At 39.7% G+C, this 144179-nt stretch overlaps 4 protein-coding genes across 8 annotated transcripts; 1 reads left to right on the top strand and 3 right to left on the bottom strand.

The window, feature by feature from the left end:
- Nucleotides 1–56153: 56153 nt before the first annotated feature.
- Nucleotides 56154–126335, top strand: tpk1 (thiamin pyrophosphokinase 1). Of its 5 annotated transcripts, XM_069151563.1 has the most exons (10): nucleotides 56154–56233; nucleotides 57771–57859; nucleotides 63346–63420; nucleotides 72215–72284; nucleotides 83242–83314; nucleotides 87032–87127; nucleotides 94238–94384; nucleotides 100884–100992; nucleotides 104115–104178; nucleotides 125172–125233. In XM_069151563.1, exons 2-9 carry the CDS (start codon nucleotides 57817–57819, stop codon nucleotides 104159–104161), a joined length of 660 nt encoding a protein of 219 aa, XP_069007664.1. In that variant the 5' UTR covers nucleotides 56154–56233; nucleotides 57771–57816; the 3' UTR covers nucleotides 104162–104178; nucleotides 125172–125233. The 5 variants fall into 5 exon arrangements, with proteins under 5 accessions (XP_069007664.1, XP_069007659.1, XP_069007661.1 ...); XM_069151558.1 differs by lacking the exon at nucleotides 104115–104178 and having other exon boundaries at nucleotides 125172–126335; XM_069151560.1 differs by lacking the exons at nucleotides 56154–56233; nucleotides 104115–104178 and adding an exon at nucleotides 56266–56290 and having other exon boundaries at nucleotides 125172–126335.
- sec61g (SEC61 translocon subunit gamma) lies at nucleotides 125948–128207 on the bottom strand. The gene is made up of 4 exons (XM_069151564.1): nucleotides 128099–128207; nucleotides 127578–127681; nucleotides 127353–127455; nucleotides 125948–126119 (listed from the first exon to the last, which is right to left on the bottom strand). Exons 2-4 carry the CDS (start codon nucleotides 127669–127671, stop codon nucleotides 126110–126112), a joined length of 207 nt encoding a protein of 68 aa, XP_069007665.1. The 5' UTR covers nucleotides 127672–127681; nucleotides 128099–128207; the 3' UTR covers nucleotides 125948–126109.
- A 4675-nt stretch (nucleotides 128208–132882) lies between these two features.
- LOC138199459 (retinol dehydrogenase 12) lies at nucleotides 132883–138049 on the bottom strand. The gene is made up of 6 exons (XM_069151556.1): nucleotides 137944–138049; nucleotides 135700–135855; nucleotides 135403–135507; nucleotides 133919–134128; nucleotides 133186–133378; nucleotides 132883–132985 (listed from the first exon to the last, which is right to left on the bottom strand). The coding sequence occupies exons 1-6, from the start codon at nucleotides 138011–138013 to the stop codon at nucleotides 132883–132885; spliced, it is 837 nt and encodes a 278-aa protein (XP_069007657.1). The 5' UTR covers nucleotides 138014–138049.
- Nucleotides 138050–139842: 1793 nt separating this feature from the next.
- Nucleotides 139843–143108, bottom strand: LOC138199458 (retinol dehydrogenase 12). The gene is made up of 7 exons (XM_069151555.1): nucleotides 143095–143108; nucleotides 142547–142662; nucleotides 142019–142174; nucleotides 141807–141911; nucleotides 141336–141545; nucleotides 140618–140810; nucleotides 139843–140122 (listed from the first exon to the last, which is right to left on the bottom strand). The coding sequence occupies exons 1-7, from the start codon at nucleotides 143106–143108 to the stop codon at nucleotides 140020–140022; spliced, it is 897 nt and encodes a 298-aa protein (XP_069007656.1). The 3' UTR covers nucleotides 139843–140019.
- Nucleotides 143109–144179: the final 1071 nt, after the last annotated feature.

The raw sequence follows: 144179 nt of genomic DNA, 5'->3' as shown, positions 1-144179 counted from the left end.
ACCTGAACACACTTCACCTGTCCACCTGTAACTGAATCCTGAATGCACTCCAGGCCTGGCAATCAAACCAGACACGCCCTAGCTACAGCTTTTTGAGACCTAGTTTCTAATCAGTTATGTAATTATTTTCAGATTGACTGCAAGAAAATGTATCAGAAGAAACAAATTTAGTGAAAGACACCACAATGACTTGTGAAAAAAAAAAGAGTTGAATAGGAATCTACAGAGCCAGAAGCTTTTTAGTCATCCTTCAGTGTATTGCACTTAATGGCATGTCTGCATACTGTTTCCTTTTATATGGTCTATAGTTTAAGCCAACAGTCAACTAATCGTTGCACTTTTGTGATATTAATCTATTTATTGAAATATATATATTTTTAGGGCATCAGACAATTCTTTAAGTTGCAGGGCTGATAAAGAATGTAATAAATAACACTCTACATTAAAGAGAAACACAAAATTATACTAATGAGCTCATAAAATATACCTTTTTCAAGTGCATGGTTGTTTAATTACATTATACTGTATCTTAGCTCAAAAGTGTCTGAGTCTGGACCACTTACAGGTTATGGTCTTTACTCGAACCAGCCTTTACCTTCATCATCAACTCTGCAGTGATGAAAAGAGGCAGAAACTGTGCTGTCGCCTTCTCTGGGGCGGCAAACGGCATGCAAAACATTTGGATAGCCAGTATAGTGAAACTTGGGTTTATCGTGACTTTATTGCTGATTGCAGTAACTTAGTCACCGCTGTCTGCATACACTTCATAGTGAATTCAGCTACACGCTGCTTACATCACTTCTCACAAGAGAGTCACTCGCTTCCCCCTACAAAGACACACTGGACATACGTCGCCAGTTACTCACAAGGGCACCCTCCTAAAGTCGGAGAATCTATGGGTAATAAATGTTTTTGCCAAGTAATTTATAACTTCTCTGACAAAGCACAGTTCAAGGGATTTTTTTTTTTCTTCCTGCGTCGAAACAACTAATGAAAACTTGGTGGACTGAGACCTTTTAGTCGACTAACGCTAGCTCGACTATTTGGGAGCAGCCCTAGATATTATGAATATGAAATGTAATGCCTCTGTATAACAGCCTAATAACCCTTATTGTCCACTTCAATGAGCATATATAATAAAGATGAATCACAACAGTTTCTTCTCCAACAATTGGTTTCAATCTGTAGCCCTAAATTAACAAGAGATCATATCAGTGTCCATGCATTGCCTGTTATCTGATGTCGGGTCCTTCTTATCCTTAATAGAAAATCCTGCTGAGAAGAATGTCGAGGTCTATCACTGCTAGCTAAGAGTTTAGCAAAGTAATATAGTAATAAAAGAAAATGTGGATCCACAAGTGAAGTGGAGCAAAAAAAAAAATAGACAAAAGGAAACTGAAAGTAGCTGATGTTGCATTTCTCTGGCTAAATCAAAATCCTTTTTCAACAGCCGCTTAGGTCAGACAAGTTTTCTCTCTGGAAAGACAAGACACAGACAATCTGCACTTACAAGGAAGGTTGGTCTTTTAATAATGTCACAGCATAATTGCTTTCTGAAACATTTCATGGCCTTAATTAACTAAATGGGCCTAAAGGAATCAGTGAGAGGCAGGAAAAGAGAGGATGAAGCGGAAAAGAAAGAGGGAGAGCAAAGAGTAATACAACCAATAGAGATCAGATAGCTTATCTCCTCAGTTCACAAGTCTGCTATTCATTCCTTGCCCTCCTCTCCACCCTTCACCCACACTCTCAATAGGTTTCCTTCTCTCAACTCAAACTAATCTGTTTCACATTCACAGGATGTCTCCAACACATGCTGGGTAAAAAACTGTGGCTGACTATGGGGCGAGTAGCAAAAGAAATGCTCCTCACATACTGTATTCACAGTAGCCTCAGTAACAAAAATTAACATGTGGAGACACTGGCTGATTTAATGCCTCAGATGGATTGCCAACATTTCTACCTCAATGGCTGATTTGAGTTAGTTTCAAGTTAATTTGGACTCCAACTTTCCATTCCATTAATATTCAACTATTCTGCAATATTTGTGCCGACAGAAGGGACCGTTGTCATCAGGATGGATATTTTAGGAGAAACCAGATCAAAAATGATTGCTGACAATATTTTGGGGCTTTCCCCGCAGAAATAATTACCCATGTAAATTCCTTTGGCTGTTATAACGATTTTTTTTTTAAGCAGATGTTTATTTGAGTGGTGGTAGTACTGCTTCTGGATCTGTGTGTGTTTCTGTGTGATGTGGAAAGAGCAAATACCTTAAAGAAATACAGGATCAGACGAAAGATGTATTCTGACAGAATGAATGGCATTTTGGCCCAGTTATGTTAATGTTTTCACTCATTACGGGAACAATTGTGTTGACGAGTGGGCTGCATCCTTTCATGTGACTATGCTGTACTCTGTACACTCTACAGTACACATAATGAAGATGTGATACAGTCGATGTCGTTGTACATTTTTAGAATAGCGCTAATACTTCTGATGGGTTTTTGTTTACACATCAGCATCTCTGGAAGCTACAGGGCAAAATCGTGCCTGGATTAAACAATGTGATTGCTTCGAAGTTACGTACAACTTTAATGAAGTTGGAATGAACAATTCTTATGTATGTTGTGTATTTTTGTTTGTTGTTGACCTATGAAACAGATTTTTAAAGAAAGTGTCAGCAAACATTTCTCAAATGAAAATTTTACAAGTTACAGCAGATGCTGCTGTAGTTCAAAAAAGTTATTAAGATCAGCAAATGCCTTGTGGCACTACACGATTTTGCATATATGTGTCTGTTGCGTGAGTTTCACACAAAACAGGTCAATATAATCAAAATGGTGTGCTACAATAAAAAAATAAAAAAATAAATAAAAAGATGCTTTTTGAGAAGTGATTTAAAAGATGTCATCAGGCAGGTAGCTCTATAGCTGAGGAGCCCTGACTGCCAAAGCCTGGTCACCTTTTGTCTTGAGCCGGGACTTAGGAACAGCCAGCAGAAGATCTGAGGCTGTACTTAGGCTCATAAAGGAGCAGCAACTCAGCAATGTAGCAGTGAGCTGGACCATGGAGAGCTTTAAATGGGATCAGTAGAATCTTAAAATCAATACTAAAACGTACTGGTAACCAGTGAGGAGAGGCTAAACAGGGCTGATGTGATCTTGTCTTGTAGTATCTGTTAAAAGCCGAGCAGCTGCATTTTGCACCAGCAAAAGGCAAGCTGTGTTTTTGTTGGGCTTAAACCTGAATACATGAGGGATAAGTCATGATTTTCAAACAGTAATTCAATCATAAAAAAATATGTTTATGTCACTATCATGTCTTATAAGATATATTTTTCCTTGTTTTAACTTGCACCAGTTAGTAATGCATTAGTACCGCCAGAAGGTGGTGTTAATGCACCTAAAAGCTGTTTGCCAACCACAACTACGCGCATGACTATCGGGCGCTGGTAAAACGTGTGGAACTGTGAAATTACATGCTATTGTTCAAACAGGACAACGTGCAAAAACTACTGCAGCCGCAGTGCCTGGTAAGCAAAGGCATCTTCGAACAATAGTAGAAAAGTTTCCAACGAATATCAAAGAGTATTTCTGCTTAAACTAGACATCCCAAGGATACAATGAAAAATACAGTAAATTAACCGAGGTGAGATAAAAGCATGAATGACCTTCTCATATATGTGTGACATTAGCATCAGTATGAATGCAATATGCATCAGAACCATGAATCAGCATAATATTTAAAGGTAATAATCCCCAACTCAAACAGTTGAAGATAAGTACAGTAAATGGGTCCAGAATTACATCTTTAGTGTTAAGGGATACATACACACCTCTGATCCCACCAGTTATAGGACATCTGAAATACAGACTAATTAAAATACATAACATTACACCCTAACATTTTACCACTATAGGGTTTCTAGAGCAATTTGTCAGGAAATATCGGTTTCTTAGATCGCCATAATTATGTATGTAATATTTCTTTAAAGAAGATATGCAATGACTTCAGAACAATGACCTGAGATCAGTAGTGTGATCACAGTCTTCATTTTGTCATAAAAAACATGGGTGATGGGAGATGTGCAAGACACTCCTCGTCTTTATGCTTTGGTTGGAAGGTGGTATACTGAGTGGGGAGGTTTTTAACCACGGCAGCTGCTTTTAACCTCCCATTTGGTAGGTGTTGGGTGGATGGTTGGACAGGCCTGTGCACAGAGTTGCGTGTATTCAGCAAGCAAAAGTAGCAAAAAGACACAGCACAGATGAAATCAGTCTGAAAACTCACCCTTGAGGCATGAACAAGGCCATAAAATAGGTAGGCTGGAAGAGTGCAAGTCAGCTTTCTCCTCTTCTTTACAAATGTGACCAGTCACACTTAAGCCCACAGAGACTGACCATAGGGTCTTGGGGAAAAGGAAAAGGGCAGTTATATACACTCACTGGCCATTTTATTAGGTACACCTGTCCAACTGCTGGTTAACGCTAGATTTACAGAGAACGGTCCGAAAAAGAGAAGATATCCAGTGAGCAGCAGTTCTCTTGGCGAAAATGCCTTGTTGATGCCAGAGGTCAGAGGAGAACGGCCAGACTGGTTCGAGATGATTAAGGCAACAGTCACTCAAATAACCACTTGTTACAACAAAGGTATGCAGAAGACCATCTCTGAACGCACGTGGAACTTTGAAGCAGACGGGCTCCAGCAGCAGAAGACCACTGGGTGCATCCTGTCAGCTAAGAACAGGAAACTCAAGCTACAATTTGCACGGGCTCACCACAATTGGACAATAAAAGATTGGAAAAACGTTGTCTGGTCTGATGAGTCTTGATTTCTGCTGCGACATTCAGATGGTCGGGTCAGAATTTGTCATAAACAACATGAAAGCATGGACCCATCCTGCCTCGTATCAACGGTTCAGGTTGGTGGTGTAATGGTATGGGGGATATTTTCTTGGCACACTTTGGGCCCCTTAGTACCAATTGAGCATTGTTTAAACGCCACAGCCTACCTGAGTATTGTTGCTGACCGTGTCCATCCCTTTATGACCATAGTGTACCCATCTTCTGATGGCTACTTCCAGTAGGATAATGCGCCATGTCACAAAGCTTAAATCATCTTACATTGGTTTCTTGAACACGAGGACGAGTTCACTGGACTCCAATGGCCTCCACAGTCACCAGATCTCCATCCAATAGAGCACCTTTGTCATGCGGTGGAACAGGAGATTTGCATCATGGATGTGCAGCCGACAAATCTGCAGCAACTGCGTGATCATATCAATATGGACCAAAACCTCTAAATGAATGTTTCCAGCACCTTGTTGAATCTATGCCACGAAGAATTAAGGCAGTTCTGAAGGCAAAAGGGGGTCCAACCTGGTACTAGCAAGGTGTACCTAATAAAGTGGCCGGGGAGTGTATATTCCTTGACTCTTCCATCTTTCAATGATGATTTAAGTAATTAAATAGTATTGTGAGTCGTGACATGTCTATGTCACACCTTGTGTCATTTATCTTTTCAGCTCGGCTAAATGTACTAGATTTTGATCTCTTACAGTTTGCATTAAACTGAAAGACATTGTTATTTTTCTGATGTGAGAGCAGTCATCCAATTATGTTTATGAAGCGACATGTTTTGGACATTACCTGGGTGCGCTTTATGACTGAGTGGAGATGAAGGGCCTGGAAAATTGAAAACACTAATTGCATTTTTAGTGTGTGATTAAAAAGAAGGACAACTGCTTGAGCCAGAGACCTGTAAAGAACATTAAAGTGTGCAGAGGAGCTGGAAAAAAATAAAAAAGCAGCTCATTAACTTTTCCTCCTCTGCTTTTGGTTGTCTCTCCTTATAATTCCGTCTTACTTTTAACTTCTGTGCTTTTTCACACCCCTTTTAATACTTTTCTTCTATATGACTTTGCATATTTATTCAACTCACTTCACTTTCTCTTGCCATGAGATGCTAATAAAGCATGTTTCATCTCAGTTGCTTACTGTTAAATGCTAATGACTGATCACATTAGCCATATCCTTTATCATCTCGAGCGCCACGGCGACCCCAAACCCAACCAATCCCATCGCCTTGTAATTAATGAGCGTGCCGTAAACGATCTCATGCACATGCTCTACTGACTGATGGAATGTTTTGGGAATGTGTTGCCGGGTCACGGTGGTTATTGGGCGTCTCATTAATGATGGAACGTTCTCCCTCTAACGAGGGGGCGGGGCGGTGGTCCGTGTCCGAGCAGGTGTGCCAGAGGCACTAAGAAACATCTAATCAAAATGGAATTAAGGTGAGCTGATCGCCATCAGATATGAATGAGGATATCCCTCATTCACTCTTCTCTCTCAAATGTTAAAGCAAAGTGGAAGGAAATGCATGGCATCAGATCAACGATGATTGAAATATGGCAAATTGAATTATGTAACTCTACCTGCCTACATTGTCAGTTCCGGGGATACTGTTCACTTCAACTTTGGTCCAGACTTTTGGACACTTTTGGAAATTTTTCTAGAAAATATTGTACAAACATGCATCATCTCCAAAGAATGAGAATGATTTTGGTTTCCCTCTGGTGCCACCGTGAGGTTGACATGTTTTTATTTTATTTTTTTTCAAATATTTATTGCAAAAAAAAAAATCCCCTGAACTTTGGTACAGTATCCATGGAATCCAAAGGATAAAGGTCTTGGTGATTCCCCTACTATTGACACCATGAGGTTGACATTTGTGGTTTTGAGTGAATTGACCAATTGGATGGATTAACATTAAATTAAATTAACATTAAATTTAGCCCACACATTCATTTCCCTGTTATCTATTAGTCACCAGAGTTAGCATTCAGCTCAAGGCCCTGCTGCATCCAAAGTATAGCTTTACATAACCGCTAGATTGACTGTAAGTTCTACGTCTTGTGTTTTTCTCCCTCAACATGAGGTATGTGTTGAGTGAAAAATGTAGAGAGTCCATGGCATGATTCCAAACTAGGATGCCCACGAGAAGTAGAATTCTGGTCTCTCTCTTGCATCATATGCTTCATTTATTTCCTTCCTTGCCTTCCCTCCTCTGCCATTTCCACTCTCTTTATCACTCTCTGCTGGAAAGTCCAAAACATTCTCTTCTGCTCTTTCTAGCCCTCAGTGTTTGTGATTTTCCTGTTTAGGCATTTTCTCTGTTTGTGGTGGGTATTCGTCCATAAACTGGATTTACAGTAGCAAATCGAAGGCTTTCTTTAGCTTGTCCTTACTCAATACTTATGTGTGTCTCAGAGAGCAAGTCCCCTGTGTGTATTCATTCAGTAGTGATGCTACCAAATCCAAGATGATTGGCTGGCTCCTGTTAACGTCCAAATGTGGACAGCTCCCCTTTTCTCTTGTGCTGCTGCAGTCCTCACGTCTAAAATCTCTTATCCTGCTCCCACTTCTTCCTGCAACCCTAAACGCCAAACACACACACTTGCACACATCTTTTCACCTTTCAGCCTCCTGCCAATTCTCTTAAGTACAGCCATAGAAGTTTCCACTGAAAACATTGCAGATGTATGAATAATTGAAAAAACTTTGGTCTTTTTGTTGCAGTTTTGATGTCAACAAATGCAGGTTTAAACACAAAAGGGATTTGATATTTATTGATGCATTTTACCTTGACTGAGAATCGTTATAAAATGAAGAAAATAGGCTCAAGAGGTAAAAAAAAAAAAAAAAAAAAGTCCAAACTCATTCTCGCTGCTCTTCAAGGAAATTGAAAGTTCACAAAAAAATAAAAGATATAGCATGTAGAGCAGAATTCTCTGAATCAGTTCGACATTCCTACCTTATAAAAATCCATTTTCAAAAATATTCTAAAACTTCCCTTGAACTTTAACTTGAACTATTTGAGAGGCTGTCGCTTTCACAATTACATGTGATATTGGGTACATTACTCAATAGCATAAAAAATGTAATGAGCGCCCGAGTCTTCTCAATATTACAGCGATATTTTCCTCAGAGAGTTAGCCAACCAATCTTACATTTTTAAATATGCATAGATTTGGTATATAGGAACGACTACCTTTCACATTCTTGTATGCACACCCCTATACTAAAAAATATGAACTCGTCTAACACCTTCATTATTTCACCCATGAACTGAAATTCACCTTTCACCATACCTTTCAATATCATTATCACTCTCACCGCCACCTTGCCCACACACCATTTTATTATTAAAACTATGACAATGTAATATTTCCACCAATGATGGTAATGTCTTGTCCATGATAATTCCAATAGCGAGACCTGGCGACTCATTTCACTGCAGAGTGTGGGGCTAATTGGAAAGTGACCAGGGCTGAAGAAAGGTAGAGACCTTTTCAATTACGTTGGAGGTGAGAGGACACCCTATTCCACCATATATATGATTGGCAATAACACCATAATTATCAAGAAGCAGGGAAAACAGAATAATTCGCAGTCATATTCTACAATTTATATTACTATAAATTCCAGGGGGTAAGAGATAAAGCTGGGGGGACTGAATCACCTTCAAACAGAGGAATCTACCCTATGTGTGCCTGTATGTTTGGGGATTACAGTATAATGTTAAACTTGCAATATTTTGCTTTGCCTCAAATGAAAATATGATTTCTTGCAGAAAATTATGTATTATGTATGAGTGTATTTGAAAACTTGATATGTAAAGGCATATTTAAAAAGCCAATCCCCAAAGGTCATCATTCAAAAGAGAATTTTTCACGTACTGAGCATTTTGAACATCTGTTTTCCAAATAAAATGCTGTCTAATAAGGGCTTGAGGGACCAGCAGTGTATGTATTCTTCAACAAAATACCATTTTGTTTTAATTTTATGACATTAATTACTGTGCAACATGCTGCTTCTTCAGGTGTCTCATTTTAGAGCAGCTTTCCTCAGTTGGACTCAGCGTAGGTGGGAACTAATTGTTGCATAATTGTATACGATGCTTTGGTGATACCAAATCGTGTCTCCACTCCAGATGTGCCCGCAGATGTCACTTGCTTGCAATTTAATGGCAGGTGGTAATGTTTTTCAAGGCAACTACACTGAGCTGATGAACCAATGCTCCATCATTATCCCCCATGAGAATAAATACCATTATCTGTGTGCAAAGATTGGCAATGGTGATTCGTGCAGGGAGCCATTACAGGACAAACTGAACCAGAATGCAATCATTTACTTTTTTTTAACCTGTATTTATCCACACCTTAAACAGCTTTACTGCTCACATGTTATTGCTGAGCATCCCATTGTTTTACATTCATACAGTCACATAAGTTCAAACCTTAAAAAATTAGTTTTTTATTGAAAATGACTGAACAGCACTGCCAAAGCAATGGGATCACTAAGTGTCTTGCTCAGGGGATTTTAGGTTATCAATGCTAAAAATCAATCTAAGAAACACATCAAAATGTCATGTAACTGAATCTCTATGCTATGCGAGTTTAATGGCGAATACATAGCACAGTCCAAATGCCTGATGAATTCGGTGCAGCTTTGGGAAGAAAGGCCAACAAACAAAAGGTGTTATCTTGGGTCAGATAGCTCTGTTTCTGTCTGAGCCTGCTTGTCCAAAAATGGTTCCATTAGCAAATACAATTTCAGCTGCTACAGACGACTGAAACCCAATCAGAGCGAGGCATCCATTGGTGGCACACTGAGACTGAGAGGCGCGCACACACACACACACACACACACACACACACACACACACACACACACACACACACACACACACACACACACGCACCACTGCCCAGTGGCATGTGTGCGGTCTTTTACACAACACACACAGACATGGACCCACACACACAGTCACACAAACAGACAGGTAATCAGAAGTAGTGTTTTTCTCTTACACAACTTGATCCAGTGCCAGATTTTAAAAGCAGCCTATTGAACACAAGGCAAAAAGGCCAAGTATCCATTATATGAAGATCTTGCAGGGAAATATCAGGGCAGAGAACTACTCTCTAACAGCTTACCTGCGTACTCGTACTGTATGAGCTGGCTTTGTGATTGTAAAGCAGAAATGCAGGAAAATGGAAATAAGGAAAACAGGAAAGGGGAGAGAGCAGGAAAGTAGAGAAGTGTGAAAATGAAAGGGTAAAAACACATATAAGAAAGGAAATAGAAAAAGAGAGAAAGAGAGACAAATAAAGAGGGAGAGATTATGTATTGCTGGCTGATCTTGTTTCTCTACCGTGTGTTGGGTGAAATGTGTTGTGTTAGCTAAAATTCATCCCTGGCTAAGCAAGTATTTGTCTCAGTTGCTGGCAGAGGATTTATGGTGCTGCTGTGTGGCAGAGGTTTAAAGAAACATTTGCCATCATTATTGTCTATGCTATTTCAATCTTAACTCTTGGCCCTATTTAAAAGAAAACCCTATAATTGATTTTGGTGAAAAAAACATTATTTCCTGCTTACAGATAAACAATCACAATTTTCAAACAGCTGCAGCTAGTTGTGCAGTTAGATCACTTGAACCACTCAACCTGCCCACAGTGGTCTGTTAACAAGCTACCCATAGCAACAGTGCTACATTTTCAGGGAGTATAACTGCACCGAGTCATGCTGACCACAAACTTGGTGTTAAACATGCATTAACTATTTTTTTTTTTTTGCACCAATATGCACAGTTAACCGTGCACACATCCAGCACAACGTTAGAACTCAATGGGAGTCATTGCCACACAATGACTTGAAGTTCAACAGAGACAAGGACTTTTCAACACTAATGGGTCAGTTCTGCTAAGACTGCGTTGGTCAAAACCGGTGACCATTTGCACAAATAAGTAGTCATTTGATCCATTGCTAATGTAAAAAAAATACTGATGGCAGCTTCAAAGAGTCCCTCTGTTACACACATTCTCTCCCGGCATCAGCAAAGAATTTAACAAAACAGTCCACGGGGAAACCCGTCGCAGCACAGTTATCAATGCAGGATGCCACTGGCCATGTCTTATGATCTAATGAGCTATTGATGCAGATATAGCAACGAGCAGCGCTGCATCCCAGCGCTGCTGGCTCCATGGTAAACTTAAAGAAACAACCAGTGCCAGCAGAGACAAATGAAAACATGGCTGACTGGTGGAGATAAACTGGGTGAGTAATAAGCACAGGTCTGTCTTCAAGATACTTCCAGAGCATGTACCAGCATGCTGAAGGCATCCAATACAACACAGTGGCAGAATCACATCAAAGCAACATTCTTTTCAACGTTTTTCCCCGGTTTCTCACAATTTTCTGGGCCATCTCCAAACACCCTCCCGTTTTATATTTCCAACCAGGAAACATCAAACTTAATTCTGAATAACTGTCACAAACGTATCCATACGTTTTGTATGTTTGTCTCGCGTCACTAAATTGCCAGAAACACAATCTACACACACAATCCACCCGCTACATACAATATTTTTGTACTGGAATTACCGGAAACCTATAAGGGCAAAGTCCAAAGACAAGGTACCGGTCACAAAATATTTTAATGATGCCCAAACCGAGACAACAGAAACAGAAAAACATGAGAATGAGAACAGTTTTATGGAGAGTTAAAATATGCATATTTGAGTTCCGATAAAGAGGAGTAGGAGAGAAGCAAACAGATCTGACAAGAGATCTGAAAGAGGCAGAATGCAAATATCACGCAATGATGTCACAAATATGCTAATTAGTGCATGCTGCTCTGCACCAGCATTTAGCAACTTTTCGAGCAGGCTTTAATAGACACTTCACTTTCAAAGTAGTTGTCAACAATGTACTGCTTTTGGCTAGATAGCTTAGCTGTTGTCAAAATGCCAAGTGAGGACATTGTTCCACCTCCAAATATCGAAATGAAAGTAGCTGCAAACAGCCAGCCGAAACAACACAGCATGAAGGAAAGAGACAGAACTCTGTTTTCTCCTTGATTTGCTCTTGAAACTGCTTCCTCTACCTGCGCCGTATCTCCAAATAAACTTTTCCTAAGACTTTAGACATACAGTATACTGGAGTGATTCTGGGGATTTGTATAGCTTATCTGCAGTATATAAACTGCTACAAAATGAATTCAGTCACTCTGTCCTTACAGTGGCGAAACAGAGAAATCCAGTGCAATTTTCACTGGTGATTTTGTGTGTGTGTGTGTGTGTGTGTGTGTGTGTGTGTGTGTGTGTGTGTGTTTTCTAGTTATTATTAATTGTGTTTGACAGCCTGTATTTTACTAATTCTCTTTTCAAGTGGAAACATCTGGTTTTCATTTAAACCTCACAGCCACAGGGAACCCTTCTCAAGACACATGCACATCTGCTCGCACACACAAACACAGAGTATATAAACATATGTATATGAAAGCCATCATATGTATGCCACCAATAATAGGGGCCAGTTACAAATCGTGTAAAAGAGACAACAGGGTTTTGCGCTGACAGAGAATGTAAATGAACTTGGTTTTAAAATGTCTTGCAAATTTCGAAATTACAATACGCACTGTGTCAAATGAAAGAAATGTAACAGATATAAGAAGAGAGGTCATTTTTGTTTTGTTTTTAAATTGGCAAAACCTTGTTTGTACAGTTTTACGTTCTACACAACCAAGGTCTTAATTAGCTCGATGGCTCAGGGCTAGTAAGAGTCTAAGCAGGGCAAAATGACTGGCCAATAATGAAAATACAGTGGGTACGGAAAGTATTCAGACCCCTTTAAATTTTTCACTCTTTGTTTCATTGCAGCCATTTGCTAAAATCAAAAAAGTTCGTTTTATTTCTCATTAATGTACACTCAGCACCCCATCTTGACAGAAAAAAAACAGAAATGTAGAAATTTGTGCAAATTTATTAAAAAAGAAAAACTGAAATATCACATGGTCATAAGTATTCAGACCCTTTGCTGTGACACTCATATTTAGCTCACATGCTGTCCATTTCTTCTGATCCTCCTTGAGATGGTTCTACTCCTTCATTGGAGTCCAGCTGTGTTTAATTAAACTGATTGGACTTGATTAGGAAAGGCACACACCTGTCTATATAAGACCTTATAGCTCACAGTGCATGTCAGAGCAAATGAGAATCATGAGGTTGAAGGAACTGTCCAAGGAGCTCAGAGACAGAATTGTGGCAAGGCACAGATCTGGCCAAGGTTACAAAATAATTTCTGCAGCACTCAAGGTTCCTAAGAGCACAGTGGCCTCCATAATCCTTAAATGGAAGAAGTTTGGGACGACCAGAACTCTTCCTAGACCTGGCCATCCAGCCAAACTGAGCAATCGTGGGAGAAGAGCCTTGGTGAGAGAGGTAAAGAAGAACCCAAAGATTACTGTGGCTGAGCTCCAGAGATGCAGTAGGGAGATGGGAGAAAGTTCCACAAAGTCAACTATCACTGCAGCCCTCCACCAGTCGGGGCTTTATGGCAGAGTGGCCCGACGGAAGCCTCTCCTCAGTGCAAGACATATGAAAGCCCGCATAGAGTTTGCCAAAAAACACATGAAGGACTCCCAGACTATGAGAAATAAGATTCTCTGGTCTGATGAGACCAAGATTGAACTTGTTGGCGTTAATTCTAAGCGGTATGTGTGGAGAAAACCAGGCACTGCTCATCACCTGCCCAATATAATCCCAACTGTGAAACATGGTGGTGGCAGCATCATGCTATGTTTTTTTTTTTTCAGCTGCAGGGACAGGACGACTGGTTGCAATTGAAGGAAAGATGAATGCGGCCAAGTACAGCGATATCCTGGAAGAAAACCTCTTCCAGAGTGATCTGGACCTCAGACTGGGTCGAAGGTTCACCTTCCAACAAGACAATGACCCTAAGCACACAGCTAAAATAACAAAGGAGTGGCTTCAGAACAACTCTGTGACCATTCTTGACTGGCCCAGCCAGAGCCCTGACCTAAACCCAATTGAGCATCTCTGGAGAGACCTGAAAATGGCTGTCCACCAACGTTCACCATCCAACCTGACGGAACTGGAGAGGATCTGCAAGGAAGAATGGCAGAGGATCCCCAAATCCAGGTGTGAAAAGCTTGTTGCATCATTCCCAAGAAGACTCATGGCTGTACTAGCTCAAAAGGGTGCTTCTACTCAATACTGAGCAAAGGGTCTGAATACTTATGACCATGTGATATTTCAGTTTTTCTTTTTTAATAAATTTGCACAAATTTCTACATTTCTGTTTTTTTCTGTCAAGATGGGGTGCTGAGTGTACATTAATGAGAAATAAAATAAACTTTTTTGATTTTAGCAAATGGCTGCAATGAAACAAAGAGTGAAAAATTTAAAGGGGTCTGAATACTTTCCGTACCCACTGTATGTATTTTATTCATTTAAATTTAGATGACGGCTTCCTTTCCAACATACTTGACTGATGAAATGCATCACGATTGGTGGAAGGAACACAGCGACTGTAGTCTGTTCGGTTCAGTTTGCCAGCAACCTCAGCGTAAACACACCAACAAGGCTGCTGTTCATCAGCCTGGAGGGTCCTGACATGGAACAACTCCATGTCTGTGGTAGAGATGGGTATTTCAAGCAAAAATGCCATTCAAAATTGAGAGTGTCATTCTAGGTGACCCGTGTTAGCTGGCACCACGTTGCCAGCGTTGTCGTGCACGCGTGCTGTAACTTTTCCGTTAAGTCCCCGGTGTTCAGTAACGCTGGAAAACGACATTTGCCTGACATTGATTGTTGATCAGTGGAAGAACCGTCTTCTCCGTACTTGGCTCTCAAACGAGTGTGCATAGTTGTGGCGGACCTGTGATATGGTAGCTTCGCCTGGCAGAAATTGAACTTTTTTTTTTATAATCCAATAACCTATTAGAATATTTGAAATTCGTGACACATCCCGAGTCTATAGTGGACATGTGGCTCGCAGAGGCGGACAAAAGGAGCTTGGAGTGAACACAAATGTACACAGTAAAATGCTATTATGTTCTTTTACTAACCACATCTAAAGGGAACTTACTTGTCATGTGTACTATTAATAATAAAATCAACACAGTTATGGGAAAATACTGCCAGGCCAGTGAAACTATACTCAAGGCCAGTAAGACTCTGACCTACTGGCCAAGTGGGCCAGGAGTGGAAAAACATTATATTTGCCACTGACAATACTTAAGCTTCCCTTTTAAACTCATCTCAGGTAATTTAAATGATCAAATATTTTTTAATCTCGACCATAAACCTATTAAATTAAGTCCTAAATCACCGAGAAGAAAGCCAGGACACGCAAAGGGGCTAAAACCTGAAATTGCTCCGCTTATACGACTTACAGACCAACATTCAGTCCCTCCAGGATATCGCTCTTTGATTTTGAGTTTTTTTGTGATTGTTGCAATCAAAAATGCCTGACTTACGGGGAATTTCCCCCAAAAAAAGTTCAGAAAGAAAAATTTGAGGGTTTTTTTAAGCACTACCTGATAAAGCAATAAATATGTAATCACTTCCTGTGATAATAATCATGCTGCACATCACAGAAAATTTGAGTTCTAATCATCATTCAATCTATTGAATTTAGGGAACCTAAAAGTTACATAAATAAATCATAAATATAGAATACAACGATTACATCAGCCATCAAAATAAGAGCTTTAGATGCTGTTTAATTAATAATAATTCAAAACAGGCCTTCTGCATTCACAAAATCAAAGTGCAGTCTCTTCCAAATTGACATAACAAAATCACACCATGAAGGCCCACTATAAAATCTGTCCTGCTGCAACGGATGCTGCTGTTCTGGTCTGTTCCTAGATAATTATAAACTAATCATTGGCTCGACAGGCTCAGTGCATGGCCAAATAAAAATTAGGAATCGCTCCACGGCTACAGCATGTTATCTGCGTTAATGGAGGTGTGAATGCAGGAGAATACAAAAAGCTCCACATAACTGATCTTCAGTAGCACACATGCACACCTCCTCACTAGAACACAGCACAACATAATTCTTCACATAAAAGGAAGAGAGGGCGGCATCCTCTTCCTCCCCCGAGAGTAGCCATGCACATGAGAGAAATGCTACCAGAGACAGCCAGGTAATATTTCTGTTTATTGATTCACATGCGTATCGAAAAGAAAGCCATCAGCCCTGATACCAGGATTATACGTTTCTTTATTTTATTGGACCCACGGTGTCAATCGGACACCGAGAATGAGCGTAAACATATTCAAGCTGGGTGTTGTTTGTACATGTTACACAGCATGGGGCATATTTTTTGCCAATGTAAAAATCCCATACTCTATCTCACATTAGCAAGCAATTTCAAATCAAACAATCGATTTTGAAAATGTATTTCTCTTCCGCGAGGTACTCACTGGCTTCAGTGCAATTACTTAGGTAATACATCATTTAATTTACCTGTATCTAATACATTATCTTTGTCAGTTATGTTGTTGCCCGGTGTTTAAAAAGTCATTTTTGCCAACTCTCAAACAGTCCTTGTTGAGAAGCTGAGTCTACTTACACCTTTTTCACAGTGGACATTTTGTTATTTCAAGAAAAGAACAGGTGTAAATTAGTGATATACTGTCAGTGAAGGTTCTCTGTCATCCAGGTCATGGTCAATCTAACTGCTATCCAAAGGCGGCTGGACTTCTTTCAGTTTCTTGAAGCGATTTCGTCTCTCATTCAAAAGGCTTCTTCAGTTTTGAAAGACTGGAGGACTGAAGAAGCCTTTCAGATGAGAGGTGAAACATCTTCAAGAAACTCAAAGAAGTCCAGCTGCCTTTGGATATCACTCAGACTAACATACTGTACATAGTGAGCTGGTTCCAGGGTTTACCGACTGGAACATCGAGTGGAACAAAGTTTGTTTCATCTGTCATTTTCCTGCAATGGGAAGTCAAAATATCTGCTTTGGAAAAAGATTTATTTCAAATGCTCGAATGTCATTGAAGAAAAAAAAAGTTTTTTTTATCATGACAGCAAATTTCAAGTACATTGAATTGAATGCAATAGCATGGCTCGCAATCAAACAAGAAACTGTTGTACAATTTGGGAAATGCTCAGCAACTGAATAATGTGTAGTCAATAGCTTAAACACCATTGCTTTGCTGGCCATAAACTAATTAAATGTGAATGAGGGTATTTTCTCATACGCTGTGGCTGGTGCTAGCATGAGATAGCATGCATTCTGTGGATGAAAAGGTTCAATACCACAGTTGGATCGCAGGTTCAGTCAGTGTTATAACCGCACAAGGAATCCAGCATGTCTACAATTCGTCACATCTCCAGTCTGTCACTTATCTCATGTTCCAGACAAAAGAATTACAAAACCAACAGCGGTGCCAGCCCGGTATTTGTTTATGCTTAACAGCGCATCCTACTTTATCGTGATTTAATGAGTTTAAAGTGCAAAGCAGAGCGGAGTAAAACTGAAGTGGGAATATCAATTTCTGTTGCAAAACTGGGAATAATTTGTATGAATATGAGTCTGTGAAACACAGGAAAAAGACTTATTTTATTTGAATCAGAGAAATGCAAAAGTTGTTTTGTCTTCATTACTTGATTTTTGAGCATTTAAATGAAACTAACTGTTTCCACCATTTCTGTGCAGTTCCAAATATATATATATATATATATATATATATATATATATATAATTTGCTCTATCCAAGTGTGCGAATGGGACCATATTAACTGTGTGTCAGAGTTTGGGACTGAACACTTTTAGCTGTTAAGTCAAGCGGCTGAGTCAGCACTTCAATATTCTTGGGACTGTATTCAGGACTTCCCTCCCTCTTCCCTCCACACACTCTCTACCCTGCATCTCTTTTATCATCCTCACACACCTCCGTTCTCTTGCGCACCCGATCCTCCACTCTGAATTCTTCCCTCTAATATTCAAATTCATTCTCTTGTTCCATTTCTACAGCTCTCCTTGTTTTCTTTATCGTGTCCTCTCTTCCACTGATACAGACAGCAAAGGAACGCCGCCTCAGTGGATTTAACTTTTCAGTGCTCTCAGAGAAAAAAAAAAAGGGGAACGTTTTTGATTTAATGATAATTCAAGCTTGCTGTACGTGAGCCCCCACTGAGCTTTCATCATCATGTTTGATAAAAACACGTAGAAAGTAGACACCACAGCAGAGTAGACCGAATGGCTCTTGAGCTCACAAAGCTGCACACTTTGTAGCATTTTGTTTATGAAAATGAGACCGCCCTCTCTACAACACGGCTGGATAGTTTGTCTGTGTAAGAAGCTTAATACAATCCATATTTACATTACTGCGACCTCTAGTGGCTGAAAAATGATTATGATGGGAGTAAGTCAGGTGACAACGTCTCAGTAAGGAGGAGTTCGGGCGTGGCTCAGTGTTTCCACACTCTACTTGGGAAGAGCAGGTGTATTAACGTTCGCCCAAGTATATTTGGCGACCCCATTATGGCGTTTTCTTTTTTAAAATTGTTCTATTCATTTCATTGAGAGAACGATGCCGTCAGCAATCGATTAACGAGTGAACAATATCCTCTTCTGTAGCGGTTCATTCTGCTATTGTGAGAAGTTGGACGTTTGAGGTTGACGTCTGTTTATGAAAAAAATTATTCTTGTCGACTTTTATTGCATAATTATCGCACTTTAAGTTACGTAATTTGAGTAACGTTATCCTCACTTCACCTGCCTCTTGCCTGCTCCGCTCTATATGTGTAGCGGTGGCTAAAACTCACTCTTAAATGAGACACGGAGCAAAGGAAAAGAAACCAGCGCGACGGTCGATGACAGCAAAACCCAGCAGAGACTCGCACATTGAGCTAAAATGAAACAGTACATGTAAATACTGTAAATATTATGAATAAAATATTTTTGACCTGACCACAACAGCAGGGCCAGCTGCAGAATCCTGCAGAATCCTGGAGCCTTACATTGATGCCATCCTGAGGTTGACATTTTATATTTTGAGTGAATTCCTTCACAACTATTGGACAGGTTGCCATGAGATTAATCAAGCATTCATTTCTTCTGCAAAAATGACTTTTCTTTTTTCTTTCATTAATGACCAAATATCCACCAAATTAAGATTCCCAAATTGTTAGCATGCTAACAAACTAAACTAAGAAAAAGATTGTAAACATTTTATCTGTCAAACATGATCAAGTTATCATGCTGGCATATGCTGCTCAGATCGTTTCAGACAGAAAATGCCATGTAACTCTTATTGTTCAACAATAAGTTAATAAGCAAGTCACCTAAACTGACAAATACTGTCAACTGATTTAACCAGATATTGAACACACTCCCCAAAAAAACACTAATAGCAACCATTTTTGGACAATAAAGAAATAAATAAGAAACTCTCCTTGGCCTTCAAAATGAAGAAAACAGTTTTTAGTAGAGTGTGAAGAAGAATGTCTAATAGATGTTGAGAAAAAATGAAAAGTAGGGCAACTTTTTTTTAAACAATTTAATTTGATATAAAAAAAAAAATGTAAGTTATGCAAACTGAATCAAGGAGTATTTATAAAGTATTTAAAAAAAATAAACTGGGTGAAATTGACTGCCTTCAATGTGTTAAACCTGTCATCTTTATGAAAACACAAATTAACTAAGCAATTACTTTAAATTTGACACTTACGTGAATAGATGATTACGAGCACAGATGCAAATATGCGTTTCAAACCGTCTACATTTAGCAGTTCAAGGCGACGTCAGATAAGACAGATCTTTCCGTTTTATTGGAATGAACATGCACAGACACACTGCACACTCACACACACACACACAAACACTAATGATCCTTGACTTGTGCAAGGCTGGAAGTCGTGTACACAGTGATATTTTTTTCCATTATAGATCAGCTGAAATCAGGTTAGAGGAAATTACTGTTGCTCATCAAAACTACTCATACGCCTGCTGATTTGCAATAAAGCAGAATAAGAGCCGGGCTGAGCGTTTGAGCAGAGAAAAAGATGGTAATAATTTGATTTATTTGCAATAACTCTGTAAATGTCAATGCAAATGTTGTTTCGAAAAGAGTGTTTCATTTCATGTCAAGTTAACCTTCCAAGTTAAAAAAATAAAAGATTCTTTATGTTAATCATAAATGTTTGACTAACCACTATAGGGTCTTACAATGAAGCACATTGGGAAAAAAAAATCTAGTTGCATTAGCTTTATTACAAATCGTACAGATCCTTGTAGTTGACAGCCCCCTGTGAATTGGGAAAACTTTAAGCTATTTGAAGTTAAATTTGAAGTTTAAAACAGGATCTTATGCTGCCTCTGTTTGGGAGTTTCTCTGGTCTTTGAAGTTGGTTATCTTCTCAGCAGCGTTTGCAGCAACTGTGCTTAAAATTAATCCATATATTAACAATGTCAGAGCTCTGTCGCTGTGTCTCTTTCTCTGGGAAGCAACATTAGAGGAGAGGAAAAGTTTGAAACCATGCATAAATGATTAGAGAGTTTTGTTACTGAAGGATTATCGCGTCTATCCCTTCTGCACGAGTACCTTTGATCCTGTCACACGCGCACACACACACACAGTCACAAACGCACACACGCACCATTTCTGACCAGCGGTAGCACTCGTGTTGACACCCAAGCGGAGTCCTGCAGATCAATGCGTGTGCACACCCCGAGGGAGGTCGCTGCTGGTGTGTCGATGTATGCGATACGATCAAAGGTACTTGTGCGACAGGGATAGAAATGATAATCCCTTTGTAACAAAACTCTGTAATCATTTATGCATGGATTGATACTTTGCCTCAGCTGACACGGAGTACACCGGGGACACAGAGAAAGGCAGAAAGAGAGACACAGAGAGACACAGAGACAGAGAGAGGAAGGTAGCGGAGACAGAAGAAACAGCAACAGATTAAGATGGGAAGATCTGGGAGGTTAGTAAATATTCATATTTACAAATATATAGAATTCAAATGTATCACAGCATCCCAGGTGCTACTCCATCAGAATTTGCATGAGCACAACTGGGCTGAATAAAAAAATTTAAAAAAAAATTATCTTTTCCTTCAAACATTTTTAGATGTGATAAAAAAAAAAAAATACCTGCCAAATTGCAAACTTGCAGTTATAATTAATTAAGTATAATGAAATTCAACATTTGTGAGTTAAAATGCAATAGCCTTTCATTATATAATATATATAAAGTAATAATCACATTATGTTTCCTGAAAACAAGTTTTGAAAATATTCCCCACATAAAGTAAGGGTGTTATCTGTAACTAATGCTTCGCTTGTCCCATTTAGAGGCAGATGAATCACTTACAGTGCCTATTGCACATTTTATTTCTTCATGACATTTTGACTTGCACTGTCTATACGTCATAATTTAAAATGGATAAATTCGGCATTTAGCAGGGGTAGGCGCAGCGTCCAAAGGCTTTTTATCAGCCAAATGAACAGAAAAAAAAACTATCCTGAGCGCACAGGTTGTGTGTGAGTATACCGTCAAGAGAGAGAGACACTGCATGTTTGGTGGAGAGGCTGGCGACCGGACACCGGAGCTGAGGATGAAGACGACAATATACCCGTGTAAACACAGCGATGCAGTGCGTCTACTGTTTGTCTGTAAATGAATGTTACAACTCCTCAAGAGCCGAGCCAATTTTCTGTGTCCAGCTTTCCACCTGCTCATTAAATTGAAAGGGATTATCCCTGAAGTTAGCAACGATGCGTTAGCCTAACTTGACCAGACTCACTTAAGGTGACCTGTAGGTGGACCCGCTATTTTCATTCTCCTAAACAAACAAACAAGCAAACAAACAAACAAACAAACAAACAAACAGCAGGCACCCTCTCACACTAGCCTCCTCTACCTGCCCCGGGGGGAAGAGGAGGATCGATGTTCGTACTTCATCCTTTTTAAACTTCAGTCTGTATTTTCAAATCAGGAATATCATTTACTTTATTGACATTTATTTCCAGTGAGACGTTATTCAGTTGAAAGTGAGCTGCTGTTGTAAACATGACTGCTGCTGCAGTTGAAAGATTTTTTTTTTTTTAAATCATATTTCAAATATATATACAGTATATCGATTCTAATCCTGTTCTGAATTCAGTTCAAATGCATTCATTGTAACCTTGTTTCGCCAATGTTTGGTGATTCGTATTTTTATGGCACATAAATAAATATTGTAAAGATAATAGTCCAAAATGATGTGAAAATGCAAATTATTAAACCACCCCCCTGCACTCAATGCACACACACACACACACACACACACACACACACACACACACTACCCCCCACTGTGACCACTGATCACCGAAGCCCTCCAGAAACCGCAGGAAACCCCCACCTCGGTTCCTCTTTCACCATAAATCTCCACGCAACAGCAGCAGATTGAATTTGTGTCTTGCTTGGCATGAAGAATATCTCTTTGATAACTGCCTCCACGGCGAACAAGTGCAAGAACAAGTGTGTGTAGATTGTTGGGCGCTCAACAAAGAGCAGGAAAGGATAATTACGGGTCAAATTATGCCTTTACATAATGCTCCAAATTAGCTCAACCACGGGTTTGGGTTTTTATTGGCATCGTAATAATAGCTGCCCCCCCCCCCCCTTCCCACCTCCTCTCCCTTTTGCTAGTTTGAATAAGCTCCATTGATGTCACTGCTGAAACCACTGTTCTGCTATTATTATGGGATTGTATTCATCAGCAGCCCTTTCAATATGAATTGGCGACTGGACAATGAAAATCTCAGACGTTTATGAACGACTACAAGATTGAAATGAAAGGACTGCTTTGTTCTCTCAAGAAACTTTTTAATATGGTTTTAGATCAAATGCTATTGTAAGGCACCTTACGTAGCATGTACTTATTTGGTGCCGTCATGATTGTATCAAAAGAAAAGGCTCCAGCATCGTGTAAAAATGTGCTTTCTATTGTAAAAAATATGACATTTGTTGTTGTAACACCACAAAAGGACACAGGTAGTTGTAGGAAATGCCAACCAAACATGTCCATATTTAACATCCGCTTGGTGAAAAATAATCTCATCCAATGCACTTGCATATGTCTCTACACGTATGAGCCTGGTTTGTGCATATGTGTGGGTGCTCTGTAAGTGCTTAAGGCAGCAGCATGTTCAGTGTTTTTGTTGAACTGAAAAACATTATTCTCCAGTCAATATCTAATTTTCCTGTTTTGCCAGGTAGAACAAATACGAGAAAACGCTCGTTCAGCCTTCCTCACAATCCACCGGTTCTTGTATTTCCTCTTCCTCCGTTTCATCGTCTCTTCTAGCATGATTGCAAACAGACAGACAGACCACATCTTGCTGAACATATTGCATAAATGCAGCTCAGAGCTAACAATAAATTCCTTTGGTTTTTAATTGATAAATTGTCCTGCAGTGATTAAACTTCCTCGACACTCATCAAACTCTGCTCAGGATCGGGGTATGGTCTTTTCAAACCAGCTCTTAAGCAGGTCTCATAGGCCTGCGGTTAAACAACATGCAAATAAACAGACAGGTAATTAACAAAAACACAATTTGTAAATCGAGGTGCAATTGTGCTTCTCTCTCAGGCTCTTGGCATTTACTTTACCAAAACAAAACTTGGAGAGTACAAAACAAGCAACAATTACCGTAGCCAAATATTTCCAACCCGCTGCCATGATGCTCACGCCTGTACACAGTTGTGTACATTTAGGTTGACATCGGTGTGTGTGCGTGTGCGAGATGTGCGGGGACAGAGCGTCCGCTGATGAATTATAGAGAGCGAAAGAAAATATGTATGGCAGTGGAATGGATCGGTGAGGTGAGACATTAGTATTTTTGCCCTACTTTCCCTCTAGCTTGTTAAAAGCAATTGTCTGGACAATCTGTCACCCGGGCCTGTACCGGCACCCCTAGTGAGGCTTGAGATGCCCACCCACACACACACACACACACACACACACACACACACACACACACACACACACACACACACACACACACACACACACACACACACATCATCATCATCAAACATTTTACCAAACTAACGATAAACAAAGTGGTAGTTAAAAGTTATATAAGGATATAAGGAGGACACGTTCGAGCAGCGACCAAAACAATGAGGACAAACAATCCCGCGTGTGCATGTATGTTGGTAAGAGTTTGTGAATTTGCGCGCGCGTTGGTTGTTCACAAACTGCATGCAGCGGGTTTGCAGTGTCTCTTGCTGTCATAATCCAAACACCGTGACGTAAAATCAAACAAGAATTGATGTTCCTCTCCTGCCAGACAGAAAGGGAATTTCCATCAGACTGCGAGCTCTCTCTTTCTTCCTCTTTCCTTGAGCTTTTAAAGAAAAGTCCCCCAGACAACAGATCCACAGCAGAAATAAAGCCTCTTACAGAGTCCCCTTTAGCCGTCAACTGCACTGACAGGATCAGATTTAACACCACACTTGATTTTCTCAGCCCTCCAAGAAAGGTACGAAATGACTGTCTGGCATTTCTCCACCACCACCCCCCCCCCTCCCCCCCATTGTCTCACTGGAGATCAAAAGTGAACTAGACAGATACTGTGTAATTAAAAGACACCTAAAGAGCTCAGTGCTGGTAGCTACTGCTGTTCTGGAGACCTGTGAGGAGCCAGCGGTGAGCCGGGCTTTATCTGGCCCAATGTTATTTCTCAACGACCGATGCGGTGGTAAGTAGAGGGCGGGCTTTCTTAATGGAGGAGGTCATTTCAGGTCAGTGGTTTTTATTGTTTTAGAATTTTCACTATTTACTCTATAGTTCACACACTGATTCGCATTAAGACCACTGACAGAGGCAGCACAATACAACAGCCCAGAAGGAGGTGTTATTTGAATGATCATTTTGGAGACTGTAATTAGTGATGCTCTTGAACTGTACCGGGTTATACCGAGAGGTGTTCTTAATTTTTTTGTCAATTCATTTGAATTACAGGGACAAAATATTAGGAACACCGCTGAGCATCACCCATTGCCGTTCAACAGCACGCCAAAATAACCATTAAAATAAATCAACACCGCTTTAAGTCAGATTGAATTATACATGAACATTATAATTCTTAAGAAAGGAGGCTGTATTGCTAGACTGTTGTATTACCCTTGCTTCACCTGCCAGTGGTTTTAATATTACGGCAGATCGGTGCATAAACATAAATGTAAAAATGAGGGGGGGTGGAGAGACACCACCCTCAATACCAACACAAAAAAGATCTGTGTGATTGATATATCTGTCGTGCATGTTTTCTTACAAACATGATTATGGCCCTTGGATAAACATAGGTTACACAATATTTGTCTCCGGAAGGAATACAAATCTTGAAAAAAAAACATACACGAAGCAATAGGCTACAAACATAAACATGTACAGTACAACATCAGCTGAGCACCGACTCGAAGGAAAGCCAGATTTGCGCAATAAAAGTTGGTGATAAAACAGCAACCACTGGCACTATTTACTGGCAAAGCAGCCAATGATCTGATTGTAAGCACACACACAAAGTATTCACAAACATTACACAATAGTTTGTAAATCTGGCTGTTTTGAAAGGCAGATTTACAAACTATCTTAATGACAAGAGGATCGACAACTGACAGCTGGCATTCACAGGCAAAACGAAGGCATCAAACTAAAAACTTACAAATAGTCTAAAGTGCACTTAGGCTTACTAAGCACTGGCATCCTGCATATTTTACTTTCTTGCTTTTGTACTCTGTGCAATGTACTTGTTGTATTTGTATGCAAATATGCAAATAAGAACTTAATTTCTGCCTCTTTTAGGGGGGGGGGGGGATAGAGGATTTTAAGGGGAGATAAAAGGTCAACAGTATGTTGACCTTTTATCGAAGTGCTAAACAACATCTGAAAGTTGTGAACTTAAAGAATAATTTTAAATGTATCTCAGTAGCACTGCATGTAAAGTTATTTAGCCCCAGGTTGTAGATTCAATATCTTAATTATCCAGCATAATAACTGAGCAGCCTCTGCCAGACAGGAATGTGGGCCGCGGGTGAAAACGCACCCACCAGTCACTGAAGGTTAAAAGTCCTTATATGCCTTGTGTAAGTCACCTGTGTATGAAATGTGCAATTATAAATAAACGTTGTTTGCAGATCTCGATGCGCTCCTCGTTGCACTTGGGTGCAGTTACCTAGTATCGCCTCTCCTCTAGTTTGTTCAACGTTAGAGCGCCTTGCTTTCTTAAAGTCCACGGGGGAAGAGGCGTCCTCATATCTGTTCCAGCTGTTTTTGCTCCTTCGCTGGTTTCATAAAGAAACACGAAATTTGTTTCCACTTCGGCGTGGTTTGTAGCTGTTGCTCCAGTGGGTGTTTGCTGATGTCATGTGTCGTACCTTCGACAGGTCTGACGTGCAACGTCATTTCCGGACCGACTGAAAGTTCCAGTAAGATCCGATATTAATCATTTACTAATTTCATTAGAATATGAATATGCTCAATGTAGAGGGGAAAAAAATATGTAATTCTCTATTATTTAATTTTTCCTTTTTTTTTTTTTTTTTAGTTTATGGCCTAGCTGTGGATGCAGGTATTCTATCATCCGCCAGGGGGTGCTGCAGCATCTTGCCCACCACTACTTCCTACGCTTGCTATTGACTAAATGATTAATTTGAATATATATAGGACAGTGGAAATAATGATATAATTTAGGCCTCATTTGCTCCATCTAATGAGTGTATATGGAGTCATTTGTGCATTTGACAGGTTTTTTTACTGCTTGTTTCTTTATCATGATAACATGATAAAATGCGGGTGGGATAATATGCATAAGAGAATATCATATTTTGTAATAGCTATTCATGCCAGGTGCTGTTCTCATAACTCAGACTGTTACTGTTTACTGTTATAAAACAAGACAAAAATGGCAGTTCAGTCTGCTTTTGATGCTTAAGAGACAGAAATGCCCACTATCATCATACCATGCTAGCCTGCTGAGCTGAGTCTAAGATGCTAGATATGGATAACAACCCTTCAACCTCATGCACCAACTGCAAGCAAGGTCAAGCTAATGAGTGCCCTTATATGCTGGAGGTGATAGGAGGAGGGGGAGGGGGGGGAGGGTGGCATTTGCTTGATTATTGAGCTTCTCTGATGAAAATAGCCTCTGGAAAGCAGAGCTGAGTGAATCAGGGAATGGTGGGATAAAAAATGAAGATGGAAAAAGCAGTGAATGACTGTCAGTGATATTAAAGGCCTCCTTTGGTCCACTGATGAAAGACTAATCATGATAAATGCTGCTTAAGTCCCTTTCATTTTGTACCAGTAGACAGACACAGACAGACAGACAGACAGACACACACACACACACACACACACACACACACGCACGCACGCACGCGCACACATTATGCTCACACACACATTATGCTCACACATACATACAAATACACTTCACTAAGCAATACTTCAACTATTGTATAATAAAACCAAGTCAAGCCGAGCATATGGAGAAAGTGTACCAGAGAGACATGGAAAGTGGAAACAAGTTTTGAAAGATGGTACCGCTTGGTGTTTTATTCCCCCATAAATAATTTATAATCCTACAAATTACTAATGTGAATGTAATGAAATACATGCATCAAAACAGAGGTTACAGCAAACAGAGACACAGATATCTGTTATATTTTGCAAGATGTTGTTTATGCCGCCGTTTTTCTCCAATAGCTAGCAGAATATGATGGGGGAGCAGATTTGAATATGAAAGCCAATGCTAATGATTTTTGGCATGTTTTGACATTTGCAGAGATATATTTATACATTTATGTATATATTTTGGTTTATTTAAAAATACAGCATGTAGAATGTTGAAGTCCAAAGTGCTGTCGGTGCTCACACAGGCAGGCACACTTCATGCAAATCCTATGTGTTGTGAGCATATGTGTTATCTTTTGAGAATTCACACGTCTCACATCATAAACAAAAAAAACTTATGGGCAGATCAGGTGGGAGTCATACATTCAAATTACTGAGAAAACATACTGTAAAGTCATTGCCTGTTTCTCTTTAACGCACAAACATGCACACAGAGGCTACTGTATATGTGTTCACACACACTGGCATACACACTGAAACACACACTCCCTCATGCACCAGTGCCTTTTTTATTTCGCGCATTCAGCTCAGTGAGTGAGTTGGATTCACTCCCAATCTCTCCTTGTCTCTGCTGTAGTTAATGACTTCTGCTTAATGTCTCCATAAGCTCTATTGAGAGGAATGAATGCCAGGTAAGACTACAGGCCACATCACATTTCTGCCTTTCTCTGCACAGTCTGCCTGCGGTAATTATCGCAACACGGGGAAGGAATTCAGTGCCAGTGTGTTTGGGGGGCATTAGCTGGGAGGCCTGTATGTATGAGTGCGATTATTCAAACTCATTTGTGCGCTTTGTGTGGATATGTGTGTGTGTGTGTGTGTGTGTGTGTGTGTGTGTGTGTGTGTGTGTGTGTGTGTGTGTGTGTGTGTGTGTGTCTGTGTGTTTACCATATTTGTGTATATTATTGAGCTACCCTAGATAATAGTGCCAATATAAAGGCAGGAAAAAACAATTGCCAGGGGGTAAGAATTCAAATCCGACATGTTTCTGAAAGGGGTCATTTTCATTCTGCATCCTGACTGTGACTGGAAAGTACATTAATAAGTGCTGTCAAATGATTGATTTTTGAATTTCGACACATTATGCTGCTGCAAAGCTACCAGGGTTTACTGATTTTCCTGTTGAACATAATAAGTACATTAACAAAAAGGCTCGGTGGAAAAGCCTCATTTGTGTCATGCATTTTTATTGTTTTTTCTTCTCAATTATTTATGTCTTGTGGCCTTTGGGGATTATGATAAATGGCCCAATTCTAAACACATAAGCAAGTCAAACAATTTTAAACTATGTGGTGTCAATTTGACTGATGGTACAACGGACAAGGTATTACCAGCTCAGAGCTGTTGTCCTGTTTTTTGCAGTTGTGAAACTGTTAGAGTTCTCACACACCAAGCTGACAGTTGACCATAGGGTGCTGCTGGACTATTGTCACTGCCAAGTGACACAGAAAAAAATTAGTCTGTCTGGCACTGCTGGCACAAATTGGATCTTATTTTGTCCTCACCGGCTGATTGAGCATGTTGAATAAGCAGCCAAAAGGCAGTCGATGAGAGAGCTGTCTGACTGGTTGTTCAGTCAAGTAAATCACAGATTTCACACATTAAGCCCTGATTCTCCCTGTTTTCCGCCTCTACTGCTTATTATCTTTTTAAAGAAACAGCACAACAACACCAATGCAGAACAATGTTAAACTTTTCAGTGCCGTTTTAATCGTGCATACTCTTGGTTCATGTTCCATTGTCTTTTGATTTCTTGCCGAGAGTTGGATGGAAAGACTGATGCCTCCACTCTCATTAAATGTCGAGCGACTGCCAGCAGATGGCTCAGAGGGTAATAAGGGGAAACAGCTAGCTCTGTCCAGAGGTAAGAAAATCTCCCTACTATTAACATAATTTATCTTGTTTGTTTGCAGTCATCAGTTTTTTTCCTGGAGTGTGTATTTGTTAGCAACATGATAGCTGCTCCTGAGAGGTTGCTTCATATTTAGCCCACAGACAGAAAAGTCTCTAAGTGCAGCAGTAAGCTGGATATCACCTTTTGAATGTGCTAAACAACAACTTGCAACACAATGCAAGGCTTTGTTTGTTATGCCTCAGTGCAGTGACAGTTAAGGGTGCAGGCTTTATGATTTTTGGACTGACCGTTCATCCATATATAAATGGCAAATGAACAGGACTTGTATAGCACCTTTTTACATTAGAGGTTTACAAAGCAGACACACTCTCAAAACTCTTAAGACAGAGCTGCCATGCAGGGTGCTCGCCAGCCATCGGGAGCAACTCAGGGTTCAGTGTCCTGCCCAAAGACACTTTGCCATGTGGACAAGAGGATTGAACCACCAACCCTTCAGTTAGAGGACAACGTGCTACCATCTGCACCACAGCCACCTTACGTGTGTACAACCCATTCTCCTCCAAGGAATTTCTTTAAAAACGTCAAGGATGAACTCATCAAGTTATGGTGGTCAAAGGTCACAGTGACCTCACCACACACATCTGTGGCCAAAACTGAAGATTTTGTTCACTAATTATCACAAAGTATGACATAAGTGACGAATAGAATAAAATGATAACTTCTCAGTGGTCCAATATTTTTCTGCAAAAACCCATTTTCGGTCCTTTTCAATAACAGAATGGGGATTGTGATGATGTTTCATTTGGTTGGATACTGAATTGGTGTCTCTAATCTTAGGTGCACACTTGGAAACTGTAGTGACTGAATGTAATTTTGTTGCATCTTTATTGGATGAGCACACAAGCATACAAGGAGTTTGACTCATTTTTTTTTTATTGTTTCCCTCAATGACTATGCACATTAGTACGGTAAATACACAGCAGAACAAGAACAACAAAGGTTAACAAAGTCAAGTCAAATCAATTTTATTTATGTATTCACAAAAATACATTTAATATATTTTATTAAAGTCTTCATGACACATAATATATGAGTCTGCACAGACATGGATGTAACCTTCGTCTTGACTGACTGGCGGAGGCACACCACCGTGAGGCATTAATTCTAGTTTAAGAAAAGGGATGTAAGGGCCCCAAGACAACCAGAGCCGGGGAGGGAGAAAAGAAGCTGCAATGTGTGCAGAAGCTGCTGTGTATTTCTCTGTGTACACATGTTTGACTGTGTGTGACAGAGAGAAAGCAAGATTTGTATCAAATCACATTTAACCTCTCCATTCATTCATCCATCCACCCGCCCACTGATCTGGAGAAACACAGAGACAGAGAAAGAGAGAGAGAGAGAGAGAGAGAGAGAGAGAGAGAGAGAGAGAGAGAGAGAGAGAGAGAGAGCGCACAACAGTGAGACTGTGGGTTATTCGCATATGATTTACCACTCATATTAAAACAGGAATATATTATATCTCAAATTCAATTTGGGAAGAGGGCGGTGTCAGCATTTTGCCTGTCATTTCCAGCAATGGGAAGAGACTGGGATGGATGTGAATGCCTTTTCTCATTTGAGTCTGTCTGATTCTCCATTGGCATGAGCAGCCACACAGCGCCGTGGATGCAAATACATACTTTTGACTTGATGCTGACAGGGAGCTTCTTAACCTAATCCTGGTTAACATTTGGGAAATAAGATGCCATACAGCCTTTACGGAAACAATTGAATGACATGCAGGAGAGAAATATTGCTCACTTGACAATCTAACACTTTGAATTTTGGATTTTCAAACATCACTGTTATCATGACTCTTCAGTCACACTTAAGTCCGACTGTTTTCATAGAGATCTGACAGACACACTATAATGTAGACCAGTATACATAATATATTCTGCACATATTACATCATCGTGACAACAGATACTCTACAAATAAAGGCCAATATATGAGCAGAGGGATCATTAAATAATCACAAAATAGGAAAAAATACGTAGGCTGACACATCATGTGACTCCTTTGTGTGTGTGAATCAACCTGTCGGTTACAAACTTACAAAGGCCATCCACAGAAAGTAAGAGAGGCGGAGAAGCATAGTGTGTGTGTGTGTGTGTGTGTGTGTGTGTGTGTGTGTGTGTGTGTGTGTGTGTGTGTGTGTGTGTGTGTGTGTGCGCGCGTGTGCGCGCGTGTGTGTAGTGTGGCAGGGGAGTGTGGCCACATGAGATAATACTGCACTCAAAATTACATTTCAAGCTTATTGCAACCCTGTTAACTGACAGCAACTCGGCAAAACAAATATAGCGAGGGCAGCGCTGACAGAGGTTAGAAATGGTGAAATTAACCTGGCAAGGGAAAGAGGTCAAAAGGCAGTGAAGTGACAATAAAGTGTATAAAAAAAAATTGTCTAGCAATGCTTTCACATTAATTTTAGTTCAGTTTTTGTAAGCGGAAAAAGATAAAAATGGAAAAATGAGGACAACGAGGGCTGGACATAGTCTGGGATGAGTTGTAGCCTGAAGTTTTCATTATACAAAAGATGATAAGGAGTGATCCAGCTGTCTTGCAGCTGACAGGAGTATCATTTCACCAGTGAGGACCCAGAAGGGAGAATAGTCCAGACAGAGCGCAGTGATAGCCCAGTCGCCACAGGGAAGAGAATGCTGAGCACCTATTAACTACAGAGTGCAAAGCTGGAATATAGGGTTGAACCATCGCCCGGAGGTATGGGATACAGTTCCTGTCGGATCCTTTATATTGTTGTCAGCACTAAGGTGACTTCGAGGAATTTAGGGAGGTTGACTGTGAGGTAATGTGTGAATTGCACGGCACAAAAAGAAGTGCACAGAGAGCTCAGCCAACGGGGGGGTCAAGTTGGGAAATGACTGCGGCTCGGACAAGGACTTGAGCCGAATCCCTGGTGAGAAAAGACTGGATTTGACAGATGTTGTAAATCTTCTGAATTGCGTCGTGGCAAAGTGAGGTTTAAGAGGTCACTAGTGGTCTCACTGGGATCCTCAGCAGTAAAGAACCGGGGTCAGGAGAGTGGTATTATTGAGGTTGTCGAGGTCCTGCAGAGGCCTGTGTTTGAAACAGGAAAAAAAAGAGAGCACAATTATTCAGAGGTGGTTCAGCTGTGGTGTAGAAGAAGACATCATGCAAAAAAAAATTTTTTTTAGAAGAATCAGGAGACATATAAACTGGTAAAATACAAGTGATCCACATACAGTACAGTATATCAGAAAGTACCTGAAAGAGAGAAGCTGAATGAGGCAGATCAAAAGGGCAGGAGAAAAAGTGTGTCCTCGAGAAACTCGCCGTAAAGACAGTTAACTGCTCAAAGGAACGGAATTACAATCTGTAGACTGGCTGACTGGATGACTGAGCAACATGTGTCATTATGATATAAAAGGGTGAAAGCAGGCAAAGGCTTTAAAAAGCCTCCTTTTATACATAGATCACTGGGAATTTATTGAATAAATCTCATCAAGTGCAGTATATGAAGGTGATAGAGTCTTTGTCCTGAAAGACCGATATTAAGTACATGGCGCAACAATAACAGTAACTGTTTTTCAATTAGGAGCATCTGTTTGCTGTACAAAGCTGATGATACATCTGTCTCTGCCAGATTTCTGTCTTTACAGAAAAGTTTTCAAAAGGCTGAACTTTTTCAAACTGAATATGTTTTCATTTTTATCACCTCAAGAAATGTCTTGTGTGAAATACATTCCAAACCAAACTGAGAGGACCCCAACACTCTTCTTGTTTGGTGATGGGTCAGTATGGGCCGAGCGGCAACAAACTGTGACATCAATCATTGTTTTGTGATCCGCCATTCTGAAGCCTCGAAATCTGCATTTTGGCATTTACCATCTTGCTTTTTTGAAGCGAGACGTTACCATATTTGGATGAGCTGGGTAGGACTGACCAGTGGATCCGACACGATCTGAATGGGCACTCAATGACACTACGCGGAAACCTGACTGCACCACAGGCCTGTCAATCAAACATACACACCCCCAAACATCAATATCTTTTCGAGGCAGCTAATTGTATAAAGTTACAGAGAAAGGTAATATCGTAGGTTAGGTGTTTGTTGATATGCGGTTAAGACCAGTTAGAATAGCTGTATGTGACCAGCTCAATTGGCTTGACATCTAACAAACTGAGGCAACTTTTAAGTAGCAAATAAACCAGGATTATTGATCTTGTCTGGACAATTCAAAACAGAACTTAAGTGCAGCTAAGGACAACACAAACAGTTTCTAAAAACCTTCCAAATAGTGTCAATACATGGTTCTGCTGTGCCTGCTAAATGAGCTAGAAAGTATATACTACAGGCTTAAGCAACTGACATTTTTTTAGTCGATCAAATTCTGAGTCCATACAATTTAACTTTACAATTATTAGCTATGGAAAAATACCATGTAACAGCAGGGAATAAATATGAAAAATTTGACCATACTGACCGAACTCTGAGAGTTGAACTAAGAGCAGATTGGATGCTACAGCGACTCACTATTGCCTCGTACAAAGTGGTATTACAAGACAGCTCTTAAGTTCTACATCTTGCACCTTTAAGGAAAAGACTCCAGTGAGATTGTGATGTCAACTCCTGTCAATAATGCCTGCTTTCAACCAATAAGGATCAGAAGTCCTTCAAGTGAAAATTAACACCTCCAATTTCATAAGTACTGGGCTAACTCCATCTACTAAGATGGAGAAATGTTCAAAAAGCTCTCTAAGAGCAAATAAATTTACCAAAAAATTGTTAGTCCACCGCTGTGTTGAAGATCATGAACTTTAAATGTTATTTTTAGACGGCCGTAAAGAGGTTTTTTTTTCTTTTTTTAAATGCCATTCATTTTTCGAAAACATTTGTGATATAAAACCTTCTTTTTCCATGAGTAAAAAAAAATCTGCTGACAAGAAGAGTGATCACTCCAATCTAAAGTTTACTGACAAACTTCCTCAGCGCTCCACTTTCAACACCCCAACTACTGATTTTAGATTTGAGGCGTGCCAATTGCCATTCACTGAGGCGAGTCATAACTCTGCCTAAGAGCACTCATTGAGGGCCGAGGCAAGGAAATGGGCTCATATATATGCAAAACTTAAAGGTGTGAATTGCATGTGAATTACCGAACACATCAGATTTTGCCCTTGTAAACACAACAAACACAGGTGATCGCTAATAGAGAAAGTCTGTGGTCAGTGCTGAGAGGAGGAAGAGGCGATTGGTTGCAGAGCGAGAGCTAATCTCAGCTACGGTCATGTTATCTGGCCCCGGTTAGAAATATTAAGAATTCATTATTGCTGACACGGCTGCAAAAAAATACCCTTTTGATGATAAATGCATGCGGGAATAATCTATGTGCATAGTTTGTGAAAGAACACATGGCATTAGGCATCAAGATATGCATCTCACGCTAATTCTGTTATGGTGGCAGGTTCATAATGGATGTCAGCAGCTGCTGCAGTTTCTGTGTAAGATCATATGGAGACTATTAACGTAAATACAAGTTTAACTTCCTGTTATGACAGTTTGGTGGAAAATCCCATTTGAATTAGCTTAATTTTACGTCACGATAAATCTGTGTGAAATTTATTAGTCTGTTTGATCTTGACAATAATTTTGATACACCTCTGACATGTCACCCCCACTTTCACTAATCCCTTTCTCAGTGAAAAGTGTCAAAGATAGCTGAGCTGTATGTAAACTTTCATTTCTTATCGCTTTCCAATTCCCACTCTTTCTGAACACTTTTTAATTATTTGCTATTTCCTACTGGAGGGCTGCATGCTGTCTCAGCAGCAGACAGACAAAAGCGGCAAGGGACAAGGAGAGAGATGCAGGGGCTTAGTGTCTATGGGAGGGTGACCCTATATTGCTCCAAATGCAAAAGAAATCCAGAGGATGAGGAGCCTTGGCTTAGTGCGTAATGCATAAAATGAATTTCGTACCCACGTCTATTCGTGTGCCACTTATTCACTCTAATTCCTCCCGTTTCACATCCCACCCCTCCTCCCATATAATGACCCTGTTCACTTCGCTTCTGGTTGTATGGCTCATAAAAATGATGTCATAGCAAGATCATGTGTGCATCTAGATAAGGTGGTGATAAATTACAAATTGTGTGAGACCGATTGCATGGAAGAAGTCAAGGAGTGCAATAGAACAAATGCATTTGTATGTGTGTGTAACTGTGTGCGTAAGGACTTTGTATTTGACAGAAAGAGATGGTGTCCCAGGTTTAAAGGCAGGTGCGGTTGCAGAACGTTGAGTGCAGTTAGGTTTTCTCTCGGTAATTGCTCTTCGCCGTAAATGCTAATTTGGTGTCATGACTGCTTGACTGAGTCCCAGATGGGATTTTAAAAGTACCCAGGCTCTGTCTAATTTCATTCTGTTTAACCCGCCCATCCACACGCTCTCTTTGTGCATGCACTTTAGTGTGTGTGTGTGTGTGTGTGTGTGTGTGTGTGTGTGTGTGTGTGTGTGTGTGTGTGTGTGTGTGTGTGTGTGTGTGAGCTTCAGCTTAAACCATCCATTCTGTTTGTGATTTAACAGCTTGTAAAATGCCTGTGGTCCAACCTCAGTTTTTTGCTGTTTAAATTGATCTATTGTTGTGCTTTAAAGACAACATTCCCCAGAGGGCTTTATCTGCAAGGCAAAATGGAAAAATCATGAAATCTGAATGTTTCATCTGAAACATGAACAATATAGGAAACCATGTATTTGCAAGAGGTAGAGGGCAATACAAAATTCAATGCATCATTGCTATAAGTGTAATACATTTGTTGAATATCTATTTTTTTGGGTGCTTAAAAAAAGATGAAGATGAGGCACTGTGTGATTGATGCCATGTTGCTGAACTGTCACTGAAGGCCCCCAAGCAAAGCAATTTAAATGAGTTATAAGCTTGAATTGAAAAGAGAAATTGTTTTTTTTTTTTTTTTTTGCCATTGCTAGGGATTGAAAGAGTTTATAGTAGAAACTGTTAGTACCGGTTTAACCTGCAAATGATGGGCTATCATTTTTTTAGATATGTTTTTGGAGGATTGTGCTTGTGTGTGTGATCACAGGTTCAAAGGTTTGTGTGTGTCGGGGGGGTGTTTTGATAAAGCTGTTTTCACAGTCTTGTCTTGTTTTTGCTGTCAGTCTAATAATTACTCTCCTGATGTGTATGTTTATGTGTGTGTGCACGCATTAGAGACAGTGGGAATTCATCTGTGATCCTGCTTAAATGTGTGGGCTTACCGTGTGTTTGCATATGGATTTGCATGCATGCGCTCCTGACTTGAGCACATTTTTACTGACTAGGTTGTCACCTCGGGGTGCATACCAAGCGCAGCCATATTGTTTTGCAAATATGCCTTTGTAGTATCTGAGAAGTGAAGGCTTAAAGCTTGGAATGCTCCATATAGATTAGGCTGTAACAAACTGAGTCTATAACACGCCTCTGGCTCATAAACACTCTCTTCCCGTATCTGTTGACTTCAGAAGAGGGTTATTAAGGGCTACATGCTAGCTTGTCTCTGTCCACATGCCATCATTCTTTGCAGGATTTAAACAGTACCTCTAGATGGTGGAGCTGCAGGGCAAAACATATTTAAGGAAGTAGAATGGGCCCTTCTGGACAAATGTTGTTTAAAAGATGTTTGAAAGATTACTGAAATTTAACAATCCCTTCATAAAATATAAATAGTTTTGAAGTTTTGGTTTAAACTCAAGAATTTGAGGCTTGTGTGACAATTTAAAAAAAAAAAAAAATGCAAGATGTGCCTTCCCAACAAAACAGAACTGATAAAGGAAAGGAAAAAAACTTTTTTTTTTAAACTCTTTGAAAATTAAATCATCAAAAGCATTTTTTTAAAACACGTATGACCACAAATTAAAACAATATTTTGAATTTGAAGTTATGTTTACTACATTGCATAGTTAAATGTATTATTGTACTGTGTTAATATAGAAATTATTACAAAAAATGAATGCTCTCCTTCTTGACCTGAAACAAACATCAGCTAAATCCAGATGATAGTTCTGATCCCCACTTCATTTTACATGTTAAATCCACTTCAATTTAAATACGGATTTTAAAGGCTCTACACACCCATTGGGCTTTTGAAGAAGGTGTGATAGTAGGTGCCAAATGTGTGTGAAGAACTGCAACACTGCTGGCTTTTCAAGCAGCAATGTTCAGTGTGTATCGAGATTGAGACACAGTTGTGTATATTCATATATTCGTGTGTGCAACACAGGTGCTCCAGTTCTTAAGCAAATAGCACTACACTCCAACCCACTGTGTAAGTGTGTTCAATGCTCATGGAAGGGTTAAAAGCAGATGTCAAATTGTCATGTGTTCCTGTAAAAACATGAAGGTAACATACAGGCACTTGTTTTGTTTGTTTCTTCTTCAAAGGGCAGGAAGAAAGAATAGGGCTCAAATGGCTCATTAACAAAAGAGGTCAGTGTCTAATACACAATCTACAGTTACTTCTATCTATCTATCTATCTATCTATCTATCTATCTATCTATCTATCTATCTATCTATCTATCTATCTATCTATCTATCTATCTATCTATCTATCTATCTATCTATCTATCTATCTATCTATCTATCTATCTATCTATCTATCTATCTATATATATATCTATCTATCTATATATATATCTATCTATATATCTATCTATCTATATATCTATCTATCCCTTCCAACCTATCTTATTATTTTGAACAAGTTCCATGTGATTGTAACCTTTCAGATTTTTCTTGCAAGAAGTAATATTACTTCTGCTGAGACAAAAATCCCTCTGACTTCTTCCTTCGCAGTGAAGGCTATGAGTTCATATATATGGCACTCTCCAGGATGGGATATCTCATTAAGATTGGCATTAGAGATTTCCTGTGAAATGATTTGTTTCCAGGGTGAAGGAACTGTGCACTCTGAGGGAGACTTCTCACATCAGCCGATACCATTATTCCGGGGATCACATACACACGGTCTGCTGAATATCACCACATCAAGTCTTGTCATTTCAGTTTTCCTCCTGACTTGCTTACTCTCCATCTTTACTTTCTTCCACATCTCTCTTTTACATCTGATGAATGCAAATCTGGCACCTGTTATCTCCTGAGCGCTCTCAAAATGCCTTGCATGTGTTTTGTGCCAATTTTTTAGATACGTGAGTGAAATCTTTCACTGTGAAAAAAACTTGTGAGGCTGTGGTGAGACAGGTATCAATAACTGTTGTCAATATGATCTATTTTTATGTATTTTTTTCCTCTCAGCATATACCCAATTGCAGCATGATATAAGTATAGTATTTCCTGACAGTGGCAATGCTTCATGCATTATTTGAATTCTGCAAATAAGCCTTGCTTAGTATTTTCTTTCTCTATACTTGCATATTGAATATGTTTTCTCTATATGTTGAGTCAGAAGAGGGGAACCTTGGTGTGCTTTTATCTTTCATCTTTCCAGTATTCTAAGGATCTTCCATTCCCCTTTGGGCAACAGTGATGATGCATATCAAGTTTAGTGCCTTGCAGAGATGCAAAAAAAACCAAAGTAAATTATAGGGCGGCTAGAAATGATCAATTTGTGTCTATGTTTGTGGGGAGTCTATATCTCAGCAGTAGGCAATGAGCAAACTGTACCATTGCAGTGAAACTATAAAATGATGCATCCTCACATGCAGAGACAGTTCTTTTGATATAAACCCACAAATTCGTACTCTCTCGTTTTAAACGTAGAGTAACCACCACCTTCCTCTCTCTGCAATGGTTTATGTGCACACTAAAACAAAAAGATTAACATTCACTTACTTTCAGTTACTTGTGTTAGCCTGTGTTGCTGCATTGCTCCTTAGCTGGAAAGAATCAATAAAAGTGGTGGCAGGCAGGCAGGTAGGAAGTCTAGATGATAAGGCCAAAATGTACCACACCAGAAGTCTTCAACAATATTTATTGACCACATGAGAGCAAGACAACAATGACACAGTTCCTCTCCTTTTTCCCAAAAATTAATTTAAATGTGGCTTTAAAAAGATTCTTTAAAAGATAACCCCGTGCCAATGCTGGCATGCTGACTGAAACCCGCCCTCAGGAAGGAACGCTTGTGTAACGTTTTAGACTCTTGGCATATGGGTCTGGATAAGAACTGATTTTTAAACTCCCACATTTGATCAATATTTTCCCTGTACTTATGAACTCTCTGTTTTCTCACAGCACTTGTCTCTGACTGCCAGCTAGTCAGCTAGAAATCCAAACAATCAATAATTCAACCAACACATTGTTGCCAAAAACTCTGCATCCCGTAAGCAAATTTTGTTATTTTTTTTCCCCCACCTGGCTCTTGACCCGCATCATAGGCAGGTCAGTTGTTTTTGTAAAAGAGTTGAAAAATGTCCACTGACCTGTGTTATGATCCATCTCAAGGTCAGAAAACTAGACAATAGAAAAAAAACAAAACTGCAGGACAGCCGAATGCAATGAATGTTGTACTCTCCACTGTCAGACTCTTCCACGGGTGACCATCAGAAAAAGGCCACGACATCCATTTCATCCAAAAGCCACAGGAGCTGTGATAGAAGTCATGTATCCTCACCGTACTCCATTAATACTTTCCACAGATGTAGGCATAGACATCTAACCCTCTCTACCATTTCATCCAAGACACTTGTAATTTACTGAGATTTATGATAGTGCAGAAAAGGGAAAAAGAAAAACTGCCACATATCGTGGTGGACAACTTTAAGTTTCCCTGAACATTTGCAACAGTAATTGTATTTCTTGAAACAATTTGTACAAACAGAACCATACGTCCATGTGTCATTGGTTGCAAACAAGATGATCAAAATGCTTGGCCATGTTTTCTGAAAAAGGTTTTGATGACAGTGATTAAAAATGCTGCACTTTTTCTGTAAGCATACCTTAGTTAAGACTGCGTGTAGGAGATGGAATACAAAAGATTGGACAGAATTACAATTTATGACTTAACTGTTTGTACGATAATGTGTTGACAGACCATCTCATTGTGATACAGAAAGGAAAAAGATAAAATTCTGCATTTCACGACGGGAAAAAATACAGAATTTCAGTTTAAAGTTTGAAAAATAGAGTATCTCAGGTGAATCACGATACGGTTGTTCTTCTAACTTTCGGCGGCACCCTGCGACCAATCCTTTTGTTGGCACAGCGGTTGTATCATTGCTTTGGGTGGTTGAGCTCAGTTTTTTTGCCTGCTCCCTGCCAACTGCTTTGCTTTAATACTGCATCACCATTTTCTCATGCTGCCTCTGTTCAGTAAACATTTTTCATTACCTGCGTCGTGCATTTTGTTTAATTAATCCTACAGGTATAACGAGAGAAAAAGCAATCCATTCTTGTTAAAATACTCTAAAATGCTGATTTTTATTTAGTTTGATTTTCCTCCTGGTACAGAGCATTGTAATCCTTTAGCTTCTGATGCATTGGCTCGGCAAGTCAGCCAGTCAGCAATGCAGGCAAGTCTGTCAATCAAGACGATGCGCCAGCCAACAAAGCTACCCACCTGCAGACCAGTCAGTGAGCAGCTACCTTATGAAATAGAAAACCAAACCGCCAGTCACTCAGTCAAACACTGTCTCGCATCATTGTTTTCCTAATTAATATCATACGCCAGACAGCCAACAGCATCTGGTGCACTACAGAAGAGAAAACACTCAGATGTTTTTTTCTTTTAATGTGTGAGGGTGAATGATGTTGTTCAAAATACCTTCAGGGCAAAATCATGAAACAAGCACTAAACTGTTATCGAACATATGGAAACAAGTATCTGTAATGCAATAACTAGAATCACATCAAAATGCCAAGTTTTTTTTGTATCTCCCACACACTTTTTTTTAGTAAGTAGGAAACAAGTAGAATGAAAGAGAATACCTTTGACATAGGTTGACATATCCTGCTAATAACTCCAAAAAGAATGCCAGTGGCCTCAAACACTAAATCCTGGGTCTTCTTACATTTTTACAAGTAACAACAAAGAGGATTTAACGTTGTCAGGTAAGTCATGGTGGTTGCCACTGTAGAAATTCTCAGATTGAATTGGATGTCACGGTTTTGATCTTTCTGCCTTTACTTATTCAGTTTGTTCCCTGTATTACTTCCTCCAACCACCAGAGGTCCTTAGTCTTTCTCTCATACCTCTGACTGACCACACCCACCTCACCTGCTCCCAGTTCCTCCGTCTGCTCCACCTGCAGCCAACCTACAAACAGCCCAGTCAGTGTAGTAGTTATTCCTTGTATGCTGCTACTAGTGGCCGGATCATAAACCCTTTTCTTTCTGAGCTTAATTGTCCAAGATTTCTGTTTCCTTGTCATATTCATGCCATCTTTGGACCCTGCCTGGACTTTGGATGTTTGTCTCTCCTCTTTTCTCAGCATTGTTTTCACCTGCCTGGCCTTTCTTAATTCAACAATTTTGTGAGTTTTTTTCCAACCTGCCTCTATTGTGTGAGATAGGAATTTAACATTATAGGCTACCAGATAGAGCACAGAGCAAAATGCCAATGAAAAATCAATGGCTGAATACAGGGTTCAGTAAAGTTAACAAAAAAAAATCCATAGGCATCACCTAACTTTATGTTCAGTAAATAAAACCAGATGTCCAGCTCTGTGACCTGAAAAACAGGTAAGATTTATGTCCCTATTTGACTTGAATCAAGCTCAATTTACAGGCCTATCGGGATTAAATTCTTTGCTCAAGGACGCAAAGAAAATGCTTACTGACAAGGGAAAAGCAGGTCCTGTTAAAAGATCATCTTATTATGTGTGGTGTTGCAGTTTTTTTTTATTGATTTTCACAGAAACATACCCAGATATTCCCATTGCACTACAGTGGCCAAATCCATCCATGCGGTATTATGTTTCCAGCTCTAACAAGACAGTGCTGCTAAATGTATGTAGACATGTTGTACATTTATTGGCTAGAGATACTCAGGATATAATTCTAGCCATAGGTGAAGGGAAAATTTAAAAATAAAAAGTTTCTTATAAAGCACTGAGAGTGAAACACACAGTTAAAGGAATAGTGCAAACTGTATTCACCGTATTCACAATTTGTTAAATATTCAAACTTGATACCGATAGATTTCTAAAAGACTACTGCTGCATTCAAATGAAACTCGTGAGATCGAGGTTACAACATAGGAAGTCGTGCTCACCTGTTTACCGTATATAAAAGTGGGATAAAGCTTCCCGGTGCGAAAAATCAGGCAAATGCGGAAGTACCATAAAGTGCAATACCTCCAAGGGCCACTAGGGGTTGGCTCCAAAAAGCCGCCGGCTTCATAGACTCCTTATCAACTTTTCTCGTGAAATACAAAAAACAAAAAAATGTCATAAGTTCTGATGGTTATGTTAGCTAAAGTTCTATTTTCATATTCGTTTCCTCGCAGTCCATCAGAAATTATTCCCGCCATTAATTAGAAAATAGGCCTAAAAAAAAATATATGTTTTTGGGGCATGTCTGTTTGATTGACAGGCCTGTGGTGCAGTCAGGTTTCCCCCATCTGATCGAGTCAGATCCACCGCTCGTACCTCCCCAGTTCATCCAATATGATCACTTCTGGCTCCAAACCACTGCTGCTATGCAACTGCAACATGAATGGTGTCTTGAAACCACTGAGGCTAACAATTTAGCAAACTAGCTGGCGGGTAACGTAATGCGGGATTTGCATTGACATGATGATATAATGAGGGAGAGCATTAGGCTGTTGAAAAATAAAAAAAATTCTCCGACATGTCATTAAATTACAATTAAATATTCTACACAACTAAAATTACAGTATTAATATTAGCTTAACATCCAACAAAAATGTAACTTCTATAGCTTACATAGTTATTGTAAACGTCAGCAAACGCATCACAACTAGTGAACGTTGTGAATACCACAAGAAGGGGTGTTCTCCTCTCGTAAATACAGTAAACACGACCCCGTTTGACTGCAGCATACGGTTAAAAGTTAAATCCCTCTGTTGAAGTATCAACTTCAACTTTTTGGAGTTTACTGGCCAACAAAGTATCTGAAGACACACTCCAAAGGCTGATTTATTCTACTTTGTTATAAATAAAAACGAGTGAGTGTCCTCCTTATGGACAAAGTGAAAATGTGTTGTTCATATTAAAAGATCAGATAATAATACATGACCCCTGAAGACTTATTCAACGGAATGTGCTGTCTGTAGGAGAGAGAAAGAGCTTATGCAAGAGAAGGTGTATTATGAGAACATCGGAAGCAGCAGTGATTAACTGCGGATGTGCGTGGTTTTGCATTTGTGAGATGCAAAGCATACGAGAGAAAAAAGAGAAAGTGAGAGAGCAGAAACTGTGTGGTATGTTGTGCTGAGGGATAAAAGAGCTGCCCCATGAGACTGCAGAGCACTATACCACACACGCATGCCGGCACTCTCCAGGAAGATTGCTTGTCGGTTAACTCCAGCTCCAACAGCATCTCTTGTGGGGTAATCTATTCCACTCTGTGGCTGACAAAAGAAATCCTTTTTCCTACCTCACTCATTCCTTTCCTTTCTTTCCTCTGTTTCCTCCTATTTGATGTCTTTTTTTCTCCCTGTCTGATTGATCTTCCCTTCTCTTCACTACATCTGACTTTTTGCTGCCTAAGATACGCTGTATTTCAAAAACGTATAAAAATAAAAGATATAATATCAAACATGTCTAATACATGTGTAAAAACAGAGGACTTTGAAATAAACCGTGAACCTTGAGAAGATCAGCTAGTAAAAAATTATAAAACTGTCTGAAACAGGTTAATCTCCCTGGCTCCTAGCATCGATACAAAACTGTAATCACCTATTATCTTCTTCGATCTAATAATCGGCCATCCTCTTCCATTTTCTCCAAATTCTTCACTCAGGTTTTGTCTTCTACAAAAAACTGCATGAAAGAAATGGATGAAACTAAATGTAAATCTTACTTTTAAGCTTCAGTCTAAAGTTTAGGACAATCAAAAAGGAGCAACCATAATCAAGTATCTTGGTTGTGTCTGGGGTGAATCGAGGATCTTGTTTCTTCTCTTTCTGCTTTGTATTTTTTTTCCTGTCTCCCAGGTTGTTTTTCTTTTCCTGTTTAATGGCCCTGATGTTTCTCCAATTTAGCTGACTTACTTCATTACACTTAAATCTTGCTAGCTTTTCAGTTTCTTTCCCCTTGTTTTTGTTTCCCAGACACAAAAACGACATTTAAAAAAATGTATCACAATAACATAAAAAAAAAAAGTTTGAATTGGAAATACTTTAAATAGCAACTCAGATTAATAATTAGAAATATGTTGCCAAAAATAACAAAAAGCAGGAGCAGTTGTCCAATACGACAGAAAGAAACTCACATTGTGATGTTTCCTTTTTTTCTTCACACCTATTGTTTCCTTCCTGTTTGACCTCTTTAACACTTTTTTTGACAAATGTAACATGGACCTCCAACCAGAACCAGAAACAAATTACACCAAACCACAACCTAATCTGAATTACCTCCCCTACTGACGGAGACAAGGGACTGAATCAACATCACTAATACACTTATTAAACCTAATTAATCCTCTGCTGTTTGTAATGATGTCATCTCTCACTTAATCAAGAGCTCTGATTAATGTAGTGGATGAAGAAATAACCTTTTTAAACAAATAAGATTTAAGTATGTGTTGGTGTGTGTTTTGGCATTTGGAATGACGAAGTATATCTTTAGATAATCAAAAGGTTCATTATTGAAGGGAATTTTTCAATATGCATGTATGTGACAGTATAGCATCATGATGATATCAATTTGTGAGCGTATATGTGGGTCGTATAATTGAGACAGTCTCACAGTTATCTATGTGACTTGCTTGCTGAACTCCAAACTGACAAAAATGTGCTGATGTCTGATAAAACACATGCATATTTCCCTCATTACAAACAAAATATGCAGACATTGTTTCATTGGAAAAAAAAAAAAAAGAAACCCAGATGTTTATTGTCTGCATTTCAAGTTTCTTGCTCTGAGACTTTGGCAGGGAAAGTGTCTCTCTTTTTTCACGGTTTCTCTCTCTAACACTATTTCTTAGTTTGCGGTGAAGCCACATCCAATATCCTGTGTTATCGGTGTAATATTTTTCCAAAGGAGGCGGAGTGTAGATAAATTTGAATGGGATGCTGATTTAAGGCTGCAAAAAGAAGCTGGGATTCAAACCCACATAATCACAGGCACCTCCTAAACCAAGCTAAAAAGTCTCCAAATTATAGTTTGCTGAGTTTGAAGCTGAAGCTGTGCGAGCACATAACACAAGATTTAAGCCCTGGCCTGAGGACATATTTTATGAAGAGAAGTTATTACATTGCTGTTCTGTCACCAGTTCTCCCTCACTGCTGAGGCGAGAGGATTTCTCAGGTCCCTGCTCTTTACCCTGATACTTTTTCTGCATAAATTCGGGCAGCACTAACCAGAAAATTAGAGACCTGAGCTCGGAACCAGAAGATTACCAGTTCGAATCCCTGGACAAGGTGTGAAAATTTGGACAGGGGAAGAGGAGCATTTCTTTATTCCTTCCTGGAAAAAGTGTCATTTAAAGCGTGTCCTTGGGCAAGGCACTTGAACCTCATCTGTTCCACTCAGGCTCCAATAGTAAAAGTCTGTTCTGTATCTATACTTAGCAGCTTCTTGGTATGACGGGATGGAATAAGTGTGAGTGAACAGCAAGGCAACGCTGCATACTATCCCATATTCTGAAATATACTGTAAGTCAGACCTGGAACCATTCAGAAATCTTTCAATTACTTTTACTTAAGGATTCCTGGTGTGCAATAGTGACTGAGGATTTAGGGAAATCTAAATGGTACTGTTATGCCACAGAAAATCAGCTTACCTTATGAACCCAGCTATTTGAATAAAAATAATGTAACCCAGATCCAAGCCAGAATAGACACAAATATGAGAGTGAAGAAGGCATAGTCTCAGTAGACCGGTCTTCACGTAGACATGGCTCAAATCATTATTTCTCATCAGGTTGGAAATTCATGAAAAACACATAAATAAATAGAAATCAAAAGTCTGTTTTAGTTTTTTCCTAATCTTTGTCTCTGACAGGTGATTCTATTTTCCAGTAAATTCACCATGCCGCTGCGATGCTGTATGGTCTGAATAGTAGGCAAAATATGCTGTTTTTTTTTTCTTTCAAACACTTCCCACAGAGTGCTCACACACACACTCAAACATACAGAAATAACCCCAGAAAAACCCTCCCCTGAGATTACAGAGAATGTGGATCTTTTATGTTCTCTTTACCTATGAAGAAGGTGAGAAAAACATAGGAATCAAAAGTAGCACTCCCTGGAGGACAGAAGCAAGCTGTCAGGAGAGTTGTTGTCACAGTTTTGTTACATTTGTGTATTTGAATTGTTGATAGTGCAGGAGGCAACGTGACACACTCTAGGCTAATTATCCATCACTAAATGTTTGAATACGTTTTTTGTATTAATCTCAAGCACTCTGGCGCCATTTTGAGTCTACTTACGTACTCATGCGAGCACTGCAATTACTAGCTTTGTATAGAATAGAATGACCTATAAAAGAGCCATTCTGACACAATACCAATGTCTTTGGACATGTCAACGCTGTGAGCCTGCACTCACTTTAAATCTACTATGTCTACTAACATCTTGCTGAGTCTATGCAGTCAGTAACAACCTCGTTCTTAGGGTACACCTTTTATGTTTATGTCTGTCAACCCTCAAATATACCCTCCTACCAGGAGGAAAATTGTTCAAATTTCTTGTTTTTTCTTGATTCCTAGTTGAGGTGCACTTAATCTGATCTGTTTAAATCACTCTAGATTTTCTAAAAAGGATTTTATTGACACTTTCAGACGCAACCTCTGACACAAACCTGTGCATTGCTCAGAAAACAATCAGCCATCCAGAAGAGAAGGTCGTTGATATCACTGCGCCTTAAAGACACAGACACAAAACAACCTGTTCTTGTTAGAACTCTAGAGACAAACTGAAGTGACATATAAACCACAAAAATCTCTTACAGATATAAAAACTGCAAATAGATACCAGAAAGTCAAAGATATGGGTCTTTTAACAGAAAAAGTAGGAGGGATGGTGTCTTTTTTGGGGGCAGCATAAAGACAAAGACTGTACAGACTTACAGGAAGTCTTTAACATACAAAAAAATGCAAGTTTTGAATTTGGCTTCAGTCATTTTAAATCAGTACAATTCAAGAGAGAAGGTTAAAAAACAAAAAATAAGGTAGAGAACAGTAGAGCAGAGGGAGCTCTGCGAATAGTCCTTGAGAAGAATGGTAACAGAGTGTTAGTTGACAGTTCATTCATTAAACTGATTGATTCATTGTCAGAGTTTCTGTTGGTCTGTGTGTTTAGACAACACAGAACCCAGGAGACTAGGCAGGCAGGAGGGAGAAAGATCAATGGTGCTTTATAGGAAGAATGAAGTAGGAAAGGAGAAAGAAAGAGCACTCCGGAAAGTGAGATAAATAAGAGTGTGTGTGGCGGAGTGATACGAGGGGGAGGCAGAAACCGAAACGACGGCTTCTGAAGGAATAATTTGACAATAAAAGGAGTAAACTTTATATCAACTCAAAAACTCACATACATACATACATCTTACTATATAAGATATACGCACATATAAATTTTTTATATTTTGACGTGATATATTTTGATCACAACTTTCGGTCATCCATAACACAGTTTCTTTTGTTTAGATTAAAACGAAAGCCTCAGTATTCACCTGAAATATCATTACACTGTTTCATCATAAACGTCCAGTGAGCATGTTGTTGTTGCGGTATTGAGTCAAAAATAGCTATTTCTCTCCTGCTCACACACACACACACACACACACACACACACACACACACACACACACACACACACACACACACACGCATACGCACACACCACACCACACCACACCACACCACAATTGTGTTTTTGTCCCTTTAGAGGACGATACTTTTTCTTACTTTATTTTCCTGGAGACTTACTGTATGTCTAACTACTACTTGCTTACCCCTTAGCCTAAACTGAACCTGAAGTTTACCTTAAACTCAATTTATACTAAAGTCTAATGATGTACATTATGGGCATATACTCGTACTTCTGCCCTCAAAAGGAAGGCAGGTTCCCTACAATATGACTGTGCAAGCAGATTTACACTCAAAGATTTCAGAGACAACAGAACGAAAAGACACGACAAATCCACAATGTCAGCTGAAGCGCAAAAGCATCAACAGTTGGACCTTTATTTATATTGCATTTCACTTCCCCCCCAAATATATTGCCCGATAGCAATATCATTTTTAAGATAAATAAATACATTTTCTTCACCCTGAGGCATACTGAGGCCATCTTTTTCAGCAGTGACCCAGACCTCACCACTCATCCTTATCTTGTGCATCACCCAGAAAATTCAATGCAGCACTTTTGTCTTTTTACATAGCGATCACAGTGTATGTGCCTGGTGACGCCCACCCAAAGTTTTCCCCTAGCCTAACACACTGAACGCTCAGCTAGTTCAAACACATGAAGCCTGCAGGCAATCTAACAACGCTGTAAAACTGTGCAACACTTTTCGGTTATTTTCTCAAATTACAGCCATCTGCAGTTTTTTTTTTTACCTCTAAAGGAGAGCTGGTACCCTCCTGCTACTCGCAGTCTCAGCACGCTGTTCAAGTTTTGACAAGTAGTCACTTCATTTTCAGTTCTGGAATAGAAAAGTCTATATCAACTATTTTAATCTTGAACTGTTCTGTCACAATGTTTCAGCTATTATATTTGAATAGGTATTCAGAGGCTTTCCAGGTTGTTATATCAACATCTAATCAACATCAAAGTGTCTGCCTGACCCTAACACATGCTGTGTAGAAGCCCTTTCTCTGTATGTGTCTAAAATAAGCAATGCACACAGCTCTGAAAGTTTTCCTCCATTCCCCTTTGCCAAACCCCAGTTTCTGCTGGTATTTGCACCATGGGGAGCTTAGAAATCTCCTCCCCCGTGGCATCACCAGGCACCATCTGCATCATCCCTCACAGTGCCTGGCAGGGCCCTCAGCAGCTCCCCTATGAACCCCTCCAGCAGTTTCTGGGAGGTCAGTCCCATCCAGTCCAGCTCTCTTTTTTCTACCCTGAGGTGACGATGGATGTGCTCGAACTTTTTGATGCCCGCCTTTGCAGAAGTCTGCCTTCGGGTTGTAACACACACCAGTGGAAATATTCATTTTTCAGATGACAGACTTCTACCACAGCCCCATACATAAACTCCACTGTATATTACACCATCCGCTAAAGTATATCTTGGTAGGTGCCAGGCCCTCAGGACAGATGTGTAGAATCACAGCCACGAGTGATTAATTATTCGTAGCAGTCAGTTTTGGCTTAGTGTGAGAAAAAAGAAATTGACTGTCCAGCACTAAGCTGCCAGCTCCAGTACTCTCTGAGAGCATATTTGTTGGCCTCCTCAACAGATATGAGTTTATACTAGCTGCTGGAATGGTGCCACCCCACGCTCAAGGTCGGTCTTTAGCCCTACTTCTGAGCAGGCAGGTGAGGTGAGCCCTTCGGCAATAATGTTGTGACGAGTTTCCAGTTTTACGTGGAAATTAGCAAACTATTCTCATCCCAGGTTGTCAAACACTGCCATTTTGTTAATTTTGGTGCAACCTTCAGAAACCAAAATTACATGGTTAGGTTTCATCAAACTATGATCAAGATCATGATAAAGATCATAGTTTGGATCAAATGTTTTAGAGTCGCAAGTTTAACCACTAAAACTATTTGGTTTGGTTTAGGAAAAGATCATGATTGCACAGTTCAGCTTTCGCACAGACTCCCAACACCTGTCTCCTAGGTGGAAGTCTTGTGTTTGATCCATCCAACAGCCCCGAACTCCTCTTCTTCTGGACTTTGTCACTTTTCATCCTCAGTCACCTGACTTCTTTCTTTGAATTGGGTTGTCACGGCGCCGACGCCCTGCCCCCCTTTAACAAAAAAGCACTGCCTAGGAAATGAGTGTGGATGGATATATGAAGCCTATGGAGGATTACTACTGTGCAGCAAAGTGATGCCACATGGAAGAAGCTGCCAGGTAGTCGATAATGACCACCCTGCCCCACGTTTTTGGAGTTATAAGAGTGACCAATCATCTGTAATGTGCCCTCCTCATTCTCCATTTTCAGAGCTCAGGTATACCCACAGTAATTTAAAGTCTATCTCTTCCCATTGCTTGCTATTTGTTAGCTGTGAAAGAGCAATCTACCCTCCAAGAGAGGCATTGCACTGTGTTGTTTTTACCCCAGATGACCATGGCATCAGACTCCACTTCAAAAACAAGTGAGAAAGGCTGTCCTGCATTGCTCTCATGTCTCGTTCATTACGAACTAAAATGGGTCATCATCATTGGCAGATTAAAATTAAAAATGGCCTACTTAGCCCTAATTCAGATGCATATACAGTACCTCCTGCAACTTCATGAAGATGACCCCAAACTGAGCAAAAACTGTGAGATCCCCAGAGTAACCTGGACTGGCTTGTTTGAGTTTTTACCAATCATAAAAGAAGTCAAGTTAAAATGTTGCTTGAATACAAAAGCCCAAAGCATAGATGGGAAAGAGTAGACAGGCACAATGAAGTGAAGTAAAGCTGAAAGCATAGGAAGAGACAAAAGGGAGCCGGGAGAAGGAAATGGCTGCTGGAATTTGAGGTTAAGACAGATAAAAAGGAATAAAAGAGAGACAAAGAGAAAGCGCATTAGTGAGGAAAAAAAGAACAGGCGAAAGAGAAATGACAGACAGGAGTTAAGGTAATGATAGGGAATATTAAAGGCAGAGAGAGTGCATAAGAGGGAGAGAAAGTCTGAATTTGCACCTCAGTTAGTGTCTCCTTTTTTCCTGTTTCATTATCTGCCACAATAAGAGTTTTTTTTTTTTTTTTTTTTTTTTTTTTTTTTTACCAGGGTGAAAGGAGTAATAATGTGACCCGTGTATCCACTGATAGGGGATATTAAATTGAACTGGAGACAAACACACTCACTTCACTAGGATATGACCTCAAAGAGAAAATGAAATCAGATTGTCCCCAGCAATAGTTCCTCGCTACAATAAGCAGATGGTAATATACAGAGCGCAGTTGTCTCAGCTTCAGCACCTGATGCTGCCGTTTGTGACCAAACATTGCCTCACTTCTTCTGGCAGGTGAGAAACTGCCAGCTGTGCTCCCAGTTCGGAGGTACCAAATAATGAAGGTAATTAGGTGCACAAGATAGAACTGAAAAATCTAAAGACCAACCACAATGTTCCGCTGAGAGATAATTGAAATACAAGTGGCAAGAGATTTTGATAAACTTCTATTAATAACCTTGCACAAAGGCTCCAAATGAATCCATGGCAGAGGTTCACTTTTCAGAGATGGTGGTTTTCTGCTGCCAGCAGTGACAATGTTCATGCTGTGAATTACATGCAAGTTGTTAAATGGCTGTGTGACATATCGTCTGATATAGAAATCACATGCTGTGTCTCAAGTTATACTTACATACAGTACTTACTTTTACCATTCTGAGTGTATAATGCATTCACACTGTAATGTATGTGAACATGAAGTGTGCTATAAGCACCCGAATGATGCACTCCAAACGGTCCAAAGATTGAGTATGAAATGATGGACACTTTCCCCCTTCAAAGTTTGCCATCTTGGCTACATAGCGAAGGGGAGGGACCACCGACCTCAAGTATAGATCAGACCAGCACAACCGAGAACTTTGGCTTTCAGGACGTCACCGCCCCCTTTTTGGGGAAAAACAAGTGTCCCTCACCATAGACTTCAATGTAAAATAGCGGTACAAAACCAAACTATTAGAAATCCCCCAGAGCTAAATGAGTTTATAAATGACCCCGAAACACCACGTAAAGTAAATATATGTCCACTCTGCCTGCGATAGAACACGCTGGACGTCAGTATTTTTATTGTGTCACTTAAACAGAGGGCACGAAAACACGTTTATTTCTGAGTAAAATAATTGAAGTATATGGTGGCAGGTGATGCATTCAAATGCTACGGTTCGTGCAGAATGTCAGTTTGCAAATTGAGACAACACTTCCTGTTTAACATTCAAGTCTAACAAGTGTGCTAACATGTAAGAGTACTATATATGAGTGCACTAAGAGGAGCACCTCATTTGAAACTGCTTTAGGTAATCATCGAAAGCTACTTACACTATTACCTAACCCACGTCCTCCCCTTGCTTTGCTCTTAAAGGAATAGTTCAGCCTTTGCGAAATATTATTATTTATTGTCCTGAAGACAGTTACAAACACTCTCTTATTTGTATGTTACAAATGAAGCTACAACCACGAGACAGTTAGCCTGACGTGAAAACTGAAAACATGGGTAACCAGTGCGCTTGGCTCAGTCCAAACTCTTGCAAGCACTTCTAAATCTCACCAATTAACATGTTTGATCTGTAAAAAACAAAAAACAAAATGCAACTACAGAAGAGGCAACAATAAGTACATATGGAAAATGTAGACTTTTGCAACATATTTGAACAAACAAAACATTTGATCCTCTTTGAAATGCATATTAATAACGATGATATAGTCAAACCAATGATGCACATTTTGTGATCTTTTTTTTTAATAAAAATTAATACATTTCAAATACATTTTTAAATAAATTAGTCATCAAGAAAAGTAAAGACACCCCTACATTTGTCACACCTTGAAATCCATCAAATGAGAATCAGAGGAGCGTGGAACCTGTCTTATTCTGTTATTCTATTATGTTCTCTGCTGTGGAAGTGTGTGGCGTCATCATGCCAAAATCTAAAGAGCCTTTCAAGGCCTTTGAGAATAAAGACTCTGGATGCCTGTGAGTCTGGCAGTCTGGCAGGGGATTTAAAAAAGATCTCCAAATGAGTTTAAATCAATTATTTCACTGAGGAAAATCATCTACAAGTGGTGTAGGTTTCAAACATCTGGGACTGGGCAGCTCGCAGTCCCTTATTCAACCATGAATTGTGATTCATATCAATGAGTGCTTGAAGTTAGTTGGCAGATAGAAGTTGAACCAGAAGTGGACCTTTCAACAAGATAATGATGGGGTAATTATCTCGTTGAAAGACATAAGCAAATCCACAGAGGAACGGCTGGCTCAAGAAGAAGAAATGGAGGGTTATGGGACAAATCAAAGCTCAGGTTTGAATTTCAATGAAATGTTGTGGGAAGATTTTCCCTTCTAGATACAATTTTTTCTTGTTTTTTACACATGGGACACATGTTATGACATGCTGACACCATGAAAATGTTCCAAAAACACATTTCCCATGGGGGAAAAAAAATGGTTTTACAGGTACACAATCACATGTGCATTTGGTCACGAGTTTTGCCACATGTGAAATTCATGTCGTTTTTTTGTTTAAACTGTGGTTACACGCAAGAAAACCATATGTGGCCAAGCGTATTTATTTTTTCCATAGAAGAATTTTCCTTATTTTATTTGTGTTGTTTTTCAAGTATATTACATTTATCTGTAGGTGCTCGTTCAAAGAGGACCAAATGTTTGCAAATATGTTGCTAAGTCAACAGTTTCAATTTTTTCACACCACTATTATTTATCAGCTCGTTCCGTTCATTGAAGCTTTATGATGATCACTGTGACATATTCAGAAAACACTCCATGTTTTTTATGGCTGCGCCATTCTATCAAATATTATGGACGTTTGCTTCTTCTATATACTCTCCCCCAAATTCAGCTGGATTTGTTTGGTATACTTGGTAACTCTGGGACCTTATATATAATTTAAAATAAACAGCCAGTGGTTTGAACAAAGGCTGGTTGCACATAGTTTTGAAATATCTGACCCACCACTTGGTCAATACTGTTTGAGTGGTTAAATATTCCACATGTTCACCAATCACCTGTTTAACGATGTCCCGAGAAATAAAGTGGCTGCTGCACTGCTCTCCTTCTTTGCCATTACCTTCAACAGATAGTCAAACAAAATCATATGTGGGAATTCCAAAGAGAAGAAATGAGAACAAAAGTGGAGCTTTAGATGATTGGAGAATGAAAAAGACAAAACAAATGTTTTAAGAAAGAAAGAAAGGTACAAAAAGATGGAGGAAGGCAGATGGGTAAATATTGGAAAGACTGATGGACAAGAAAGGGCGAGCGAGTTGGATAGATGCAGTGAGAAAGAGAGACCTGATCAAACATTCAGGGGGTGTGGGCTTGTAAAAAAATCTCTGCCAATGAAGAATGCACTCAGCCTGGAATGTATTCATAGATGCATTTATAATGCATGCCCACAGAATGAATGACTCCCCATAGCATGTGTGTGCACGCGTGTGAAGCCTGCGTTTCTCTGGGCAAAACTGTGTGCTGAGTGTGTGCATGACTTCTCTCCAGTATGTCAGGGAGACGGGACAAGTGCTGATTGATGAGCGAACGTTTGTTTTAACGAGCCTCCGAAGTGAATTCACCTTGAGAGAGATTTGGCTGCTCCCTTTACACGGCTTCTACTGCTGTCTGAAGACATCTGAAGCATCCACTGTCAGTCTGAAGCTTGTGTGTGTGCGCTTGTGATGTTTGTTTACCTGTGTGTGTGTGTGTGTGTGTGTGTGTGTGTGTGTGTGTGTGTGTGTGTGTGTGTGTGTGTGTGTGTGTGTGTGTGTGTGTTTTGCTCGTGAAGTATGTATGAGTTTTATGATGTGCCTGCATTTTTGTTGTGCCTGTGTTTAAGTCTAGCAGAGTAGCGCAGTAGGAACTAAGTGACTCAGTGTACGTGCCAGTGTGTGTATGTGCTATAAATTGATTGTGAACCATTATACCCATCTTGCCCTGCGTCCCCTGTCATGAAAACTAAATATCTAAATAGCCTAAGCAAACAATGCAAAGATACCCACCATATGAATGAACCTCCACAGGTTGACACAACGCTTAAAGGAAAGAACAGAACAATCTCAGTATGTGTGGTTTGCAGGGCCAATTCTCCCAAGTAAGAATATTTCAAATTAATTGTTACTTCAGTCAGATATTGAGGGAAAAAAAACAGATTTTTTTTTTTTTTTTTATATTTTTTTTGGTCAATCCCACATTTAGATAGGAGGACAGCAGAGATAGCTGGGATTTTTCTCTGGTTCATCCACCTCGCTATACTTTCTTTAAGCAAGACACGACCTGGCAGATCTCCTTGTAGAGGAGGATCAATGAAGCATCTAATTGTCTGACTGTTTATGCTCCATTAAACACTATGAGAGTTCAACATAAAAAATTGCCGATATAGCAGATTCGTTTTAAGGGTTCTTAACATGTTTAAGCTTCGCACATACCACCATAAATAATATAATGATATATCAATTTAAAAAAAAAAATAGCATTCATTTTACCCCTTTTTTGATAAAAAAAATTAATAATAATAAAAAAAAAGCAAAACAACAACATCTAATTAATTAAATTGGATATCTGTTTACTATCATACTTTAACTGGAATAATTTATTCAACATTATTGTGAATTTAACTATTTATTAATTTGCAGAAGAAACCCTGAATATATAGAAAAAACGAATTCTTAGAAAATTACAAAGAAAGCACATTTCCACTCTTGGCCTCTAGGTGTCCCCACAACAAAATCAAGCCTCTCTTCGATCCTGCTCTGTAACGTCGTCGTTGACTGTTTACAACACCAATGGCGGAAGTATCACAATGTGGCGCCGTCACAGCTGCGCGTGAAGTGGGTGCAGGAGATGAATTAAACGGTAACGACGCCAAAGTCCACTCCTGCACGGGACGTGGTACTCGACAAGCTGAGCGGAGTCGGTTACCATTAAAGGAGCTTTATGAATCATTAGCGATGTCATTTTGTTGATGATTAAATAACCCTGCTGTTAAAGTCGCATGCATGCAGTGTATTATTGTGAGCAGCGACTCCATACCGCTGCCTTTGCTTTTTTTTTTTTTTTTTTAAATCGTGGTTGTGCTTTGTTCGGGGTGTTTGCAAGGTGCAAGGTGCAGTATTTGTTTTTGTTTGTTTGTTTTCTGCTTTTGTTGCTTCTGAGTGTTTCATAGTGGCTGTTTTTTTTTTTTTTTTTTTTTTTTTTTTTTTTGGGGGGGGGGGGGCATTTAATCAGTGTGCAATGTCTGTTGCTGCTTTGTGTGCCATTGTGGAAAGACTTTAAAGCCCCTGATATAGCAATGTAAAAGTACTCAATTCAAAGTAAAAGTCCTGCATGGCAAATCCTACTGAAGAAGTATCAGCGGCAAAATACAGTTGAAAGTATTAAAGTACTGGTTTGGTCCCCCTGACTGAGGTATTATCATGACATCATTAGACTAATACTTGTGGAGCACCGGTGTGTCAGCAGCATGTTAGCTGCTGCAGGTGGAGCTAGTTTGAACTACTTATTATCCAGTTTTACACACAGTGACAGCAGAACAATCTGTGGAGTTGTCAGGTGATTTCTGGGAGAGTACAACGTGTGATATTCCTCTCTGGTGCCTTGGACTTGAGTACAGTACCTGAGTAAATGTACTTAGTGACTTTCCACCACTGTGTCAGTCTGTGTTAAATGTTTTTTTTTTTTTTTTTTTTAACAACTGAAACTACTAATAAAGTAGTGGCTCATTCATTTCCTGTCAACACACTAATCAATTCATTGACAAACTGCCTCTGATCATTTTTATTACAGTTTATTTTTGCTTTCCTAAATGGGTTTCTCTCCCTTTTAGGGAAACAGATACAGGCTCATACCTGATGGGATTTCTGTCAACGACTGGTTGATTAATTGATTAGTTGATCAAAAAAGATGGCAACTATATTCATTGCTAATATAACTCCCGTCTTCGAAAAACAGCCAAACATTTTGTTTTTATTCTCTTTCATATAATTGTAAACTGACTATTTAGGAAACTTTAGAGAATCCGCGAGATACAATGGTATCACTGAGGAGTATTTACATGACTAGACTGCGTGACTCATTCAGAAGAGAATCTGCAGATTCATCAGTAATTAAAAATAACAGTTATTTGCATGGTGCCGATATGTGTCTTGAGTTACTGTGTGCCACGCACCAGTGTGATCATGCTTTCATGTTCGTGTGAGTGTTTGTATTCAGTTTGCTTGTTTCAGGGAGAATTAGTAGACCAGAGGAGACAGCTGGTGATGAGCTGGGATTAGAGAAACGTTGTGAAATGACATCCTTTGATAGGTTTAAAACCGAAGGACAAAAGGAGGAAATACAAAAAGAAAGATAAAAGCATGACAAGTAGCAACAACATCTGGCCTCTTCTCCTCAGTTCCAAGTGAGTCGGCTGATTGAAGACGAGCTCCTGTGTCCTGGCCATGGATGAAGAGTTGACGCCTTTGGACTGCCTGCTGCCCTCAGGTACTGCCTTTCCAAACACACACGCACACACACACACACACACGCCAAGCACACGGATCTGCACAAACGCATATGGTGTTTTCAAACACGTGTGGGTGGGACACACCCACCCAAACACAGATGATGTGCAGGGAGCTGATCAAAATGCTCACAACTTGTCTTCCTCTCTCTGAGCTCACTGTAACACACACACACACACACACACACACACACACACACAAACACCCAAACAGTCTTGGGGGATTTACAACTCAAAAACAAATCTCGAGCACTTTCATGACAACAGTGTGTGTGTAAGAGATGTCTTTTTTGTTCCGCATACATAATGAATCTTTGCCAAAAGAGGGCTTGATGTGTTTGCTTTGAAGAAGTGGTTAGATTATTTAAATATGTATAAAAAATAATAATCTATCTGCCAGCTCCTGAATAAAATAAATAAATATAAATCCACTTTGTTTCAACTCAACGCAGTTTCAATTTGACATTTAACCAAGAAAATCAGCCCATTAATCATCTCTTTTCCAAAAGCAAGATGAAACTCTGCATTGATATTTATCTCCCCAAAGATAATCTATAAGGATCCTGCAGATGGTCAACAGGCGGCCAAACAGACCTGAGGAGGAAGCTGGTTACAGCTGCCTTTGGCCACTGCTCTCAGGTCAAGGTTTATGTCAGCTCCCTGGTGGTGTGTGTGCGCGTGTGTGTGTGTGTGTGCGCGTGTGTGTGCGCGTGTGTATGTGTGTGTGTCTATATGAGTGTGGAGGAAGGAGAGCTGAAGCGAGTCCAAGGGCAGGTTTTACACAGATCTGTAAAGGTCAGGGAGATTGTACAAGAGTTTGGCCTGTAGAGCAGACAGCAGGCAAATGTAGCCTACTCCACCTCCTGTATTACAGCCAGAGTTACATTTCTTAGCTCTATGTAATTTTTCAGAATGATAAAAAGAAGATGTTGGGACTTATATGAAATATATTCCCGACTGCTCAACATTGTAATGAAGGGTGGGTGCCTGTAGCAAGTCTGAGCTACCGTGGGGGTTCCTTTGAGACAGATGACGACACGCTGAGCCACAAAGTTCGGTTTATGGTTTTGTTTCATTGTTCAATCCACACTGCGGCACACACTCTGCTAAGCCCGGTGTCGGCGCTCTCCTGCCCTGCCTCCGAGCGTCCGTTCCCAGGCTGCTTCCTCCTTCTCTCCTCACCAGGTCCCGCTTACTTATAAAAGGAGAGAAACCAATTCCCCCGATTCAGTTCAGCTGCGCCAATTATCCTCCTCCTGTTCCCTGAACCACTCCACCACTCTCTCCCCCCTGCAGCTGAGCTAACCACGCCCCGCCACCACAGTGCCATTAGTTGAAAAGCATGAGATTAGAATGTGGCGTGGTGCTTTGACACAGGCTGGAAATATTGTGCACCCATACAAAGATATAAATAAACAGTTCAGGAGTAAAAAAAAAAAAAAAGAAAGTGTATCCCTGTCTCATCCTTTTTTGGAGTGTTTGGTATGCAACGATCACACATGTTCATAAACATACAGTAAAGTATAGTGTGTGTGTAGTTTCAAGGTACAAGTGAATTTGAAGTCTGAGTCCTTGACTTTTTAATATTCTCTGTTGTTCGCTGAATTCACGGAGTTATTTCATAAAGGAGAGCTGTAATTTGGTGTCACTACTAACCTTCAACCTGCCACAGTTTGGATAGCTGAGGAATTGAGCTGTACTCTAGCAGAACATGTCTTTACCTCAAAATGGGATGTGAAAAACACACCACCAAACATGAACACAGGCCAAGAAATGCAAGGTGCAATGCCAAGAACTTCCCTTCCCTTCCCTTCCCTTCCCCTCCCCTCCCTGCTCCTCTGGTCTGAACATGTATTGCTGCTAATGCTACAATCAAACAGCGTCATAGTGTGTCAGCGGTCTTCACTGACTCCGTTGTATTGGCTGAGCTGCATACAGGGATTCAGATCATGTTTGGTTCCCATATAAGATGAACACAGGCCCTCTTTCTTTTTACATAAACAAATCTAAACATAATTGGGCTGAAATGATTAGTCAATTGTCAGAACATAATTTTGATATTCGATTAAATGTAAGTAAAAGTAATTTATCAGAATGAAATGTGAAACATTCACAATCTTCTGCCTCTCTGTTTTATACCTCATTGGGAATTGACCCAATTTGTGTCTGCTGTTTGGACAAAACTAGTCATTTGAACTTCTGTGGCTCTTTTCACAATTTTCGGACAGAGTTCACGCCAGAGGACAGATGAATCAATAATGAAAAAAAATGAAGAAGAAGAACAGAAGATGGCCTGTTCTGATCAAAGGATTCATACGGTATTCATACCAGTGGAGCAGTAGAGCCTATTAATACTGCACTGTGTACAGTGTTTTAATAATAATATGCTCTGAGCTTAAGTTGTAGGACTGGGTCTTCTAATCACAGCTGACCTAAATGTTGATGCTTTTATGGATGACCATTTTATATTACCGATACAACACATCACCATTCGTGTACCGATTCAGACTCTCTGCCGTTGATTTAAGTGAGTGGAATCAGAGGTATTTTGAAATGAGTACCAGGTCCAAAAAAATGGTTTCTAAGCACCCGCACCTGCTGATTTTAAGTGACTTTTGTGAGTGCTCTTACTAATAAATGTATCAATAGGTCTTAAAAACAGTAGCCTCGTGTTGGTGTTATGCAGCATTTCTGAGGCTTTTGAATTGTTAAATCAGCTCATTTTATTTTATGAAAAAAAGTGTTAATATTTGTATTGAGAAGCGGTACTTGTGAAAATTGGTTTGGTACATAGTGGTGTATGGTCTAAAAAGTTTGGGAACCTCTGCTCAAAGTCACTCTGTCGCTTTCTGAGTTTTGATTATCTGCCCTCTGACTCCTACTTCCTTCAGTATGTAACATTATGATGCATTGACATCTTTCTTGCCTCTTTTGTATCTCTCATTGATTGTTGTTGAAGGTGTCAAATCAATATAATCATCTTGTTCGACTACAAAGGATACTGTAATTGTGCTGCATGCTTTACTGTATATCCTACTTGACATTCTCACACGTGTGCGTGATAGAAGTGCTGTTGATTTACTGTTCACGTAGGGCTTGAAAATTAGCAACACGCAAAGGCCACCATCAGTCAATACACGCACACACACTTCTGTCAGGAAGCTATCAGCAGTTGAAACATCCATTATAACAAATGTTTACTCAAACGTATTAGCTAACCATTGTAGGGCGACACTTGCGTTTGCTCACTCTACAAATCTCATATTTAGTCCAAAGATTTCACGGTGTGCAAATAATCCCCCAAATGTCTGCAGAACAGAGCAAATCCGAGGACACAAACCCTCCGGATGATATCATTTTTTTGGGATACATTTGTCACTAAAGGTTATCAGATGTGTTTTAGATTCCTGTATCATCCACTTTTCAAATCTGTTTTTTTTTCCCAACTGCACAGGATAGTGAAGCACTGTTTCTCCCATTAGATACATTTAGAATATATTTCTATGGCTTCTTTAGTTTAATTTCTTGCAGGAAATGCTTATCTAGACTCTCGGAGGGGAATATAAAAACAGCCTCTGGATGTCTGCATTTTAAAATCCCTGGTGTGCACAGTTAGCCTTTTAAATTTCACATTTTAATTGTAAATGCCTATTCCTGGAGAATCTATGTGCTAGCTTATGCACTTGAATTTGGTGCGTGCGTGCGTGTGTGTGTGGTATTTATGCTGTCTGGCACTTTTAAAAGAATCCCAAGGTGACATTTCTTTGAACAAAGTGCACGAAAGGCCACACACCTCCTTGTGTGTGCGTGTTTGTGAGGGAGGTGTGCATTTTGTGTGACAAAGGCTTATCTGAAAAGTCACGGCTGGTTGAGTTTGTCTTTTGTTCTGTGTACACCTCCAGCCAATTAAGAGACAGGACTGACAAATCTACTCCTCCTCTTCCTCCTCCTCCTCCTCCTCACATCCACCCCTCCTGTCCGCATGTCCTCCTTTCTTTTCCCTTCTCCTTTGTGTCGCCTCTTTACCCTCTCTTTCTTCCCTCTCCCTTCTTACCATACTTGGCTGGGGTTGACTTTCGTATTGGAAAATGACCTTCCAGTCATGTGAACTTTTTTTAACAACATCAAGCCCACCGCGGCAACAAAGTCACAAACCCAAAGGACATCTCTTTTTTTTTTCCTCCACACTTTCTCAGCTGAGCCAAAATGCACTCTTTACACCCGAGGGTATAAATCCTAAAAGGGTGGGGGTTTTTTTACAACATTTTTTCAGGTGATGCACATTTTGCAGTGAGAAGTTCACGAAACCTAAAGTATATTCTTCTTCTTTTTTTCCCTCATTGTTGTTTTTTTCTGGCCTCCTGCTCCATTCACAGTGTATCGGGAAATGTACGAGCTTTAGTGGGTGCTTCATACTGTGCTGTTGTGTGGAATTTACGTAAATCAGGTTTAAGACAGAGTAATCAATAACTAAGCTTGTATATGGCATTTTGGCTTTGCTATGAAAGGCAACCTTAAAAAAAGGATGAGAAATCTTTCATCAGGGCAGATATGGAGGGGGGGGGGGAGAGATATATAAGGGAAGAATGAAAAATGTGAAGATGCTTTAGTCTTTGGTCCATTAAGCTTTTTCTACCAGCTCTCTTTTAGCTTTGTCAATGGATGACTGAATGTTTCCCTTTTTCTTTTTACATCTCCTGCATACAGATACATGACAATTCCAAAGTATTGGTCTGGGGATCTGCATTAGCAGCAGAGCAAAAGAAAAGCTTAAAGCCAGGTTGATTGGGGGAGGGGGGGTGTTGGGGGAAGAAGAAGGTTTATGAAAGGCTGGAAGATGAGACAGAGGCTTTGAAAATGAAACACGAGGGTACACCGACAAGAAAAAGAGACGAGGATGATAGGTTATGTTTCTTTTGAAGGGCTTTTTCTTTATTACTCCAAATGATATGTCACACATTAAATGTGTGAAAGTCTGAGTGCACAGACTTCCCTTATTTTTGAATCAATGATAAGGACCTGGACATTGATTGATACCCTGATCAAGGTAAAGGAACATCACCAGAGTTGGATACACACGGTTACGCTTTCTTCTCCTCTGATGTTGCGAACAAACCACTTGCTGCCTAATGGAAAACATTTTGAACTCTCATGAAACCAAGGCTTTTCTGAAATGGCTTCTGTTTTTAACCTCTCTTCCTTTTTTATTCTTCTCTTCATGTGGAGCGTGATAATGACCTTATTATCGTGGCTTTGTTTTAATTTTGCTCCTTATTTAGCACATTCAGTGCCACAAACAGCAGCCTCCAGTGTGTATTTATAAGGTATTGTTTTGAACATGCAACTGATGATATGTTCTGTCTTTGCTGTTTTTTCTATTTGTCTGTTATGCTCCATCAGTTGTCTGTTTCTATCAGATTATAGTGATTTATACATTCCCCCTTTTCCCTACCGTCTCCTTTTCCAGGCACACAGAGGATCTGTCTGATCATTCTCAACCAGCCTCTGGATAAGGACTACCTTAACATCCTCTGGAATAAAGGTAGATCACTTAAGACCTTTTTATATCGCTTAAATCCCATTTGTATTGGTTTACACTGACCACGTATTCCCCAGTTGTTTTTGTCAGGCTGTGGTCTGAAGCCTTTGTAACCTCTGTGCATAATCCTAATTGCTGCTATGTCATTGAAACGGCTCCTTCCCCACCTTCTGTCCACCTGTCCTCTGATGTTTTGCAGAAAATAATTCCCTTGTTTGGAAGTGTGGCTTTTTATTTATTTTTCAATGACTTCTCTGGCTGCATGACTTGAATAATGAATACATTCAAAACCAAAATAACCTAAAACAATGCACATTAGGAATTCACAATATATTAGCGGCTAATAAATTATTGACCAGTTAACTAACTCATTGTTATTTCCGATAATGGAATTTCAGCCAATACTAACGTCTGATAGTAGGGAGCATGAAGAAGAAGCAAGAAACCCAGCTGTCAGAGTTGACTTTTGCCTGACTGCGTTTCTCTTTTAACCTCTGCTCTCTGGGTCACTGCCTGTTTGCATGAGGGCGGGCAACAAAGCAGACTCGAGGGTTACTCCAGTTGAATATTACATTACTCATTATCTGCAACTGCTACAAAAGCTGCTGTTTCTCATGCACCTGTTTAACAAGCAGAATGTAGAATGACAGACACGTGACATCTTTCACCGCTCAATCCGAAGACAACCTGATCACAGCCACGTGGTGCTTATTATAGCAGCAAATTACAATGAACAAGCAACAAACAAATGCTAATTACGCGGTACGTGAGAACTGAGCCTTCTGCGCTATGTATCTCCAATTTAGTTCAATTCTAGTAGACTTGGAGGCTGAGCCCCTTTCGACCAGCTGTGGAGCATTCTTCATATCAGCGGCACAGGGAGGATGACAGATGAGAGGATGATTGATGCCACAGAGCTGTGACCCAGTTTATTGTAAAGGACCAGCACCTTTAGGTAACCATTAATTAGTCCAACAGTTTTCAAGTCTGTTTTTGTGTCCTATACATGCTTATCAATAAGGAGATAAGCTCTGGTCATTAATTAGTCTCCACAGTCCAGGCCAGAAGTATTGGGACAGTTCCTCTTCATTTTGTTCTTTGTTCTTCAGCAGATTTGATTTGACGTAAATAAAGAATACTGCATTAAAGTGCCGAGTCTCAGCTTTAATTTGTGTAGGTTAATGTCAATATAGAGAGAACTGTGTGGGAGATGTAGCTCATTTAACACATAGCGTCCAAATGGTAAGCGTTCACACCTATATACACAGCGAATGGATAATTGGTTGGTAAATAATGTGAACACAGGTGGTGGTTGAAAGTGTTCACTCCACTCTGCAGGTGGCACACAAAACAAGTCCATTTGACCCAACACCTCCGCATTCACAACATGCCTGCTTCAGCCATAACATCTCCAGCGTCAGCACTGGCCCTGAGCTGTTCTCTATGTCTCTGAGGCCTCTTGCATTCTTTCAACAATGAGGAGAAAATGATTTAAATAGTCCAGAGCATGGATAAATATTCTCATCCTAAAGGTTTTCTCGCTGTTGCACAACTCTAGCTTATATATTGAAAGTTAGCTAATAACACAATTTCTTAATAAGGGCAGAAGAGTTCAAGTACAGTACAGTCATATTCAAACACACAGCAGTAGCACAATACAAGCTCACTGAATGGCTCCACTTTAGCAGTTTCAGAATAGCACTTTTGCTCAAGGGCATTTTGATGATTGTCGTTGAAGATGGGTAGAACTGTGCTCCGTCACTTTCACATCGGCAACCTGCTGATCACAAGTTTTCCGGCGGTTTATGGACCAAGGACATCCCCCATATTCTAACCACATTTTTGTAGTAGTTAGTAATGAGGAGACATATATAAATGCCACACGAATACTCAGATTAAAAGACAAAAAGAAATTCAGAGAACTCGGAAACGAGCATGAAAGGCTCTTTGTTAAAAGATGAAGAATAGGTTTTTGAAGAGAAGTAGAGCTCCAGACTCCCCGAGGCGTCGCTTATGAGATGCATTGCTGCATAGCGGTTATGCTACTTGGCTTTGATGTATTAAATATGCAAACCAAGACAGTGTCATGTCAACCTATGCACTACAGCTTTTCTTTTAAATGTGGTGAACTGATCAGAAACAGAGAAACAGAGCAAGAACAACTTGAATCAAACTGGGCTGAATTTGATAAGCACTCATTTGTGTTATCAAGGACAATGAAAAGAAGTGACCTGGATCACTGGTTGTGATGCCACAAAACAACAACAACAACAACAAAAACTGAAGGCCTACTAATTTATGAAAAATGTAAATCATAAACGTATGCAATCAGCGAGGAAGGTTAGTAAACAAAATAACTTTGAAGGAAAAGTTGTGATTAAAACCACTTCAGATTGAATTTTAATGAACGGCTTTGATATTCCTATCAACTTAGCAAAAGCCCAAGAGGCACCTGCTCTTTTTATCGCGCAGAAATCCTACCGTTAGATAGACGCTGCTCTCTCGGTTGGTTTCTGCCTCTAGAAAATGTTTAGTGGCATTAGACAAAGCAATTTTCTCATCTGATTTCACACCAAAGGTTGCCTGCTGCCCAAGATAGATAACCTTTGGCAAGAATATATTTCTAGCTTTGTTAAGAGTTAACCTGTAAAGAAAATGGCTTAAATCTCATCAAGGTCTTATACTGTGCATCTGAGTAGGTTCCTTCTGTTGCTATTTGATGTTATGTAACAACTATTGAACGCCCATTTTTCATTTAAAATAATATTTCATTTAACATTTTTCTTCCAATTTTCATTTCTGGTAGTTATGGTAGATAGTAGACTTCTTACAAATTATTTAGGCCTTGTTGCTTATAACTCAACATTGTTTGGAAATGGAGATTTTTTTTTAAGTGATGTGGTTTTATTCCAGATATTAAATTTACCTTCAATGCAGTGTATACACGCTGGGGCTTTTTTCAATGAACCTGACTAGTTTACATCTTCACCAGCAAAAATGCAGACAATCGGATCAAATTGGTGATGGTGCACAGACTGTGGAGCACTTTTGTGGGCTTCCCTTTGTAGACCCAGCTCTTAAAAGTCAATGTGTTACACGGTAGCGAAGCAGCACAGCTTTACTTGCAGGAAACACAAACATTTAAAGGCAAGCATTGCACCAAATCATCAAACCAACCAAGTGCCCCATCTGGCTGGCGCTGTGAAGTAGATGGATCTATCAGATGTACTTTGTCAGAATGATGCAGCCTGGTGGTGCCTGGTGGTGTCACGTGGAGGATTTGGGCTTTAGCTCCTGCTTCGAAAAGGTTGCTTTGAAAAAAGTTTCAGAGAGATTTATTGGTGGTGTCTGAAGTGCCACAAGCAATGCTGCGGTTTGGATGTCAGAAATTGGAAGGCTTTCCTGATCAGTTTTGCTCTTTGCAGCCATGCACAAGGGACTTGAAGAACTTTTGACAAGAAGGTGATTGTGCGTGTATGGCAGATATCCCACAGTTTGATGGTAAACACCCTCGTAGCGAGTTCATCATTCCTTGCTTGATATGCCATGTATTTTTAATGTTGTTTATGGGATGAGCAGATGTCAGTGTGCGCATGCCTGAGTGTGTGTCACTCTCCAGATGGTTGTTCACCTGGAGGCAGCGGAGCCCGGTCTCCACCCTTACACACACACACACACACACACACACACACACACACACACACACACACACACACACACACACACACAGACATCCCACAGTCCAAACACAAACATGCACAGCACTCTCGGGTCCCTTGATGTGCTGCCCCTGGGCCCCACCTCCATCACCTGTGGGAGAGGTAGAGCAGCAGGGAGCACAGGAGCGATGGAGGCTGCAAGAGTGCAACACTGATCAAAGGGAAAGTCATTTACTGGTGCCTGATGTCATGAAGTGGGATCAGGCTGCTTATCCTACCCTCCCACTCATCCAGTCCATCAGTCACCCATTCACTCAATAAGTCACTCATTTATTTACTTCGAGATCCTTCACTTGCTCACTTTGCAACAATACAAACAAGCAGTTCAATAATGCAATCAGTGAAGGTGACTCTCTTAATAAGCCAGTGTTGGAACTGTGTTGACTACAAGTGCCGCACTCATCTTTTGTTGATGTTGAGCAGCTGGCTGAAGTTTGCGAACATCACCCGTAGGCAAGTCGAGTGTCGGGCCACGTCGGACTGATGCGGCGGCTGGAGTGAGGCGGCCTGCTCACAAACCATTCCTGAACTACATTGAACAACACGTGTCAGAGAAGCTGTTTGCGAGGAGTGACTTTTAAAGTGAGCTGAAACGTAAATTCCTGCGAGACTGTCAGCGGAAGGGGAAAAGAGAATGAGCGTGAAAGCTGGTGAAATGATGCCACCTGGAATAACAAAGAGAAGGACAGAGCGGTGTAAAGACTAACTGAGTGGAGCGGGAGAGAAAGAAAACGAGGTGTTCGTGCAGGAAACCAATCAAATTCGAAGTAAGGTGTAGAGAGCATGGTGGATCTGGAGACAGGGTGATAAACAGAGGGGGGAGGGGGTCGGACTGATAGATGAAGGGAAAGCTGTCAAGGCATCATAATAAGGATAATAATCTTTTCACTGCTCTTCGTGACCGTTTGCCCTCTCCTGTACAACGCTAAAGCCCCAACCTGACAGGTATTAATCCTCCCCACAAACCCCATCAATACAGTACAGAGTGTAACCCAACGCAGCATGTGTGTATGTGTTTCCATCATCGCAGGCCTTTTCTGCATCAAACTCGAGAGCAGAGATTAAAGTTGATTAAAGTTAAAGGTAGAGCAGTGTGTGCGCTGCACACCGTATGTGTCATGCAGCAGAGTGAGTGACAAGAAGAGTTGGTTGTGAAGCCTGCAGGGAGGGATTATGATGGCTAGTTTATTTACAAGGTCATCTCCCCTTGACTGCTCCTGCTGTCCCCGCTCGGCTCATATCATCTCGCCGTCAGGAATCATAAGACATCTATGTGTGTGTGTGTGTGTGTGTGTGTGTGTGTGTGTGTGTGATTTTCTAAATGCTCTTAGGGGAAAGGAGAAGATGAGGGGGATGGTAAAGACTGTTGTACTCGTGGCCTACTTCGAACGGCCGACAATTTATTGTTTTTAGTGGGAGAATGACAGTAATTGTGTCTGCACCGCCTGTGGATGGAGAGATAATCTTTCTCAAGTTCCGATTACCCACTTTAGCCATTTACTGTGATGAAGACGAATGAGAGGTTGAGCTATCTTGAAAGACTGCTGGTACAAGCATTTGTGAAACTTTCTCTTAGAGTGAGCATGAAGTTTTGAATAAGCCTGACCTGTTGTATGTGTAAACCTGAGTGAGAAATCTTTGTTTTTGTCAAGAATAGCATAAGAAGCAGACTTTTTAACTATTTAACATGCAGACAAGAAAACAAATTTGCTTTTATTTGACCTGAGTACCTGCTAAGTAGAAAACAGAACAAAAAGAGCTACAGGGTTCCTACAGAAAATGTGTTAACAAATCACGGCCACCGAGTTGAACTTCAACATGACTGTACTGTAATGAGGTTTTCTTTTTTCCCAACATTGTAACGTGCCGCTCAGATAAGTTTCTGACCATTGGTGAGGTTATGGAGAAATGTTGTTTGTTTGTCAGCACCCTCTTTTTTTCATGCTATTCCATTGTTGGTGGTGGTAACATGCAGAGATGTAAAGAAATGCATCAACAAAAGGTGCTACGAATGAGACTAGAAGAAAACTGTCATGATTTTTGTTATATTTCCTGTTTTATTTTGTAATTTTTTGGGGGGGCTGTTTACTTCCTGTCTTTGTGTGCTTTCCTGTGAGTTTTCTTTCCCATCAGTTCCTCATTAGCCAATTAGGCCCCTTGTGATCATACAATTCTGCCTCTCCTTATTTAAGTTGCCAAATCATTGTTATTTTTCCCATATTCACAAATTTTGGACCTCTGTTTGTTCCTTGATTATTGTGTTTTTTTCCTCCATTTCCTTCTATTTTTTGCAACTGTTTATCAGCTTTTAATGAATAAAGCTCGCCTTTTGTTTTTATTTTCTGTCTCCAGTGTCTCCAATGCGTTTGGGTCCTCTTCCCTGTAAACTCAGGACTAACACTGATCGAACGTGTGATGTAACCAATCAATTAGTGACCTGCCGAGCAGCATAAGACACATCCTGACTCTCCTCATGTCCTTCTAGTTTGTAGTTTCTAAACGACTTACTCACTTACATGGTCTGTGCTGTGTGCTGTTGCACTACTGCTCATTTATCCCTGCAGCTTAATGATAAGTATTATATCATATCTTATGAAACTGTGGCGTAAAGACACAGAATCTAATAACGATTTACAATTTACATTGTAAAATAATGTTGAGGGAGGTTTTAATGTCCATGAATTATTAAAAATGACTTTTATGATATTTCATACACTACTGGAGGCGACTAACTCATTATCAAAACAAGCACTATCAAAGAGAAGGTTACGATAACATTTTGCGCTTTGTTATTGACTGATGACCCGTTCTGTTACATTTTTTTTGTTACACAGAAATATAGTCCGGAAATGCATATAATAATCACTGATGTGAAATGTAAATGGATCATTATGAAAGGTTTTTATGATGTTGGTTTTTAAATCACATCAACGCTCTGATATACTGTAGCTGTGTGTGTTTAAATGGCGTGCCATGCAAACAGCGCTCAGGAATTGATTGACAAGGAACTTTTCTCGAACCGTTAAGTCTGAAAATTATTCAGTGTGTCTGTGTGTACAGTCTGTGTTTGATACACAGATAATGACTGATAGCTTTTACAGTCTGTCACCGGGCTTAAAGAAAAGTTTCGGTGTTTTTTTTCGAAAAGTTACTCAGCCTTTGCTCTCTGTCAGAGATAATGAGTCATTTACATTCCAATCATGTCTTGACGCGAAACATCGACAGCAGGTGGTGGGGGTTATGAATAAAAGCACTACTTTGAGTACAAGTGTCTTATTTACATCAGTGCAAATTAATCTGAATTCTCTCACTTTGTAAGAGCTCAGGGCGAGGATGGTTAGATTGAGAAAGATGCCCCCCTCTGTCGGAATAATCATTCCTCTCTATTTAACACACTAATCGAGTCTAATTTAGTGTATGTGTGCATCTGTGTGTGAATGTGAATGTGAGTGTACAGTATGGAGGTATGGCTCAGTGTGCTTTGTTTCATTCTTCACTTCTTTTTTTAAGGATGAAGGTTCTACTGATATGTTCGGATTTGTGTGATGTACAGAAATAATGGCTGGGGGAGTTTAGCTGAGTTTAAACTTGTTTGTTGTCACAGTTCACTCAGGAGTCAGTGTGTTTATTTCATGTCTATGATGTGTGAAAATCCGATAACGAGTGTTTCTTTCCTCTGAAGCGTGAGGTTTGCTTTAACAAGGAAATATCGTTGCAGTGTTGTTTCTAATAATAATAATTAAACACCTAAGAATACAAGGCAATATTCATACAGTAAATACCGCTGTTAGTGAGGCTTGTGTCTTCAGTTGTTTTTGTTTTTTTTAAGTGAAGATTAAGTTATATTTTAGTTTTTGAAGTTTGCGTCTCCTAAAGGCAACACGGTTATATCTGTGGGTTTGGGGAATGGACACAGTTGAAGAAAGAAAGCCGACGAGACAGAAAACTTGTAGCCGAGTGTTGCCCGTCTCTTTGGTGCAGCTTTTAGTTACTTTTAAACAAGGTGCATGTAGAAAACTTGGGCTTGATTCTTTGAAGTTTTCCCCCGTGTGCACCGCAACAGCCCTAAACAGAAAAGGGCTCTTCAAAAAAAAAAAAAAAAATAGGCTGCCTGTTCAATTTGAATTGAATAGAAGCCATGAAAGTGCATACATTTGCAAATAGTTTGCATCTAATTTAGTGCATCATGAATAACATTTTAAGACCGGCAAATAGGTGCCTCGTTTGACTGTTTTTAAAAGATTGCAAAAGATAAGTGCCCTTTCACTGGCTTCTCCATTAAAGAGTCAAATTGTTTTTAACCATAATGCTTTATTCGCACGGTGTAGGATATTACTTATTTTCTAACTAATTTGAACCGTATTCAAACTTTGTACATCTTTGCAGTGATTGAAGTTAATACATTTATTAAACAAAAACCTTTGGGTTGCTGATGTTGGTGTCCAAAGTGCTGTGTTTAAATCTCACATTGTTAATGCTGTGCCTTTCCTTTTCTGTATATATTTGTTCAAAAAACCCTCCACACCGCTTGAAAGGAAACTAAAGAGAGAACATGCAGTATTTAGGGCTGACACTGGAAAGGTGTGTGATATGGTTCTTATCAACATATGCCCTGTATACAAGCCCCAATCTGAAAACAATGTCTTTCATTTTCTAATTCCTTTGTTAACAAATGTCCAATACCAGGTAGTATTAGAATGTGCCAATCTTGTTGGTATCCCACTCCTGAGACTAATCAGAAGTAGTGTTTCATGTTTGCAGTGAGGCATTCTAAGTGGGATGGGTTTTCAGGCAAAATAATCCTAATGAGGTAGAAAATTACAGCCAGACTAAAGTTATGGATAAACATTGGAATAACTGACTCAAGAATCCACACATCCTAAAGAAAAGTGATCACACCCATCCTAAACTCACCTCTGCATACGTGGAAACTGGTTCTTTGTGCCGCCACACATTGTCTGTATCTAACATTAGATTGTTGTATTTAAAAAAGTAAGTAGAAGTTAGGCGTAGTATTCATTTCTAATCAATTTCTTTCAGTTACACAGGCTAAAGTATCTCTGTCTGTCTTTCTGTAGCTCTCTTGAGGGCGTGTGCTGACGGGGCTGCCAATCACCTTTATGACGTCACTGCCGGAAATCGAGACAGGTGAGTCTGTTCATTAGCTAGTATGTGTTTTCACAGAAATGCCTGTTCATGCACTTAGATGATTGAATTGAGGAACTACACATGGTTTTATTTGCAAGAATTGCGTTTCTTTTTTAACCTCAAAGATAGCAGCATCAGAAGCATATTGTTCACCTAGCAAGTATGTGACTGGTTGTATATGCACGATTGTGTGTGTGTGTGTGTGTGTGTGTGTGTGTGTGTGTGTGTGTGTGTGTGTGTGTGTGTGTGTGTGTGTGGTCCAAGAACTGTACATCTCTTCCCTGAATGTCTCCATAGGAATTTAAGAGGGAAATAAAAGTTATATATATATATATTTTTTTTTTTACTATGCTGACTGACCTGTGCTGACATTGGTTGCTTATTTAGTGGTAGAATGTGATGCGAGTTGGCTAACGCTCTTATAAAGAACAGTGTTTGCATATTCAGGCTAATATTCAACCACCATCACTGATAACCGGCCAGGTGGACAAATAATTGATCCACACTGGGTGGAAAGGGGGCGGGGGGGGTCACGGCAGTGCTGCCTGTGTGTGTGTGTGTGTGTTCTCCCATTCCTTTGTTAGTGTGCCTGTGTGTGCAGATATGTGTGTGCAGAGACAGATGTGTGATTTGCCTCCACAGTGAATAGTTTGGTTCTTTGTGTGTTAAAACAACCCTGTGAATGCGTGTGTGTGTGTATATGTATGTATGTATATATATATATATATATATGTATATATATATATATATATATATATATATGTGCTCCAGGTGAGAAAATACAGCCTGTTTAAGTATGAGTGCTGTGTGACAAAGTACTGTATTCTGTTGCAACATGTTTTTGGGCATGTGTGGCTAATGGAGGACTGCTGTCAGGACACAGATGGATCTGGGGATGACTGGGGTCCCCGAAGTGTTGAGGCTTCCACATTAACGCCCTTAGTGTGAGCATGAGTGGGTTTTTTTGTCAGGGTGTGAATGGAATGTTATGTGTATATGTGCATGTTTTAACAAATCTGTCGCCGTAACAACCATTTTAAGTCCTGGACATCTGAGGTGAGGAAACATTTTTCAGAATGACGTCATTTAGGCCCGTTTAGTTTCTCACCAGGAAAACATTTAGTACTTAAAATTAGAACCTACGTTTAAAGCTGAAATCTTAAATGATTTATAAAATATTGTTGTTATATAAATAATTATGGTGTGCTTGAATGACTGCAATTGGTTCTTCCTTGGCCCACGCTACACCGTCACATAGTTTCATGAAAATCGGTCAGGTCGTTCTTTCATAATCCTGCTTACAAACAGACAAACTACACTGAAAATATAACGTTCTTAACCGAGGTAAAAAGGGGTTATTGATTTATTTTCCACATTAATGTCAGGCATCCAGATAAATAGAAAACTAGGCACTCATTGCCCAGGGTTTGACAGCCTTAACAGTAACATCTTTGGTGGAGGTAAGTATGAAATTACAAATTATAAACCAATAAAACAGCTTTTGTAGTTAGGTACCGTAACAATTTGTTTTTAGCATAGACAATTTCACATGATCAATATCATAAACGGGAGGAGGTAGAAAATTGCCTGCTCCAAGACCACGACGGTGGAATTCACCATAGATGACTACAGACATTGTTGAACCAGCAGCAATTGTTATCCATTAAGACACCAACATGGTGAGACAATGTGTTTTTATGCGTCCCCAAGAATGTGCATGCATTTCTTTCAGTGTGTCTCTAACACAAAACAAGCCATGCATATCTGTCCGTGCTTCAAACAAACTATAGAAGTGTTCGTTTTCGCCCTGATGGCGGAGGCATCGCTCATTGTTCTGTTTGTTTGTGTGACAGTGCAGATTAATATTCTGACCCTGTAGTCCGAGCTGTGTCTGCAGCCTGAACAGTGGAGCTGTCAGCCAGGCTTTTCTTTTTGCCCGGCTGCTCTCAACTCTAGCATCAACTGTGCTGAAAAGTTATACATTACACAGGGAGGGTGGGAGGAGGAGGAGGAGGATGGAAAAAAGGGAGGACATTTTTATGGGTGGGGACGTGTAAATCAATCACCAACAAGTTAAGATGTATTTAACCCAACATTAGCATAACTAATGGACTACAGAGACAGAGAGGAGAGGAGGGTGGGAGAGAGAGATGCAAGTAATCAATCAAAGCTGAATTTTATGAGATCTTCACAGTTCTGGAACACAGACAAGAGCAGCAACATTTCCATGTATCCAATATAATTGAATAGAGGGAGGTGTGAGAGAGATGCACAGCAATAGATAAGATGACTACACAAGAGGCAGATTGCTTGATAAATGTTTTTGAAACAGAGATGAAGATGTAATAGATACATAAGCAGAATTGTATATGTTTATAAACACTCTGTTTATAAACATATACAACATATACATATAAACAGACTCATGAAAGGATCATCCTCCCTTAATTCCTGCAAGTAAAGCTGTGCTGCTTCGCTACCGTGCAACACATTGACTTTTAAGAGCTGGCTTTACAAAGGGAAGCCCACAAAAGTCAGTGCACCGTCACCAATTTGATCCGATTGTCTGCATTTTTGCTGGTGAGGATGTAAACTAGTCAGGTTCATTGAAAAAAAATTCAAAGCGTTTTTTTAACCTGCAGGTGATCTGTGTTGGTGGCTGATTTTTTTTTTCCCGAGGGCAAAGCAAAACTGAAATTTGTAGCGTTAACAATTTCCTTGCTCTTGAAATGTAGGTGAAGTGAAACCTTTTGGAAAGAGTGATGGCCTTAATACGTGCAGTGATAGTTTGTGTATTTGTCCACATGTTTCTCTGTGATTGTGTATCCCTCAAAATACCGTATAATGAAGATACTAAAGTTTCCGGCTGACCTCCACGGTCCCCGGCACTGCCACAAGAACAGAGTGGGCGGAAGGCCTCCCACAGCTGAAAGAAAAGTGATGTTTCATTTTCTGTCAAAACAGACTTCATGGTAGAAATTAAAGAGGGGGCACTTGAGGCGAAGGCTTTCTACCTCCTGATGAGTCAATTGACACTGATTCGACTTCACTATGTGGGGTTAGGAGACAAATTACATATTTTTGATCCGAATGAAGCTTGCGTCCATTTAAATTGGGATCCTTTTTGTTTTTGTTTAACTGGCCTTTCTCAGCTGATGTAAGTGGCAGAAATATCCATCCATTCATCCATCCATTTTCTACTGCTAATTTTGGGTTGGGTTACGGTGGCCTCTACACGGACCCCAAGGCATTGCCAGGTCAGATTAGATACATAATCCCTCCAGCGTGTTCTGGATCTACCCCGGGGGCCCCTACCATTTGCACATGTCCGGAAAACCTTCTACGGAAGGTGCCCGGGAGGCATCCTAGTCGAATGCCCAAACCCCCTCCAAAATGTTGGAGTCTCTAAGGCTTAACCCGGTCACCCTGCAGAGCTGCTTGTATCCGTGATCTTATTATTTTGGTCACTACCCAAAGCTCATCACCATAGGCAACAACTGGTAAATCGAAAGCTTTGGCTTTCCAGCTGAGAACCAAGTGCTGACTTTCATCCCAGCTGCTTCCCACTCAGCTGCAAACCACAGACACATATCAACCATTATTGATTTTTTTATTAGCACTTCTCCTGGTGACAAATCAAAGGAATAAAAAGAACATAAGGTGTTGGGCCACCACGTGCCACCTGAGCAGCTTCAGCGCACCTTGGTATCGACTCTACAAGTCTGCAACTATGCCGGTGGAACACCATTCTTTAAAAAGATGTTCTCGCATTTGGTGCTTTGACGATGGTTGTGTGAGCACGGTCTAACACGTCGGTCCAAAATCTTTCATAGGCATTCAACTGGGTTGAGATCTGGTGACTGCAAAAGCCAAAGCATATACTTCACATCATTTACATCACAACATTTAGTAGTGTACTGTTTTTCATCCTTAATATATTCAGAGCATTCTTTTCTTTGATGATGACGTGTATGCCCTTGATCACTCAGTTTGCTCATTTCTTAAGAATCTGGGTCACTTATTTGTTCTTTTCTTGGTATTGAATCTCCTGTACTTATTTTACATATTTACATGAGGGATGCCTAAGGCTCATAATTATGCCTGTAGTTGAGTGTTGCTTATACGCACATGCTTTTTCTTTGCGTTTTACTTTTTCATTTCGCTCTTCACATTACTCTGAATTTGCTCCTTAATTTGTTACCACAGATAGGAAACGGTATTCTCCACTAACACGCATTCATATGTAAATATATATATATATATATATATATATATATATATATATATATATATATATTCACATATTCACAATTAGTTACAAGTAACTAACTATCAGAGGAGAGTTTCACCAAGCAATAACTAAATGCTGAAGTACCATTCCACTACCAAGAGTCTGGAATTTGTAATTCAAGTAGAAATGTATCATCGTCAACCTCTTCCCCTTCCAAATAGTGCACAAACACATTGTCTTATTTTTTAGATGATACAAAACTGTACTGATCTAAAATAATTGCACTACGTTTTGCCTGTCTTGTATGCATTATTATGAGGATGTAATTAAATTATCTCAGTATTTTAGGCAGGACCAGTGAGTGATAGTCACCAACTTAAAGCCTTTCACCTCATAAAAGGAATTATGATTATAATCATACCAAACTTGCACAAACATTCCTTTCATGGGAGCTCAGGTTGTTTTATCAGAGCTGACACCCTCTGGCGCTCCTGAAAATCTAACCCAGCATCTTGCCCGTTTCAAATAAAATTGCATTTTGTCTAATTTGTTCGTCTAATCAACTCCTCTGAGAGGATAAGAAGTCAAGAGACGGATGAACAGGGAGGGAAACGTGGCTGAATGTGGGAGGAGGTAATTGTACACGAGCAGAGTTTATCAAATTTGCAGGTGTGTGTCTGTTGTGTTGTGTCGTGTCGTGTTGTGTTGTGTTGTGTCTTGTCAGTGTTTGACCGAGCATGTGTATGTGTGGAAAATATTTTCAGAGCAAAGTTGTATCAGCATACGACTGTGTATGCATTTTGGTTTGGGGAAGATAAAGCTGTCAGCCTCAGCAAATGAAGTTGTCAAGCGCAAGACTACTTATTTCCTACTACTTATAGACTTAGTGGCACAGAGATATCTCTGACTCTGTCTCTCTCTTTTTACTTGTCTGTCATTTCTATGTATTCTTCGTTCTATTGAAATCTTACACTCTATTTTTGATACTCGCCTGACAGGCAAGCACCAGCATGTGTTATGACTATATTATTTTAAGACGTCATTGTTGCAGTCAGAACCTCAGGTCAATTGAAATGTAACACAGCTGTCATTAATACTAATCCATTGACAACTCTGTTCACGTAGTTTGTTGTCGTTTGCACATTTGGAGGCTGTGGAATTTTGAGAGGTGTGTGACCTAAAAATATTGTCAAAGGCTGACATTTAAATTATGTAAAATCTTGTTAGGCAAACTAGTTTTCTTCTGTTTTTAAACCTCTCACTTCACTTGCAACTCTGCCATACTCCGGATGGATTTTGTCTATTATAAACTGATTGAAAATGCCCCCCTGTCTTTATTGCTCTGTGATGGAAATTGACATGCTGGGTTGAGTTGATGAGAATGGGGAACTGGGCCTTCCCTTTTAACATGAGGGCTCTGCACTTCTCTTTTTACATAATGTGTTGTGCAAGTTTATTGTATTAGAATTGTAGCAATTAAATATAATTAAAATTACAATTATCTTCCTTTTCCTCCCTCTCTTTGGCTCTCTATAGTACACATAATAATCCTGAGGGTAATACAAAATGTTAATAAACTTGTGTGTGTGGTTTGGCTGTGAGAGTTGTGATTATGACTGTGTGGTTATTAGATACCTACAGGCATCTAGCTGATTAACTAAGGGATTAGACATTGTTGGATCCCACATGATGAAATGTAGGTACTATACCTACACCTGTGTGCTTTCACACTGATACAAACTGTCAGGTGCAAACAGTTGTTTTTTTTTCATATGGATCTGGGTACGCATGTTAAAGTCACATGTACATCAGCATGGAAGAAATCTGACGCTCATGTACCTTGAGGTTTTAATAATTAGAATCTTTGTTGATGATGATAAGAAATCTGTCAGCACTGATTGGTTGTTTTTCATTCCTGCCTTTGCAGTGCCGCTTTATTACAAAACCAGACAATTATAGACCACGCAGTCGTACAAGTCAACTTTATACACAGTAACTTACAGCTACTAACATGCTCTCATATCTGGATGAAAAATAGGTTATTTGACAGTGACTTAAAAAAAAAAACCCTCATTAACGCTGGATTCCCCTGGAACCAGCTGTGTTGCTTTTCGGCAACAACACGGCCACCGGAGCTGGTCATGGCCATTCCAGAAAAGTGCTAGTGATATCCCTTGCTGTGCTGCGGCACGTGTCAGCATTGTCCCAAAAAAACAGCTCTGCACTGTCCTTCGCAAGTCTAGTCTATTTTTAATAGAAGCCAGAAGCTGCCCAGAGTGGATCAGCTGGCTGGGAAGTTACACAGAGGCTCAGAGAATCTGGTCACTTTTTACAATTAAATACCCTGTGCAGACTCCTGAACGTATATCACATTACAGCATCAATGTCTACCACCCAGGTGTGCCAAATAGTAACTAACTAAAACATAACCAACTGTATTAGCTTTGTCTGTAGGCTACAGTACAATAAATTAGGAAATACCAACGCTAAACACAAAGCGGACAAAAAAAAAAAAAAAAAACATTTACAAACATATCCTACTGTCCCACATTAGAAGCATAAAAATCAAGAAAGAATAACTTAATCAGGAAATAAATAAAAAAAATTGGGCAGACAAAAGGCTTCCATTCTGAATTGGTCCTGGTGGGATATGATGCCGTGCTTACCTAAACAGTGTCGTACACATGACGGACCTGCGCCCTGTGGGATCCTTAACAAAAAGTTAATGCAACTAAAACTGTCAAATTCAGAAAAACTTGTCGTCATATTTTAAAGAAGCCAACAATGTTGTTTGGCGATAGGATGTAAACTGTAGCCATGTCAGACCTGAACCATCCACTTCAACCTCAAGAGAGATTGTGGCTCTGCTCTGCTGCATCTGTCTTTTACTTCTGAGTGAGGACAGTCATTAATTGCTTAACCTTAAGATGCTGCATTTTGACAAATTACTAATTATGCACCCTGGTGTCACGCCTAAGTGTGTAATAACCCGTCAGCCCATCAGAGGACACTGTGGCAGTGTCACGTTTTGACTTGCCTAGGCGTGAAAACTACATGCATGTGTGACCATGAATGAAGAGAGACATCATGTGACGATGTGCAAAAGTGGTGAAGCCCAAGTCGAGAAGAAAGCTGGGATTGGTTGGATGTTCATACCCAAGACTTTCACCCAGACACTAGGGTTCATGTCTTTAAGAAATCTTGTCCTAACCCTAACCAATTAGTTTGTGTGCCTAAACCTAACCAAACCATGATTGTGTCACATTTAACCCAAACCACAATCTTTTCCTAAACAACCACGTGCTCTTTGATGCCTAAATCCTATGGCTCCCCACTTTTCATGCCACATTTGTATGTTGATTTGCCAGTTTGTCTTCATGCAGTTCATATGAGCAAGAGAGCTGAGCATGTCGAGTTGCTTTGGTTCGGGTTCTTTATGTGTATGAGTTGTAATGATGTCATCCCACAATAATCCTTCCACCTCTTCATCATCTCCTCTCCTCTGATTGGGAGATGGGAGGGATGAGAGCAGCAATCAGAGCCCCATCTCCTCAAGATGATGAAAAGACCAGAAAAAATGGACGAGTGTTTATCGTGTTGTTATTGAGGAGATGTTGAAGGATATGGGAACGTGCAACATTTGATTGTAATGAAGTGATCATCATATTGAAGGATGGACTTAGTTTGAAGAAAATTTATAGAAATTAAGAAAATATAAGATACCATAGGGGAAAAAAATGTTTTATTTAATCTTACGAAAGTGGTTCGATGGAGGGAAGTTGCTTTAATTACACAGAAAATGAAGTATTGCATAGCAAAGATTGGAAGAGGGTGTAAAGAGGAAGGCATCATGAGAAGGAGAAGTGTAGGTTGTGGGAGAATGAAGAAAAAAAGAAAAGCAGGCAGAGAGAGAAGGACGCTCAGGCAGTCTGATAGACAAACACACACACACACACATACATGGACACACAAACACAGGCAAAGGTCACACAGCCATCCCTGCCACCCGGTGCTCAGGCAAACTGCTGGTAAAATGCTCAATTTCCCATCCAAATTAAAGTGTCAGTTAATATTAATGTGGAAAGTGAAGACTGTCAGACACACAACATGCAGACACACAAACACACACTCAAGCAGCGTTTACGCCCCCGCACACAGACACAAATACAGAATTTAAATCCTCGCCTGGTCAATTACTATCTGGCGATGGTGTCAGACACACAGGTCACAAAGGGGTGTGTGCGTGTGTGTGTGTGTGTGTGTGCGTGCGTGCGTGCGTGCGTGCGTGCGTGCGTGCGTGTGTGTGTGTGTAAAGCTCTGATCAGGCCCAGCATCACGTCTCGTCCCTTCTGTCACATGAAGGTTATTTCTCAATGGAGATGCAATTGCGTCCTGTATTATAAGAAGGCGGTAAAATCTACCTGTGTGTGTGTGTGTGTGTGTGTGTGTGTGTGTGTGTGTGTGTGTGTGTGTGTGTGCATCTGCACATTCGCTGCTGTTTGTGCATATTTTAAGTGTGTGTGTGTGTGTGTGTGTGTGTGTGTGTGTACGTGTGTACATCTGCACATTCGCTGCTGTTTGTGCATATTTTAAGTGTGTGTGTGTGTGTGTGTGTGTGTGTGTGTGTGTGTGTGTGTATCTGCACATTCGCTGCTGTTTGTGCATATTTTAAGTGTGTGTGTGTGTGTGTGTGTGTACGTGTGTACATCTGCACATTCGCTGCTGTTTGTGCATATTTTAAGTGTGTGTGTGTGTGTGTGTGTGTGTGTGCCCGTGTGTTGCATGCACAGCAGCAGATTGCATACAATTGCTGTTCTGTTTGTCTTTCTGTATCTTTTTTTGTGTAAATGGGGATGCTGAGGAGGGAGGGAGAGAGAGAATAATCCCTATATATCTCTTTCTTCAACCAACCGGAACATTGCTCTCGTCTTTTGCCGGGGGAACACACACACAAACAAACGCACACAAACAAACACACACAAACGCACTACCCAACCAACCATGAAATCGTAATGTCAGACCTGTTAATGCCTCTAGATAACGGCAACTGCATCCCCGCGTGGTCTTGCCCCCTTACATGTAAACACACGCACATGAATTGGAATAAACAGAGAGCTATCTGTCTCACTGACAAGAATGCTTTACTCAGTAATGGCTTGTGGATTTTTAGCTGTTTGTACTGATAACTGCAACAGAACTTGATAATTCCTGCACCCTGGGAACGCATGTCGCCTCAAAACACAGTTGTGTTTGAATGAAGGAAAAAAAACATGGGAAAATTCATCAGTGGAAATTCAAAGCCTGAATGCCCATATATTCCCAAACCTCCTGCCCAGTTTGATTTGCAGTAGTAATCCTCTTAATTCCATGTGTTATCATGGCATTTCTTCCCTGCTTATTAACAACTAATGTTCTGTATTACGTCATTTTGTGATCGTTGTGCATTTCTTTCCTAGTTATGTGAGTCATAAACCGTTGCAAAGTAGGGCTGGGTCAATTAAACTTTATGCCTTTATGCATTTACATTTTCACACCATTTTATAAGCAGTTATGCACCCGCCCCCCCCCCCCCAAAGAAACGGCCATAAAGTTTCACAGGATAGGAGCCTTACTTAAACGCACCATAAAACTTTAAAACCTAAAATTGGGGGTCGCAGTTCAAGCTGATTTTCTGCCGGCCCTGTAAACATGAAGGGTAACGTACATTCATTTGATGCATACGTTTGCAAAATACTGAACTGTCAACCATAATACATGCTTTATTCTTATTATTTTTCAATCTTTATAAAAAAAATTTTTTTTTAAAAAGAAGGTAAATTAATCTATTTTAGTGATCTATAATGGCTTAAATTTGATTATATTTCAACTTGTTTGTATCAGAATTCAGGGATTTATTCTCATTTATGGCTCTTTCTTTTTCGAGAAGCTTTAAAATACTAAACTCTGCATCCTCTTGTTGGTCCTCTTTTTGGATGTGTGGGGTATAAATTATTTTTGATTGAAAATCTCTTCAAAACTGGAAACATAAGCATATATTTTTTTGTATACCTTTATACCAACTTTGATTCTTGCAACACACTGACTGATCATTGAATGAGCACACAAATCAAAACATCAAATTACACTGAGCTGAAGTCATCTAACTGATACTCGTCTCTAATGGAGCGTCTACTTATTCAGTAGAATTTAACAGCTCAATATCTGATCAGCAGCAGGTATATCACATTCTGTGTGTGTGTGTGTGTGTGTGTGTGTGTGTGTGTGTGTGTGTGTGTGTGTGTGTGTGTGTGTGTGTGTGTGTATTTGCCTTCAATCCTGTAATTACTCTACTGTGTTCATGTGTTTGAGTTTATTAGGCTGTATGTACCTAATTATCAGAGCATAAACATGAACTTTTGCTTCTGTATGCTTCTGTTATGTTTGCTTTGGTGTACTTTCCCATCAATCTCTGTATATCTGCAGTCAGCCATGTGTGCGTGTGTGTGTGACAGGGCCAGGCTCAGTGCCACAGAGAATCACCCTGTCAGTTTCCATGTCTCTTCGTCTTCCCCGGCGGCATCACTCCTTTCCCTCGCTGCACAGATCAAAGAGCTGACACATGGCCCGATGTCCTCTCTCTCTCTCCCCCCTTCTATCTCCACCTCGCACTCTCCGACTCTCTGTCTTTCTTGCAATCTTAACCCTCTCTCCCTGTCACTCACCCTCTCTTTCTATCCTTACATCCAGCTTTCTCCCTGACTATATCAGTGGGGATTTTGATTCCATTACTGCTGAGGTCAAAGCTTTCTATGCAGACAAGGTGAGTGGAACAAAACTTGCACACACTCTCAGACCTACAGGTGTACACACAGAATCAATATGACTTTAGGCAGACATTTTATGAATCTCTGGACAAAAGAAGTCTATATATTCTGTCTGCAACAATCTAAGAATACCATCCAAAGCCTGAAACATATAACTGCAACCCTTATTGACTTTAGCATACGGGAGATTCTAGTAAGAGGCTGACTTTTCCCGCATAGATTCCTTTGTGGAAGGATTTGTTGAAGTTAAGAGAGGATTTTCACTTTTGCCCACACAAACAGCTATTTTGTTCCATATTTACTCATCAAGTTTTCCCATCTGTTACAGAGCACCACTGAACAAACAGACTTCACTGACACTGACAGACATTTTCTCGCAGCGTTGCGTTTGATAGCCGTTTGACATATGTTTGGGTTTAATGAAGTTCTTTTTTTCAGTATACTTACTGCTGCCTTAAAGCTCACACTTAAAGACAAGTAGTTCAGTTTAGGTGAAAATAAGTACCGTAATTTCCGGACTATTGAGCGCACCTGAATGTAAGCCGCACCCACTGAATTTTTAGAAAATAATTATTTTGAACATAAATAAGCCACACATGTCTATAAGCTGCAGGTGCCTACCGGTACATTGAAACAAATGAACTTTACACAGGCTTTAACGAAACACGGCTTGTAACAAAAATAAAAAATTAGTGGAAAACAGTAGCCTACCAAGAAAGTCATTGGTCACTATCTTCCTCCTCCTGTGCACTGAAACCACTGAAGTCATCTCCTTCGGTGTCGGAGTTGAATAGCCTCAGAATTGCTTCATCCGATGTTGGATTGTTTTCATTGTCGCTCTCGTTACTTTCATCCGGAGGCAAATTCCCCGCTGAGCTCATGCTGCCCTCTTCAACACGCAGCAGTCCAGCCTTTCGAAACCCGTTGAATCCATAAATTAGCCGCGTCATTGTTTAAGCCACGAGGTTCAAAGCATGGGAAAAAAGTAGCGGCTTATAGTCCGGAAAGTACGGTAAAATCACTTGTGTTCACCGAAGTTATCTTAATTTCTGACTAATTCCTGGGGTATTGTCATACACTTAATGAGCTAATAAAATAAATATATTGCCACAACAGTGTGTGTTATTAGATGGTGACAAAAGACATAGTGGAGTATTTGTTTGAGCGCAGTGTTATGCACAAATAGATCTACATTTAAATATAAACTAAGCACATGTGCCCCTCTGGCATTCAACCTAAACCATCAGCAACTCAACATGTGATCAAGTATGAGCTCAGCATGCGTTTGAGTTGTAGGGTTACAGAGCTGATATCATGCTGCCCACATGGATAAATTACTATCTCAAGCTGACTGGGGTTAAACAGCTCTTCTGCTTGAGACTCTATAGGAGGTCCACCTGCAGAGGCAAGAACATGCAGACTGAATCATCAAAGTGGCTCCAAGTGTGCAGTCAGACATAGGTTCAGCTGTCAGAGTTTTGACAATACATTAAAAAAAAAAAACACCAAAAAGCACTTTACGAGATGCTCAGAGCCACATTTTACAGGTATAATAACCCACGCTGAACCAGGGTCAGGCAAACCTGATGCAGCTTTCTGTTCTTGCACTTACTTTACGTTTAACAAAGAAAATAAATGATGTCATGCTTACGACCTGTTAACATTTACAAAGTACACAAAATCCTATGCCTGGAGTTGAGCCTCTCAGGCGAGCATAGCCTAAACGTCATTCATGGATCTAAATCTACAATGACTGCCTTTAAAAATACAATTGGAATGGCTTTAACACACTCTTCACTTTTTTTTCTCTTTAGCACAGCAATGTCTTCCTGCAATATTTGTGAAAATGTCTGTTTGATCAGTGGTTGTGAGATAAATACCTCTGTAGAGATTAAAGAAAACCATACCCATAACTGACAGACACCAGGTACAGTAAGTAGGAAAGAACATTTAAAAAAAAGGTTAAATGCACAAGTTCAATACTTTGAAAAATGTACCAGCAAAATAAATAATTAAATAAATACATACAACTAAAACTGATTCTACAAATTGCCCGTAGGTGTTAATATTCTTTGTTTCTGTCTGTGTGTGTGTTGGCCCTGGGATGGACTGGCGATCTGTCCAGGGTGTATCCTGCCTTTGCCCAAAGTGAGCTGGGATAGGCTCACTATCCCCCCCCCCCCCCCCCCCCCCCCCCCTCATGACCCACCCTGTTCAGGAAAAGCGGGTATAGATGATGGATGGATGGATGGACAACTAAAACTGTAAAATCTCATCCAGGGCATTAAAGGGGGTCAAATGAGTTGAGATTGGTAACATGAAAGATGATGGGGATAAGTGTTAGTTATATATATAAAAAAATAAATCATGCACATTCAATGGGGATATTATAGTGATATATAACAATTTGCATTTTTGCAAGAGACAGAATAATCTTTGCAGATTTAACATAACGCAGTACAGGTTCATGGTAGTGCTTCTCCAGAGACCTTGAATGATGTGAAGTGTGCCAGAGTCCCTGGCAAAACAAGAAATTTGATCATGTAGGTATATTTAGGCAAAACTATCCAAGGTCATTACAAAAAAGAAGTTAATTATCCCAAGAAGCGTATTTTCCATTGTTTGTAACAAGCAAAATGTCAAACCACAAGTACGGTCCATTAAATAATGAATACGGGGTAAGTCTCTCTCTCACACACACACACACACACCTTAGAGAAAAGAAATGCAGTGCCTTTCTGATCTTTGTGCTGTGTCACTGCGTTTCGTTGATCAGACCCCACTGATGCGCACTGTTAGCTGTACAGCTTGAAATGCAGATCCAATACCTCATCGTACACATAAACACACACACACACACACTCACAACGACATGCATATGATCACACACTCGCACACACATCACAGCATGGGATGCCTTCAGCTGTGCCACTCTCCTGTTTCCTTTCGCCTGTTTTCTCTCTCTCTGTTGCTCTCTGTAATATCAGGCCCTTTTCACAAATATCACAGGTTAACCAAAAAAAAAAAAAAAAAAAGAAGCAATGCCTTCTTCCGTGAGAGAGAACAGACTGCTTTTGAAGCAGAACAATGGGGAAAGTTTGAGGCGTTCCTTCAGAGATTTGTTGCAAACGGTGAATAATTCTGCATAAATGGAAGGGAGAGAACAGAAAAGCATCCGCAAGGGACAGAGAGAGACAAGGGGGTGCAGAGATGGAGGGATGATGGAAGAGAAGGGGAGCGGAGGGAGGATGGATGGGATCAAACAGAGCACAGCGAACAAGTTTGTGTGAAGTGACTGCACTGTGTGTGTGTGTGTGTGTGTGTGTGTGTGTGTGTGTGTGTGTGTGTGTGTGAGAAATAGAGAAGTCGGTGTGTTTTAGGAGGAAAGAGACACGGTGGATAGAGAAAGAGATGGAGGGAGAGAAAGCCAGAGCGTGGTTGTTTACCTGGATGCTGTAGTTTAGGGCCACTGACTGGAACCTCTACATTATTCAGCAACACGACCCTTAGACAGCCAGACAACAGTAAAACACTGATTTATACCTCTCTCCATCTCTCTATCCCTTTCTGTTTTTCTGTACTCTGTTATCCTCCTATCCCTTATCTCTGCCTGGGAATTTTTTTCAGTGCTGTCTGTGTATGTGTGCATCTGTCTGATTGTGTTTTGTTGCTTGTGTGTGTGTGTGTGGTTCTATTTTTCTTTATGTGTGTAGGGCTGCAAGCTGATCGAAACAGCTGACCAGGATCTAACAGACTTCACTAAGTGTCTTGCAGTCATGTTGGAGGAGATTCAGAAGCAAAAGATACAGGTAATGTGCCCAACACTCATACTCTGATGTTTTTACTCTCACAATGCTTTGAACTTTGCCTGAGATTTATATTATATTTACCTTAAAGAAATACATTAACATTTTGGGAAACATTTTAACAATGATGTACACAACCAGTGGTGTGAATGATGTTGGCTGTTTTGTGTTTTCGGAAAAGCCCAAAAAAGGAAGAAAAAAACTGTGGGCCCGTCTGTGATTCAGACAAAGATAATTGTAAGGTTGCCTATCCTTTAGTCCATCTTTCTCTTCTGCCTTGTGGGCGCTTTAAGCTCCTATTGGCTCAACATTGTGGTCACGTTGCAGAAGTTCTCACATCATGGCAGAAATATTCTGACATGCTAGTACTTTTGTTGAGACATTGTGAGGTATCCCAGATGTGGAATCACTTTTTGTCAACTACACTAGATAAAATGATAAATTGTAGTGTCTGAAGCTCATTTACAGTCCCGCTGCATTAGGTCTTTCTAGTGGGGCTATATTTGTGCTAATATCGTGTAGTTTGTATGCCTGTATACAGCTCGCTAATCAACGTGGCATATATTGTTAAATTCCTAAATAAGCTGAAGAGAAAAAACCTTGTGTTGTGGTTTTACGGATGGTGAGCTGCCGAGCTATTTCTTGGACGGGAGCAGTGACTTCCTGGTACAGCATATATCCCTCCATAAGAACTCCACCTGTTGTTTTTGTATGGGTTAAATACATAAAATATATTGTGTTGATTGAGTGAGCTTTACACGTACCTCCTTTTTTTTATTCCCTAAACTAACCACATGTTGGCTTAATATGTAACCGACACATATGAGGCATCAATCTTTTCAGCTAGCTCTTGGTATAAAAAGCAAAAGATGCATATTTTCAAAAATGTTGAACTATTCCTTTATTGTGGTTTCTTTTGTTCGGTATAGCAGTGATATAAGCAATGGTTTTTTTTTTTTAATTTGACATAGTTACACTTATTAGTAAGACAAGCTGAAAACGTAGAACTGGGTAAAACAAATAAGTAAAGCTTTACTCTCCCTCAGTGTCTGAGTGTTTAGTGCCCTCAAGTAAGGCAGTGAGTCCTCGGGTACTTAAAATGAGGTGCTTAGAGGTCAGTAGTGTTGGACTGTGTGTTTTTTTTACTGGTGGCAAATCCCGGGTGTGAATGTGTGTGGGTGTCCAGATATTTAACGATATCTCTGCCGGAAAAGAACATCCACGCTCGCTCAATGTTCCCCGAAGATAGTAGCTGATGAAAAATATAGTTGGAATAACATGAGCCACATTTACACCTACACATAAAATGCAAAGTGTGATTTGCCTGTTTTATAATTTATTACTTAACTTAAGTCATGATCTTTTGAAAGTGTGAAGCATTTCTCAACACCTTGATATCGAAAACTGTAGAATGAGCTGACAATCAGATAGGAGGTCCGGGTCCAGCAAGCTGCTGCAGTCAGACACGCACCGTAATCTGATCCAGAGATCGACTCACTTTCCAAAATGTCTGTTGAAGTGCACAGAATGTCCATAGAATGAGCAACATGAGTAAACAGTATATTTTTAATTTCAACAATCCTAATTATTGTTCAAATGAGTCGTATCATGTGACATTATGTTTTGTCTATTTATCTGTGTTCCATCTGCCCTTCCTCTTTCTTCTCTCTTTTTATTCCTTCTCTATCTTTCTATTTTGTCCATTATTAGAATTTTTAAGCAGAATGCTGAGTGTTGCTCCAATCACTTCACATCTCTAAGCTAATGAGAAACCATGGAGAGGACGCTCACAGACATGCAAACATGCACGCCATCTCACATGTACACGTGTTGCCACATTATGCGCTGTCACTTTGCTTTTTTTTTTGTTTTAATGGTGGTTGGACTTTAAGAGAAGATATACTTTTGTCCTTCCCTTCCATGGGCCTTTTTTCTCTCTCAGCCTCGCTAATATTTAATCTGCTTTTGAACTGAGTGTTTGTCCGTCTGTCTGCCTGCGAGAGATAGGAGCCTGGTAATCAGTTTTTTGATGCTCTTTAAGAGTTGCTGATGATGACTTTTTTGTTTGTTTGCCAGGATTTGTCCTCTTTTCTTTACCCACTATAACTCTTACTGAAACTTTTGTTCCCTTTAGCCCTCAGAATATGCATAGGTTATATAAAAGTAGTACTTTTCCAATGATTTAATATCATGTCATGTTCTCTTTTTCACTAAGTTCCATCCACTTAGCCTGTTAAATGAATTAAATAGGTAGATGAAATAATAAGAGGGGTGATTTGCAGATTACTGAGCATTGTGCTGGTTTTAAGATTCAACATATTAGCCCCTGAATGGTTTCCTTCATACAGCTTAGCGCTTGATTTCGAGAATTTATCTCATTTTGTGTCTGGTGAAATCCCACTGAATGGTATCTGAGGATTATGGTGGGTGCATCAGTATGTGTTTGGTTGTTTTTTTTGCATTCATATATATATATATATATATATATATTTATATATGTGTGTATGTCTGCGTGTACTTTGAAAAGTGTGTGTGCCTATCTATATTGTGCATGTGTTTATGCAAGGCCAGAGAGTATGTGCCTGCACCTGTTTACATAAATTTGTCTATGCACTTGTTAAAGTGTGTGTGTATCCCATCGTCTAGTGTGTGCGCTGATCTATTTGTCTTGTCTTGGCTCGGTGTAGTTAGCTTCTCTCATGTTGCTTCACCGTTGCAGACATAAGCAGCCCCACTGTTTTCATTTTCGTTTTGTCTATCTCTGGTTATCTGTTCATCATCCTCAATAAATGGCCATGAGTTTTTTTTGTGTCGATCTCACTGCCATCGTTGCTCGCTCCGGTTCCCCCAGCCAACCTGGAGACAGAGGAGTCGGATCGGTCGAGCTAGCTTGTTAAGTTTTCTTCATTCAGTCATGAGATTCTCCTTGCCCAGCTTGTAGGTTTGTTTTTTTTAGTAAACAAACATGAAATAGGAACAAATATAAATTCCTACAGTCATATAGTGTTTGATATGCGCAGCTGACACAACAGAAGCGTTGGTGGAAAGTCAAGATAGCTGGTGTGTCATTGGAGGTTGAAACACAATACAGGTTTATTTTTTCTTTAGTCATAGTTTCATGTTCTCTTTCATCATGCTTTACTTTCTCTGAGCTTTTGTGTCCTCTATATTGTCAACTTGATGTGAATTCTGTGCTAACTTTTGGTCCCTCAACTTTCATTTCTCCTTTCATTTACTCCCTCTGGTTGCAGCTTTGGCTGTGTCAGGGTAATATTGTATATACAAATGATAGAAAAATGTCTTCCTAGAAAGCAATAGCAAAGGTGGGAAGGACACCACAGATGAATTTGGTACATTTGGTACACTTTAAGGTTAAATCCAGCAGTTTTCTGTATTTTTATTTATGAAAAAAAATATACTTAAAAAGATATAAAACTAACAATAGACAAATTCAACTATCGAATACTATTGATGCAACTTATTCTTCTGTGCAATGTCCCAACCTTGTGATCCAAATGCACATTCATGAACCACATTAGCAGACTGGGTGACACAGTCCTGCAGCTGTAAATAGGATAGGATTTACAGCTGTTCGAGTAGGGTTTGTTAAAAGCTATAGTGCCTAGCTGTTTTGGAAATTATACTCAAACTTTTTAACCTGTTTTTGAATATTTAAATTGTAGGAATATTTGGGCTAAGAACCCGAGAGTGAACATAAGTTTGAAAGTTTTGAGAAGCAGACAAATGCATTGCTAATTTTAGTCTTTTAATGGGATTTGTCAATGCAATGGAAACAATATACAGTAACACCAGTCTTATCACATGAAGACCAGGTTTAGAGAGGAAACTTTGGAAAAAATGTTCTTGTGTTTGTTCCATGTCTGAAGTAATACAAGGAGTTGTCTGCGTGGGTTAATACAGTGAGATTTAGATGATCGTGTTTTCTTTCTATTAAATCACTGTGAGGTATGTGACAGCAAATTTTCATAACCTTTCTAACTCTCTCTCTGTCTGTGTCTGTCTCCATCTCTCTCGCAGAGGGGAGTTTGTTTGCACTGTTGTTGTTTACAGTTTACGTGATGTCTCTGCAGGTGGGCAAGTCAGCCAGATGTTGAAATAGCCTCAATCTCAGCACTTGGCTTTGTTTCAACTGCATCCTCTAAGACAGGAAGTTAGTTACAACACATTTAGTTTGTTAAATTGTGGACCCATCATGAGCTAAAGTACAATTTTGATCTGAGCTCTTTTACTTGTTGAAAAAAGTTAAATACACTGAAGCAATAGCTCAGTAAAGATGCATTTCTGAGTGGTAAAATGAGCAAGGGACACTGCAGGAGGTTCCTGTGCTGTAATTACAAATGGGTTAATCCATGCACGCACAAAGGAAAAAACCACATCTGTCATTATATCAAATGACTAGTTTTAGTGGGAAGAGTTGTACAGTCATGTGAAATGAAGGGGAATAGTTACGTTTTCAACACACCTGAATAAAGAAAAGTTTGATCCTTATTAAAACAGTACCATACGGTATAAAATATGTGACATATTTAAACAAATTGCATAAAATTTATAATTTTTCGTTTAATTCTAATTCAAATGAAAAAATAAACAGATCAGTCACATTAAAAAAAAAGTAGGTACAAACATCTTCAAATCCATCAAATTTGAATTAGAGGTCGATGTCTAGAACCTCATGAGACAGTGACAGGTGGAGATTTAAATGGATCTCCAAATTATTTGAAATAAATCATGAGGAAAAGCATCTACGAGTGGTGTCGATTTTGTCGATGCAGTCCATTTGATGCAAAAATAAGTTTCCAAGAGTCCCCAAATTTTCTCTCAGGATGTACAGTGACTCTGGCATCTCTTGATGACAAATGCATGTGTCTACAATTAGAAATAAATACATTTGATTTGATTTTGGTGTGCCAGGAAAAAAAAAAACTTTCGCAGTCCAAAGGGAACATTAGAGCAGTTTGACAATGACCATGGGCAAAGATCAGGCCTCTTGGAATAATGACCTGTGGACAGACCACTCAAAGATTGCTTGTGGAATTTGTTTAGAACAGAAACAAAAGACATGTTTGTCACCAACCAAACACAACTTTTGTGATAAGACCCTCATCATCACTGTGAAGCAAGGTGGAGGAAATATTATCATTTAGGGTTGCTTCAAAGCCTCAGTCAATCAGCAAGCCAATGTGACTGGTGATTTGAAATGACAGAAGAATATTAAATCTATTGATATCTTTGTTGGATAAATGATTGATCATTTTCTTTGTTGTGTTGTTCAAGTATGCCACCTTTAACTGTTAAAATATTTAGAAAAATGCAATACTTTCCATGGGATGCACATGTTTTTTTAACATGACAAAACATTTTAAGATTTAGAAATCTGACATGATTGGCTCCTTTTTTGCTTTTAATATTTAGGTGCAGCTAAACATTAAAAGCCAACATCTAAAAACATGATATAAACATTTTTCACCTCTTGCAATCTGTTTGTTTTTCTGTTTATTTTCAGTTTGTGGGTGAAGTGAAAACATGGAGGTGATTGATGGCGTTTTGGTTCATTTTCTGCGCTGGTGTGACTGTCAGTCGTCAGCCTGTGACAGCGCCTTTGCCCTCAAGACTCTGTTGGGTTTTAAGGCTGTCAGCACTGGTGCTTGACTGCTCGGGGACTTTGTATAAGGATATAACTGCTGAGAGCAGTAAATATCCTACTTAAGTGAACTGCTGGCTCAAAGTAAAGAAGAACCGTATTTCAGCTCTGAGGTTGCAGGAAATAGTATTAGTTTAAGTAATCCACTTAGCTCACTTGATTTGCTCTTAACATATTTGCCTCTAGATTCAAGAGACTGATTTTGTTTACCCTCATTACAATGGCCCACTTTCATTCTTTGATCTACCACTGATTGTGTATCTGTTCTTCATTTTTGTTTCTTTCTCTCAGCCTGGTGTCCTTGCTTTTTGTTTCTTCTAATGCTAACTTGTCCCAGTGGCTTTTGTTGTTTTACCTGTTTGGTTTTTTTTGTTTCTTTCTTAAATGATAAGGCAGTTGATATTCTGTGTTTTTAATATTGTCAAATTCCCATAAAAATGCATTCAACTCACTCCCAGTACTTTCTGACTTCCCCAGATTGCCTGTGGCTCTAAAGTTCATTAAGTTACTACGCAATCTAAATTACAATTAATACACTGCATTGTCCATGTTCATGAACCAGTAGTAAAGGAACAATTCATTGTTTCACTGTGTTTCTTGTTCTCGTGTTAATGATTTATGCTAAGCAATAGACCTCTATGGCTCAGAGAAAGATATACTGTATGCATCAGGTTATGGCTACACAAAAAAAAAAAATCACATTTGGTCAGTTTGTCTTTGGTTTTGGTCTTTTTAGTTGGATTTGTTGACAATAAGTGAAGTATATCTTCAGACTTATGCTCTAACTTCACCGAGGAACTTGTGTTTTTGGCCCAGTTTCTTCTTTAAGTCTATTAGTTACCAGGTTACAGCAGATTTCATTCACATTTGGTGAGAAGAAGTGGTTACTTTGGTGCCTGTTGCACCGCATTTACAAAGCTCTTTGAATTTATATCTGTAAAACATCTGCAGCATCAACAAATTTGATCTAATCCTCACAATCTTGACAATAATACATTTCTATGATTTTTATATGCTATATTCCTCTTGTAAAAATACTTACCAAAATGTTGTAGTTGCATTTTACTCACTCTTTCGAAGGAATACTTCAAAATATTATGGCAATTCTCGTATAGACAGCTCTAGAAATGCATTAAAATCAACAAGTAGTCTTTCTTCAGACTCACTTGATATTTTGCACAGTTTATAAATTTGATAAATTACAAGTTTTCATCCAAAAGTAGGCTTCCATCAGTCAATTAGTAGATTGTCTGTCACAATGTGTATTATTTGGCTCTAAATGCAGCTAAGCTTTTATTTTTTTACTTTTCTGCAGCCAGTTCTGTCACTTTGCCACAAACGGATCTTGTGTTGCTTCAGTGAAGCAAACAGCAGGATCCTGCTAAAGGGACCGACCACTATAACAAAGCATGGCATTTTTCTGTCTCATAAAACTCTTTTTCTCTTTCCAGGTGGATACGATAGTGACACTGGGCGGTCTGGCAGGCAGGTTTGACCAGACCATGGCAGCTGTCGAGACTCTCTACCACGCTCTGTCCATGACACAACTCCCCCTGTTGATCATACAGGAAACAAGCTTGGTGTATCTACTCAGACCCGTGAGTGCATTACAAACCCACAGTAAACTCACAATCTCCCTTTGGCATTGATAAAGTCTTTTGTCTATGTATCTTCTCAGCCGTAGCCACAGACACGCAGAAAGAAAAAGAGAGACGCATTCATGCAGTGAGCTCAGGCTGAACAAATGCAATCAAACTTTGAAAACAGTCGCCTTCAACAAAGCTAATAGGAAGAAGCATGTATTTAGCTATAAACTTTGAGGTTGAGGACTGTTGTTTGCTCTGCATGTCTAACATCAAATTTAACTTATTCTCGTGACGAAGCTAGCCACTAGTTGTTGATCTGTGGGAGGACAGTCTACTCCGCTTTTCTTTCAAATTGCTGTGCAAAGTTGTGGTAGACTTATTAAATGCTAGGTTTGCGTGTTTGCACTACACCTGATTTTTGTTTATTTTTTTAAGCAGGACTTTTTGAAGATTGTAGTCGTCTTTGCATGTTTCTGGTGTTTCAACCGAAGAATCTTACCTTACACAGTCTCACATGTTTAATCGGAGCCCGGTAGCAATGTGTTCTTCTTGTACTCCTTTTGTTGTTTAATGGCGGCTGGCAAACAGCTTTTACGTGCATTACTGCCACCTTCTGGCCGGTACATGTTATTATCAGGTGCTGGAAAAAACAAATCTTTAATGACTGTTCCAAAATGTGAAAAACCATCTCTATTAAATGCAAAAACCAAAAACTATTGCTACTACTAGTACGAGTGAAGTTGTACACTACCTGTTAATATATTATTTGTTCACTTCAAGAGGACACACACTCACTCACTCACTCACTCACTCACTCACTCACTCACTCTTCTCTGCTTGTATGGTGCCCCAATTTGCTGTTGTGTTAGAGACAGCGTCTTTTGATGCTCCCAAATAGTTTTTCCTCAATACCACCCACTCTCTCATGCTCTTCTCCTCGGTTGATTGAATTTACAAGTGAGCTGAACGGCCACCATTTGGGACAGAAACTGCCCCCCGCTCTCTCCTTCCCCCTCCCCTCCTCACCCCCCTGTTGTTTATTTGCAGGTCTTCAGGACAAACTACTTACTGTCACACTTCCTGATGACACCTTGTAATACCTTAAGTAAACCTCCCACTCATACACTCTCTTCCTACTTGTCATTATTCCAAAGACGTGTTGTCATTTGCTGCTTCATACCTCGACACCTCCAATTAATCTTACTTCAGTGAGGGTAAATTAAGCTCATTTGTCAACACAGCTCCAATTCGCCAGCGACTGATGAACGCAGACGCCTGTACATGAAGGTGAATGCAACCTTCGAAAGGCCCGCTGCTATTTGTTCAAGTTACATCTGTAATTGAAGTGTTTACAACTTTTGCCAAATATCCTCACCACCCGTCTTTCATGCAATCACAGGTTCGTTACGTGCTTAGCGTCAGGATTTGGTGGTACAATCAATACATACAGGGCCGCTCATGTTCTGTACACAGTCGAAACACACACAGACAACAAATTGGGACTAGAGCTAAATTACCATTTTTGTCCATTTTGCACAAGTGAGGATTATGTCTCCTGAAAATATAGCTTACATTGTCACCCTTAAAGCTACTTATAAATATGATTCCCCATTAAACCTGCATATTTAATAAAAGGAGTGAGACATACTTCTTCATCTTAAATTAAATCAGTGCATGTCTTTCTCAAAGACATGCTTTAATCTAATCAGGATTGTGTCTGTTTGTGTTATTTTTTTTCCCAAAAGGTGTAAAAGTATTATTATGCCATCTTTGGGAAATATGCAGAAGTCATGTGTTTTGTATAGCTGGCTCAGAGCATTGCATAATTCTCATGTCTTTTATTAAATTATGCGCAAGGACACTGTATGCTTTTTGATTCTGAGTCCCTTCACAACAAGAGGATGTTTTAATCAGTGTTGTTCCTGAGGTAGTGCTAAATTTACTCAATTTGTTTATATATATATATAAAAAAAAAAGTTAATTTGCTTTGTTCGTTTATTTCTCGCTATCTGCTCTATTGAGTCTCGGTTGGAGGACCAAGAAGAGCCACGGTTACTCAAATTAGTTTCCCAGACCCTGAAGATGCTTGAGAGAGCTGGCTCTCTCTGTTGTGGTACACCCAATGCACAACACTGTGTCAGCCCAATCTATGCTATAAATCACTCTAGCAACACACACTCTAGGTCAGAACTGCAAGCTTGTTTACCTGATGCCCTTTTGACGAGTGAAACTTGTCAGTGCAGGAGCTGATTTAAATGATGAAGTGCGATACCTGAGGTACGTTAGCTCATCCGAACTTCTGTGCTGGAGCAAGATAGCAAAGATGTGGCCTTCAAATGTAAAACAAAAATAAACATGAGGTAAAGAACTGACCCAGGACAGTCTGTTCTTTTCTGAAATGTATAATTTAGGGCAACGAATGCAAGAAAACGAAGATTCTCTGTTTTGTTTCTTCTTGTTAAATGTTATTACAAAAAAAACATACAGTAGTAGTATGGTAGTAACATTAATTTTGAAATGACTTATAATATGCAAACATGACAGTTAAAGTTTTCTTTCTGTTCTGACAGTCTGGTAATTCCCTGACCTTGAGCATCTGCGTGGTGTTTCGCTGCCGAGTGCAAAGTGCACATGTGGGAGTTGAGGAGCTGACGGGTGGGAGATGGGAGACTATATGCAGACAACAGACGTCTCAGAACTACATCTGTCAATCCACTATGTGATTTTATCAACATGAGCCACTAAATACTCAGAGCAAACTCAATGACTGAATAATGCTTAAAATGTAAATAAAGCCTTTTATTAAATTACTCCCCAGCCGGTACTGTTGGTAATGCACTCTGCACTGAACTATAAATTAGTATAAGTGATTCATACAGTACCTGTTGTCCACAGCTGCTTTATACTGCATACAAAGCTTCTCCTTTGGCTCATTATATTCCTGCAGCCATCTGAGGGCAGCAGGATAGATATGTTGAAAAATCTGCAGCATCTGATTTGAAGAGTGCCGTGCATGAACCGTTATTCATGGTGTTGATCTTTATCAAATAATATTTATCAAATTTTATGTTTATTATTCTTAATTCTTTATCATTGCAAACATGACAGTGTTCCGACAAACTTCTTGACCCTCACCAGTCTGGTTTCAAGGCAGGACACTCAACAGAGACAGTCCTCCTTGCTGTCTCTGAGCAGCTTCACACTGCTAGAGCAGCCTCTCTCTCTTATGTCCTGATCCTTCTTGACCTTTCTGCTGCATTTGACACAGTGAACCACCAGATCCTTATTTCCTCCCTTCAGGACCTCGGTGTCTCAGGCTCTGCTCTCTCCCTGTTCTCATCCTACCTCAACGACCGCACCTACAGGGTAACTTGGACAGGATCTGTGTCTGAACCTTGTCTTCTCACTACTGGTGTCCCTCAAGGCTACGTCCTGGGTCCCCTCCTCTTCTCTCTGTACACCAACTCTCTCGGCTCTGTCATTCACTCACATGGCTTTTCCTACCACAGCTATGCTGATGACACCCAACTAATCCTCTCTTTTCCCTGATCTGAAACAGAGGTAGCCGCACGAATCTCTGCCTGTCTGACTGACATCTCTCAGTGGATGTCCTCACACCACCTGAAAATCAACCTCGACAAGACCGAACTGCTCTTCCTTCCGGGGAAAGACTCTCCCACCCACGACCTGACTACTACCTTGGACAACTCTGTGTTATCCCCGACCCTGACTGCTGGGAACCTCGGCGTGACACTCGACAGTCAACTCTCTCTTACTGCCAACATCACTGCAACAACACGTTCCTGTAGATACATGCTGTACAACATCAGGAGAATACGTCCTCTTCTCACTCAGAAGGCGCCGCAAGTTCTGTTCCAGGTTCTGGTCATCTCACGTCTAGACTACTGTAACTCCCTCCTGGCAGGTCTACCTGTTAGCGCCATCCAACCTCTGCAGCTCATCCAGAATGCCGTAGCTCAACTGGTCTTTAACCTCCCGAAATTCACTCGCACTACTCCGCTCCTCCGCTCCCTTCACTGGTTACCAGTAGCCGCCCGCATCCCTTTCAAAACATTGGTACATCCAGGACATGGTCAAACCTTACATCCCAGCCCGCTCCCTCCACTCTGCATCGGCCAATCGGCTTGTTGTTCCCTCACTGCAAGCTAAACACTCTACAAAATCACGACTGTTTGCTGTCCTGGCTCCTAAATGGTGGAATGAGTTCCCCACCGACATCAGGACAGCGGAAACTCTGTACATCTTCTGCCGCAAACTAAAAACACACCTCTTCCGACTTTACCTTGAACAGTAGAACTTTAGTAATGCTTAAAATGGCACTTACTTATAGCACTTTGTAGTTTGGCTTTCTTGAAGAACTTGTATTTTCTTGATTCTTGTTGTTCTGGGTTTTGTAACCTCATGGTTGAAATGCACTTATTGTAAGTTGCTTTGGACAAAAGCATCAGCTAAATGAAATGAAATGTAATGTAATGTAATGTAAACTCAAAAACCTAAAATATTTTACGAAGATCATTTAAATTGAAAGTGATACCAAATTATGGACTCAACCACAAAGATCATTTTAAACAAAACCGGGTCAAAATCCAGTACAAAGGCCTTCTAATTTGAAATGAGTGCTTTGAATATGAAACGGATACAGGAAGTCATAGTATTCAGCCACCCATTGTTTGAACTTTATCACTAGAGGGCTGCCCCAACTGTTGCGGTTCAGCCAATGCAAGTAAAATGCAATATGTACAGTAACATTATAAGCATGTTTATTCTGCCTCATACTTGATAAATAACAAGCATTGCGTTAGATTTGTCACCTCCCAGCTTTATAAAATTAAACACTCCCCCTTGAGTTCCACCTTCATCCCTCCTCTTCTTTATGTTTCAGCTCAAAACGTGTTATCCCGGTGTGCAGCTCTTCCTCCAGCCAGAAAACAAAACATTCTTATTCTCAGCCTCTCCTGCATATGTGTGTTAATGTGCAGGTGCACATGAATTTGCTTTCATTTTCTCTGTTCCTCCATACAATGTCTCACTCTGACACACTTACACAAAGATGCTGTGTTTATCTATAGAAAACAACCTTCGGGTTGTTTCCTGAACACTAAAAAACTCTAAAGCTTAGACTTTTCCCATAATTCCTTCCCTCTGGCTCTGCACCTCCAGCAAGCCAGCAAAGGAAACTCTACTTTAAACATGTCACACTTTAAACATTTCAAATTCTTAATTGAGTGTTTTTGTCTTTGTCTGTGCTCGGATGATTCTTTTAGATGACTGATGTAAGATGTTGCTGTCAACACTTTTTGTCTTTGTGTTAATGCTTGGCTGTATGGCAGTTCAAGCCCACATGGCTTGCAGATATTTATAGTTTTGATGATGTACATAATTTCAGGTGCTTTTGGTTTCACTGCGCTCCCTTTCCAAATATGTGCTGTAATGGAATTGAGGTGATTCTTTGTATATTTTTGTATCCTCTGTGAATGTGTTTTGACCTTTTCATGTTCCAGCATCAGGCTTTATTATAACGGGCATTCAGAGCAGTCATTATTCAACCTGAAGAGTTGAACACTACCCTGCACCTACACTGTGTGATTCTCTTTCTTTTTGTCTCCCAGGCCTAGTTTCTCAAAGGGATATTGTAACATTTGGAAGTTTGTAGAACACTTCATAATATATGGCACATTTCTTCATCTTGTCTTTCAGGCAGTGGCACCATTGGGAACTACATATTACCACTGGCAGCTATTCTCCTTATCCTATTCTTTCTGAAATACAAACTGACATCACACTATACACTGCCTGTTGGCAAGTGAGGTATCCATAACAGTACTTTTGAAGTTTAAAGTTGATTGTTAGTACATTTATGGATGTTGGTACAAACATCTTTTGACTTCCCATGACACACAATAAAATAGACTATAATTCAAAATGGCAAGGTCTTCTTTTTAAGTGTGGGTAGGAACTGAAAATGGGCTCCAGCTTTGACAGGAGCAATAATTTATTTTAATGAGCCTTGGTCCCTTGGTGGAAAAGCTAAGGGTCTCAGTTGGGGATGAACAAGTTTAAGAAGTCTCGCTCCACATTTGTTTTCTCTTTTCATTATTTTTTTTGTGTCATTGTTTTCACACACACAGACAGACACACACACACACACACACACACACGTTTGTCTTTCTATATTTGTGAGGACACTCATTGACGTAATGCAACACCCCCCTCCCCTCCATCCTCCCCTCCCGCTTTAACTATCACATGTATTGCCCAACCCCAACCTTAACTTGTTTATAACCTTACCCCTAAAAATGTACCCTCAAATTGTCCTTTGAAGTCGTGAGGACCAGCCTAATGGTTAATGATTTTTAACTGAAATTGGTCCACATAACTATAGAGAGACATGTACAGACTTACACACACACACACACACACACACACACACAGACAGACAGACCCGTGCATGCAGAAACATAATTCATTTTCACACTCTTTGTGCCAGCAGGGCAACCACCGACTCGGGGTGAACACAGGTCTGGAGGGTGACTGGTGCAGCCTCATTCCAGTAGGAGGACCCTGCCAAACAATCACCACTGGACTCAAATGGAACCTGAGTGAGCTCCTTGTTGTTTATCTCTATTATTACTATTTTTAGCATTCTGTGGTGTCTTAACAGCTAATTATCTGTCTCCAGCTTTCCTTGGTGCTAAACTTTGCAGGCTCAGTAGAACATATCAGAGTAGCCCGAGATAAGTGTGTGAGGTCTACAGTGGATGAGAAAAAAATGCTTAATCCCTGCAGAGGTTAGAAGACTGCAGGGGGAGTTTAATGTCAAGTCCTGAATTTTTTTTTTTTATTATTATTCACAGTGGAAACAATTTTTAAAGCCGCATAATACGATGCAGTAAAATACAGATGCTTAGTTTGCTTCAGTCAAATGAGGCTGCAGTTTTAGTAAGTTCAATGCAACATGCCACAAAAAGCTTTTAATATTCTTGAGCATTATGTTGAAATCTAATCAGGCACTTGTCTGAGGACCCCTGTGGTTTTACCCCACTCTCACCCTCATGGCCAGCTGTGTTACTTAATGAGTTGGCAGAGACCGAACTGCCCCCCCCCCCCCCCCCCCCAATACGAGGGAAACCTGGACCTTCTGTGCATGGTGTGTCTGCCTTTTGGTGCATCTCCGCTCTCAATATCTGCGTGTGCGCATGTGCGTTTCCAGGACACTATACACTTGAGCGAGCACGCTTACGTAGCCGTGCTTGTTTGACCATGTTTCTATGCATGTTGGAATATGCAAGTGTGTGTACGCGTACTTGCAGCCCCGTTTATTAACTTGTTATTTGTGCATGTGTTTTTTGATCAGCTAAACTGTGTTGTATATTTACTCAGCACACCTGTGAGATGGCCTTCTGAATGGTAATGAGAGGGACTTTATACATGAGAGTCCTATGCAGATTAGCCAGTGATAACAAGATGCATAATTAACCACATGCATATTTAGATGGCTAGAAGTAATGATTTCCCTCCGGGGTCGGAAGGAAGGACCAGCATATGAAACCAAAAATTTGAAATACCGGTTTTTTGAGTTCGACTGCAGCATGTAGGAGTCTTCGTATAGCAACAGTGTGTCTTGTAATATCCTGCTTCTCTGGTGTGTGTGGTTGTTTTCACAGTATAATTTTGTGTCTGTACAGGATTTTCAAAGCATCTTGCTTGGGAAAGCCCAAGTCAGCGCAGTGCCATTCTCGGGTGACACTGAGGCTCTTTAGAAGTCAGTTGAAATGATACCCCACACTTGGGCTCAAAGCATTTCCTTGATGAAAAATATATGATCCTTCTATAAAGAAAGAGTTTTAAGCTGTCAGCCATTACAGGCTTGCTGGCCCAAAGGATACTTTTTGCTTGCATCTAAAAGTTGTTTTTACTTTTGCTTTAAAGAATAAGATTCTGTGATCCATGTTGTTTTGATCCAGAGCATAAATTTGGAATGAGTTATCAGTTTGTGAGCAAACATTTTTCTGGCTATTGTACTCCAAGGGAAGGTGTAGGATGAGCTGAAGTACCCTCTGGCCAAGTTAATTAAATCATGTGTTCACTTTTTTTTCAGTGATCAAAAATGAACATTGTTATGAAATCGGAGACAGTGCACACATTTGCTCAGAGCTCAGGGGTCAGATATCTTAAACCCTCAAGAAAATAGATGCCTAATTCCAGTAGGAGAAAGAAGGAAAATGTGCTTTTGTCATATTTTTTAGTTGACACTTTAAGACATGAAGGCCAGGCTGAGGCACCAGGTTGTTAATTATACTGGACTCTGGAGCACATGGGTCGATGCCCCATGGTACCAGGAGAAAGGAGATACTGCTGGCAGCACAGTCAGCTCCTGAAGGTCACGGCCCAAGCAATCTGCTCCAAGATTTTTGAAGGCAATTTGCAGATAATCTGTGTTCAGATGAAGTATACAAACACTTACATTAGGCATTTGAAAGAACACTAGCTCCCAAAACACCCTCTATCCCACAGCCCCCCCCCTCCCAAACCTGAAGAGCTGAACCTAGAAAGTGAGTTCAATATGTCAGTTGGGGCTGAGAGTAACTGCATTCCTCTTACAACAACACTGCTTTTCAAACATCAATCAAAGCACACAAAATTATAATGCAATGTAAAACAAAACTATTTGGAACAGACTGGAAAGAAGAAAGTAAAAGCCAAAGTAGATTAGAATGTCTTGTAGCTTAAAAACGAAACGTATTAATTGGCAGAATATCTCTTAATTCTTAGAGATAGAAAGCGGAGACAGATCTAAAGTACAGTAGAAATTGACAAAGGAAGACTCATCAAATAATGGCAACCAAAAGAGAAAACAATATGTGGTCACTGTTCGACAGGTGAGGGTGAGACAGAAATGCACTACCTTGCTCATGTTGATTTCTGTCGATGCTTTCCATCTGGATAGCATTTCTATTGAAAAAAAAATAACAACCCCCCCTGACCACACTTCACTTTCATTCTCTATCTCTTTATGTGTTAATTCCATGTCTAAACAACATGCGAATGCCATTTTGCCAATCATATATTGCAGCACTGTACAGTTGCTTTTGGGAACTGGAACTGTACTTTAAACATCTGCCATTTTGAACTGATAGACTTGCCATTGTCTAGGTAAATACTTTATATTGACCTGTTGTGGCATTGCAGTATATACAAGCTGAGTGTACAGGCTTTGCATAAGAAAGTTCCTCGGAGCCATTAGCCTGTTGCACAGCGAAGGAGGAGAGAGGAGGAAGAGACATCTGCAGCATCACTGAGGCAGAGGAGTAAAGCCTCTGGACTGCTGCGACTCAAGAGAGTCTTTGTTGAGACTGCTGTCTAATGAAAGGACTGCACTGCGGTAATGATACTAAAGGAGGTGTATGTGCTACTAAATAATGAAGTGACTCCAGTGGACTAAATGTAACAAAGAGGGGTGGGAAGGAGGAGGGGGAGTTACAATTTTATAATGAAGTGACTTCAGTAATTAGTGTGTGTTTTGTACAGTGTTATGAATACAATTCAGTAAGAAGAATGGTAGCTGCAGAGATAGGTGGGAATTAGTAAACGTAAGTGTAGTACGTGTAGCACTGCTGTAATTCACACTGTCTCTCATTTCCAAAACTGTCATTTTCTTTTTCTGTCTGTTCACCTTCTTTACCTTCCAATTTTCTCTTCTCTTTTTTTCTCCTTTTCTCAGACTCCAACTATCTCTTCGCTCTCATTACGAGATACAATGGCAGCTGAAATACTTATCACCTTCTGTATGTTAATTATTTTTCAATCATCATTTCTAAAATCCTCCCGGGAAACTGTCATGGAATAGTTTCGCTGTGTGTGTGTGTGCGCTCATGTGCTGTTGAGGTGTTGACTGTGCCTCTGTATCTATACATATGAGTTTGGACGGTAGCTCAGGGCAATATTTTTCAATCGAATAAATTTCGGCTGAACGACTGACTGCACTGTCACCTCACAGCAAGAAGGTCCTGGGTTTGAGCATGGCCTTTCTGTACGGAGTTTGCATATCTGGTGTGTGGCTCCATCCCATAGTCACAAAGAAGTTAGATTGGGTGAGTGTAAATTGTAAATTAATAGGTGTGGATGTGATGGACTGGCGACAGGGCGTACCTCGCCTTTGCCCCCACATGACCCTGTTCAGAATAAAATGTGTATAGATAATAGATAGATGGATGTCACACGGACACACGTCGTTATACAACTCACCCTTCTGGTTTTATCTGATAAGTAGACTGGATCGGGTTCATGTCAGGGAGCAAGGCAGTAGCACATTTTATAAAGGGACAAGACAGAAACACACATGACAACATGCTGCTTCTTTGTGTTCTGTATTGTGACAAATAATTAACACTTCTAATATGATAATTATCATCTGGTAATACTGAGTTTACTATCAATATACACCCTACGTGATCCTGCTACTTTTTCAAAGGACATGTCTCTATATTATATGAATTTAGTGCATGAGAAAAATGAAATGGGCAAAGGTAAAAGTAAAGTAATACAAATTGTGTTAATCATCCAGATTACTTGTTCAAAATATTTGTTGGCTATAAACGTATTTAATCCGGAGAAGCCCTGAGGTTGCATATGTCTTGATATCTATCAACTCGCACTTATATGGTGGCCTGTACTTTATGTACATTATCTTTGAGCTAATTCTATCAGTAAAACAACATATACATACCGACCACTCTGCTTTTCTGAGTTTCTCTTCTTTGTGTGGTGGAAATGCTGTTCTCTTTACTACATTATTCCAAACACTTTTTGTTTCACATTACAGCATAAGCCTTCCAGGACAGTGCATGGTTCCGTATGTCTGCAGATGAGGCTACTGTTTTTATATTCAGTACATATACATAGAGACATTGAAGTTAACACCGACCCACATCTGTAAAAATATATATGGCGGATAGAGTCTGATAATGCAATCAGGGCTCCATCAGCAAAGACGATGCCAATATTCATTCATAAAAGTGGAGCATGCAGAACGGTCTTGTGAGGTGGACTGTGAAGAGGGTGTGGTTGGAAGAGAGACAGAGAGGTAGCAGCTGAGTCAGAAGAAATGTGAGGAGGCAGAAGACGGATTTGGGGAAAGAAGTTAGAGCAGGGTGAAAAAAAGGTTAGGACGGGATGACATATGAGAGGGAGAGAAAGAGACCTGTCAGGTGTCTCGTTCATTTGATGTTTGAGGATGCTGACGCAGCGGGAAATGTCAGATTATGGAAGCTGGTGGAAGCTTTTATCAGGCGCTTGCATTTATGTACAGGCGCACACACACACACACACACACACACACACACACACACACACACACAGATGTGCACATTTGCTTTTTCTTTGTGCACAAGACGTTCTTGTTCCCTGATTCCCTCATCTAATCCTCCTCCTCTCTGCTCCTCACCACTTTCATTGCTCCAATTATTTTATATCAGATTACGGATGAGACCATAGGTAGGGAGTTTTTGCAGTGGAGTGAGTTTGCACACTGGTATTTAGTTTCTTTCTCGAGGACGCGTCATCACCGCAGATGCTTGCCAACATGTTAAAACACCTGCCTATCTATTTATCCTTGTCTCATTTTTGTTTGACCCACTGTTATTCATCCGGTCTCTGGTGAGTCTTTTGGCAAGCTTCTGACTTGATGCAGATTTTGGGTAGACACAGATGCATCTTAAGTTTGAAACTGTGCTCTGTGGTTTGTTGCAGGTATAGCTCTGCTTAGAATTAGTACCCATTCGTCAAATGAGCAGAAATCTGTCGTCCAGATATTCAGGCAGTCTTTGCCCAGTCCTTTAATGCGTCACTAATCCAGACAAAACCTCAGAGTGACCAAATACATACAATACAGGACAAGAATCAAGAATACATGTTACTTTAACAGTATAATTCTGACTCATTATTCAAAATAACTTTATTTGTGGGCTTGTCCACTATAAATCTGTAAAAGTATTTTGATTCTAACAAACCCTTTCTGTATAATGGGCTTGTCCAAAATACAGCAGTGTTTTGAACCGCATCAACTTCACTCTAAGCTGAAAGAGTGTGACCATCAGCACAAATTTCCCAAAGAAACCCCCAAACCTCTTTCCCAAACATATTTTAAAAAGGCCATAATTGTATTCACATCATTTGTTTTTTAAAAGTTTCTCTCTTTTATTTATTTATTTTTTATATATGGCACTCTTGCCCTGACCAGACATTCACCTTCTTTCAAAGGAGTCAATTGAGACAAATGAGACCATTACTTGTGGTCAAGGATGGTTTCTTCTTAACACTGCCCTTCCTGCCTTGGTCTCTCTGTGGCAGCAGTTTTCTCGTGGCCTGTGACATCTGTCCGGACACGCTTCGGGGCTTCTGTTTCTAGATCTGCCACATCTGCTACAGTTTGGAGCTCTCTCTTGGCCTTATCCAATAATGTCAACCTGGAGGTGGGAAGTGAGGCGCTTCTCTGCAGAGACAATATGTTAATCATAGTACAGAGACAGATTCTACTTCTTTATCTACTTCTGAATAGTTTTATTATATTAGTGGAAGCTACTAGGAACTTAGAGGTTTTATTTAAACTTAATCCTCTCTCTTAGCTCATTTTAGCTCTGCTGATCTGCAGTCTTGTAAATTTTTTCCAGAAGTCTTTAGTTTTGTTTTTTCAAACTGTCCTTATTCTAAATGTCAAGCAATGCATCTGTTCCTTTCTGTAACCAAATAACACAGCGACTATCTGTGGTAGCTGGCCTGATATTTGTTTTTAGCTTCATGCGCTTATTCCACCTGCACAAAATTTAGTCTCATGATTTATGTGTATTCAGTTCAGTAACCCCAAAATGAACCACACAGTGTTTCAAAGAAATCTCACTGCGTTTAGCTTGATTATACAGTGGGTACGGAAAGTATTCAGACCCCTTTAAATTTTTCACTCTTTGTTTCATTGCAGCCATTTGCTAAAATCAAAAAAGTTCATTTTATTTCTCATTAATGTACACTCAGCACCCCATCTTGACAGAAAAAAACAGAAATGTAGAAATTTGTGCAAATTTATTAAAAAAGAAAAACTGAAATATCACATGGTCATAAGTATTCAGACCCTTTGCTGTGACACTCATATTTAACTCACATGCTGTCCATTTCTTCTGATCCTCCTTGAGATGGTTCTACTCCTTCATTGGAGTCCAGCTGTGTTTAATTAAACTGATTGGACTTGATTAGGAAAGGCACACACCTGTCTATATAAGACCTTATAGCTCACAGTGCATGTCAGAGCAAATGAGAATCATGAGGTCGAAGGAACTGTCCAAGGAGCTCAGAGACAGAATTGTGGCAAGGCACAGATCTGGCCAAGGTTACAAAATAATGTCTGCAGCACTCAAGGTTCCTAAGAGCACAGTGGCCTCCATAATCCTTAAATGGAAGAAGTTTGGGATGACCAGAACTCTTCCTAGACCTGGCCGTCCAGCCAAACTGAGCAATCGTGGGAGAAGAGCCTTGGTGAGAGAGGTGAAGAAGAACCCAAAGATCACTGTGGCTGAGCTCCAGAGATGCAGAAGGGAGATGGGAGAAAGTTCCACAAAGTCAACTATCACTGCAGCCCTCCACCAGTCGGGGCTTTATGGCAGAGTGGCCCGACGGAAGCCTCTCCTCAGTGCAAGACATATGAAAGCCCGCATAGAGTTTGCCAAAAAACACATGAAGGACTCCCAGACTATGAGAAATAAGATTCTCTGGTCTGATGAGACCAAGATTGAACTTTTTGGCGTTAATTCTAAGCGGTATGTGTGGAGAAAACCAGGCACTGCTCATCACCTGCCCAATATAATCCCAACTGTGAAACATGGTGGTGGCAGCATCATGCTATGGGGGTGTTTTTCAGCTGCAGGGACAGGACGACTGGTTGCAATTGAAGGAAAGATGAATGCGGCCAAGTACAGAGATATCCTGGAAGAAAACCTCTTCCAGAGTGCTCTGGACCTCAGACTGGGCCGAAGGTTCACCTTCCAACAAGACAATGACCCTAAGCACACAGCTAAAATAACAAAGGAGTGGCTTCGGAACAACTCTGTGACCATTCTTGACTGGCCCAGCCAGAGCCCTGACCTAAACCCAATTGAGCATCTCTGGAGAGACCTGGAAATGTCTGTCCACCAACGTTCACCATCCAACCTGATGGAACTGGAGAGGATCTGCAAGGAAGAATGGCAGAGGATCCCCAAATCCAGGTGTGAAAAGCTTGTTGCATCATTCCCAAGAAGACTCATGGCTGTTAATATGAGTGTCACAGCAAAGGGTCTGAATACTTATGACCATGTGATATTTCAGTTTTTCTTTTTTTAATAAATTTGCACAAATTTCTACATTTCTGTTTTTTTTCTGTCAAGATGGGGTGCTGAGTGTACATTAATGAGAAATAAAATGAACTTTTTTGATTTTAGCAAATGGCTGCAATGAAACAAAGAGTGAAAAATTTAAAGGGGTCTGAATACTTTCTGTACCCACTGTATATGCACACAGAATTGTTTAGTTTTCATAAGAAGTTGAAAGTGTAAAACCCTGAAAAGGGTTAAGCTTTACAGGACTTATGCGCTCACCCTCTGGCTTCGACCACAGGCTGTTTTCAATGTTTTTAGTTATATGCAAAGAGGAAAGTGCAGTCCATTACTGCTTCCAGAGATTATGCAAAATGTGGCCGAGTTTGTACCACTCTTCGTCATCCTCACCTACATAAACACAGACCGAGTTCTCGCTGGACAGCCTTCAATTGTTGATGGTGTTGCCTGCAGTAATACTTTAAGACCCCCGTCAATTCATTTGCATTAAGTAGCCCTAACCTCTACTTTTCTCTGATCATTTTCTTGGCTGTATTGCATTCCTTTGCCCTTTCTGTAGCCCACAGAAAAGGAGTGGCAGTGGACCGCCCACAGCAAATAACCACTGTAACACTAATCTGACATAGAGGTGTGTCACGGAGTCTCCAAAGCCATGAAAGCAGGAGAGGAGTTACCTACTGGAAACCACTGACATGCTCAGCTCTCGCACAGCAACCTTGAGCTCACACTGTGATTGTGTGTGTGTGAATGTTCAAACAAATTCATTCCTACAGTTATTTGGAAATTGGAGTATGCACCGCACTCTTTAGCATTATGGATTTATTTACACTAATTATAATGTTTAGCGGTGATTAAATCTTGCAGCGCTGAAAACATATTCAACTCGGCAAGCCTCACACACACTGCTTTGCATTTTGAAGCACAATAGTTGGGATGTTAATGACCTGTTCTATTTTCTACCTTTTTCATTGCTGTTTAGTTACCGTTAGAAACAACTTTGGCGAACCCATGAAGTCAAGGTCATCATGTTTCTTGACACACACCTACACAGTACTTCATTCATTCTCCCCATGTGGCCTTTGCATCACATGGACCAGACACAAGCTTCCACAGGTGCAATAAACACACAGAAAATACTCTCTATTACGTTATGCAAATAATTGATGACACCTTGATTTTATGCCAAATATGCAAATGTGTGCAGATTAAGGTTAACGTGTAATGCGAAGCTCAATTTCATGCATGACAGTAAGGAACTATATATTCAACCTACTTAAGCTTAATGTTTATAATACAGCACTTTTAACTGCCAAATAAATGAATAACCCTGTTATCAACCCACTAACAACCAAATGTGTATCGTAGAGATTAAGCCAATTGGTGCATGTTTGTAAAACTACCCTACATAACATATATTCTACATGGCATAATGATCCTTAATCTTACTCCATTATCCCTTGATATGAAGAGAATTGAGCCCTCTGGGCTGGGTGATGGAGAGATTGGGGGTTATAGGCTTTAATTAGAGGCGCTTTCAGACTGGACAAACTTATTCATAGTTCGAATAACTGTCAAAGTAAATAACATCTTGTTTTGTGTCTGCCCTGCTGGAACTGAGGACGATTGTAGTTTTTGCAAAGCTGTTTTGATGGACTTTTTTAAGCTCCGACTGCAAGGTTAGTACTGGCCTCACACAACACGAACATTTAGGGTCATACATGAAGTGGACATTGATTGGTCAAACACTTGAGCCATTGTAGTAGAGCCAGTTGCCATTTTGACAAACTCGTGTGAAATTGTATCCTTGTAAATAAAAGCTCTTAACCTTAGCTTTAAAAAATTTAACAAAAGTGGACCAACAGTGAAGTCCTGGCTCGTACGTCATGCCACAGTGATGATACATTATCAACTGCTGCTATATCAACTTGTCAAAAGAGCTCCCGAATGGATAGTAGCTATCAAGGAGTCCTCATAACTATTTTCATGACAAATCATGGCTGTATGGATACTGTTAGACCTAAATCTGTTAGAGAAGATTGCATAATAACTTTTTTTTATTGGAGCGTTGTTTGAAGGTTTAGTCTTGGCTTAATTTTGAATTTTCTCTTCGTACCTTTTCTTTCATGGATATTGCTTTTGTAGAATTGTTCAGTCTATTTACTTTAACGATATGAAGGCTACTTTGGGAGGTAAAGCTTTTTCTTAGCAGTCATTAACATGATTAAAGCTTCATTCATTCATTCACTAAAGTACTCAAGCCAAACAGCCACACCCGCTGTGAATATTATTTAAGAAGAAGACTGTCTGGATTTGAGAGGATCACTGAATGTTTTAAATAACACATGCAGTTTAAATGGTTGACACATTAAAGCTGTTGCCTCTGGCTTTAGGCGATATCTTGAGCAGCGCTATCAGCAGCTTTTATGGCCTGTGTGTGTGTGTTTAAAGTGAAAATTACATTTTTGAAGTCATGACAATCATACAAGCTTTGACATTTCAGACAGCTAAACTTCTCTCTCCTTGGGATTGGCACTAGCAGACAAAGCTTCTTATTTAGTGAAGTTATAATTTGGGATTTTTATTATCACACTGCTACCTGAAGATGTGGTAATATCTAATTTTAACAGGTTTGGAATTGTTTCAGGTTCTCTTGTGCATTTTCTTTTAGTTGTTTTAAAGACTTAGTGCAAATGTTCATTTACTATGAAGGACTTTTTGATACTGCAGCATATATACAATATCTTAATTATGATTTTCACAGAGGCCACGGCTGGTACGTTACACTGCTTCCGATGGCAACATTTGTGACTTTGAAATAAATAAGCGCTTAATCGAAACACACAGACACCAATATATCACCAGCAGTTTTGAAATACATCGTAGAACCCTGGCAGATGACATGCCTCAGGGTTTATGCTTTGTCTTTAAACACTCATTTCTCATTATGCTTCTCCCTGGTTGCCATCTATTCTGTTCCTTAAGAAGTAAATAGGGGTCAAGAGCTATTGTGGATGAAATTCCTCCAAATGTGGATTTGGAGGACTCCTCACAAAACTTAATTCCAACAAGTTCAGAGCTAAGCTCTTTTGGATGATTATGGTTATGAAGGTCAGTGACACAATGGGTCTCCACCTGTGACTGACTGAATAATACCCTTTCTTTCTCTGTGTGTGTGTGTGTGTGTGTGTGTGTGTGTGTGTGTGTGTGTGTGTGCATGTGTGCGTGTTATGTGTGCATGTGCAGAAAACCTCCTTGTGACTCAGCCCTCTTCCATCTGACAGCTTAATATTAAAAAGCCTTCATCCTGCAGCTACACTGTCTGAATTATGGCTTCTGGCACCGTCCATGTGTGTGTGTGATTGTGTGTTAAAACCTGCTTTGTCATGATGTTTTTGGCTTAACGTGGATCATTATGAACAGCAAATTTGAATAGCTGTCATCCACAAACCAACCCTTCCCTGCATAGTGTGTGTGTGGGCATGAATGTATCTTTTATATGCTTGTGTTTCACATTAGCTGGGCGTGCATGTGTGAGTGTACACATTTCCTTGTGCTCTTGTTTGTATTTCACTCCGCGTTCGCTTCCTTTTATGTATGGGAAAGCAGATACACTGCATATGTTTATGTGTGTAGGTTAGTGTGTTTTGCATGTGACAAAAAGCAAGAGAAACTTCTGTGCACAATGAACAATGCCTGTCAGCCCGCTGATGATAGAACGGCTGAGGAGGCTTTCTACTGTACGGTTTCCATTCAAATTCATATGCAAAGAAGTTGCTGTTCTCCACAACACTGGCTCCTTGTAACTTCCGTATCATCAGGCTCATAAACACAAACACACACACACACACATTCACAGAACTGGGAAATAAATCGGTATAAAATCCATATTATGATATGATCATAAATTTAATTTGTTGTTATGATACAAATCCAAACGCTACGTTCCAAATGGCAATAAACTATCTAAAACCGCACCATGTGGGGACATGGTTGTTGTGCCAGAGCATTATTTGCAAGTATGACAAGCCTTTCTCAAGACACTGCCAAATTGTATAATTACAACAGGATGCTATAATGTTGTTGTTGTTGTTATGATAGAATAAAAAGACAGTGAGTATTGAACTCAGGATCAAATGTTGGATCTGAGTTAGACAATCGCTCATAACCCACTGCATTATCACTGTAGATACATGACACACACTGTAGGGAAGGAAGTACACTTGAGGCATATGTTTGAGATTGGTTCCTGCATGTACTGTATAGTGCAAGTAAAATGTGTAATATAACAATGGGAGTCAAATATATCAAGAGCCAATACATGTTGACTCTTGCCGTAAAAGATTTTTGGCCATTAGCTGCTTCACAGTTAAGCAATAGAGCGAAGTTACTTTCCCCATTCACATTGCATTTAGAATGTGTATTTTTTTTATTTTTTTTTAAAGCTGACAGTTTACATTTAGTTCTGGACAGTTTAATTATATCACATTATGTTATCAGCAGATGAAGTTTGTCAAGTTGTTACATCCAAAAACATCTGCTTCATGTGGACTTGAAGGTTATTTCTGGACAATAAATTCTACCAGGTGGTCAATTTATTAGAAGTTCTGGAGCTTTAATCTTATCCCATGGTCTTCATACAAGTTATTTAAAGTGCTTTTTAATGATCCCCATGTTAGATGGCAAAACTCTTTATATCAATGTACTTGTTTTAAATTTCTTTCAATATCTCCACTGATTATTTAATTTATATATATTTCATCTGTAGCTCTCTGTTTTTCAGAAAATGCACTTTATTATAGTATGTTTACTGCATATATATTTTATAAATTACAGATAAAGAATGTCCCTATCATTACATACCAGGTTTCCACTACCTTTATAATGCCATTTTTGGGCCCCACCTAAGCCAAATTATTGCAGAGTGCTTGAAATGAACTAAATGACTTATCCCTTCTTTAGGAAGTTTTGTCTTTAGGCTTTTTAGTTGTTGTTTGTTTATTATCTGGTACAGCACAGACATGGCAATAATAATGGTTAAATGTTGCAGTTTCTTATTGAAAAATGTGAATTTTGCTTGGGGGAAGGACGCCAAAATCCCCAATAGGTGCACCACTGCACAGGTCTACCACAAAGCAAGGGAAAACACTATGTACTATATGCTGTTATAGCATATACTGCGGCGATTTTGTCCCCTATCCTTAATGCCTTCAGTCTTACACATGCTACTGTATAAAACAGCATGTACATTTGAGTGACACGTATAAACACCCATCCGTCCACACAAACGTATATCCACATGATTTCTTTCCCTCTTGCTCTTTCTTTCTCTCCTGTTCTTCACCCCTTCCAAAGATCACACTTAATACACGGATAAAGCTTTATACTCTTCAGCTCTATTTTATAGACAGTGAAGCGCTGCTTTTAAAAGGTCATCAGGATGGTAAAGGATCCTCAAATAGCCCATCAGGTGGTGTGTCTTAACTCATTGTCTCGGAGAGGTGCACAGGGACAATACCAAGGCACCTGCAAACACACTCGCATAAACTAATGCAACATGAGACACATAGACACACGTGCACGAGTCCAACACAGACCAGGTGCCGAGTTTGATAAAAAACAAACACATGATGAACACAGATGGATTTTAGTGGCAAAGTCTCTCAGAGTGCCGAAGCAATCGAGAAATCTTAATTAAAAGTAAACTTTGGGCAAGATTAGAAAGCTTGCCCTCACTGTTAATGAGAGCACGCTGTTTATGAAATGTAAGCCTTCAAAACCACACTGGAATGCAAATGAGATAGTGTTTTAATAAGGACTTCACTACATGTTCCATATTTTTAGCTTCACTCTGAACATGAAGAATCACCGTGAGAGCATGCGGTATTTTGACAGCAGAACGAGTTGCATGTAGCCTAATTAATGCTCATGGGAATGGATTAGGTCACATACAGTATAAGTACAGTTGATAAATATCTTTAGCACTTGATGGGTTCTATTCTGTAACCGTCCCTGATCATTGACCTGTGAAAGTAGTGACAAAAATAGCCCCCCACTTCTTACTGGCCTCTGCTTTAACACACTACTGACAAGCAGCAGGGAGTTTGGTTGTGTTGAAGTTTTAATTGAGGTTATGAGATGAGATTTCTGGCTCCGACTCCCCATGAACATTCAGCCCCCATATTATAAATAGTGAGAGCATTTTGGTTGCAAATCGAATATGTGAAATACCTGCGGGGAGAAAAAAAAATACACATTTTGATGTGAAATCAGAAACAATAAATCGTCGAACATGTTGACAGGGCTGCCTTTAAAGTTTTGCTTCAGCAGCAAAGATGAAGTCATGCAGCTTAAGCCTTTAGCATTGTGAAGCCGCCAATATCAGTATTCAGGAAGCATTCTAAATACTGGAAAGGATTGTTTTCAAAGGAGGGCGAAGCCGTGCACTTTATCTTGTAGTCAAACAGATAGATGTGTCTGACAAACTTGGTTCAGTGAGGTCTAACCCAGTGTCCCTGCCAGAGGCAGACATCTCTACTGTAAGATCTCTCCTTTTCTTTCTCTTTCTCAAGATGCAAACATGCACCCTGCCCTTCTCCTATTCTTTTCATATCTCTTTTCTCTTCTTTCCCTGCCAGTGTTTTTCTGCTTGTACTCTCGCCGCGTGTTTTTGTCTCGTTCTTTTCAGGGATTCAGCATAAAGAAATGAATCTATTCTCCCCTTATCTCTCCGTCTTTCTTTTTTTTTTTTTTTTTCCTCCTGTTGCCTTTTCTACACGTTCTCTTCCTCTGCTACACCTTTCCACATAATGACATCCCCCTCTCTCTGCCCTTCTCCTCCCTCATCCCGCCACTCTCTCTCTCTCTCTCCTCGCTCTCATTTCCTCCCTCTCTCATTCACTCCTCCTTCGCCAAGGTCCTAGACAGGGGAAATGAAAAGTGTATGTATGCTGTAGCAGCACAGTGTGGCAGCAGGAGGGAAAACTGCTGTTTTATGGTTTTATTTATGGATCTGTAGATTTCTGACGCTGTGCACATCACACATGGGGGAAGAGGTGGGAAATGAAGAGCAGCCTGACGTGAACTGCTGCTAGTACCCCCAGTGGAGCTGCAGACTAGCAAGGAAGCAGAGGAGTACACACACACACACACAGTATCGAAACGCTTATACTTAAGTATTCATGGCAGGAAATTAATTTTCACGAACACATCAACTCTATGAACTACTAACCCCTCCATCAAGCAAAACACACCAACAATCTTATCGTACCCCCCCTCCCTCCCCATAATCACGCTCTAATATCAAAATCTATAATTTGCTCCGCTGTCTGTTTGCACGTTTGTCTCTCCAACTGATTGCGACCACATTCCCGGCAGAGATGAGTTTTCTTATCTGAAGGTCAACTGAAGCCAGAGCAGTGTTTGTCACCTCACACGCTTTTAAACCCAGCAGCGTTTAATGGAGGCGGCTATCATCGCACAGCAGATGGTGCTAACACTGCTCGTGCACATCTTGGCTCATGTCGTGGCCAATAAATGGCCTTAAATATAAGGAGAATTTCAGATGGTAAATTGAATGATGCTGCTGCATTGAAATCAGAGGCCGATATGATAAACTCGACAAAGCCGAAGTTTTTTAAATATACTACAGACACATTTTTCAGATCAATGATGTTTGAAATGCTATTTCATCAATGATGGCATTAGCTAGCTAATTTAAATTGGAAATACTGGTACAATTTTTATTATTTTTTTTCATTTAGTGTGATCATTGTGCACACTCTAGAAGATGTGATTTAACTGTACAAACAAAGGTCTAAGAGCTCTTTTGTTTGCATCTGAATGATTCTACTATCCTTCACTTATCCAGATTTCCTTGTGTTCTGTTTGTGCAAGATAAAACTTGGCAGAAATATGTCTACTCCTCATCCCTCTTCACACCATAGATAAGTATGAGCATATAAATCATTCATTTCAGGTTGTTGTTCTTTAATGTAACCAGTATATTCACAGAGATTGATTTGTGGATCACAGGTGAAACAAGCTTTTGTCTTGGCCCCCCTTGAATGCCTCTCTTATTAGCCTCACATTAAACAAGTGCAGCTTCTGCACAGTCAATTTATGGCACTGACAAGTAATGTCGTTCGCAATGTGGCGCGAGAACTGCAGTATTATGCGAGTCCCACGCTCACCTCATTTTAGTCGTTTGGACAGCTCAGTATTGAACAAACATGATTTACGGAAAATGATTTTCTCTCTGGCACCGTGAAGCGTGATGAAATCTGATAGCACACCGGTCTGAAGGAGTCCGAGAGCTGCCCCCTGACTAAATGAGTTTAATTTGCCTCTCCATGACAAGTCATGTTAAAGGGGACACGGGTGCCTCGCTAAACACATCCAGATATAATGAGGGAAAGAAAATGATCCGTCTATGTTGGTGACCAGTTTAATGCTGCTTCAAAGGTGTGATTTGTTACATTGTTTCATCCTTCATTACGAGTCGTTAGTCAAATCTGCATAAATTAACAGAGTAATTAAAGATAAGATCGGCAGCTTTTCCTCACTCGGATACCAGTCAGTATCTTCATGGCTCAAAATGATACGTGTTGTCTCTCCCACTAATATTTAGTGTTGTATATCCTGGTGCTGTTTCTTTTCTCTCTCCCCTCGCCCCCCAACCGTGATGGCCGTTTCTTCCTGTTAAAATTGAGTTTTCCTTCCCGCTGTTGGAGGTTTTACTTCCTGTCAAAAGGGATTTTTTTTTTTTTTTTTTCCTTCAGCTTGCTCATGTGGGAACTGATGAATTGTTGGGTTTTGCGCTACAATTGTGTAAGGTTATATAAGGGGGGGGGGGGGGGGGGGGGGGTTCATGTACTACGCATTGGCCCCTTTAAATCTGATAACGTCACCGTGGGGTCTAATCTCCAAAGAGTCTCACCCCCCTTCATGCTTCTTTTCTGTTCCCGAGCTCGTCAATAACATTTTCTATCCGTTCACTCAAATTGAGATTCTCCTGAATTACGTGACAGTGGGAGGGGATTAGTGAAAGTTAGAAATCAGTTTTAACAAGTGCCACCCTGACAGAAACGAGTTTTCCATTCTTTCCACAGTGGACCCATGTGATCGCATGATGTATGACACATGTTTACTACATGTTGCAACATATGACAACACGGAGAAACATGTGGAAAAGTTTTCACATGGGAATCAACGTGGGCTTCACACATTACAGCATGAACATGTTGTGAAATGTGAAATTCATGTCGTTTTTCCGTAAGGGTATACAAATGACGTAAAGCATCACCTCTTCTTCTTTTAATTGTATTGACAAACAAAGTTTAATGTTAACTTTAGATGCAGACCCATTACCTTGACCGTTTACAAATCATTTGTGTTCTGTTTATCTTTAGAAATGCTTTATGCGGCACCTTTAACACCTCTTCTGAGAGCTTGCTTACAAAAAAAAAGAACCATAGAGAGGCAAAAATAGACCAGCAACAGTCCTCTTTCCCTCTATTTCAAAAAAATAGCCCCAAATAACCATAATTCTCTTCTCTACCTGTCCACTGCAGCGTGAGTGTCTGCGAGTCTCTCCTCTCCTCTGCCTGACCACCCTCTCTCCTGGGTAATTTGTTGTGTAAATACGGTCTACTTACAGCTGACGGGCCCTTTCGGCTGCGGCGCTGGAAATGCAATTACAGGCAGCAAACATCTCCATTGTTATCACTAGAGGGTGCGACGCTCATTTCGGTCCCCTCTGCTACGGGGCCCGTTATTGATCGATATCAGCTCTGAGGAGGGCATTACTAATGAAGCCATCTGAAAGCCTCTTGTGCTCGTATAAGTTTGCGCATGCGTGGGTGTGTCTGTGAGTGTGTGTGCTGCAGGTTTGTGAACGGATATGTGTGTGTGAGAGACAGACGGAGATAATGTGTGTTAGTAAATGCAGGCGCCATCCTGTTGAGAACGGCTCCTCATGCTTCCTGTTGTAGTGCTCTGCTTCCTCCAGTGGTGGTTTTGTTAATTACACCTGCCATCACTATTTACCCCTGAAAACATTTTGTCATGTAGTCTCCTCTCTGGTTGTAATTTAACCGCAGTGTGCTGAGGTAGCAGTCTTATGATACGTTATATTGGCAGCCTGCTGGGGAACCGAATGTTTTTTGGCACACTCGTCAACTTGTATCTTCTCGGAAGCTGGTTTTAGCTTTACTATAATTTCCTGCGAATAGTTTTTGTAACCCTATTCTAAACTTTACACAAATACCTTAAAGGCCCTGAATTCTGCCATTCAAACCTTTTTATGTATCTTATATAATGTTGACTAAATAACCACAATCCAACCCTTACAGAAAAAAACACGAGCTTCCCATGTTTTTTACATGTGATCACGTGTATGGCACGGCACGTTTACCCCACGTTGCAACATACGGTAACACGGGGATAATATGTGCTCACGTTTCCACATGGGAATCTAGCTGGGCTTCACACACCACACTGTGAAAATGTTCCAAAACTACGTTTACCATGGGCACGATCACATGTAAGATTTTGTACGTGAAATTGTGTTGTTGTTTTTTTCTGTAAGGGATTTTAAAGTTTTGGAGGAAACATCCTGCTTTTTTTCTTTTTTTTTTTCTTAAGAATAATTGTAAGTTGATTATAATTTTGCTAAATTCATGTGACATAAATCTTTTCAGAATAAGCCCAGTGATAACAGGACAGAGAAAAAACAAATGTAGACATCTGTTGCACCTGAAAATGAATTTGAAAAAAGACAGATTGGATGTTCATTTAGTTGCTCATAACTAACTGGAAGCTGATTTTTACAAGTTCTCACAAGAAGTCCTTGTTGATCTCTTCTTCTACAGGATGTTCTGACCCTCCCAAAGAGAGCCGTAAAAGTGTACATGCTCACTCACTTGTAGCACAAAACACTGACTTGTCTCTGTTTTTGTAGCTCATGGCTTTGCTGGTAAGAACGGAGTGCAAACACTTTATCCTGCGGAGAGAACACTTCAAGCCAGCACTTAAACACAGTCAGATGTTATTCCTGTACACCCATAGCTTAGTGACTGTGGCTATGTGCTCACTCAATTATTAAGGAACCCCAACTTCACATACGCAACTTATTTCCCTCCCCTCTCTGAGTCGAGCTGCTTCTAATACCATGCTTGTTTGGCAGTCTTTGAAGCAGAATAGGATTTCTCTTTGTCCCTGTTTGATGTGCGTGCAGGCGCCTGTGGACAAATGATTCGCTTCATTCTCTCCCGCCTTTGTTCTTTTGTGTTCATTTTCACCCCTGTGTGATGTGATTGCACCACAAATATGTTTGCATATTCATACAGCTCTAACGCTCTTAACATTTTGTACCTCTTAAGAGTATGCCGAAACAACACAAGGCGTTGGTTTGGTTTACTCGTGTGCAAATGTGCCGCCTGATAGTTCAGGTGCAGCGTTTGTTGAATTAGGTTGGATGACTAACTTCTCTCTTTAGTCCTCACAAGAGAATAAAAATGACCTCCTGTATAAAATCTGTATGACAGTTGTAAGAGTTGATCAAAATGTATTCAGCCTATGTAAATATATTTTGCACTATCATTAATGGCACCATAGTTTTCTAACCACTACATTTTCTAGGACTTTAAATATTCCCAGAAATGGAGCCTAATAATTAATTAACAGTTTTTCACAATAGCTAAAACTTTTTGTTTTTTTTAACCTTCCATCCTTTTCTCAAAACTGTAAGCACAAAACCCAATTTCCAAACTACATCAACAAAACCTCTGAGTCTTCTGGCAAAACCCATCTTTTTGCCTCAAAACAGTTTCGTCTGCGCTCAAAACCAAACTATGTTGTCAGATCATGTTCCAAGACAGTCAAAATTAAAACACCACGCAGCAGTCGTTACACACTGCATCGTAAAATGGAAAACACAATGTTCCTGGCATGCAGCTCCAGAAAATAGTTTTGTTCACAATACAGTAAATGCATTTTGAATTAAAAAAGAGAAAGAAAACATTTCATAATTCAGCAGATTCAGAATATTTGTACAGTAAAAAAATGATGTTGTGGAAAAGAACAAAGATAAAATATAAATCAGATGTTCCGTTGGAGGTCACGAGCAATGATGCAAAGACTTACTCATTCCCTTCAAATTTCAATAAAGTAACTGTTGTATTTCACACAGCCTAATGGAGTTGTTTTGAAGGACCTTGTCAACTCTAAGGTCATCTTATTGTTGGGAGAACACAGGAGTCCTTCCACCCTCACATGGCAATCTTATAAATTCTACAAAAAGTGAATGTGCAGTTATGAAAACATGAATGTAGTACCGTACAAACAGTGATAGACCTCCCCCTCTTCCTCCACCTCCTACTCTTCCTCTGTCCTTCTATCTATTGTTGATATGAACAACCTGTGCACTCAGAACTGACTTATATTGTTTTTTGCAAAAAGTGTGAACAGTTTTGAATTGTTGTGTTTAAGCTCTGACACTTGTGCTTCAATTGTGTTTTTAACTGTTGCTGCCTGTGGTCACTATTGTGCACCACAAGTGCATCACAGTGAAAAATGTGTTTTAGTGAGTGAGAATGTGTTTACAGTTTTGCCAAAAGAGTCAGTGAGATCTGCAAATTGTGTCTAACTCAGTGAAAATTGTTTATGGTTTTGCCAAGAGAGTGCGTGATTCAATAAATGGGTTCACGCTACCGAGTGTTTGGTTTAGAAAACGGGGTTTAGTGCTTTAGCGATTCAGAAAAATTGTAGGTTTCCTCGAGTAATGCTTTTTAAATATGATTCAATTAATCAAAACTGTGCATAGAAGAAACACAACATACTAATATTTCTACAAACTGAATGCATATTATTTTGTCTTGCATGATTATGTACATCTCCTGCAACTTTCATACATTTAAACTATGCTCTGTTCTGCAAATACAAATACTTCAAATGTTGTTTGAGGATGCAGTGCTGTACTGCACCCACCTGTGTACACCTTCTCGTTCTTGTTTTGACCCGTGGGAAATTACATTCTAACTCAGCAAGTAAGCAGTGGAGCCTCCCTTTGCTAAATTTTTGGTGGCGCAGATTCCACAAACACTCTTTTGAGCTTCTGCTTCGTGTTGGCATGACGGCATCACATCATTTCTGCAGATTTGTCTGCTGCCGTTCCACCGCATCCCAAAGGTGCTCTGTAGGATTCAGATGGTAGCTTGGGAGGTGATTTGCTTACTGACATAGTGCCTCATCATGCTGGAAGTAGCCATTAAGCAACGGGTAAATTGTGGCCATAAAGGGATGCACATGGTTAGCAGCAATACTCAGGCAGGCTGTAGCATTCAAACCATGATTTATTGGTGATATGGTGCCAAAAAAACATTCCCCACACCATGAAACTACCAGCCGCAGTTGGATTCATGGATGGTTGCTGTTGATGCCAAATTCTGAGCTCAATCTGCAGCCTCAGCAGAAATCAAGGTTTATCAGACCATACTGCTCCAACCACTCCGGCCATTCTCCTCTGCCATCTTTTAGCAACAAGGCATTTCTGTCACCAGAACATCTGTTTGGTCACTGGATGTTTATTTTTCTCACCATTCCGAGTTTACTCAGTCGTGCATATTAAAAATCACAGGTGATCAGCAGTACGCGATGGCAGGCCACTAAGACTTTAGATTGAGAGTAACACCCATCTCCACATGTGTTTTCACAAGTGTGACACTATAATGTTTGCTGATAACGTAACGTGTAAAAAGTTACAGAGTAACGTTACTCTGTAACGTGTGAAACGTTTTCAGCGTCATTGGTCAAGGCAGTGTTTTTAGAGGAGCAGATGGTGGTTGTTTCCATAGTAAAATAGAGCCTTGAATGGGGTCGAACTTAGTGACCAGTAGAAATAAAGCCCCCCCCCCCGGTTCCAGCCGGTACTCAGAGCACTAATCGTCCAACTCACTTTCAAATACTGCTCATGGCCCCCTGACACCAAACAGGAAAAGCAGATAATTAGATCAAGATGGTTTGAAAAAAGTCAGTTGAAGATTGAGTAAAGCTGCTGAGTGTTGGTTTATGAAAGTGCTGAGACATAAGCAGATTTGAGAAAATCTCTCTGGAATCAGAACCAGAAGCCAAGACGGCGTGTACACAGTCGAAGCAGAATGTTTGCAGATTTGCTGACCCGTAGGTCAGAGATTCATTTCCTATTTAATTTGCTGCAGATGCTCAGAACATAGTGATAGATAAAAGTGAAGAAATGACACAAAGCCCCAGGTGTAAAGCTGCTGTGGTGAGTTGGCCCTTTTCATAGCAGACACGTTCCAACAGCTCCATTCTCAGGGTGCTTGTCAGCTCTGGTTGTTCGGAGCTAATGCTGCGGAAGTAAACGTAACTGTTTGTGGGAGAAGTGACATGCAAATACTCATCTCTGCCGTTTGGGCCTGTTCAGGCATGGTCAGTGATTTATGTTCCTTAGAGATTCATTATTTTTGCATGACTAAATTCTTCACAGACAGTGTAATGATTTACATATAGATGACTTATATCCATTGGTTTGTATGTTTGGTCCTTTTACCTATGTGGTTAAAGATAATAACTTCATCATTCAAGCATATCACAACCCAGTAAATTGTTGGCCAATGACTTGATTGTTTCCTCTCAGATACTCACACAGTCTCATGCTGCTTCACCACAGATTATCTTGTGGGAATACTGCGCATACTAATAATACTACCACTAATAATAATAATAACTATAATAGTAATTATTATTATTATTATTATTGTCATCCCCAGCTTTAATAAATATTAATAATAATAGTAATGTTAATCATCATCATGGCCGGCTTTCAATAAGAATAATATTGTTGATAATAATAATATTAACAATAATCATCATAATAATGATAATAATAAAAATAGTTTAAAAATCATCATCATTCCCAGCTTTACATGGTAATGATACTGATAATAATTCATCTTTATTTATACTATATTCACTTTTTAAACAATATTACTGCAAAGTTCTTCACATAGGTCAGCAAATTAAAATGTACAAATCAGAAAATCATAAGATTTTAAAACGGATAAAACCAATAATATATATTTTTTTTTAAAAACTTACAAACCTATGTAAACTCAGCAATGGCTCTCCCATCAAAGAAAAAGAGATTTAAAAGCAGTCATGACTCTGCTGACCTGATTTCCTCAGGCAGGCTGTTCCGAAGTCTTGAAGCCCTGACTGCAAACACTCCAGACCTCTGGAACAGATAAAAAACCTCTGCCCACCTCAGGGTCTCAAAATATGTACCGGCTCTTACGGCGCCCAGAGGTGAGAAATATATAAAGCCGAAAAATAGTAAGAAGTGAGGCCAAGAAGAACCTTAAAAGCAATCAATAATATATTAAAATGTATTTAAAAAAAAAAAAAAACTTGTTGGGAGCCAGTGTGGAGAGGCTGAATTGTGGCTCGAGCTTTTGCGCAGCAAAGATTCTTCAAAATAGACGTCCTATGTTCCAGTAGGTAACCAGCAGATGGCAGGATCTGTCTGTGGATGAGCTGGGGTACCACACATCTGAGTTTCCCAGTTCGACCACTTGAGGGCAGTGTTGGTCAGATGTCTTCAGTTCAACTTTTGAAACCTCGACAGTCCTATGTTCAGCATTGTACGTGGCCCTGAATGTTCTGTTACCAAAAGTAGCACCTCTTCTTTTTTGTGTTTAGTTTGGAGATCTCACCAAAAAGTCACACGTGAAATGAAAAGATAACCGCGGTTTAGGCTATAAAGCAGATCTTAAAACTGAAAACATCGAGTGTGACATTTATAGCCTCCGATCGAAATGCACGTAAAACTGTATCTTAACTGAATCTGAATCCTTCTTTTAAAACTTTTCATTTGTAAAGAGTGTTTCCCAGAGCAGCTCAACTCACTGCTTGTTTCTACAAATGAAGGCCGAACAAAAAGCCGTATGTGACTTGTACACCTCAGTGGTCACTGTTCTTCTCACTGGCTTCTCTTTGAGAGGATTCGTAAGCACTTTAACCACAAAGTGGGAGTTTTCTCAGTGGCCTCAGCGTAATAGGCATTGTGAGCCTCTGCGGGTTTGGCTGTAAACCCTGTGTGGCCTCAGACTACTTAGCTAAGTCCAAAAAAATTCTTTGCTCACACACAATGGAGTCATGTGGGCCTACTTGCCCTGGTTATCCAGGGACACAAGCTCCTCCAGACCACATCTTCTTAAACAAGGTTTTGACACGCAGACACATTATGAATAGTCAAAACACCAGAAAGCACAAAAGTCAATGAGCAGGATAAGAATTAGCCACTTTTCCTGATTGAATAATGTACCTAGACTGTTTAAAGTAGTTATCAAGTGCAGCATCACCATTACTACTGTGTGTAATCATTGTATCCGTCTCCTTTCCAGATAACCAGATCCTACAATTCGGTAAGCTGGTGAGCACCTCCAACACCTACGAGCCCATTGCCCCCGGAAACCCCAGGAAGGCAGTGACTGTGACCACAGACCAGCCTCTGCTTTGGAGCATGGGCATCCACAAAAATGGGGAATGAATATTGAAGATATCCTTCCTCTTGGCTGGTCAGAGCTACTACAGCATAGTCACTCGATTTTTTTTTTTTTTTTTTTTAATTTTTATTTACAGCACACAGTAGATAAGGAGCACGAGCTGGCAGCACTATCATACACAGCCAAAATGTTCACTGAAGTGTTTTTATTTGTGTTATGAGATGTAATTACAAAGACTGGTCAGCTCAAGTAGAACAGGAAAGGACAGGAAAGGATATTGATGTCAAATTACTACCAACTTATGTTGTTGACAGATATGATTCTATAGGCGCTATAGTATTTTTTTTTTTTTTTACTGTATTCTTGCCTGGAGATTTTTCTTAATAGTGTTAAATACAAAATGAACCATTTAAACATTTTAAACCTGCCTTACACGGGACATCCCCCTGTACATCTGTGCAGGCATCTGCTTTCTATTGCAGCTTCCAGTATGTGCCTTCGACATCAGTGACCTCTGTAGCCATTTGCAAATATCCGCTAAGTAAATGTGCCTTTTGATGAGTTTATTCTTGTACTTCTGAAAGTCAAAGGGTGAAAGTCAACCTGTTTCACACGTGCTGTAGTGATAAGGAGGCTGTTTGAGCAGACAGGGGAAAAAAAAAAAAATCAGTCTGTGGCTTTCCATTTTGTTTTATTTACACAGCGAAATAGAAATGTTGAGCACAGAATGTAAAAACGCCATCCCTTCAGTCCCCAATCGCACGAGCCCAATAACACGTTGCACCACCGTCTCCCGTCCCCAGATGTTGCCGTTTGTGTTTTTGGTTGAGGAGGATTTAACCGCCACTAGAAGGGAAAAAACAAGAAAAGCAGTGTTAGCAGCAGGAAAAGTCTAAATGTAACATTTAGTTTGACAAAGCTAATCACTATTTAAGAAAGACACTCTCTAATTTGCAACAGCACCACTGCAAACATTTTGCAACTTCTATTTTGACTGACTATAAAAGCAACCTGAACAGTTTTTTTCTGTTGTGCACACAAATAAAATCACCAGTATTGCCAGTGATGTTTTTTTTTTTTTTTTCTCATCTTTGCGTCACAAAAGTGACTGAAATAACTCGACTTTGTGCTATTTTATCATTTCTTTAATAAAATGTACATTTGTCTCAAGAGAAACTATAGGAAGTTTTAAAAAAAAAAAAGGGAGGTTGTGATCATGTTATTGTTCGTTGGTCAATAACCACTGCCATGTTGAGGTCATGTTGCAGTGCATTTTCATTATTAAATTAGGACAAAGACAATCAAGACAAAAGGGTCCTTAAAAATATCAAGGCTTCTCCGGACACTATTCAACAAAAGAGAGAAAGAAGAAAAAAAAAGAGACGACAGAACCAATCAATTCATTTCTGCATAGCAAATTTGACTGATAATTACATGCTTTCAATGAAGATAATGTTAAATGCAGATGAACCGGAAACGTGTCAGAGTCAGTGATTATAATTACGTATGATGTTGTAAGAACCTCGTTTTGTTAAGAGCTCTGAGACGAGTTACGCTCAAGGCTGGGCGATATGGACAAAATCTAATATCAAAAAATAAATTTCACCAAGTAACTCGATATTGATAATGTAGAGAGGACTATTGGTGCCTTCACAAAATATTTGTAAGATATTATTAATGACTATATTAAAAAAAAGGACAGCTAGAACTTACGGAGCCTTTTTAAACCAGGAAAGAACACAATTACGCTCCATCAAGATATTAAAATATCCAAAATTTAAGACAATATCTCGTCTCATATCTCATAAGATGATTAAATAATGACAGATCACCCATTCCTACTTGTGCTTTGATTTGGCACCATGTAAATAAAGCTGAACTAATTCCATCAACAATTAGAAACGACCCCGTCTAAAAAGTTCTCCGATATCGACAACTGGTATGAAATTGATCTCTGGAGCTTCTCCACACAGAGTAAAGACACAATACAGAATCTTCAATTATTTATCATCAAGAAAAAAAAATGAAATAACAGACAGCATGAAGCTTCTTTCTTTACCACGTAAAGGATGTACTCACACAATGATGTTGTTGATGGGGATGTGGATGAGCTTGACAAAGAAACCAATGAACCCCATGATGGCAAACCCAATGGCTGTGGCCATGGCGATCTTCTGGAATTCTGAATCAGGGCAGAAAACACGTCAGAAACACCGCAAACTCGATTCGTGAATACAATCTTGTTCGTTTCGAGAAGTGTCAGCAGGATTATCTTGAGATTTGATGCCGCGACGGACGACCCACCTTTCCTGTCGGGTTTTGTGCACCTCTTTACAAGCCTTATGGAGTCTTTGACGAATTGTCGGCTGGGCTCGACGAACTGCATGACCTGATCCATGGTGTCTAGTCTGGAGACACGGAGACACGAAGACACGGAGACACGGAGACAAACGATATGAGGAGCGACACTTGGACGACTTTCAATGCTGACGTTGACGTCAATCCTTCGCGGCTCCCGTAACTTTACACTCGATAGTCTAACGGGGAGTTTTTCCTTTTTCCATAAAATGTTAACCTATATATATATATATATACATATATATATCGAAATAAATGTGCCTTTTCCATTGGAAGACATTATTAGAAGTATTAGAAGAACGTGAAATCTTTAGCCCAACTATAACGTCGACCTTAGGTTACGATAGCTTGAAGCCCAACAAAGTAGAACAAATAAGATCAACGTCCTCACAATAACTGGCGAGTTACATTTTCCAGCAGGACATTTAAAACGGTGTTTATATAAGAATAGGGGGGTTTTAACTTACCTATTTCTGTGTTGGGAGGAGAAGACGGTCGGAGGAGCGAGAGCCACGTAGCTTTAACTCGGGCTTGTGCCTCGTAGAAAAGAGAAAAGAGCTGACGTAGACTTTAACAGCGCATGCGTAGTGTATTGTTTCCCTTTTCATTTGAGCTTGTCGGATGTCCGACACTACCACCTACAGGTTGGAGGTTTTCATGCAGCCGCAGTGTTGACTATAGCAGGGGTGTCAAACATACGGCAAGCGGGCCGGATCCGGCCCACCAGGGGGCCCAGCTCGGCCCGCCGGATGACTTTGCTAAGTGTGAAAGTTACAGAAAGACATAAATTGTATTTCTATGAGAATATGGAGGTTTATGAGTACAAACGTTTTGTTATTTTTTTTTCTATTATTATTTTTTTTTTAAATCGATCCAGTAATTGCTTGAAAAACAGCGTAAATGCCACGTCTGCTCCGGAGGAAGAAGCGCTCGGTGCCACAGGCGGCCGCGCTCGCTGCTCACTTCGCGACGCGTTTGACGTCAAACGCGTCGCGAAGCGAGGGAATCTGCAGAGGAGAGCCGGGGCAGATAAACAGTGGGCTGATGTCTGAGTTTTTGGTCTTTATGTTTCTAGTTTATTGTAGAAAGACCTTAAAACAGGGTTTATCATACAAAAAACTTCACCAATGATTTAAACAAAGAGAAATATTGTCGTTATGTATGCGTTATTATGCTATGATTTTACTGGTCTGGCCCACTTGAGATCAAAGTGGGCAGTATGTGGCCCCTTAACTAAAATAAGTTTGACACCCCTGCTATAAGGGACGCTGCAGGCTAACGAAATGAACTCGCTTTGCGGTAATTTATTCCAACATGTTTTACAAAATAGGGCAACACCTTAACACCTGGTGTTTTTAAAGACTTGGAAAATGATTGAAACTACTTGATTTACAAGTACATTATTGTTTCTGGATGTTAACAACTCCATGCACCTTCATATTTTTTAGCCTACAATAAATTGACATTCTAATGTTATTTTTCTCCACGTGCTATAATATGACATTTGTATGACACTTTGGGACCAAATGCTATACTGGGACATTTTTATGATACTTTGGAACTCATACTGTACTAACTACATTTTCATGATATTTTGGACCAATAACTATAACATTTAATTTTTATCGTATTTTGGACCAAATGTTATTCTATGAAATTGTTATGATATTTTGGACCATATGCAATACTATGATTTTTTTTTATAAAAAAAAAAAAAAATTCACATTTTGGACGACGTACCATACTATGACTTTTTTTTATAAAATTTTGGACGACATGCTATAGTATGACTTTTCGGTCTAATTTTGAACGACATAATCACATCACGACAAATCACGACATTATCACATTTTGAAACATACTGTATTGTGACTTTTAAATCAAATTTTGGACGACATGCTATAGTATGACTTTTTTTTCCATATTTTGGACGACATAATATAGTGTGACTTTTTTTTAAATCATATTTAGGACAATAAGCTATAGTATGACTTTTTTGTCATATTCTGGATGACATGCTATAGTGTGACTTTCTTTCCATATTTCGGACGACATATTTACTTTTTTTTAATCATATTTTGGAGGACATGCTACAGTATGACTTTTTTTTTTTTCCATATTTTAGACGAGATGCTATAGTCTGACTTTTTTCACATTTTGGAGGACATACTATAGTATTCACTTTTTTTTTTTACATTTTTCGATGACATACTTTAGACAAATTTGGACTTTTTTGAAGGTAAAATTTCTGTACTTTATCACCTTACGACCTCGAAGTGCTTTTACACAGCACATTCGCACACCGATGGCACTCCATCAGGAGAAAATAAGGGTTCAGTATGTCGTCCGAAACGTCATAAAAATGGCATAGTAAAGGAATGTCCAAAAAATGTCATAGCATAGTGAGTCGTACAAAATGTCATGTAGAGTATGTTGTCCTAATTGTCAAAAAAAACTTTCAGTATGTCGTCCAAAATGTACAACACAATTTTATAGTATAGTAAGTTCTCCAAAATATCATAAAATTTGAAAATATTAAAAAAAAAATTGCATGCTATAGGCGGTTGTCCAAAATATCTTACAAATTTAATATTATCTTACAAATGTGGTTCAAAATAACAAAATGTCAGGGTATCACATGCAGTCCAAACTGTCAGAAAAATTGCATAGAAGGCATGTGGTCACAAATATCATAAAAAAGTCATATTATAGTAGGTGATCCAAAATTACCAAAACATTTGATACTATATCATGTGGTCCAAAATATCATAAAAATGACACAGTATAGTATGTTTTCAAAAATATAATAAAAACATCATAGAATAGCATGTGGTCCAAAATGCCCCAAAAATGTCATAGTATTGAATATGGTCAAAAATATCATAAAAATGTCACTGGTTTTGTATGCAGTGTATGCATGTGTTCCATAATATAATACAAATGTCATAGTCTTGCATGTGGTCCAAAATATCATAAAAATATCCTAGTATTATATACGCTCCAAAATATCATAAAAATGTCATAGTATTATATACGCTCCAAAATATCATAAACATGTCATAGTATAGCATGTGGTCCCAAAAGTCATAAAAATTTCAAAGCATAGTATGTGGTCAAAAATATCATAAAAATGTCAGTATTGTATGCGGTCAGAAATGTCATAGTATAGCATGTGGTCCAAATTGTCAGAAAAACTTCATAGTGTAGTATGTGGTCCAAAATATCATAAAAATGTCGTAGATTAGCATGTGGTCCAAAAAGGATAAAAATGTGACAGCACAGCATGTTGTCCAAAATTCAGAAAGAAATTTATAGTACAGTATAGTGAGAAAACACCCTTACATCTATGTCAATAATATCAACGTCATGAGAAAATGTCTTTTGCTATGACAATAGCAATCGTTTATTCACTGTATATTTATACATACAGTAGTATAGTGTCTGTATTTGCTTTACTGGTGACTCTAAATAATGAATCAATTCGCCAGATTGGCTGTGATAGCTAGGCTCACTACAACTCAACTCGAACAACGTTAACTAAGGACATCTGTAATGCAACCAAGGATTATTGGTAGTAAAAGGCAATTAACGATGATATTGAGAGCTTGTGGATTATATCATTGGTAATATGTTAAGTTTGAGGATGCTATCAACTTTATAGCTGGTCATCTGACAGTTGAAGCAGGTGCAGTGCATTCATGCTGAGAGGAGAGAGCCTGTAATGCTGAGCTGTTTATCTCTATATAAATTTATCTCGTGGGCACAACATAGTAAACCGTGCCCACGATTTAGCATTTGTCACGATTTTAAACATTTTTGTTTCTGTGGCCACTCCATAGAGAATTGAATAGAAAACAATCATTTTCCTTGTGGCTGTGTTCAAGTATACCCCCTCTAGTTTCCATTGTATGTCCTCATTCTTTCACAAGAATGTATATATTGCGCACACAGTTCAGACAGATCTTTAGTCACAGACTCCCGTAGCTGTTGCTCCTTCTCATGCCACATTCCTTAGGAAGTAAATACTCCCTCGTGATTTAGATTAACATATATTTACAAAAAAGTTTTCTTTTAATCTTTCTTTTTCGTAATACTTTATTATAATGTTTTTTTGAAATATGGTGTTACAAATTCCATCAGCAGAGTTTTATTTTTAGGTTTCACGTTTGTGAATTTATTAAATCAGCCATGGAGTGAGTTACAAAATGAATTAATTTGTTTGGGTGGCACTCGCAAATACTTTAAGTCCCTCATTTTTCTCATTATTGTCACACCAAGCATACCTAATCTTAGTTTTTAACTCATCTCAGTGTTACATGTTATTGCATCTAAAAAAGTCAACCTGACAGGTTGAAAAAACCTCCATATTACCGGAATACAATTAGGGCTAATATAGTACAGACAGTACCTTGTCTGTAGGTCACAAACAAGTACAAGTTTATAATATGTAACAGGTTTAATTTTTTCATATATTTCCTTTCTCAGATGAATTGTTTAAACTTTAACATGCTTACACATTGTAACACTGTAATGATTACAACCACCATGATATAGTTGCAATATATTACTCAATACAGCCACGTTACTGAGGATTTATCCTTCTTCAGTTAAAAGAAAAACAAATCTGAAACTGCAGTTTGTGTGATACAACCCATATCAATGGATACAATTCAATGAAAAACATTCTCATTATTTTACTGATCAGTTAATATACATTGTGGTACTTTAAGTAATAAAAAGTAAGGGAATCATGCTTGCTGGGACTTATGGGAAAAAACTTTAACAGGATCAACTTTATATAAATGTCATCTAAGTGATATAATCTTCAAATGTAATATGTATGCCCTGATAATGTATTTCATTTAAATGTTACTTTGAAAAATAACTTTGAGAGGGAGTTTGGAGCCAAATCAATGCTAAAAATAATCCTACTGCCATACTAATTTGCAAACGACCTTGCACCTCAGGCCAATGTCTTCACAAGATAGAGCAGAATTCTTAAAAACAGAACTGACCTAATCAAGAATGCCCTCATCAGTTAGTAAAAGTACATGAAAAAGACAGAAAAATCTTCCAAATTCTACAAAAAAGCACTGAAAACAATGTGACTGTCACTTCATTCTAACAAAAACATTTCAACAGGGATAATCATCATACAGTTTTCGATAATATTATTCAACTAAAGCATAAAATTCGTTTTTGATAATTAATTAATAAAATGTCTCTCACTGCACAGTTAATTTGCTGTTGTTCATTGCCAGGTGATGCCAAGTAGGTTGCAGCTGATATCCCACATTTTCTGGGCCATGTCATCATCAGTAGCCCGCCTTGAGGACCTTGCAGGGCCACAGTCACTGAACACACAGAGACAGAAAATGGCCATTACAGAGCCTGCTGCATTTGTGCGATTGTTAAATGAGGGTAGAAAGTGTAAACCTTCAGCTACATACGGTGCACCCTTTTGTTACTTAGCAGGTAGAATTACTGAGCAGTATGAAGACGGCACTAAAAGTGCTCTTGCGGAAGCAGCTGTTGGTTGAAATATTGCGTGTACCTGAAGTACCGTCCACTCAGGCTCTCCAGGCCTGGCTCCACAGCACAGTAGATGGTGGTTTGTGCTCCCTCCACTGCTGTTTTGGTGAACATCCAGACTATCTTGAGCCCGTTGTGGAACCACGGGTTCTGGTACCTAAACAGGTCAGATCGCACTACCCCCGGGTGCAGAGAGAACACGCTCACCCCTGTACCTGCAGCACATGCACAGGCACGTACACAGTCACTTACATAGACACCTACAGAAGCACTGAATTAGCACATGAAAACAAGTATGATCAGATGTTTTTTCTGTTATGCATATTCTGTCATTGGTTTTGAACAAAGTTTAGATATATTTTTCCTTTTCCTTTTCTTCTTTTTTAAACAGCAACTGTATCAGTGACAGAATTTTGTTTTTGTTTTTAATAAATCAGTTATTTTTTTTAACATAACCTCTTATTGTTTGTTTCAAATCATAATGGATTGAGTTTTGGTAGCCAGAGTATAATTCAGATCTATGGAATCAACTGTGACTGTAAAATAACTTTCTTCAGTTCTTAACCATGAAGCAATGAAAAGAAAACTATGCAAGCTATCTACTGTGCAAATAATGATAAGTTTGGACCTCTCGATGTCAGTCTGTTCTAAAGTAAAAATGGAATGATGGCTAATCTGTTTCTTTTTTTCCTTTTCTTTCTGTCACCCCTTGTGATGTGTGCTCTTGCACTAATTTCTTGAGAACTTGATCTCACCTTTTAACCGTTTGGCTAGTAAGTGAACAAAAAGGACATTGGCTAGTTTGCTTTGTCCGTAGGCCTTCATGTCGTCGTAAGTCCTGTCACTGTTAATGTCATCCAGTTGAATCGTAGCCCAGGTGTGGGCCACCGATGACACCGCGATGATGCGGGCCGGAGCCGAACGCTTGATGAGGTCTATCAGCAGGTAAGTCAACAGGAAGTGACCTGAGAAGAGTCATGAAACAATTTTCAGTCTATCGTCTCACCAAAACAAATGTCCAATCAAATATATTGTAAAAAAAAAAGTAAATACACCACAATATCATGGATTTTTACAGTCAGGTTGGGTGCATTTTGTAGGTAGGGGCGGAAAATTCATCAAGAATTCCACATTTCAATGGCTTCAACTAATGGTTGTTTCACTATTAGGAACCTGCGTATTATATTTTTGATGAATTTATACGATGAAATATCAAAGGTAAGGGATAAACAGCTTCAGATGTCTTGTTTTCTTCAAACAAATGTTCAAATATTCAGTTTGCAATGACAACAATAGTATAAAATCTAATTTCAGAAGATAGAATCAGGGAGTGTTCGGCCTTTTTCACCATTTCTGCTTAAAAATGACAAAAATAATTAAACTGATTATCGAAAGAGCAACAGATTCTCTTTCTCTCCTTCGATTACTCAATTAATCAGTTTAAAAAGCCCACTGTATGATTAAATGGTATGACTGGATGATTTAAACATCATTAACTTGAAGTGCCACAATCATCATCATCCCCTCCACCAAAAACATCATGAAGAGGAGGAGCCTAAGAAGAAATACTTTGCCACATCTAATGTAAAAGTGCAAAGAGCTAAAGCCAGATTCACACTCTGTTCCAAGTTTAGCCAGTAAAATTTGAAGGAACACGCGCACCAGTGAGTCATGCTGTTTTTTGCTTTTCCTACTATTGTTCTCCATTTCTTGTTTTACTCTTGACCTAAATTTAGCTCCTGCTTATTTAACGTATGTGCGCACATATAACGGATGCTTGTGAAGTGCATGTATGTATGACTATAGAGTATGTGAATGTCTGTGAGTGGTTATGTTTGTGGGTCACCGTGTTCGAGCACAGTGTTCTCTGTCAGCCTGTGACAAAAATACCACAGAAGAAAACATCAACTGGAAGGAAGGCATGGTCCAATACAGAGGAAACACTGACAGCTTAACAGCAACTGTCAGCCAGATTGGTTGTACAGGCGTTAATGCTATTAGTAATCTTACTATTAAATCTCCATGAAATGATACTGTATGAATGTCAGCTGTTCATGTCAAATCAATTACCAAAACCGGGCAGTTCAAATAAAAGTCACTCTTTTATTTATCTGGCTTCTCCACATCACTGTATTTTAGGCCTAACAAAAATGTACATGAACATATAATTCAGATCCAGGGAGTAAAATAAAAAACACACATACCCCTAAAAAAAAATACGAAATCTCGGTGAACTTACCCAAATGATTGACTCCTAACTGCATTTCAAACCCATCAACGGTCTTGGAGTAGGGACACATCATTATTCCAGCATTGTTAATCAGGATATTCACTTGCTTTTCCTCTGAAAAGAACATACATAAAGGACTGCATTTATATTCTGCTTTTATGTCTCACATGATCCCACATGCACACATCAGTGGTAACAGAGTCACCATGGAGTGAAGCGACCTCATACTCGGATGAAATTTGAAATGTCGACCTCACAGATGAAGAAGGAATGTACAGTTTGCTCTTGACCGGAAATGCTGCTTACCTTTGTTGATGACTTCAGCAAAGGCTTTGATGGACTTGGTATCAGACAGATCCAGTTTCTTGATGACCAAATTCTCATTTCCTGTCTCTTCCAAAATTTCCGTCCTTGACTCCTCCGCCCTCTCCATGTCTCTGCACGCCATGATGATGCGAGCACCTAATAAAATACCGACAATCACAATCACAAGCTGGCGACATGACAGTGTCACAGCACCCCACTGCACTTCACTTTCCTCCAAGTTTTCCACTCTTTTCTCTTTTAATCTTTTAAGTATTTATGTTTGCTTTCCAGGATGGGCTTCATCCCCCTTGTGTTCCAAGGTATGAATAAGCAAGTGTAGAAAATGCACTATGTGAACTCTCATTGCACTATGAACACACATCTTGGTTTGGCCGAGCCTTTTTTTTCTTTGACCTGCAAATGAGCTTACACAACCTATGACAGCAATGTACACAGCAATTAAACCATATTCCTGTAATGGCTGAATATAAACTTAAACAGTGATATATTATAGCAAATATTACAGACATGGGAGGCTCTAATTATTTAAAGTTTCAAAACTCAGAACTATAATAGCTTTGCTCATTTGCAGGCATACAAAGCTTACTAATGTCACATTAGGAGTGACGTATTTAAATTTCTCGCAATGCTTTTGATCATCCTCTAAATGTTTTCAAAGCTCTCACGCAGCATCTCATTAAGCCAACTGCTCCACTCTCATGAACACAAGACCCTCTCAACTGTCATTCTCATTTGCTCCTGACGCAGATTACCACATTCTCTTTAATGAGCACTGAAAGGGGCTTTGAGGACACATGCACACACCCTCTCTCGCACCCGTATGCACACACTAACATGCATGCACACCCACACAAACTGAAATATAGAGAGACAAGTTCCCCCCTACACACACCCCACCAGCACCACACACACGCACGCACACACACACACACACACACACACACACACACACACACACACACACACACACACACACACACACACAATAGCTGCTGTGCAATTATGGAAGACGAGCGCCATTAATCAGTTGGAGCATAGCGTCTGTTTCCCATCAAAGTGTCTTTGTTTCTGTCCTGCTGGTTCCTTTGTGGGAAAACCCAATTGTTCCCATAGTTCCACAGAAGTTCACTCAATTCAATAAAATAGTATCCAAACAGTAAGATACTGTGTCTGCATCCTGTGTCAAGTTAAATCCAGCAGAGGATTCTAGTCGTATGTGCAAAAATAAAGTCAAATAAGCAATTCAAAAGGTATAGATTCGGTTTGCTCTTCCTGGGTAGGATGCAGTGCCTTCAGGAATCACTTCCTGTTACGAATCCGAGCAAATCTAATCATATTGTCATCACATTATTACATAATCTCATTTACTGAAAGATGATACCGGCATTTGACAGTGAATTCTCCACAAGCAAGAACCACAGTGTCATTATCTGATTCAGGTAGTGATCATTTACTTTTCATTTCTCTCGTTCTATATTTGTTTTATTTTACCAGAAAATAAAAGAATAAATAAAAAAATTGGTTAGCATACATTTACAAAATTAAAACAATTTCTTAAGCATGGGCACATGCATGCAACAAATACACATGCACTCACTTAAATGCACAGTGGTTGGGTTGTTTTTAAAAAGAGGGAGGTGTATACTACGCCAAGCTGTGCCTTTCAAGTGCATATGAATGAACAAACTGAATCATGTATGCAGAATCAGTTTTCATATTAGTCACTGTGTGTGTGTGTGTGTGTGTGTGTGTGTGTGTGTGTGTGTGTGTGTGTGTGTGTGAGTGTGCACGTGTGTGTACGCATGGCTGCTAGATGCACCCTCCCATCTCTCTTTGTTGCCCGTCTGGCTCGAGAGGCGAGCGGACCCTCACAATGCGCCCTCTGTCCACTTGACGCCTCATCTGTCTTCCATCACTAACATTTGTCTTTCACTTGGACTGGTGAATTGTTCAGAAAGGTGCTCATTTCATTGAACGTAACATCAAAACTCTTTCCTGTCTATCATTAGCCTTGGAGACATAAAAAGTTAAGGTATGCTGAGGACATGAAATCCCTTCATACAGCATAATATTCCCACTTAAAACACTTAGATTGTGCTTTATAGCTTTCAATCACCCACGAAGTGCTTTAAAGAGAAGGAATATGGAAATCACAGTTCATCAATACAGCGGGTCCAGAAATAGACGGCTGCAGATGGAGACAGACACATAGCTGGACAGCACCTCTTCTTGCAAGGTCCCTGGCCGCTTCTTTGCCAATACCAGAGTTCGCTCCGGTGATAAGGACTGTCATCCCATCTATCCTCTCCTCAGATGACCAGCCAACACAGCATGCATGCCTGAGCAACACACATAAGGAAAGCAGCAGTGAGGGAAAATAGCATTACCCTTCTTAATAAGATTTATTTTATCCAGGTAATGCTGTTAATGATCTGTGGTCTATTTAGTAATGTGATAAAAGAAAAATCACATGTACACAAAATGATCTGGATCATTTTCACAGAAAAATATTTTCATTGGTGAATACATTTACCCTATATTTTGAGTAACCTCTCAACCTCTTTGAGCGCATCTATCCATCTATTGTATTTATGCTGACTGATTACTTGACTGCAAGATGCCAGCAGTCTGTTTTCCTGCAAACATGGAATGGCATTTTCAAACTCATTTAAACAGATTTGATGGACTAAAAACACACAGAAGGCTTCATTTTAAAAGCATTTCACTTCCAAATATTGATAAAACAACAAGGGTCGAGGCAAAAAGCTACATTTTCTAAACTAGTCTGATCACAGTGCCAAAGCTGGTGGCAGCGTGTAGTATAATCTTCTTAAAATTTGTCACATTCCTATTGTTAGCAGAGGCAGCCACCTGATCTTTTCTCTTTTAATCTTTTATTTCGTCCTACCTCCAGTCCATTCTTCCTCAGGAGCAACAGGTGTCCACCGCAGGACCGCTGAGCACAGAAATAAACAAAGTACCTCCTTCGGTGTTCACCAGCACAGTTCTCCAGTGGATGGATTTCGTGCTTGTCACCTCTCCCTACCCCGGGGTGTTTCACAGAGCCTATCACCGCTGGGCCAATTAGGTGGGAGCTGACACATAATTGATTTACAAGTTTACAGGCTCGGGAATAGGCGGATCTCCTGCTCACTCCTGATCTCGGAGAAACTCGAGTTAAAGACTGTGCTTACTCGAGAGGGAGTGCCACGACATTTCATGCATTTTGTATCCAGTGAAAATCATTATCCATAATTCACCGCTGCAGTACGTGACATCACAAATAAACAATCTCCATCAATCTAACTAGCTGTCGAAGCAGCATTGTTAGATTTGTTATGCTGTCGTTTAATCATCTCAGCCACTTGAGATCGTCACAAGTCAAACTGTTCCAAGCCGCCAATGCTTAAGCGCAGTCATGAGGATTTCTGAAATTATATGAAAACTGTAAGCATCAGTATCTGTCTCAGATGACAAGAACTTGTTATCTGTAAAAAATAATAATAATTAATTTAGTGGGTTAACGACTTTTAATTCAGTCCTAAGCTATACTTTGAATTTCCTTCTAAAAAAAAAAAAACCTGCGCAAGTTCAATCAGTCATAACTCCACAACTGTAAGGCCAAAATGAACATCCTTAGGCTCTATGGTCGAGGGACACTTGGTTGAATTTTGAAATACAGAGATCTCCTTGTTTCCATCACCAGGCCAAGGAGTGACTTGAAAAGTACCAGCAAAAACGAAAAGTTTTACTTCCTACTAATCAAAATTTGAAAGCAGCCCTTCATCAATGAGTCAGTAACCACTGATGTTATTGAACCTGATTTAAAAAACTCTGAACTGCAATTATACCAAATTTGAAGCAAAACAAATGAAGCACAACAATGTGTCACCCGTTTTAGTCACCATACCAGGTGATTTATCCATTTCAGTCATTTTGAGATAAAGTGTCATGTGCAGTGGCTTTTTTTCCTCCTGACAGTTGAGCTGACTGTTGAGGCATGCTGTCATGTTATTTTTCATGCCTGCTTATTCACAGCAGAACACACAAGCACAGTCAGTAGTTTAGAGTATCAACGATATTTTTTATTAGAAGCAGCTACTTGCATATCTTTTACCCACTTAAAACCCTTCAGATTTACAAATCAAACTTCATCACAATAAACAGATTAAGCCTGTATTGGTATCCTATTTTGTCTACTTGCTCAATTTATATCCATCCGATGCATAACGTTCAGTAAAACTAGGAAGCTTCAGCATAATGTGTAAAGGCTATCACTGAATATTGCTGCACAGCAGTTTATCTCCAACGAATGCTGAGCAGGTGGCAGCTCACAGCCCACAGCTTCAGGGCGGTGCCATCATCCTGCCCTGCCCTGGTGCTGTAGGCACTGGCACAGTCCCTGTAAGGAAAGGGAAGAAAGGGAGAGTAAAGGATAAATGAGGAAACATTACTTGTCTGTGCATTTTAAATGTATTTACGTTTTAAAGTGCGGTTCTATATTTATATTTATAATCCTCCTCCATTGTGATGGGAATGGAGTAACTTTCAGTGTGTGGCTTATGAGATTGCATTTAGACTCAGTTGTCAAAAAGGTGGTTGACATATTTTTGCATCTGCCAAGTTTGAAAAATACTTTTGGTGGTGGATAATGGTTCTGATTGTCCTGCTGAGGTTTACTGCACCACCCACAGGGCCTCAGCATGCAGGACATGCTATTAATGTTGTGACTTTGTTAATGACAATTACATACTATCAAAGAAACAACAACCTCTTGGTCTAAATTTGTGTGGAGAGATCGCGTGACCTTGGTGTCTGCTTTTATTTCATAAGGGTGCTTGGTTTTCTCATTTATATTAAAAGTAATAGTTTTGTTGCTTTAGCATTAAAAACTGACTTGTAGTATCCTCCAGTGAGCAGCTGGTTCTCAGGAGTGACGGTGCAGTGGATGATGGTGTAGGCTCCCTCGGCTGGTGTCTTGAGCAGGAAACCTAAATTCTTGATTAAGCCCACAAGAGGGCGCCTGAAATGCCTCGTAATCTCAGTGTTCACCATGCCAGGGTCAATTGAGTAAGCCATCACACCTAGAACTGGAGGGAAAGGTGTGAATTAGGTGCCATCTTTCAGGTGGGTGGATTTAGATGCCTCATTCTCACATTGAATTACTCGTTTATAGTTTAACCTGAAATTAAGAAAACCCATTATTACATTTGATCAAATAATGATTACATAATCCAGGGCAGTAAAAGATCATGCCACTATAAAAGTTATATGTTTGTAATCAATGCGTAGTTTGTGACATGATAGAAAAAGAAAAAAAAAAAAAAAAAAAAAAAGGCTTCATTCCTAGTTTTGAAATGAATAGATTGGAAATAAGAGTTGTGATTGTGGGAGCGATGATTTACACTTAAAGACCACTGTGTTTTCTGCAAACATGTTTCTCTTTGCTCTGTTTCCAGGCCCTCAGTGGTTGTGGTTGAGGCATGAGACTCTCACACTGGCAAGAGATACAGATCAATTTTGTATGCACAAGGAAAGAGACAGAGAGGCACATAGAGAGACATAAACACAAACGTACATGGTGCATAATCTTGTGTCCCAGACACACACCCTACCCTCAGTCCTTTTGGCCAGCTCTCTGGTGAACAGCACATTGGCCAGCTTGCTCTGTGCATAGGCCCTGATAGGGTGGTAGTCCTTCTCCCCGCCTAGGTCCTCAAACTGGATCTTGCCCATGGCGTGAGCTCCCGAGGACACGTTGATGATCCGGGATGGGGCCGAGTGCTTCAGCAAGTCGAGCAGCAGGAAAGTCAAGAAGAAATGACCTGAGGAGAGAAAGATAAAGAGATTAGAGCAAGAGAAAATAAGACACAAGAGGAACAAAGTCATTTTTTTTTTTTTTTTAAAGAAACTTTAAAATAAGTTTTAGAGATATATTTACTGGCCATCCATTAAGGCATTAGAGCAGAGAGACCAAAAAAAAATTTTTTTTTTTAAATGCTGATCTACGAGTACCTCCCCAGAATTCATTACAACATACCTAGGATTAACAAAACAAGCTTTTAAACCTGCTTTTTAACTCCTACCCAAGTGGTTGACTCCAAACTGCATCTCATATCCATCCACTGTCTTGGCATAGGGGCACATAGCCACGCCTGCATTGTTGATCAGGTAGTGAAGGGCTTTCTCCGCTGGAAAACAGCACATTTGTTACTTGTATTAAAATCCCCCCGCACCCCAAAAAAAAGGCATACTGTATTCTGGAGTTTACATGTATGTGTATGTGTGTGCCACCCACTGTTGTAGATATTCTCAGCGAACAGGCATATCGATTTGGTGTCAGCCAGATCAAGTTGCCTGGCGACTACCTTGGCTCCCATCATTTCCCTGAGGATGTCACCGGCAGCTTGTTCTCCTTTCACCATGTCTCTGCATGCCAGAATCACACGGGCACCTGGGGGAGATTAATTCCTCTTAATAGCGAGTGTGTTTTCATGTATATGCACGTTGAGATGTGAACGAGATAACATCCTGTTGAATTTATGTTTAAACATTTATCATTGTGTCAGTTGACGTGACATTAAGCTCAGTTTTCAATGTTTTTGGCTGTCTTTGAACAAACCAATATTGCTACTTGTGCTTATGAGCTTCATTTCATTCACTTCATTATATTTGCTATCCTTGCATGAGCTTGCTAAGTTTGATCCATTTTCCTCACTCAGTCAAGTCAAAAAGCAAGAAAGCATACGATCACAGTAGTAGAGAGAATAAAAGTCATCACGGCCTTCATTTGTTCCTCTTTAAATGTGCAGCTCTGTTTACTTACCTCTGCCAGCCAGGTCTTTAGCTGTTTCTTTGCCTATTCCGGTGTTGCCCCCGGTCACTATAGCGGTCTTTCCATCCAGACGCACATCTGAAGACCACTTGGGAACGAACAAAGACCTGAGGAAGCAGGTCAGAGGTTTAAAGATTGACACCATGATTTACTTTAAACAGAAAAAAAAGAACTTTAAAAGAAGAACTATTGCTTGTGTGATACGTTTGTTTAAACTAAATTACAAGGTGTGTGAGGTACACCACCAAAGGCAAAACAGTGAACGCCAGAAACAACAGCCATTGTATATATATAAAAAAAAAAATTAAAGGTCACAGGGTTTGAATTGACTTGACAGCTAATTTGACATTTTATGTCTACCTTCAGACTTTGCAACAATTTCCACCCAGCTGATACTCGAAGCAGGGAAAATAAAATAAATGTGTTTTTGAATTCTACACAGACTACTGAAACAACACTGTATTACAAAAAAAAAAAAAAAAAAAAAAAAATCATGTCTCAAAAGAGACGATGCTATTTTTTTTTTCTTAGATTCTTACCTGACTGTTTGCATTTCTGGAGTTGGTGACATAAAATTGGAATGTCCCTCTTAAAATGTCAGTGGCTCCTTCTTACAGCAAAGTTGTTTCAAGACAGAGGTCCAGAGATGAGGCAGAGAGGAAGGCACAGAATGTCCTTTCAACAGCTTCGAGAGCATTGGGAAGTCCTTCTCAGACATAAACGCTCTTCTGTTGAAAGTCACTGATTGTAACTAATCAATAAAGGCAGAGTTTCAAATTGAGTTCCTGATGAGCAATCACATGACATGAATGTAATTAATAGAATGCTTTGTATATTTACACTTGCACAGTTTACATACTGTTTATACTGTGTACATTTGCATGCCGACATATTTTTTTTTACTCGTTCTTCATTGTAAACAGTTTATTTATACACAACCAAGACAAATTCTATGTATGTGAAAATGTACTTGTTAATAAATTTGATTCTGACAAGTGATGTTATATCTCAATGATCCCAAGTAACAGAGAAGCGTTTGTGTGTTTAGTTCCAGCTGGATAATGTTGACAAAAGTGAATTTAAGTATTGACATTGCACACTACAATGTAACTGTTGCACAAGAGATTATTGCAATTTATAAATGTAGCTTTTCATTTTAAAATGTTTTCCCATTTTCCGTCATAAAATACACATTACAAGTATTCATAGTGTTGGCCAGAGAAACAGGAAGTACTCAGATCTATGCTTAACCATAGCCACATCATGATTGCAAATTTGCCATTATTCCATTATTATCAATTTCCCAAATTGTACTATTTATGATGTTATTGTCATTATTATGTATATGTTTTTTGCTAATGCATTTTTTTTGTCCAGGTGTTGCAGGTCAAGTTATTCATCTAACATTTTCTTTTCTGATTTGAAGCAATTTAACATTTTTGTAAGCCAATATATCTTGAACATAAAATCATAATCTGTGATGTAACTTGAAACTGCATCCGTTATTGGTGACGAGTAACTAATCTTAGCTGCAGTGCTCTTTTGTTAGTCTGCAAGTGAAATTCAAAACCTGCTTCCACAGATGAGCCGACTAATTTCAGCATTTCACCTCTGTGGATTTTCT

The sequence above is a fragment of the Embiotoca jacksoni genome, unplaced genomic scaffold, assembly GCF_022577435.1.
Source record: "Embiotoca jacksoni isolate LCO1_2020_lvr unplaced genomic scaffold, fEmbJac1.0.p SCAF_17, whole genome shotgun sequence".
Classification (NCBI taxonomy): Eukaryota; Metazoa; Chordata; class Actinopteri; family Embiotocidae; genus Embiotoca; species Embiotoca jacksoni.
This window is presented reverse-complemented; position numbering and strand designations above follow the sequence as displayed.

What these genes read in the sequence shown, in the direction of transcription:
- tpk1 (XM_069151558.1), top strand. Translation starts at nt 57,817, where the DNA reads ATGGATGAAGAGTTGACGCCTTTGGACTGCCTGCTGCCCTCAG. An exon ending in ACTGCCGGAAATCGAGACAG is followed by an intron (nt 72,285 to 83,241) that starts GTGAGTCTGTTC and finishes CCTTACATCCAG; the next exon opens with CTTTCTCCCTGACTATATCA. An exon ending in TGGACTCAAATGGAACCTGA is followed by an intron (nt 100,993 to 125,171) that starts GTGAGCTCCTTG and finishes TCTCCTTTCCAG; the next exon opens with ATAACCAGATCCTACAATTC.
- LOC138199458 (XM_069151555.1), bottom strand. An exon ending in GTTTGGAGTCAACCACTTGG is followed by an intron (nt 141,546 to 141,806) that starts GTAGGAGTTAAA and finishes TTCTCTCCTCAG; the next exon opens with GTCATTTCTTCTTGACTTTC. An exon ending in GCTGGCCAAAAGGACTGAGG is followed by an intron (nt 140,811 to 141,335) that starts GTAGGGTGTGTG and finishes CTTTCCCTCCAG; the next exon opens with TTCTAGGTGTGATGGCTTAC.
- LOC138199459 (XM_069151556.1), bottom strand. Translation starts at nt 138,013, where the DNA reads ATGACAGTCCTTATCACCGGAGCGAACTCTGGTATTGGCAAAGAAGCG. An exon ending in GTTAGGAGTCAATCATTTGG is followed by an intron (nt 134,129 to 135,402) that starts GTAAGTTCACCG and finishes GACTCTTCTCAG; the next exon opens with GTCACTTCCTGTTGACTTAC. An exon ending in ACTAGCCAAACGGTTAAAAG is followed by an intron (nt 133,379 to 133,918) that starts GTGAGATCAAGT and finishes CATGTGCTGCAG; the next exon opens with GTACAGGGGTGAGCGTGTTC.
- sec61g (XM_069151564.1), bottom strand. Translation starts at nt 127,671, where the DNA reads ATGGATCAGGTCATGCAGTTCGTCGAGCCCAGCCGACAATTCGTCAAA. An exon ending in CACAAAACCCGACAGGAAAG is followed by an intron (nt 127,456 to 127,577) that starts GTGGGTCGTCCG and finishes GCCCTGATTCAG; the next exon opens with AATTCCAGAAGATCGCCATG.